Source organism: Lutra lutra, chromosome 11, assembly GCF_902655055.1.
Source record: "Lutra lutra chromosome 11, mLutLut1.2, whole genome shotgun sequence".
Taxonomy (NCBI): domain Eukaryota; kingdom Metazoa; phylum Chordata; class Mammalia; order Carnivora; family Mustelidae; genus Lutra; species Lutra lutra.
Genome location: NC_062288.1, coordinates 93,097,014 through 93,241,192, shown reverse-complemented (window position 1 = coordinate 93,241,192; position 144,179 = coordinate 93,097,014). Strand labels below are relative to the sequence as shown.

General features: G+C 38.0%; 1 protein-coding gene across 1 annotated transcript; it reads right to left on the bottom strand.

The window, feature by feature from the left end:
* Window positions 1–65,239: 65,239 nt before the first annotated feature.
* On the bottom strand, window positions 65,240–119,686 carry AKR1D1 (aldo-keto reductase family 1 member D1). Its single transcript, XM_047695946.1, has 9 exons — window positions 119,516–119,686; window positions 99,430–99,597; window positions 96,095–96,211; window positions 90,185–90,262; window positions 82,897–83,019; window positions 77,409–77,518; window positions 76,508–76,673; window positions 68,356–68,438; window positions 65,240–66,170 (listed from the first exon to the last, which is right to left on the bottom strand). The coding sequence occupies exons 1-9, from the start codon at window positions 119,606–119,608 to the stop codon at window positions 66,128–66,130; spliced, it is 981 nt and encodes a 326-aa protein (XP_047551902.1). The 5' UTR covers window positions 119,609–119,686; the 3' UTR covers window positions 65,240–66,127.
* Between the last annotated feature and the right edge of the window lie 24,493 nt (window positions 119,687–144,179).

The window sequence follows — 144,179 nt, the reverse complement described above, 5'->3', positions numbered from 1 at the left end:
TTAATCCACCGTCAAATATATCCTGCTTTATAACTGTGTTTTGAGAAACCACCATGGGGCTTGAACTCACGACCCTGAGATCAAGAGTCAGAGGCTCCAGCGGCTGAGCCAGCCAGGCACCTGGGATCATTAATTTTTGATGAAAGATGATCTTTATTTAAAGGATTGATCAATTGCTGGGTCCTCTCAAATACGTGAACCAATTAACGAAAAAACCTCATAACGACTACTCAACTAGCCTCCTTTCGGCCAGGCTTAAAAGACTTGATGTTTTTGAGGAATAGAGGTGAAACAGATGTCTCTGTTGGTTCTGAGAAAATGCTTCAAAAAATTGATCATGTCTGGTCACTGAGAAGATGATAGTAGCAGACAAGGGTTTGGGAGTGGTTGTCTATGCAGGCTGAATTTCAAAGATGTGGTTCTCAGGAATACAGGGGGTTTTGTATAGAGCTGAATGAACCTTCCACAGTCTGAAAGCCCATCTTTGGGAAACAAATATCTGGTTGCCATGGAGACACTCAAGGTGGATGAAGGATGGATTAATCAAAATACAGTAAATCCTTTTTACGAGCTTCCTAAGAAATCTAGTGTGACGTGAACCCTCTGGTCTGTCTCCTCCTGTTCTTCCCTCCATCACACAGGAAATCCACTGTGGACGTACAATGACACACATTTACTGAACTGAGTTCTATGTACATACCCGGGAATGATACCCTCTCTTGCCTGAAAAGCCTCGTCGTACAAGCACAAGTGTTTCTCAAACATTTATTTTTTAAAATTGTTTTTGAAATTTGAGGAAAAAATTTCTCTTCCTCTGTAACAAAAAGAAAAGAGAGCAGTTAGAAAAAGCCTCTGAAAATTGCAATTATTTATTAACAGAGCTATATTCTCTGGGGACTAGAGGATAGGAAACAATTTGTACTGAGAGAGAAGTGGCAGTCAGTTTGAGTCCAAAAAGACTCCTAATCTGATCATTTTAACGGTTTAATTTAGTCCAAAGCAAGTTATCTCAGTGTTAACATTAGTTAAGTAAATGAATGAATCTAAGTAAATTATTAAGTTGAATAAATTAAGTGAATAAATAAATAAAATGACTATGCCTTTCCTTTCCAACAAACTGATGGGTCAAATTAATCAAAATAGTTAATCCAGTTGTGGGAGACATTTCCAGAAGCCTCTGGTAAATCATTCCTGGGCGGCCAATTCGATTTTAACCCCTGGTCTTGGACAGCTACTGCATCAAGTAGATTGGATGAGCTAGCACACAGAATCAGGCTGATGTGAGTAGGATTTGGACACCCTCCTAGAACAGATAAAGGCTCACAGCGAGGATGTCGGTTACTGCAGGCATGGGGCCTACCGGAAGTCCAGAGGGTCTGTGAGTCCATGTGTTCTCACAGACTGAAAGGCAGACAGGGGGATCAAATTGCAAAAGAATTTAGCATAGGGCGAAACAGTGGTTCTCAACTAGGAGCTGAGTTTGTCATGACTGGGGGTGGGGGGATGGGGGATGGGGGATGAGGGGGGCGGGGATGGGGGAGGATGAGGGAATGCGGGGGAGGGGTTGAGGGGTTAGGGAAGGCCAGGAGCCAGTGCTACTGGCATCTAGTGAGTAGAAACCAGAGACGCTGCTAAACACTTGACAGTGTACAGGACAGCCTCCTGGGGAAAAAAAAAAAAAAAAAAAAAGTGGAGCTGAGATTAAGAAATCCTGCAGTAGAAGAAATAGTTAGCAGATTCTAAGTAGCACTGTAGATGGAGCACCAGTTCATAGATTTACATGAGTGGGGCAAAAGGGTTATTATACCTTCTGAGGTGAGCAACAATTAATCAGCTCTGGGCTTGGAATTTGAGGATGGGGATCCCCATCTAAGCCTTGCTATTTATTATTAGCTATAACATGTCAGCCTCTTTGAGGCTCACTTGCTTAATTTGTTCAATGGTTATGGTAATAGTGACTCTTCTACTGAATGAGATCACGGATGCAAAAGCATGGGATACGGAGTCAGTGTTGCAGAAATAGTGACCAGAAACAAGTCAGCTTATCTTTATTTTAAAAAATTATTATTTTAAATTTTAATTTAACTTTTTGAGGCAAAGGTAGTCAGGTTTTTTGCTTGTTTGTTTGTTTTTTTAGATTTTATTTATTTATTTGTCAGAGAGAGAGAGAGAGCACAAGCAGGGGAATGAGCAGGAGAGGGAGAAGCAGGCTCCCGGCTTAGCAGGGAGCCCGATGCGGGGCTCCATCCCAGGACTCTGGGATCATGACCGGAGCCAAAGACAGACGCTTAACAGACTGAGCCACCCGGACGCCCCAAGGCTAGTCAGTTTTGACCAATGGTGACAAAAAGAAAAAAAATTAAAACTCATTATTTATTTTGGATCTTAATGTGTTGTAGGGGAGGAAAAAGTTTTCTTCAACCCTCTTGGATCCTTGGCTGGGTCTGAAAATTAAACTGACCTAAAGCAAATTAACAGGAGAAACATATACATTTCATTGGCTTTTTACATGTACCTGGGAGCTTTCACAAGAAAGTGAAGACCCAAAGCAGTGACCGGAGTAAGGAGCTTTAAATCTTTCAAAGAAATAATGGATCTGTGAGGAATGGGCAGACTTGGTCTGGGGGTGGTCCATGGTGCAGAAGTAACTGGGAAGTTAAGGGTTAGTTTAACAAGGTTTATTTATCAGATTTCTCAGCCCCTAATTCTGCGTCTTTTAGTGATAAGAATGTCTTCCCCCATCCTGGTACAGGAAGGGGACCTTTTACATATCAGGGAAAAAGGGGTAAGCGACCTTCTTGCTTCTGCTGCTTTCTCAGACTCCTTCAGTTTAAGACCTCCAGTGTGCCAAGATGCCATATTTTGGGGTGGCGTGTCTTAAACCCCATCAGGAGGAAATACCCTGTTTTTGCTTAGAAGCTGCTGGGTGTGAGCCGGCAACACTCCAGAAGGCTGTATTTCTTCGCATTAGGAAAAAGAAGATAGGGAAAGCTTGTGGGGAGGCCAGGGGCAGGGAAGACTGGACAGGAGCGTGGGGTGTGTGCATTTACTGGGGATGACTTAATGTGGGATATGCAGTGTAACGCTCTCTTCCATGTCACTGCAAAATCAGCGTAAAGTCTTCTTTACTCCTCTGTGATTTGTGGGTTAGAATTTATTTGGTTTGGTTTGGTTTTTGATGTTGTCAGTGCCGAATTCTGCTTCAATGTAAAGATGCAGGGCTATCATTAGCCCATGTGAAGAAAAATTATCCCCAGCTTGGAAATCAGTCAAAGGGTGATTAATGTCATGCTAAGAACATTTCCAAACAAGCCCACCTAAGGATCATCTGACTCTGGGAACTTAAGCTTGTTTGTACAATTCATTAGAACCCAGAGATTTTAAAATTCTGAAAGCTGATTTGGGGCCATGATTTTCTTTTTTGTTTGGTAGGAAGGATAAACCTGAAGGTTACGGTTTTATTACTCTGTAGGATTTTAACGGCTGTATACCTTTGTCTAAATTAGCAATTTTATTTCAGCATGACTTTTCTCCCCATTTGTTGTAAAAATCCCGGTTTCTTAAATTCTCCTTTGAACTGTTTTTGTCATTCTGCTGGTTTCCTTATTAATAGGTTTAATAAATCTTTGATATGGGCTATTTATATAAGAATTATGTTTTTAACATTTTGAGACGATATTTTGGCACCCATATGCAGCCTTTTGTGTGGATTAGGAAAAAAAGTGTCCTTTCCTTAAATACAGTTAGTTTCTTTTCCTCAAGTACAATTTTTAGAAGATAGTATATTATTTATTCTTTATTGATAAAATTTACAGCAAGCCTGAGGTCATACAAATTTTACAAATTAAATTATTGAACACTCAATAAAGGAAGTACAAATTTTTAATCATAATAATAACTCACTAGAATACTTAAGAAACCAGTAAGATTTAATCATTAGTTATAAAATAGTTTTATGCCTTGCATTCACAGAGATGAAATTCTTTATGGCACTTTCAGTGCCTATTGGCTTTAGTGTCTTGTTTTCTAAAGAAATGAACAGTTTTTCTCATGACATTGTATACATTTCATAAATTTTATTTTCACAAAGCTATAAAATTGTCCATTTGTAATTGCAACTGCAAGGTGAAATTTATCCTGGGAGCTACAAAACATTATTGGAAATGTGTCGTGTAAATCATTGTTGCAAATATATTGTGATAGTTCAAATAGAGTAGCCTAAGTGTAGATTTTAGAAATCAACTTAGGACTTTAGTTTTCTATACGTTGAATTCCCATCAGTATCATTTCTCTTACTTTGATCATCAGGCAATTTCAACTATTAGTCAATACCTCCTATTCATTGAAATTCTTTGAGCTATGCTGGCCATCTGTAACACTGAGAGGCCATTATATTCTTTCAGCATTTTAAGACTTTCCTTTGAAGAAGATATTGCTATAGCCAGTTTAGAAAAAAGAAAATTAAATTTGGAATTGATTTTGGATTGTAGATGAAATTCTAAGTTGACACTTCTTCCTCCTTTTTTGGTAGTGCCTCTACTGGGAGAGTTGCCATCAAAGTCAAGAGATTCAGCTGTTTGTTCAGTATCAATATATTTTTCATAAACGTTATTGCTTTGTCTTCAAAAAATGTATAATTCCTTTGATGCTTTGAAATGCATCACATACGTTGCATTTTTTTCCTGCATCATTTTGCATCTAATATGAAATTTTACCCAAGCTACTATGCCAAATCAGTACAGAGCAAATAGATGTAAAACGGCTGTTTCCAAGACCAACTTTTACTTGTGTTGCAGAAATATGTAATAATGTCACAAGAATTTCTTTTTTAAAGTTTTTAAAATTTTTAAAAGATTTTACTTATTTATTTGAGAGAGAGAGAGAGTGCACGTGAGAAAAAGCATATGGAGAGAGAGCTGCTGAGGTGGAGGTATAATCAGACTCCTCACTGAGCAGAAAGCCTGTCTCAGGGCTCAATTCCAGAACCCCCGGGTCATGACTTGAGCCCAAGACAGACACTTAACTGACTGAACCACCCAGGTACCCCATCACAATAATTTCTAACAGAACATTGCCTTCTTCCCTTAAGTGAGTCTTTCTTTCTTTCTTCCTCTCTTCCCCTTCCTTCCTTCCTTCCTTCTTTCCTTCCTTCCTTCCTAGATTTATTTATTTTTGTAGAGAGAGAGAGATGGGGCAGAGGGGCAGAAGGAAAGGGAGTGAAATCCTTAAGCAGACTCCCCACCAAGCATGGAACCTGATGTGGGGCTCAATCCCAAGACCCTGAGATCATGACCTGAACTGAACTCAAGAGTCGGACACTTAAATGACTGAACCACCCAGGTGCCCCCGCCTTAAGTGAGTTTTTAGTTTAATGATAGCTTCAGCTTGACTTTCTCACCATTTTTTCAAAAATGGCTTCAAATCTCTCTTAGAATCATTTTCAATCAACTCTAACATAGAAGTCAAAACAGTTGTTGCGTGTTTTCTATCAAGTTTAAATAAAACAAAGAATATAGAATGTTTTGTAAATTTTCTTCATGATTTGCTGTTGCAATCCCTTTTGTTTTCCATGTATATCTGTGGCATTGTCCTGTCTCCTAGTCATTCAAGTTATTTTGTCTAGAGTCCATTTTTGTAGACATTCTGTTGAGAATTGATATTATCTGTGTCAACACAACGTAATTGTTTTTCTCCAAGAAATTCTAGCCCAGGAAGATAAGATGGAAAACTAATAAATAACTAGCTTCATCATTTGCTTCAAGAAATTCCTGCAAACCAATTTATCAAGGCAAACGGTTGCCTCATCGCGGCAAACAGCTAGTCTTATCAAAAAAAACCCGTGTGCTCACTTGCACAAACAGCTTGCTTATCAGGACAAAAACTTGTTTATCCAGACTTGTTTTAAGACCTGCTGTGTCCACCAATCCTAAAGTATTACATCACAGCCTTTGGCCAATCTTCACCATTTCCCGGCCTTGAAGGACTTGCCTTAAATTACCTGAGCCCAGACCCGAAAGCATTGCCCTGCTGAGACACTAAGACTGTGAAGATGGCACTCTCCCTTGCTGTCTTCAGCCTAATACACTTGATTTTGCTTGACCAGCAGGTTGTTCTGGAAGTTTTTGTAGGGCATCAGCAGTCAACATTATTAAAAATACATATAGGGTCCCTGGGTGGCTCAGTGGTTTAAAGCCTCTGCCTTTGCCTCAGGTCATGATCCCAGGGTCCTGGGATGGAGACCCGCATCGGGCTCTCTGCTCATCAGGGAGCCTGCTTCCTCCTCTCTCTCTGCCTGCCTCTCTGCCTACTTGTGATCTCTCTCTGCCAAATAAATAAATAAAATCTTTAAAATAAATAAATAAATCAATACATATAGTCTTTTCTATTCACATCATTACTTTACAAATTCCCACCAAATATTCACCTATAGACATGTCTTACCTTTTTGGAATCCAAAAAATCTGATAATAATTATAATCTCTATATAGCTTATATCAGGAGTAGTATCTAAAACAGGTGAGAGCATTTAGCACTAGTTCAAACAGGCTGTGAAGAAGCTCTATGACATTGATGTGGTCCAGGTCAACACCCTGGTCAGGCCCAAGGAAGAGAAGGCATAAGTTTGTTTGATTGGCTCCTGACTGTGATTCTTTGGATGTTGCCAACAAAATTGGAATCATCTAAATTGAGTCCAGCTGGCTAAAAAAATCATCTATATCGCGTTTAACAATTGCATGTGTTATTTGACCTTACTTTCAAATAGTTCTATCTTGTAGCATTAATAATTATAGCTATATTTTTAAAATCATATTTTCAATTTTAAATGCCTAACGCTCTTTTTGATATGCATTTAATTTTCTTCATCTTTACTAAGAGCATGCGATAAATGTTGCCAATCTTTGTACTGTTGTCAAACTCCAGTTGATTTTTTTCTACTCCCAAAGACATTGACATAGAGACAAAATACAAACTTCTTTGAAGTAAAAAGTGTTAGCACTGTTTTTTTTTGTCATTTGGAAGAATTTGTATGTAACGTTCCCTCAAACCTTATTTGAGGTGGATAATTATCAACTAGTCCTCTGAATATTAAAGTTAAATGGATGTGTACTTGCATTCACAGTAAGTACATTAAGTTTGGTGGAGTCTTGGATTTTTTTCTCTTTAAGTTTAAGTGGCAATTAATCTCTTATGATTGACATGGGGATAGAAAGTAAATTTAGCTTCCGTCCAATCAGTGATGTTTCAATGCTACATTCTGCTGAAACTATTAATTCTGGATCTTTTTTTTTTTCTCCTCCTGTATCTCATCTGTATTCTCCAATAAGTCATGCAGTTATACAGATAAATTTCTCGATTTTCTCTAATGAATTTCTATTTTCTTATCCTTATTAATTAAAAAAAAATTATTTTTGACACCTGGGAAGGAGTTATGAATAGTTTCATATTTTATCTTAGAATGTGCAACACTTAAAAATAATTGGTTTGGGGAAAATACAGCTTTACAGTGTAGAAAGCTGGAAGACACTACCTCAACTGAATGATCAAAGTTAACATCTCGGTAATGAGATATCAGTGTCATGTGCGTCCTGACATAATGTACTGAAAAGGGCTCAACATCACTTCTCTGGTAATCTTACAAAAAGAAAATCATAACCTAAATTTATCAGGAGGAGACATCAGATATCCCTGCATGTTGTTTTCTAAGACCAATTTTGTGACATCAGCTGTGTGTCTTACCATTCAATTCAATTCTGACACCAACTATCTGGAGTTAACATAGACGCCATAGGTTTTAAGGGGCTGGGTTAGAATGGCTCATGGAACTCAGGAAAGTGCTGTACTTAACAATTACAGTTTTATATAAAGGATACAACTCAAGAAGAGCCAAATGGAAGAGATGTATAGGGCAAGTATTGAGGGGTGGGTGGGTGAGAGGAGTGCTGAGCTCTAGGTATGGCCCTCTCTAGGTATGTCACTCCCTCAGCACACTGATGTGTTCACTAAGCCAGAAGCGTCCAGAACCTTTTTATTCAAAAGTGGTTTTTTTGTTGTTGTTGTCTTCATTAAGTATGCATGGTTAATCAAATCATTGGCTATTGATGATTAATCTCAATCTCTAGACATTTTCCCCTCCACAGACATTTCCCCTCTAATCACATGGTTGCTTTTTGTTTTTGTTTTTGTTTTCTTTGGCAACTAACCCCATCCTAAGGTTAGAAGTAATCTCATTAACATAATAAGACATTGCTACCACTCAAGAAATCCAAAGGTTTTAAGGGCACAGTGGCAAGAACAGTGGACAAAGACCAAATATATATACATTTTTATTATAATACAACCTCAAATTATGGGACATTCCACAAAGTAAATGGCCTGTGCTTTTAAAAATTGTCAAAGTCATTAAAAAAATCAATAAAACAAAGCAAAACAAAACTGTTCTGTATTGAGAGACTCAAGAGTCATGATAACCAAGTACAATGTGGGACCCTGGATTGGATCTTTTTTTCTGGACCAGGAAAACACATCTTAGGACAACTGGTAATGTTTAAATAAGGTCTGGGGCACCAGGGTGGCTCAGTCAGTTAAGCATCTGTCTTTGGCTCAGATCATGATCCCAGGGTCTTAGGATGGAGCCACGCTCCTTGTTCAGTGGGGAGCCTACTTCTCTCTCTCCCTCTGCTGCTCCCCCTGCTTGTGCTCTCTGTCTCTCTCTCTCTCTCTCAAATAAATAAATAAATAAATAATCTTTAAAAAAATACTTGAATAAGGTCTTTAATTAGTTAATAGTATTGTATCAATGTTAGTTTCCTGGTTTCGATCATTTATAATGGGTATGTAAGATGTTAACATTAGGGAAAGGTGGTGAAGTATGAGCAGAAAATGCTTACACCATTCGTAATAGTTTAAATACCACTTATTTAAAAATAAAACTAAGTTCAAAATAATGTTCTTATTACCCTAAATTTTAATAGTAGTTATTTTTATAATGATGAATTTCCATAATAAACACTTCCTATAAAATATACAATGGATAATCATTTAGTGACCTCAAATTTATGTCTATAAAGTATTGCTTTGTGAATTTTTCATGGCAAGTGAATATTAATTATTACATAATGATTTATTTCATAATGAAAGAACTTAGACATTGTTGAAAAAAACAAAATTCAACTGAGTAAATTTAAAGATCTTATTGGCTTTATTCAATGATTCATGAATCAGGCAGCATTCCATTTAGCAGGTAGGAAGAAGCTTCAAGAAATGGTATGAAATGGAACTTACCAGCAAAGAATGGATTATTGCAAGCAAGGTCACCTTCCTTTAGGGGACAGTAGGGATCTCTCAGATGGATTATCTCAATAGTGCTGACCAGGAAATTCCAGACTGACTCGTTAAGATTACATTCCTAAGAGGAGCTGAAACTGTAATTAGGTTAGGTAGTAAGTCTTGGTTAAGTGATGTGGGCCTTAGCACAAGTGACTCTATTTGGGATCAGTTGTCCTTTCTTTTTTTCACGAGATCGAAATTAAAAGCACAAAAATGCCTTTCTGGTACAATAAGCAGCTAGCTGATGATATGAACTACAATGTAAAATGTAAACTTTAGCTAGTGCTCTAGCTTAATTTTATGTTTTGAAATTTATGATACTTCCCAATCAACATATTAGTTGGGAAAGTAATTAAAACTATACTTCATAACAATCAATTCAAACAATTTTAGGCTTTAAATTTGTTGTAGGCCTGTGTGACAAACAGCAAACAATCAAAGATCAAAGAAATGTTCTTTGATAGTCAATTATAAATCATTATACCAAATATTATATTTCGCCATGGCAAATTTAAGCCATCACTTTCAGGCTATTGTTTTTCAGTTAGTGGATCTAATGCAGTTTTTCAATTATCAAGTCCAAAGGTAAAGGTCCTTTCAATTCATCTTCCAGGAGTCCTGGGACCCTAGATTATCCAGAGACTTCTTTGGTGTGGCAGCTTGGGTTTGGTGACAGACCAGGCTGGGACATTGAGGTGTGGTTTCTGAGGATGCACAGCTGTGACATAAAAGCTTATTGGTAAGTGTTGGGCACTGAGGTTAAAGGTTAATGCCACTGGAAAAATCTGTAGTCTGTCTTTAGAGCAGCTTAGAGAGGTTTATGGCAGGGATTTCCCTGACAACTGCCAGAGGTCTTCTATGTCCTTGTGCAAAAACAGCTCAGATGGTTTGCTCTTCCTCACACTCACTAACTACACTCTGGACCCTTGGGTTACAGCTTTTCACCAGTGACATACTTCTTTCCAGTGTAGCCAGTGTTCTTGGGCAGCTGGTGGATGTGGGAGCGCCATCTGCAAAGCCAGACCATTCAGTAGGTTCTCTTTCTAAGGGGCCGACACTACACTGGCCAAATTAGTATGAAATATCCACACTCAGATATTTCAGGGAGCATGAGAGAGCCATGAGGAGAGTGTAGCCCAACATCAGAGCTGCAGTGGAAGAGAAAGCACTGGGTTCTATCCTAATCACCCCGAACTGGAAATAACACAAATATCCATTCTGAATAAGATATAGACATGTAGGTATATTTATAAACAATGAAATGCCATATATTAATGAAAATGAATGAACTATAGACAGAGGGAAATTTAACTTAAGATTAAGATAGCATCACAAGATTATTCAGTAAATAGCGTTGAGAAGACTCTTTTTTGGAGAGAGAGAGAGCACATATACATGCATGAGCGGATGGTGCGGGGTAAGGGGAGAGGGAGAGAGAATTTCTAGCCCTCCACACCCAGAGTGGGAGCCCAACCCAGACTTGATCTCATGACCCTGAGATTACGGCCTGAGCCAAAATCAAGAGTCAACACTTAACCAACTGAGCCACCCAGGTGCCCTGAGAAGACCCTTTTTAAAAAATTATAATCCATATGTCCAATAAAATTCCATGTTATACATTCTGAAGTACAAGATATTAAAATAGGACATAGTTGTCACTTTACCTTCATTTCGACCTCAGTCTGTACTTTTCTAACTAATTAAGTTCTTTCCAGCTCATCTCTTAGCTCAGGCAAAAGACCTTGCAGGCAAAGCATCCCATGATGAGAAACGAAAAACTGCCCCCTCAAGCAATAAGGTCTGCTCTGAGCTAGCAACACCCTGCATGATTGACCCCAAGATAATGATCAACCTGACCTTTATTGCCCAGCTGCACAAACCCATCAACCTTTGTTCCGCATTCTCCTATGTAAACCTGGAATTGCTTTCAGCATTTTGGAGGAAGCCTTTGGGACACTAGTATGCTAAAACAAATTCCTTTCTTATTTCAGCAACACTCATCTCTCTGCCTTTGGATTCTGTCAATGATGAGTAGCTGAGCCTGTTTGGACCCCGGGGATCAGGGCGCTCTGGGCAGTACCTCTGGGCACTGCTTACAATACTGCTAACAGATTTTGTATATACATAAACTCCCTGGATGGATTGCAAACTCCTTGGGGACAGGCAATGAATTATTTAATTTTCAAATAGGTGTTTGAGTCAATTATTTGAGTTAACTCTTTGAGTGAATGAATGAATGAAAAGGAATGAACATAGGAATGAATGAATGAATGTTAAAAGAAGGTAGGGCTCTGTGTCCTCCTCCTCACTTTTTAAAAAAAAATCATCCTGGTCTAGTTGGAGTCTTTTCAGTTTGTCTGGACAATGTTTGGTATGTACACCAGGAACCAGAGGAAGATGAGAGGCCCTACTGTTTTGCTGAGCAGTTGGCTGAAGTCTAGAGAGGGGCTGGAGAGTCTGGGGAAGTTTTACCAGATCTAAGCCCTCTTTACTGTAAACTATAAATGTAATGGTGTTGATGAAAGGGAGCTTCAATGACCTCTATTTTGACCTCAGTCTACACTTTCAAATTAAGTTCTTTCCAACTTATCTCTTAAGTTGGAAAAAGACCTTGTGTTGGGAACCAAAGCTACCTCCTCAAGCAATAAGCACTGCCCTGAGCCAGCAAGACTAAGTGTGACTCAACCCCAGGACAACAATCCTCCTGACCTATACTGCCCACCTGCAGCTACCCACTGAACTTTTCTCCCATTTTTCTTATGTAAACCTGGAAGTATTTTTTGGCATTTTGGAGATAGTCTTAGAGATCTTAGTCCCCTGTCTTCCCAATGGTGACCTCCCTGAAATAAATCCTTTTGTTTCACCACCACTATCTCTCTGCCTTTGGATTTTGTCAGTGGTGAGTGGCTGAACTTGAATTGTTTGGGACCTCCTGGAGGCAGGTGGTTGGACATCCCTGGTGCCCTGGCTACATGAAAACATAGAATAAGTGATGAAGGGAGAAAGCGAAGACACTCAGAAGTAAGTAAAAGACTTCATTTCTCTTTCTGGGCTGCCCATTTAAGGGACAAGTGGCAGTGGGTGGATCTCGTAATTTCCCTGAGGCTTTGTTTCTGCATCTGTCAAATGGGGTCAATAAAGCAATAATTATGAGAATCACCAAGATAGCCTTTGTAGAAGGAACAGTTAATCAAATACCTACAAAGGATTTCACTCATGTTGGCATTTTCAATCTTATGGCCACTTTAACGACTGGAAAAAACAAAGGACCTCTTCTCAGAAAGTTAATACAAACAGACCATTTATGATTACTGGCCAGTAAAGCATGGTTTCCCACATTTTCCAGATTCCGGCCCAAGAGAGGTCAGAGATGGTTTCTGGGACATTTCTGCAACACTACCAATCCCCACAGATACGCCACCAGAACACGTGTCTCCCTTGTCAGAAAGAAAACTACTGGCCCAATGAAGTCACTTAGGCTAGGCCATGTCACCACACTGGGGCTTAATCCCTAATGTAATTACACTTTCAACCTCCCTCAGAAATGTAGTTTTAACTGGTCAGCCAGGAATTTTCTGGTCAGCACCAATAACGTCATATGTCACCTGGGCTCTCTCTATCCCCCAATGCAAGATGAGGTAATCCAACTAGTAAGACCCTTTTGTCCTCATTGGAAGGTGATCTCACCCCAAATAATGCTTTTTTGGGTTTGTTGATGGCTTCCTTATTCTGCCTTTAAAACCTGTTTCCTTTCTGTAGCACTTAGGAGCTCTCCTTTACTTGCTAGATGGGATGTTGCCCAATTCATGAATTATGAACATAATAAGGGCCTCTACAAAAACCAAGATCTGAAATTAGCTGATGTGTCCTGAACCAGGATTGGTAGCCACTACAGGCTATAGGATCCACCTGTGGCCAGATTCAGGACTGGGCACACTCCTGTGGTCTCCTCTAGAGGAAGCAGAGGCCAAGGATGCACTGATTAGTTGTGACTCCTGTCAAAGACATAAAAAATTCCCGAAGTTTCCTGGTATGGATGAGAGCAGTTTTCTCAGGGAATATATGTCTAGGCATGGACTTGAGTCACCACATAGGTCTCCATTTCTTTTTTTCTTTTACCTTCTTACTCTAATAGTTAAATGTGAAGACCTGAGCATGATTTTGGTGGGCTTTTAACACTGAATTAAAAAAAAAGAGAGAGATTATTTTCTTCCTTTAAAGCCATGAAGACACAGGAGGGGGTTTAAGATCCAGAGCAATGATGGGACAGAGGGCAGAGTAGTGGGGAGCAATGGAAAAGTAGGCTAGAAGGCTGGGTGCTCACTGGGTATGTTAGGTCCATAATCAAAGGAGTGAGACTGATACAAAGCGAAGGTCAAGCAAGCTTTATTTCGCACCAAGCATCGAGAATCAAACTGACCGGTCAGGGTCGCCTCTTACAGAGAGGGCGACCCCTCCCTGCCTTACAGACTAACTTTTATAGAGCAAAGGCCATGCGGTTGAGCCTGGCCACACACAGGTGGCCAATGAAATTGTAACACAGAGAAAGCTGCACAGTCATGCTAGGTCACACACAGGTGGCCAATTGAATTACAATTCACCCCATAGTAGCTATTTGAACTAGCCTATCACCTTGGTCAGAATTGGCGCCCAAAAGGCGGAGCCCACACTCCTTGGTAGCTAGGGAGACAGTATACATGCTCCATTGGTTGGATGTCTCCACCTGACCCAACTCATCCCTGCATTCGGGCCATTATCTCCACCTGACTGACCCACCCTTGTATTTGGGCTTTGCTACCGGGGACTGGTTTCCCGGACTTGGTTTTAAATAAGATCCCCTGGGTGGGGGGGGGGGCAGGGTCAGTTTAAGTTTTACTGCATAAACAACAAAATGGCTGCTCAATCAAGGTGGAGCCGCTTTGGCTAAATAGGCCCTTACAGGTGCTCCATAACCCACCCAGTGTGAGCTGGGACATGCCACCCCATCTCTCTGTGCCTGTTTTTCATCACCAAGCTCCCTTCCAACTTAAACATCCTATGACTGAGAGCAAGGTAACGAGTAGCAATTTTTATCTCCTTAAACCTTATTCTAAACATATGTTAACAATTTATTGTTCTTGTTAAAATTTTAAAATACTAACCATGGGTACAGCTTGTGGATTCCTTGAATGTGGTCCTGGTTCCCATTTTTTTGAAACGGTTGTGGGGACCGGCCACTGGTCACAGCCCAGAAAAGCCCAAAGAAGGAGAAGAGCAGTGATCATATTAATTTGAAAGTGGCAGGCTATTCTAGGAGGTCTTTGAGAGGACATGACCCCTGGGTAACCTGCAAGCTGGACTGGGAGAATCAGAGGCTCTTCACCATCCCCTATTCTTGGAGTGTGCTTTCGCCCACCGTTCCCACAATGGGAGCCATTTTCAAGAGCTTAGGTCACCTTGAGAGAACAAGGATTCTGAGGCCTGAATATGTCAACTGAGCCCTATTAAGGCCTCTATACAAAGTTTTAAGATCCTGTGAGTGTATTTGAAGATCTACTCCTCTGGCAGGGCCCAAGACAAGCTTCCTAAGTTCCCTTGGTTCGTTCTGCCTCTTCAGTCTCTCCTTGTCCTCTTGCACAGGCAGGGCCAGGCTGTGAACCAACACAGAGGAAGACGGTTCTGTGGTACCATTCCAAATTAGGAAGCATAGAACAGGAAGTAAGCTAGCATGATATTGTGATTTAGAATTAGTATATATTTGATCTTTGTCCCCTTTGCTGCCAGAAAAAGCCTAAAACCCAAGGATTTTCTAGATGAGCTCTATAAAGGCATCTTTGTTATGTTAATGAGGTGACTTTTAGAATGCTTGTGGGTCACCCTGGGCTGGTTGCCAAGGGAACCCGCCTTGTGGTTAGAGGGTTGGAACGTTTAGGCCACTCACCTGACCTCTGGGGAGGGGAGAGAGGCTAGATATTGAGTTTAATTACCAGTAGACAGTAACTTAATCAATCATGCTTATGTAATGGAACCTCCACAACAACCCAGAAGCATGGGGTTCACAGAGCTTCTGGGTTGTGAACACATGGAAATTAGGGGAGATCGGTGCACTCAGAGGGCATGGGAGCTCTGTGCCCTTTCTGCATACCCTGTGTGCCCGATGCATATTTTCCATCTGGCTCTTCCTGAGTTATATCTGTTTATAATAAACCGGTGATCTAGTAAGTAATCTGGGCTTACTGTTCCTGAGTTCCATGAGCCACTCTAGCACGTTAATGGGACCCAAGTGACAGCCTGGACCTGCAGTTGGCATCTGAAGTGAGGGGCCATGTTTTGCAGGGGTCTTGTCGGATCCGAAGCCAACTCCAGGGATGTAGTGTCAGAACTGAGTTGAATTATAGGACACCCAGCTGGTGTCAGTGACTTGCTCAGTGGTATAGAAACCACCCCCCCCCCCACTTTTCCTCAAAGCACACACACACACACACACACAGAACACACTGAAAAATTGAGCGCAGAATCATTAACTAGTTAACAGGTATTGAGAATGACCTAGGCTGTCACTGAGACAGACTGATGGGAACAATTCATGTAAAGGACTCACTTATCCCATTGAAAACACTGGATATTAGGAAGCTGTGTCCCACAACAGGCAGGAGATGTGTGCTACAAAGAAGTCCTTATAACTCCAGACTGTGCTCCCTCAGAAGACACCCACTCACCTTCCTACAACATCCTGACTACTCCAGACTAATTTTCTTTAGTCGTTCATCCTCCCACTCCCCGTTCCTTTAATATACAGAGAGAAACCAGTATATGGACACAGACATAGTGTCTCCTCCCCCATTCCCCCCAACTTCTTTTTAACTAAATACCCAGTGTTATGCTTTGACCAAAATACTCTGCTTTGTCCACTTGTGGTGTCTTAACTTTCTCCTTTATATTTCACAGCATTATTTTGTAATCAGTGTTTAGCAAAACAATGTTAGCAATAATCCTTAAGAACTTTGTTTGTTGGAAAATTTATATATATATGTGTATGTGTGTGTGTGTGTGTGTATATATATTTAAAGATTTTATTTATTTATTTGACAGAGATCACAAGTAGGCAGAGAGGCAGGCAGAGAGAGAGAGGAGGAAGCAGGCTCCCCGCCAAGCAGAGAGCCTGATGCGGGACTCCATCCCAGGACCCTGAGATCACGACTTGAGCCAAAGGCAGAGGCTTAACACACTGAGCCACCCAGGCACCCAAAATTTAAATATATTTTTAAAAAGATTTATTTATTAGATAGAGGGCATATGCTCGCACATGTGGACATGGTGGAGGAAGGGAAGAGGGAGAGAAACAGACTGCACGCTCAGTGTGGAGTCCAATTTGGGGCTCCATCCCATGACCCTGAGATCATTGCCTGAGCTGAAACTAAGAGTTGGGCACTCAGCCAACTGAGCCTCCCAGGCACCCCTAAATATTTTTTATTGATTACTATAAAACCAAGAACAATGTTATTAATTTCTTTTGGTATTTAGCTGCTATATGCGAAAGAATCTGCCTCTAAAAGAGGGAAAGATGAAAAGAAAGGAACCCTATATATATTTCTCTTTAGGTCATTGTGTTAATTACACTTCTTGTCTAAAAAAAATTCTTATACAGAAACAATGAAAATGTGAATTGCTAGTATTAAACCTAAATTTTCCTTAAAGTTGTTTTATTATCTGTTTCAAGAAAGGTGTCAATTTTCGTGGTTTGATATTCGAATGGGAAAAACAACCAGTTCATTTTATTCAAGTTAATCAGATACCTGATTGCCACTCTGTCACATCCAAAATCTTTCACCCCATGTCCCTTCAAAGCAACAAATCTAAGAAGAAACAATTAACTTTTGTGTGTTAACTACAAATCCAAACTGTGACTGCAGAACCGCGGAGTCAAGTTCAGGGCATCTGATTTTGACCCGGATTTGCCAATTTTTAGGAACCAAATCCTTGAAAGTTTTGGCATCGAAGATTTGTGGTATTACCACACACAGTGGTTCTTTCCAGAAGTATAATCCATTTACATGAATCATCTTAGATGTAATGCTTGAGTTTTGTTAAAACTTATGCATTTATTAATTAGGATAGGTTGAGAAAAAAATGGCAATTTATCATGAATATTAGGCATAAATTCTAGTCTAAAATTTTTGTTCAAAACACATGTGATGCACAGTTATTCTGGAGCAAGATTTTAAAAAAGCAAGTTTTTCTTTCAGTGCAATTAGGCTCTAATAATTACTCTTTCCTTCTATGTTTAGAATGGAAAGGTGGGTATCATTACCCAATGCAAATGCAATAATCGTAATCGTGGGCCTACAAAGGAAGGGGAGGAATTACCTTAGCCTTATTAGGATCACAGGGGCTTTGCAAGGATGCTGACCAGAACTTCTTGAACGTTGGTGCAGTCTCTGAGAAATAAATATTCTGTGACTCTGAAAACATTTCTAAGGTGGATCAAGCATGACCCAGTCATAACACAATGGATTCTTTTTGTGAACTTCAGGAGAAAACACTCCATGCTAAAATGAAGGCCTTGGACTATTTACCCCCATTTAAATTTGAAAGCCTGAGAAATTTGCTCCCAGCATGTATGACTCACTCACTAACCAAAATAGCATGAAACACATGCTGGTTGCAGCCAAGGTCTTTCCATTCATCTTTAGGGAAGCTCTCAGGGACAGACTGCCTTTGGGATTTTTCTCTGTGTATTTGTTTAACAATCGTCGAAGCACATATTGTGGACACTGTATTTTGCTATTTCCTCTTTCTCTTTTTGTTGTTCCTTTTCCTTCTTTCTCCTCCTCCTCTTTCTTACCCTCAGAAGTTTCCAATTCGGTGATATTGTTGCATTCAGCACAATCTAAGACTGTCTAGCCATGAAATGATGGGAAGAACATTTTACTAAAATTGAGAAGGTCTGGGTTGCTCCCATATTTTTAAGTATCTGTATTTGAACTGGAGTTCAGATTTTCTGATTCCACACCCTGTACGCTTTCAATTATGCTATTTCTTCTATTTTTATGCTGGGATCTTTGTATCCTTTGCATATCAAATCCAATAGGCAGCTACTAAGTACTGTGGGGCTCCCACTTGGAGGAACTAGGTTGGCCCAATGGAGTGGACAGTTTCCTGGGGCAGATGGGTTGGGGCGTATTCAGAAGAGGTGTTTGTTGAAGCAGTTGTATTACTAAGAGGAGCCTAGTTTAGCTTCAGAGAAGCTGGGGTGGGGGGAAGTCTTTGGGAAAAGAGAAAGAAAAACACTTCAGAATCAACAACATGATTAGCCAGGACAGTATTGTGGATTGAAAAAATATGTTTGAGTCCTAAGCCTGGTACCTTTGAATGTCATCTTATTTGGAAATAGACTCTACAAGATGCAGTCAAGATAAAATGAGGTCATACTGAATTAGGGTGGGCCCAGTTCAGTGACTGGCATCCTTGTAATGAGAGGGAAATGTAGACATAGACAGAGACACACACACAACACTATGTGCTGATGAAGGCAGAAATTGAACCGATGCATTAAGGAGTGCCAGCAACTACCAGAAACTAGTAGATCCTCCCCTAGAGCCTTGCTGACACCTTGATTTCGGTAGGGCTTACAGTCTCTTTGTCTGTGAGACAATACATTTTTATTGTTTTAAGCTACCCAGTTTGTAGTACTTAGTACTTAGTACCTTAGTACCTTAGGGGTTGGATGACATGATTCACAACTCTGGAAGAATGAGTCTTTGCACTGTATTTGTAATCGGATCTGTCACATACAGTTCTTTCTTTCTTTTTCCTAGCTTTATTGAGATATACTTGCACAAGACATTGTGTAAGTTTAAAGTGTACAACACGATTTGATGTACGTATATATTGCAAAATGATCACCATAGTAAGGTTAGTTAACACATCTGTTACCTCACATAGTTACCATTTCTTTTGTGTGTGTTGAGAACTTTTAAGACCAACTCTCTTAGCAATTTCAAGCATACAAAACAGTATTGATAACTGTAGTCACCACATTACATTAGAGCCCTGGAACGTAATCATTTATAACAATGTTTATACCCTTTGGCTATCAGCACCCATTTCTCTCACCCATCTCCATGCCCTCAGATACATTTCTTTACTGATATATCTTGCAAACTACCTACATCAGTTCTCAATAACTATCAGTAAACATGGGAAGAGGATTTTGTATCTAAGGAAACAGAACATGCAAATATTAATCTTTAAAAAGGATTTTTTATTACTCCTCTTTTAAATCTCTTAAAGAAACAAGGTCATTCTCAGCTTTTTTCCTGCTCTCTCTCTAATTTCCTTTCTTAAGAGGAAGGCATTTTCAACTCATCCAATTATTGTTTAATGTTTTTTTCCCCACAGTTTATAATAACAGAATAATGCTATCTCTCAACTTAGGATTTTTAGGTATTAATTATTGACCTCCTGTTGTGGAAAAGTCCTTGGAACCCTTCCACCTTTGTGCCCCACATTATCTTCTTTCCCTCTATCCCAAATAATGTTGTTTAGTTTCCAAACTCTTTGTCAGAAGAATAGATCTCTTAATATATTCACACTCAGAAAAGTCAATGAGAAAAAAGTGACTCAATGGAAATAAGGGCAAAGGACAGGAAAAGTTACTTCACAGAAAAGAATATAAATGTGAAGAAATTTTTGAAAAGATAGTAAATATCATTTATAGTTTGACAAATGCAAATTGAAGCTGAATATACCATTTTCACTTCTCAGAGTAGCAAAAATCCTAAAAGTTTTACAATGAATGATGTTGAAGTTATGGGGAAATAGGCACTTTCAGACATTGTTGGTGTGATTGCAAAATGTTAAAATCTCTATGCAGGACAATTTGGCAATATCTATCAACATTACAAATGTGTTTATTCCCTGGGGCGTCTGGGTGGCTCAGGTGGTTGTGTAACTGCCTTCAGCTCTAGTCGTGATCCTGGACTCCCAGGATCGAGTCCCACATCAGGCTGTCTGCTTGGCGGGGAGTCTGCTTCTCCTGCTGACCTCTCTACACTCATGCTCTCTCTCTCTCAAATAAATAAATAAAATCTTTAAAAAAATGTGTTTATTCCCTGACCTGGAATTCCTACTGATAAGAAGTTATCCTTGAGATTTACATAGTGAGAAGTATATAAAATTACTCATTATATAAAGGAATATTGAAAGGATATGCAAGAAACTAATAAAAATAGTTATTAGTATATGGAAGGGGTCATCAGGGTGGATGACTTCATCTGCTTTTTCTTGAATCATACGAATGTACTACCTATTATAATTCATAACAATATATATATATATATCTGAATGCAGAGCTTATCCTTTAAAATAAAACTTGATAAATAACAATTAGCTTACCAGCCTTTCTCTTTCTCTTGCCCTTGCTCTGTCTCCAACCATCCATCCATCTACTCATCCATCCATCATTCGTCCATACATCCAGTTGGATACATTGAAGGTGTTTCCTCTGAATCCACCATTTCCTTCCTCCTTCTCTATTCTGTGTGACTTACTTTCTCTCTTGTTTCATAGTTATTTTAGGAGGTTTCCTCATCATTATTTTCAGAATTTTCACTGTCTCTTTTCCGGGCTGGATTCTCTGTTTACGAAGCCCTAAGTCTTATTTTCAGTAGTATTCTCTGGATGGATTTCTCTAGTCACTTCAAGATTTGGCATGTAAAAAAACTTTTTATTCTACCCTCATACTTATATATTTCTTGTGCCTGTGGGTTGCAAATCATTTCTCCTAAGAATTTCTGAAGTCATTGCCTCACTGTTTTCTGGCTTTCAGTGTTCCTGTTGAAGTCTTGTGCTATCCTGATTCCTGTATATGTAGTTTGAGGTTTTTTCTTTCCTTCCTCTGGAAGCTTTAGGATCTTCTTTTTATCCTTGGTATTCTGAAATGTTATGACAGTGACCTTGGATGTGACTTTTTAAAATCCCTCCCCCCAATTCATTATGTGGGTCTCTAGGTGGTCCCTTTCAAGCTAGAAACTTACTTGGCTTAGTTGGAAGAAAACTTGCTGTTATTTCAATATCACCTCCTCATGTTAAAACTTAGTTTTTTTTCTCTAGAATTCCTATTTACTTGGCTAACCTCCTAGGTCGATCATTTAATTTTTGTTGTTGTTGTTCTGTTTTCCATCTCTATATTTTGTTCTATCTTAGGGGACATTGCCTTGGCATTATATTTCAATCTTTCTGTCGAAATATTATTTCCAATATCATATTCCCTATTTCCAAGATTTTCTGAATGTTTCTTTTTATACCATCTGGGAAGAAAAAGGGTTAGCAGCTGGTCTCTTACTTATCCAACCTTCCTTAGGAATGCCAGAGGAAAGGGGAAAAAAATGACCATGTCAAGTCTTTTTGTGAACAAGCCAATGGGATGGTATTGACAAGCACAAAGAATTATCATTTTGGGAATGCTTTTTATCAGGATGTACCTGGCCTGGCTAGGATTGTTTTTGGTAAGCAAGTCTAGAATATGTGGATATATGGGGGCATAGCCTACTTGAAAATGTCAGCGTCTGGTATGAAGTTGTCAGCATATAAAAAGGAGATTTTGTGTGTGTGTGTATGTGAATAAAATAGCCTTTTTTTTTTTTTTTTTGGTGGTAACTGGTGCTTTGTATATAAAACTTGGAAACTTAGAAGTTAAATCTGGGTAAAGCATGTCCTAAAGTGGCAAGAAGAATCTGAAGACCTGCACTGACCATTTCAAATTTTCCATGTTTTGCCTGCTTGTCATAATTATCTGTACCCTTTAGATCATAAGTAAATCTTGATATCGGCTAAAATCTGTGATTCTTTTGAGATCTTAAGATCTGTGATTTGATAAGATGATCATATGAGGCACTTCAGCATCCCATTTCATAGATTTAATATTTTATCTCTTCAAGGATATCAATTATGTTTGTTTTAAAATGAATTTTAGGGGCCCCTGGGTGACTCAGTGGGTTAAACCTCTGCCTTCAGCTCAGGTCATGGTCTCAGGGTCCTGGGATTGAGCCCTGCACAGGGCTCTCTGCTCATCCAGGAGCCTGCTTCCCTCTTCCTCTCTCTGCCTGCTTCTCTGCCTACTTGTGATCTCTGTCAAATAAGTAAATAAAATCTTAAAAAAAAATGAATTTTATCTCTACATTAGTCTCCATCTTCTTCAAATTCCTTCTTTCTATGTGTTGGTTAGAAGAATCTTTTTCATGTTAAAAGCTTTTCCCAAGGGTCTAATGATCCTTATCTGTCCATTAATATTCAGATTTAGGTACTGCTTGGCTGAATGTGGCTTTTTAAAGAGGAGGGGGGCGGTTCACTATAAGATGATCAAGCAAGGCCCTTGGCTATTTTCCTGGAGACTCCAAGATGTCAGTAAGTATAAAAATTTCCCCTTAGACTGGACAGTTTTTCAAGAGAAGAAGCCTACACTTTCTGGAAAGGGGATTGTATTCATTTTCTATTGCTGTTTTAACAAATTACCTTAAAACAGTATATATTTATATCTTATAATTCTGGAGGTCAAAAGTCTGACAAGAGTCTCATTGGGCTAAAATCAAGGTATCAGCAAGGCTATATTCCTTTCTGGAGGCTCTAGGGAAGAATTTGTTTTCTGGCTTCTTGTAGCTTCTTTTTTTTTATTTTTTCAAAGATTGACTTCTTTATTGGAGAGAGAGAGAGAGACAGTGAGAGCATGAGCAGTAAGGGCAGAAGAAGAAAGAACTTGAGGCAGACTCTGCACTGGGTGCTGAGCCTGACTTTGGGGCTCAATCTCATGACCCTGGGATCATGACTTGAGGTGAAACTAAGAGTCAGTCACTTAGCTGACTGTACCACCCAGTTGCCCCCTTTTCTAGCTTCTTTTAAAGGTTGTCCCCCATTCCTTGGCTGTGGTCCCCTCCCATCTTCAAAGACACAAAGGCCAGTTGAGTCTTTCTCATGTTGCCTCTCTTATCTACTGATATGTCTGCCACCCTCATTCACTAATTAGGACACTTCTCATTACATTGTTCCCACCCAAATAATCCAGGTTTATTAGCAACTTTAGCTTTCCCTTGCCATGTAACATAACATACTCACAGGTTCTGTGGATTAAGATCTAGACATCTTTGGGGGATGATTTTTCTGCTGCCTATTCAGGGGCCTCTTTCTGGTTATTATTATTCTGTAGAACATGTAGGAGAAGAGGTTTGGGAAGTAGAGCGGAAAAGCGGTGTGTAGAATATTAGTTTCCCTTATTCTGTAGCACCCTCAATTATGCTGGTTGTCCTGAGTTCAGAGTTCAAGGCAACACCCAGAGAGTAAATTTCCAGTCTCCTGCCAGGGTAGAGGAGGGATGATGTCCTACCTTTGTGTGTATGGGCAGCAGGGAGGGACATGTAGAGACCCAAAGACTTTGTAACTTTCATCTAGTTCAAAATATTTAAAATTTTTCTTGAGACTTCTTCTTTGACCCATGTATTATTTAGAGGTGTTTTGTTTAATGTCTAAATACTATGGGATTTTGCAGTTCCTTCTCTGTTTCTGATTTCTAGTTTAATTTCACTGTGATCTGAGAGCATACTTTGTATGAATTCTATTCTTTTAAATTTGTTGAATTATATTTAATGGCCTAGTCATTATTGGTGACTATTCCATGTGAGCTTGAGAAGAATGTATCATCTGCTGTTGTTGGATGAAGTAGTCTATAAATGTCAATTAGATCCAGTTGATTGATGGTGCTATTCACCTCCACTATATTCTTACTGATTTTCTGTCAATTCCTGATAAAGGGATGTTGACATCTCCAACTGTAATAGTGAATTTGTCTACTTCTCCTTGTAGCTCTATCAGGTTTTATCTCACATATTGTGATGTTCTATTGTTAGGTACATACACATAAAAGATTGCCATGTCTTCTTGGAGAACTGACCTCTTTATCATTAGGTAATGCCCTTCCTTAACCCTGATAATTTTTCTTATTCCAAAATCTTCTTTGTCTGAAATTAATCCAGCTTTACTTTGATTGGTGTAGCAAGGTGTATCTTTTCCTTTTCTTTCCTTTCTATTTCTCTGTGTCTCTGTATTTAAAGTGGGTTTCTTTTATACCACATATGGTTGGGTCTGATTTTTTATCTACTCTGTCAGTCTCTGTCTTTACATTGGTATATTTAGACTATTCACATTTGAAAGACTTATTGATATAGTTGGATTAATAGCTACCATATTTATAACTGTTTTGTATTTATTGTACTGTTTCTTAGTTTCTTTTTGTCTTCCCCTGTTTTTCTGCTGTTTCTGGCTTTAAATTATCTTTTTATGATTCCATTTTTTTTTCTCCTTTCTTAGAAAATCAATTATGCTTCTTCTTTTAAAAATTTTTTTTGGGGTTGACCTGGAGTTTACACAATACATTTACAACAAATCTAAGCCCACTTTCAGATAAGACTATATCACTTAATAATTGATATATGTACCATTTTCTCATTCCTTTCTCTCAAAATATTGCTGTTATTCTTTTCACTTATGCATACACTATGATCACCTTGATAATACATTCTTGTTATTATTATTTTATAATACATTCTTGTTATTATTTTAATTTTTATTTATATATTTTAATATATTTTATTAAAAATATAATATCTATAAATATTATATATATTTATTATTATTTTAAATGAACAGTGAACTATTAGATCAATAATAAGAAAAAGAAGATTTTATTTTCTCATTTATTCCTTCTCTACTGTTCTTCCTTTATTCATGTAAATCTGGGTTTATGACATAAATAATACTCCTTTTCTCTGAAGAATTCCTTTTAACATTTTTTTAAAGGTGGGTCTACAGGTAACTAAATCTCTGTTTTTGTTTGAGAAAGTCTTTATTTCTCCTTCACTTTTGAGAGATAATTTTTCTGGATACAGAACTGCAAGCTTTTGAGGTTTTTTGTTCTTTCAACACTTTAGATTCCCATTCTACACTCTTCTCACCATCATGGTTTCGAGAGAGAAGCTGATCCAATTCTTAACCTTATTTCCCTATAGGTAAGGTAATTTTGCTTTCTAATTTCTTTCAAGATTTTTTTTTGTTTTGTTTTGTTTCCTGTAGTTTAAATAGTATGCCTTAGTACAGATTTTTGGTATATATCCTGCTTGGTGTTCACTGAGATTTCTGGGTCTGTGGTTTGGTAACTGTCATTAATTTTTTGAAAAATTTCAGATATTATTACAAGTATTTTCTTCTCCTCCTTTCTCTCTTCTCCTTCTGGTATTTCCATTTTGCATATGCTACACCTTTTGTAATTGTTCCACATTTCTTGAATTTTCTGTTCTATTTTCTTCAGTTTTTTTCTCTTTGCATTTTTAGTTTTGGAAATTTGTATTGACATCTTCAAGCTCACTTTCGGTGAGCTCATCAAAGGCAATCCTCTTTCTGTTACATTTTTTAAAAATATTTTATTTATTTATTTATTTATTTATTTATTTATTTATCAGAGTGAGGGAGAGAGAGAAAGAACACAAGCAGGCAGAGTGGCAGGCAGAGGCGGAGAGAGAAGCAGGCTCCCTGCCTAGCAATGACCCCAGTGAGGGACTCGATCCCAGGACTCTGGGATCATGACCTGAGCTGAAGGCAGCAGCTTAACTGACTGAGCCACCCAGGTGTCTCTTTCTGTTACATTTTATTTTATTTTTTTAAAAAGATTTTATTTATTTATTTGACAAAGAAAGACCACAAGAGAGGGAATACAAGTGGGGGCAGTGGGAGAGGGCAGGAAGTCTACTGTGGGGCTCGATCCCAGGATCCTGGGATCAAGACCTGAGCCGAAGGCAGACACTCAATAACGGAGCCACCACAGTGCCCCTCTGTTACATTTTTTAAAAATTTCTAACATGGCTTTTGGTTCTTTTTTAGAGGTTCAGTTTCTCTGCTTACATTATCCTTCATGCATGTTGTTCACTTTATCCATTAGAACATATGAATCATAATAATTTAAAATTTCTGCCTAGTAATTCCAAAATATCTATCATATGTGAGTCTGGTTCTAATGCTTGCTTTGTCTCTTGAGACTGTATTTTCTTGCCTTTACCATACCTTGCAATTTTTTGTTGAAAACTGAACATGATGTATTAGGTAAAGAGAACTGAGATAAATGGGTCTTTAGTGTGAAGTGTCATGTTTATCTGGCTAGGAGTTAGGTTGTGTTTAATGCCTGCTGTTGCTGTAGGTGCCAGAGACTTCAATTTTCTCTAGGATCCTTGTTTATGTCTACCCTGTTGTTTGGGCTTCCTTAGAAACTCCTTCTTAAATAGAGGCTGCTTTTTGCAGCTCTGTCATTTGTAATTCACTATTGTTACACTGGAATTGTTTTGATATGATGGTAAAATATTGTAGAAAGGAAGCATTCTATAATCTTGTAATTGAATATCAGTTTTTTAAAAATGGAACTGTCTCTGGGTTGTGACTGTCAGAAGTTTTATTTTAGCCTTTCCCCCTCCTTTCATGTGAAACAGGAGAGCTAGAGGGGGCTGTTTTGTCTAATTGTCCTTCCCCTAAGTCAGATTGGGCTCTGGTAAGTAGTTTTTCTGAGGGCAGACATTTTTTGTGGAGAACAGAATTCTCTGGGTACATTTCACAGTGGTTACTTTCCTCCTGCACTAAGCATGGGGAGGTTTTTCTATGATTTTCATCATGAGAACCTGATGGAGCTCTTGGAAGTAAACTCATGAAAGTATCAGGGTTCATCCTAGGATAGGGCCCCAGGGAGTTTTTAACTCTCATGCTAGTCCTTGTTTAATTTCCAGGAACTAGTCAATAACCTTTTAAGTTTTCTTACAGGCTTCATCTCCAGTGGCTTCTGCTCTTTGTAAACAATGATCCACCTGTCTCTATATATTTTTAGAATGAGAATTTGCTCTGTGACCTCAATTTTGTGATGGTTCTAAGAAAAATTATTGATTTTTGTGCAGACTTTCTGTTTTGAGGGTGGGAGTGATGACTTCCAAACTCTTTACATATTTGAACAGAAGCCAGACTGGTTTGTATTTTCTTGCGCATAAAATCTTCTTATCACTTTCCTTTCAAGGACACCTTTTGCAGGGCTTGGTCTCAGAGAGTATCTGTGGGTGGTTTTCTAAGACTCTTCCATAAGTAGCTCAAAGTAGGAGTTTAGGGTTCTTTCAAACTTCAGGTAGCTCTCGGCCAGATGGTAGATATCTCTTAGGTGGCTCTGAGCCATGATTGCATTGCAGCTTATAACTGAGGCAAACTCTGCATGTGGTAGCCTGTTAGGGAGGCTTCTACTTCACTTTGGGCTCTCTTGCTTTTACCCAACCACATTTATTTATTTATTTAAAAATTTGTTTTCCCCCAGCTACTTTTAAAACAGACTTTCAACTGATCTTCTTGTTTTTAGACCCAGCTAAAAGGGGGTGAAGTCTTTTTTTTTTTTTTTAAGATTTTATTCATTTATTTGACAGATCACAAGGAGACAGAGAGGCAGGCAGAGAGAGAGGAGGAAGCAGGCTCCCTGCTGAGCAGAGAGTCCGATGCGGGGGCTCAATCCCAGGACCCTGGGATCATGACCCGAGCCAAAGGAAGAGGCTTTAACCCACTGAACCACCCAGGCGCCCCGGGGGTGAGGTCTTGTTGCCACAAATTCCTGGGACTCTCTAGGCTTCAGCATTGTGAATCAGCTTATTAGCTTCCTCTCCATTTCCATATACCCACATACACTCCTTTCTGGCACTTTGATTTCAGTGCCTTTTGGTCTGGTAAGCCAGTTACAAATTTTTCATCTTCATTCCACCTCCCAAAGCTTCATTTGCATCTCCCCCCCACCCCACTTCCCAACATTCTTATTCCTCCTGCTCTTTTTGGTTTATGACTTGGAGTCCTTTACTGTTATCGTCAGGGAAGTTTCAGGATAAGCAAAGGCAAACATATATTCACTTGGGAATGTTTTTCCCCTACCCAGTATCAAAGAAAAAAATGATTCATGACACATGTGTTGAAAGATAAACTGGGGCACATTGAATTTTCTTTACAGTTTATTTGAACAAAAATCAGATTCAGGCAATGTCAAAACCAGAAGTAGTCAGGAGCCCTCCAACAACAGTAATTGGGGAAAAACTTTTTTTTTTTAAAGATTTTATTTATTTGTTTGAGAGAGAGTGAGAGAGAGAGCACAAAAACTGGGAGGCAGGGAGGCAGAGGGACAAACAGACTCCCTGCTGAGTAGGGAGCTCTATGCGGAGCTCAGTCTCAGGACCCTGGGATCTTGACCTGAGCTGAAGGCAGACGCCCAACCAATCAACCAACCAAGCCACCCAGGCATCTGTGGAAAACTTTTATATGGAAGAGGTGGAAGCAAAGCAAGGATATTGTCTGAGTGGTTATAGCTTAAGTGTTTATTTTACTTGTAAGAGACTAGCTGGCTGTTTGTGACTGGTTGTCCTTAAGTTTTGATTTCTTAACCTTTAGGCATTTTAGGCTTAGGTTTTGGTTTGCTTACTGTAGAAGTGTTAACAACACTGACTTCATCTTTGGTCCTCCATCTTGTTCATGCCTGCACAATGACCTCCCTCAGAGCTATGTGTTCCAGGCCCTGTGGTGGTTAATGTATAACCTGACCAGAATCTGAAAAGACTTGTTTTGATCTTCCCTAAAGTGGTGCACTGAAAGCTTCACTTTAGATAATTAGTGAAGTTGACTGGTGCACAGAAGGCCCCACTCTAGGTAACTAGTAAAGATGACTGGCACACAGGTAGTGCCACTTTAGATAACTATCCATGACCTCACCACCATGCTCCTCCCTCTATAAAAGCTATGGCTTGAGGTCTGGACTGGGTGGAGAACAGTGATGGAGAACAGCTGGGTAGCTCTGGATCCTCTGTCCAAACTCCTGGTCAGTAAGTTTCTGAATAAAACTTGGTGTTGAGTGGTATGGAGTGGCTTGCTTCCCCTCTTAGTCTTAAAGTGCCTTCTCAGTCTGAAGGATAAATTACTGACCCTCTTCCACCTTCTAACACTTATGTAAGCTACAAAGCCATTAAATCAAAATAAAGTAAGTTTACTCCTCAATCAGTTACAGACAGAAACTACACCAGGTGGAGTTGTCACACAAAAAAAACTTTTTTTGTAGCAACTAAGGAGGTCAAGGGAATAACTTCCAAAGCCTTGACTCCCTGAGCAAAGGTGAGTTTAGGGTTAGGATGAATATTTAGAAAACGGAGCCTTGTCATCGTGTGCAGAGGTGGGCATAAGGTGCTGCATGAACCTTAAGGAAACATGCCTATACATACATTGTATGTTAATGTTAATGAAGATTGTATTCCTCCTTGGCAGAGATTTTAGTATTATAATGAGGTAAAGGTAACTACCTGCCACTCCACGGTCCATTTGTGTAAGTATGAGCTGGTAGTTGAGCTCAAACTGGTCTGGTTGTCAGAGCATTTCATCAGGGCAGTCGTTAATGCTTGAGGGTAGTTTTGGTTTTCACCACAGGATGCTATGGCTATCAGGACTTTTGCCTGAATTAAGAGAGAAGCTGGAAGGAAGAGCTTAAGGAAAAATGTGGAACAAAGGTCAGTGGGTAGAAGCAGGTGGGTAGTAAAGGCCAGGTCTTTGGGTCTAGCTGGTGACAAAGCCACCTCAGTATAATGGCCTCCTTGTTGACCTAATTTAACACTTGTTATGAATGCTAAGGCAGATTTTATTCAGGACTATCGTAATAGGTACAGGTGCTATAGTAATGGGGTTTTGCAGTAGGGAGAGAGATTGGGCTCAGCTCTGAATACAACCAGGAAGAATGGGAATTTATAGCCAAGAAATTGATGGGGTGAGGAGGTCTGGAGCTGGAAAATTACTAACAGAGAGGTCAATTTAGTCAGTTCACCCTAAAACTGACCTAATAGGACCCTTACTGAAGGCAGGCTAGGGTGATAAGATAGTCCCCAGTGTGGGGGTGGGAAGGAGGGTTGGGGGGGTGGTTGATGGGGAATGAGGAATTTGATCAGATACAGAGTGATTAGATAGCAAGGGTGGGAGACTCTGCCCCACTGACTTCACAGGATTCTTGCCAAAATTAGGCAATTCAAAGACAGACAAGTAAGTCTAAGGTCAGCAGGTATAAGTATAGAGGGCTCAGAGAAGCCTCACCAAAGTTCAGTCATCTCCTCCTCCTTCTTCTGTTTAATGATTATGACCAGAAGGTAAATAATATTTAGCCAACTCTTTTTCATTTATACTGTACTGCCAACCCAGCATTTCAGGTTTCATCAGGCTTCTTATTAAATATAACTGTAACTTACGTCTGTCATTATTGTCAGTCTAAGAACATCAAAGCTAATACTTTCTGATTTCTGCAGACCTCTGTCATTATCTGGTGTTTCTTGAAGGCTAAAGCTCTCCTTTTATAATGGTTGTGTGTGAGGGAAATGGGAGTTTTCAGGTAAAGGTGGCTCTGTTGTTAGGTGCTAGAGGAAGGGGCGAAAGAACCTCATAAATTCTTCAGTAGAAAGCTGCAGGCTGAGTCCCTGCTGCCTTTGTTTGGAATTTAAAACTATTCCCAAGGTATGTGTGAGCATTGCTCTCTGTTCACAACCCCTCCCCCATAACATGGTGATCTCTCCAATCCATTATCTGTTTGCTTTTGATAGAAGTGTGTGTGTGTGTGTGTGTGTGTGTGTGTGTGTGTGTTATTTGATTTTGCTTCTGCTCTATTCTGATTTCTTTGGTAACTGCCTGCTTTTCTTTCACCTTTATCATCTCTTTATCTTATCTATTTCATTTCAGCTCTTGAGTGTTTTGTCATATTATTTCTCTTATGAAAGTCTATTCTGGCTTAATAAAGGAAAGCATCGCTTCCTTTACCTCACTGAGCATAAACTGCATATATTTTATTAAGAAATCTTATGCTTTATGAAGGAATTCTATTGGAGGTGGAGTGGCATGAAATTTTCACGGGAGCCTTTGTTGTCTCGCTCTTCTATTGTTTGTAATCCTGTGTTATTTTTGTTTGTAATACTAGATTAATTTGTTTTTCATCCTATGCCTTTATTTGTTTATTGTTGTTGAAATTATCTGGAGAGAGGGAGTGCTGGTTTTTAGGCTGGCAAATTAAAACCTGTTTGATCATAGAGTCATCCAGAGGCAATATAAGGAAAAACTTGGCATTGAAAATTTTGCTTTTGAGTTTCTATTCACTTTGGAGCTCTCCTCTTTTTAAAAGTAGAGGTGAGATTATCATAAGGAGTGCCTCCACTGTGTCTTCTATTGGACTAGTAGCCATTCAGTATTTCTTAGTTCCCTTTGTAGATGTAAATTATCAGTTCAGATCATCTAAGCAAAGAAAAAAAGACCCCTTCAAGTCTAATCTGAGAAGAAAATCTTGGGAGTGAAGTCCCAGTTCAGAGAACAAAGGAAGAATAGACCAGAGGCTTATTTACCTTTCATTGCTTCAGGGATTCAGAGGCTAGCAAGCATACAGATGCAAAAGAAAGCTTAGGGCTAGACATTCTTTTTTCAACTCTTTCTTTCTTTTGTTAGACGCAATAGGCAGACCTGCCCTGGGGCAAAGGAGCTAAGGAGATTCTAAACCTGGGCTGAAGGCAGTGTGATGGTACGAATGCAAAGGTCTTTTGTTATTAGGGTCAAGGGGATGGTAAAATATAGAATGCAGAGAGGAATCCCATGGAAATGCAGTCTAAGAGGGTGGGGCTTGGGAAAATGATAGCAGTTTTTCTTCCTGGGAGGATTTCCAGGATGGAGAGATCTTTTCTTTAGGATTTCTGACAAACCAAACTTGGAGGGCATCCTTCCCCAACATCCCACTACCTCTTGAGAATCTTGGACTATATTGAGGAGGGTGTTGTTTATAAGACAAAAAAGGACTTGGGCTCCCTAGTGATCCCCAGACCTTAAAAAGATGGCCTTCTTAATGTCAGGTAATGAGCCTCATCTTCTGTAGTGACTGAAATACTTGTGTTGTTTTAAGTCAGACTGGGAAATATAAAATGAAAGAGAGAAAAATGAGCATTTGTGATTAGATTATCTTTACACTTAAAGAAAGGGGTGAAGGGGTTCAGGACAGCTCTCCCCAAAACATGCCATTTTGGCAAAGGTTATTTTGAATTAAACATGATAAAAATCCAGCAATTTAAGGGAAAGCTCTTTACCTCTCCCTACCTGCCTAAGTTTACATTGGAAAGCAGGGTCTGTACTAGGATGAGATCTATTACCAGAGGTTCCTTTTTACTTAAGAAACTAACCTGTATAACAGGGCAATGAAAAGTCCCCCAATAATGGGTCCATGATTAAAGGAGCAAGACTGATACAAAGTGAAGGTCAAGCAAAGCTTTATTTCGCGCCAAGCATCGAGAATCAAACCTACTGTCAAACCGACCGGTCGGGGCCACCCCTTATAGACAGGGCGACCCCTCCCTGCCTTACAGACTAACTTATAGAGCAAAGGCCATGTGGTTGAGCCTGGCCACACACAGGTGGCCAATGAAATTGTAACACACAGAGAAAGCTGCACAATCATGCTAAGCCACACACGGGTGGCCAATTGAATTACAATTCACCCCATAGTAGCTATTTGAACTAGCCTATCACCTTGGTCAGAATTGGCGCCCAAAAGGGGGGGCCCACACTCCTTGGTAGCTAGGGAGACAGTATGCGAGCTCTACTGATTGGATGTCTCCACCTGACCCGATTCATCCCTGCATTGGGGCTGTTATCTCCACCTGACTGACCCACCCTTGTATTTGGGCTTTGTTACCTGGGACTGGTTTCCTGGACTTGCTTTTAAGTAAGTTCCCCAGGGGGGGCAGGGTCAATTTAAGTCTTACTGCATAAACAATAAAATGGCTGTTCAACCGAGGTGGGGCCACTCTGGCTAAATAGGCCCTTACAGGCAACTTTGTTTTTTTAAACATTTCCTCTTCTTCCTGTGAATGGCCTTCCTCCCCTTTGTATCCTCAAGCCTCTACACCTCTTCAAATATTTTGCTTACCTGTCTTTGGAATATCTCATATTTCTGTGGATTACCCATAGTACATAATTAAACTTTTGTTTGGCTTTACCCTGTTAACCTGTCTTATGTCAATTTAATTTTTTAAACTAGCCAGAAGAATCTTGAAGGATAAGGGGAAATTTTTTTCTCCCCAACACTAGTATTATGCGTTCCAGTCAGCTTTATCCTCTTCTTAGGAATGGTTGCTTGACATTTGAAGATCCCTAGTTGGGAAAACACATTCCAGGCATGTCAGGTTAACATTTGAAATTTTTAAATTCAGAAGCCACATTCCAGAGGGTTATGTTATGGCTTCAGCCATCTTTATCTTACATTTATCCCAGGGGCTTTGTTATGAGCATAATGAGATTAGAAAAGTTTTCTTATTGGTGAAATGAGTTTCAATTTATGTGGATTGGAAAAAAAAAGTTTTTAGGGATACTTTTACACTTATATAATGGTTAAAAAAAAAACAATAATAAGCCAGACTAACAGATTATACATTTTGGATTAACTCTCCATATTTGAAATGTTATAATGTGTCTAGGATTATAATGGGAGGATTTTTTACTCTGATTTGAGAATTAGCTCAGACCTGCCCCAAAGTTGCAACATTGCTCTTCCTACCTCTGTTTTCTGTAGGGAGCACTGGAGCATCTTAATGCCAAAAAGCCAAAAATTCATCAAACTCACTAAACCATTTATTTGACTGTTTTAGGGCCTGATTATTAAATATTTATAGATGTGTCAGAATGAGATTTGAGACTGCTTTCATTATAATATACCATCTGGAAGTGAGGACCCTGTATTTGTCACCTGCTTCTAATTACTGGAAGCCATGGATAGCTATCAAAAACCAACTGATCACTGTGTAGTACCAAACTGGCTTAGGTACTTGGAAATGCACCACAGATCCTTCATTATAACATTTATGGTGTTTGACCACAAATGCATGCAAGTAACCAGATGAATATCTGTAATATTTGCATTTCTTTTAAAGATAATTTCTTCTTATATTATTCCTTTATAGCACCAACTAGAATTTAAATGTATGTATCTAATGCACAGAATCTGGTATAATTAGAGGAAGAACAAAATCCAGAGAAAAACCTAAGAAAATAATTATTATTGTAACGATGATATAGGGGAGGGGTTCAGTGGCTGGTATAAGAATTGATATAAAACAGATTAAAAGGAGAAAAAAAACCCAAGCCTAATAACATATGTATGTGTAAGAGCCACACAAAGATATGAGACTCCAAAGGTGACCAGAGGATTGAGACTTTTACACCATCCTTAGCTAAGGAAAGGGATAAGAGTTGAGGGCTGGAGGGCATATACAATTCATGTGAAGGTGAGAAGAGGGAATGTATGGTAAACAAAAATTACCCTTTCATGCATTTCAGTCTTTCAGGTGAAAAAAAAGTTATTTCTGATGGTAGCTCCTTTTCCGGTACAGGTTCTCTTTCAAATGGAAGTTTCCTTTAGGGGTACCTGGGTGGCTTAGTCAGTTAAGCATTTGCCTTCAGCTCAAGTCATGATCCCGGGTCCTGGGATCAAGCCCTCCATTGGGCTCCCTGTTCACCTGAGAGCCTGCTTCTCCCTCTGCCTGCTGCTCTGCCTACTTGTGTTCTCTCTCTCTCTCTCTCTGTCTGTCAAATAAATAAACAAATAAATAAATAAATAAATATTTTTTAAAAAGAAAAAAAGGAAGTTTTCTTTATTAATGTAGATTTCCTCCACAAATGGGGAAATTTCTTTTAAGCTATTAAGGGGGAGCTTAATTGCTTCTTCTGAGTCATGCTGGTTCTTGATTGCTTTTAGCTCAAAATAATCCACTTGACAAAGTTGCATATTTTGGGGTGGCATGTTCTATACTCTTCATCAATAATAATAACTTTTTCTTACTGCAAAATTAACTCTACCTCTCAGCATATACAGAAATACATTCTCCATGTATTGAAGAAATAGACATAAACAATTTAAAAAATCATAGAAGAAACTAGTAGTATTCATGATCTTGTGGGCAGGGAAGTCTTCTGAAATGTAACTCAGAATAAAAAAAAAAACACAAAAAAACCAAAGACAGAGATTTAATTAGATAAAAGTGAAACACTGAGGTATGACAAAAGATATTGAGAAAAATGTTAAGAAGCAACAATCTGGCAGAAAATATTTTCAATGTGTAAAAAAAGTCAGAAAATAATTAATTAGTTGTAATTGCACTAATTAAATGATGACAGAGATGATGGTTCTTAATCACTTAGAGGGCGTGTCTATCTGTCATCTATTTCAATATCATAATTTTTCCTCACTTAATGACATAATCTGAATATATTTCCATATTATTAATTATGCTTCTAAAACATAATTGTTAATAACCCAACAGAATCCCACTGTGCTGTGTGTGGTATAGAAGTTGTAGTTACTGCAACAGCATTGCTCTGGTGAACACTCCATCTCTCTCCCAGTGATACACCCTGGCTCCTTTAGATGAATGCTGGACAAATATTGAGTCTGCATGGTGTGCCTGTGTCTCATGATCCAGTATTGCCTGCCTCTCATGGTTCAGATTAATCAAAACCTTTCTTCTTTTTCTCCCTTTTAAGCAGAAGGTGAAAAACCATGCAATAGCATTAAACTAGGAAACGTGTGAAAACTCCATGATGAATTTTCTCTAATTATAAGCAGCTTTCTCAATAAATATAGATATCACCCTTCTCATCAATAGATATTTTCATAAAATAATAGGAAACTGAGTTTCACATGTAATCAGATACAGTAACTCCTCTTTCCTGATACCCTTAAATAATCCTTTAATTCAGAGATCTTGCAAATTTTTTTTTTCTATTAGAGCAAACATAGTATAATTTATCTAATTAAAATGAATTGAAATTTTTGGGGGTAAGTTCAAATGATTTTTCAAATGATTTTTTTCAAAATGTTAAAAGCTTTACATTTAACATGTTACATTCATGTAACAAGTTAAATAAAAACAGTGAGATTGCTTTAATGAAATTAAAATACATTTTAAAATACAGTATTTTAATGCTTTTATAAATTTGTGACCTTGTAATAAATTCTCCTGATTAAAGTAAAAGGTAAGAAAGCATAAATGTGAAAAATAGAAAAAAAATCCATTCAAAATCTCATAACTGTTAATATTTATTATATTTCTTTTCATTTTCTAAGCAGAGGTCTCTTTCCTGTTTCCTCCATAGATATATTATGACATTACACATACAATGTGAATTCATTTTTCATATGACATAAAACAAAAATTTTAACAGAACTTTAATTCTATGAAAAGGATCTTTCATCCAAATAATGCACATTTGAGATATGGACCTTCTATCTAACAGCCAGAAAGAACACCATGTTAAAATAGATACGTCCATAAACGAGTCCCTGTTCTATACAGAGCCTTTTTGGAATTTACAGAAGATACTTGGATAACATTCTTTATTTCAGCTTTCTTCCCAATGACAAAGAGAATGGCTTTTGGCAGCTGGGCTTGTGATATACTGCCAATCACCAGAGGCAATGCCTGATGATTAACTTAGGGAATCTCATTGCTTTTGACTGATAGAAAAGGAAAGGGATAGTTTCCAATTTATAAATATTTGGTTTATTATTGCATGGCAGACATGAAACACATTTTGTGAAAAGATACTGTTTATGTCAAATATATGCTTCCAATAGGTTGGCAAACAGACATCTTCTGTCTACAGATCAGTGATAGTTATAGCAGCCATCCCTTAGGTATAGACACCTCTGAGTGTCATTGTACCTACAACCGTTTTCAAGCATTGAGCTGGGCTTTTACATTTGTTCTTAACCTGGGTCCAGAGAGGAGCCCCTCACGCCATTATGCATTTCCCTTCATTGAAGTCTAGCCTCCCTAAAGAAAGCCTGCTGTGGAAGGCGTGGTCTTCTCAAATATCACTTACATAGACTGTTTTATGTAAAGGAAATAAATAATGTACAGAAAATAAAATTAATGCCACTGACCCGAGGTATTTTATCTATTCTGACACCGGAATTCCCATCCTAGGAGTAGAAACCCTGACTCTCTGAAGAATGAAAAGCACATAGTACAACCATTTCAAAGCAAAACCCCCAGTGTGCACAAAACACAGCTTTGGATAAAAGATGGCAGCTGCAGAGCTGGAATGGTAGCTGGTTGCCATGGTTACCAAGGCTCTGATTCAGCCACCATATGCCACCTGGTGTTCTTCGCCTGAAAAAGCAGGTCTGTGGTGTCCTAGATTGGAGATGGAGCTATGATGGCCATAGTTGTTGAGAGAAACAGTACTGGTCTGGTGTTTGTGCTATTTTACCCATTGACAGAAGATTTGGGGTGCCACAGAATTACCATTTAAGGCAGGGGTTCAGTTGGGGAAAACACAAACACACGCCCTCTTAAAAAAATCATTCTCACGTGGAAACATTGCTATATGTACGTTTGTTCTCAAAGATCAATCTTTGGGGCACCTGGGTGGCTCAGTGGGTTAAAGTCTCTGCCTTCAGCTCAGGTCATGATCTCAGGATCCTGTGATGGAGCCCCGAGTTGGGCTCTCTGCTCAGCAGGAAGCCTGCTTCCCCCCTCCCCTCTTTGCCTGCCTCTCTGACTACTTGTGATGTCTGTCAAATAAACAAAATTTTTTTTAAAAATATCAATCTTTGTCCTCTTTTCAGAGCAAATTTTCTACCCAGATCTGCTTTGTCATACAGTATTGCAATAGCAACAGACTCAAAATGTTGGGTACAATAGTTTCTGAATATTAGAGTACACCAATTCTCAGGCATCCAGAATATCTAGTACCCTTGTGTCCTTTTAAAAGTGCTGTATGACAAAGAATAGCTGTTTGACTTTATTTTAATGTTGAATTGTGTCCAAATTTTGGTTATAAAAATATAGAATTTTATATACTTATTATTTTATATATGATATTTTAATATACAAATATAAATTATACATCAATTATAATACAATATCTATATAAACTTTTACATTATTCCACAGTGGAAGATAGAGATTCTGGGCACTTGTCTTGGGATTTCTTGAGAGTGTTCACAATTATTAGGTGGTTGTTATGCAATAGTAGGGAAATAATACAGCATACTATACACTGATAATATCATCTAAAAATTTCAGCTGTTACTGCAAGTTTTGGGGACTTCATGTTTGATGTTTATATTTGTGATAAAGACACCAAAGAGATTTAGATTTTACCAGGGATTCAACTTTGAAATAGACATTTCAGGTTACCTTTGTTTCCAGTTGTGAGAGCTATTAAAGTGATTACTGATTTCATATTAACAATTTGAGCATTCAGAATTGTATATGTTATTTTGCTGTCATTTTTATCAGTGCTGAGGAAGCAGTTATCAACATAATAAATAAGATGGTTAAAATATAACAAAAATATAACTCCTAGTTTTACTACAATTTCTCCATTGTGTCAAGAATTTTAGTACTATGCAACTAAAAACAAAAGAAAATTTTGGGGGCACCTGGGTGGCTCAGTGGTTTAAAGCCTCTGCCTTCAGCTCAGGTCATGATCCCAGGGTCCTGGAATCAAGCCCCACATCGGGCTCTCTGCTTAGCAGGGAGCCTTCCTCCTCCTCTCTCTGTGCCTGCCTCTCTGCCTACTTGTGATCTCTCTCTGTCAAATAAATAAAATCTTTAAAAAAAAAAATTTGTTCTAGAGATTGCTATGACATTTAATATGCTTTTAAATTTTGGTGTTCATCAAAACAGCCTCAGCCTTAATTAAAGTTTTAATTAACTGACTTTATAATAAATATTATAAATGTGAAGTTGTAAACTGCATTATGTCAATCAAAAATAGCTTTTATTTCTTTTATATGTTGGGTTCCCAAATGCAATTTTTCCACCAAAATAGAAGGCTGCTAAAAAGAAATCTGAAAATCACTATAATTGATGATGTCAGGACTATAGTTGGATACCTTTTTTGAGGATATTAGACCCAATCTCAGTAGACAAATCAGTTGAGGGGATTTCAGGGAATTTGGCTTCTGTTCTTTTCCAGATAGAAGTATGAGTCATTTTAATCACCCCCAAAAGAAACTCTGTTAGGAGTCACTCTCCTTTTCTCCCTACATCTCCTAACCCTAGACAACCACTAATTTACTTTCTGTTTTTACGGATTTGCCTGTTTGGGCTATTTCATATAAATGGAATTATATAATATATGGTCTTTGGTGCCTAGATTATTATTTTTTAAAAATATTTCTTTATTTTTGAGAGAGAGGGTGAGAGAGAGAGTAGGTAGGGGGAGGGGCAGAGGAGAGGGAGAGAATCTCAAGCAGAATTCCCACTGAGCATGGGGCCTGTTTTGGGTCTTGATCCCACAACACTTCGATCATGACCTGAGCTGAAACCATATATATTCTTTCCTGCTTTGTCGAAGATTAGTTGACCATAGAGTTAAGGGTCCATTTCTGGGCTCTCTATTCTGTTCCATTGATCTATGTGTGTGTTTTTATGTGAGTACCATAGTGTATTGATGATGACAGCTTTGTAATAGAGCTTGAAGGCTGGAATTGTGATGCCACCAATGTTGGCTTTCTTTTTCAACATTCCTCTAGCTATTCAGGGTCTTTTCTGGTTCCATATAAATTTTATAATTATATGTTCCATTTCTTTAAAAAAATTGATGGTATTTTGATAGGGATTGCATTAAATGTGTAGATTGTTTTAGGTATCATAGACATTTTCACAATATTTGTTCTTCCAATCCATGAGCATGGAATGTTTTTCCATTTCTTTGTGTCTTCCTCAATTTCTTTCATGAGTAATTTATAGTTTTCTGAGTACAGGTTCTTTGCCTCTTTGGTTAGGTTTATTCCTAGGTATCTTATGGTTTTGGGTCCCATTGTAAATGGGATCAACTCCTTAATTTCTCTTTCTTCTGTCCTACTGTTGGTGTATAGAAATGCAACAAATTTCTGAGCATTGATTTTATATCCTGACACTTTGCTGAATTCCCGTGTGACTTCTAGCAGTTTTGGAGTGGAGTCTTTCAGATTTTCCACATAAAGTATCATACCATCTGCAAAGAAGAAGAGTTTGACTTCTTCTTTGCCAATTCGGATGGCACTTGTTTCTTTTTGTTGTCTGATTGCTGAGGCTAGGTCTTACAGTACTATGTTGAATAGCAGTGGATATTGGACATACCTGCTGTGTTCCTGACCTTAGGGGAAAAGCTCTCAATTTTTCCCCATTGAGAATGATAATTGCTGTGGGTTTTTCATGGAATGAAATGTCTTTGATGGTATTGAGGTATGTACCCTTTATCCCTAACCTTTGAAGAGTTTTGATGAAGAAAGGATGCTGTACTTTGTCAAATGCTTTTTCAGCATCTATCGAGAGTATCATATGGTTCTTGTTCTTTCTTTTATTAATGTGTTGTATCATATTGATTGATTTGTGGATGTTGAACCAACTTTGCAGCCCAGGAATAAATCCCACTTGGTTGTGGTGAATAATCCTTTTAATGTACTGTTGGATCCTATTGGCTAGTATTTTGGTGAGAATTTTGGCATCTGTGTGCATCAAGGATATTGGTCTGTAATTCTCCTTTTCTGATGGGGTCTTTGTCTGGTTTTGGGATCAAGTTATGCTGGCCTCATAAAATGAATTTGGAAGTTTTCTTTCCATTTCTATTTTTTGGGAACAGTTTCAGGAGAATAGGAATTGATTCTTCTTTAAATGTTTGGTAGAATTCCCCTGGGAAGCCATCTGGCCCTGGGCTCTTGTTTGTTGGGAGATTTTTGATGACTGCTTCAGTCTCCTTACTGGTTATGGGTCTGTTCAGGTTTTCTATTTCTTCCTGGTGCAGTTGTGATCGTTTATATGTCTCTAGGAATGCATCCATTTCTTCCAGGTTGTCAGATTTGCTGGTGTATAGTTGCTCATACTATGTTCTTATAATTGTTTGTATTTCTTTGGTGTTGGTTGTGATTTCTCCTCTTGCTTTCATGATTTTATTAATTTGGGTCCTTTCTCTTTTCTTTTTGATAAGTCTGTCCAGGGGTTATCAATCTAGGACTAGCTCCTAGTTTCATTGACTTGTTCTATTGTTCTTTTGGTTTCTATTTCATTGATTTCTGCTCTGATCTTTATGATTTCTCATCTCCTGTTGGGTTTAGGCTTTCTTCACTGTTCTTTCTCCAGCTCCTTTAGGTATAGACTTAGGTTGTGTACTTGAGACCTTTCTTGTTTCTTGAGAAAGGCTTGTATCACTATATACTTACCTCTCAGGACCGCCTTTGCTGTGTTCCAAAGAATTTAACAGTTGTGTTTTCATTTTCATTTTTTTTCCATGAATTTTTTCAATTCTTCTTTAGGTTCCTGGTTGACTCATTCATTCTTAAGAAGGATGCTCTTTAGCCTCCATGTATTTGGGTTCTTTCCAACTTTCTTCTTGTGATTGAGTTCTAGATTCAGAGCATTTTGATCTGAAAATATGCAGGAAATGATCCCAATCTTTTGGTACCAGTTGAGACCTGATTTGTGACCCAGGGTGTGATCTATTCTGGAGAATGTTCCATGTGCACTAGAGAAGAATGTGTATTCTGTTGCTTTCGGATGGAATGTTCTAATTATATCTGTGATTTCCATCTTATCCAGTGTGTCATTTAAAGCCTTTATTTCCAGGGTGCCTGGGTGGCTCAGTGGGTTAAAGCCTCTGCCTTTGGCTGAGGTCATGATCTCAGGGTCTTGGGATTGGGCCCCATGTCAGGCTCTCTTGAGCCTGGTTCCCCCTCTCTCCCTCTGCCTGCCTCTCTGCCTACTTGTGATCTCTGTCTGTCAAATAAATAAATATTTTTTAAAAATAAAGACTTTATTTCCTTGTTAATCTTTTGCTTAGATGATCTGTCCATTTCAGTGAGGGGAGGTGTTAAAGTACCCCTCTATTTTTTTTTTTAAAGATTTTATTTCTTTATTTGACAGAGAGATCACAAGCAGGCAGAGAGGCAGGCAGAGAGAGAGGAGGAAGCAGGCTCCCCACTGAGCAGAGAGCCCGATGTGGGGCTCGATCCCAAGACTCCGAGATCATGACCTGAGCCGAAGGCAGCGGCTTAACCCACTGAGCCACCCAGGCGCCCCAAAGTAACCCTCTATTAATGTATTATTGTTGATGTGTTTTTTTTTTTTTTTTATTTTATATTGGTTCATATAATTGGCTGCTCCCATATTGGGGCATAGATATTTAAAATTGTTAGATCTTCTTGTTGGACAGACCTTTTAAGTATAATACAGTGTCCTTCCTCATTTCTTATTATAGTCTTTGGCTTAAAATCTAAAATTTATCTTATATAAGGATTGCCACCCCAGCCTTCTTTTGATGTCCATTAGTATGGCAAATTGTTTTCCACCCCCTCACTTTAAATCTGGAGGTGTCTTCGGGTCTAAAATGAATTTCTTGTGGACAGTATATTGATGGGTCTTGTTTTTTCTTTTTTATTCTTTCTTTATCCTTTCTGATACCCTCTATCTTTTGATTGGGACATTTAGCCTATTTACATTCAAGATAACTATTGAAAGATATGAATTTAGTGCCATTGTATTGCCTGTAAGGTGACTGTTACTGTATATTGTCTCTGTTCCTTTCTGATCTTTTACTTTTAGGCTCTCTCTTTGCTTGGAGGACCCCTTTCAATATTTCCTATAGGGCTGGTTTGGTGTTTGCAAATTCTTTTAATTTTTGTTTGTCCTGGAAACTTTTTATCTCTCCTTCTATTCTCAGTGACAGCCTAGTTGGGTATAGTATTCTTGGTTGCATATTTTTCTCATTTAGTGATCTGAATATATAATGCCAGTCCTTTCTGGCCTGCCAGGTTTCTGTGGATAAGTCTGCTGCCAATCTAATGTTTCTACCATTGTATGTTATAGACCTCTTGTCCTGAACTGCTTTCAGGATTTTTTCTTTGTCATTAAGACTTGTAAGTTTGGCAGCGCCTGGGTGGCTCAGAGGTTAAAGCCTCTGCCTTCAGCTCAGGTGATGACCCAGGGTCCTGGGATCGAGCCCCACATCGGGATCTCTGCTCAGTGGGGAGCCTGTTTCCTCCCCTCTCTGTGCCTGCCTCTCTGCTTACTTGTGATCTCTGTCTGTCAAATAAATAAATAAAATCTTAAAAAAAAAAAAGACTTGTAAGTTTTACTATTAGATGATCAGGTGTGGACCTATTTTTATGATTTTGAGGGTGTTCTCTGTGCCTCCTGGATTTTGATGCTTGTTCCCTTTGCCGTATTAGGGAAATTCTCTATTATGATTTGCTCAAATATACCTTCTGCCCCCCTCTCTCTTCTTCTTCTGGGATCCCAATTATTCTAATATTGTTTTGTCTTATGGTATCACTTATGTTTTGAATTCTCCCCTCATGGTCCAGTAGTTGTTTGTCTCTCTTTTGCTCATCTTCTTTATTCTGTGTCATTTGGACTTTTATTTCATTAATTTTCTCTTCTTCCTCATTTATCCTAGTAGTAAGAAACTCCATTTTTTATTGCACTTCATTAATAGCTTTTTAAATTTCAACTTGGTTAGATTTTAGTTCTTTTATTTCTCAAGAAAGGGATTCTCTAATATCTTCCATGCCTTTTCCGAGCCCAGCTAGCACCTTGATAATCATAATTCTGAACTCTAGTTCTGGCATATTACCAATGTCTGTATCAATTAGGTCCCTAGCCATTGGTATTGCCTGTTGTTCTTTTTTGTGGTGATTTTTTTCATCTTGTCTTTTTATCCAGATAAGACTATAAGAATGAGAGAGTAAAATACTAACATGGTGGCAAAGACCCCCCAAAAATGTATGCTAACCAAATCAGAAGATATTCGAAACCAGGGGGAGAAGAAAGGGGGAAAAATTAAAAAAATAAAAAATAAAAAAATACATATATTAGATTGGTAATAGAACAGAGCCACACACTTGGTTTTGGGTGTACTCTGGTCTCTTAGAAGAAACTACCTCCCAACATTTTAAAGAAAGGAATACACACACACACACACACACACATATAAAGGTAAACATGATGAAGGGATGGAATATGACTATAAAGATGCAAATTAAAAAAAAGATTCTAAAAAAGAATTGATAAGATAAGTTGGTTGGGAAAAGAAAAAAGAAAAGAGGAGAGAATGTGATCAGGCTTGAGCTAGATTTAGGGTATATTTTGATCTATTAGAAGAAATTATATCCCAAAATTTTAAAGAAAAAAAAACCTATATGTATACAAAAAATAAAGTTAAAACAATGAAGGGATAAAATATGACTATAACAATGAAAATTTTAAAAAGATTTTTTAAAAAAGGTATGGATAAGATAAAATAGTTAAAAAACATTAAAAGAGGAAAGAGGAAAACTTAAAAAAATAGAATAAGAAAAAATAAAATTAAAAAAATTTAACTTTGCAAAATTAAAGGATTGTGGGAAAAAAGCCATGAATTCTGTGTTGCTTTCCCCTAGCTCTGGAGTTCTGCCATTGTCATTGCTCGATGAACTTGGTTTTGGCTGGATGTTCTTGCTGATATTCTGGGGGAGGGGCCTGTTGCATTGATTCTCAAATGTCTTTGCCTGAGGCAGAATTGCACCGCACTTGCCAGGGGCCAGGATAGGTAATCTGCATGGGTGGCGTCTGGAGATTTTGTTCCCTGAATGCTTTCCGTACAGCTTTGTAAGACAGGAATAAAAATGGCAGCCTTTCCGTCTCCAGCCCTGAGAGCTGAGAGCTTGGGCCCCACTCCTCAGTGTGACTTCAGAGAAAAGCAGTCAAATCCTCCTGTCTCTCTGGTCTCTGGCTGCACTCCATGCTCACCTGGCCTGTGACTGAGCATTTCTATCTCTGGTGCACACCCTGTTTGGATTCTCCAAACCCAACTGATTCCTGCAGCACGCTCCTGCACCTCTCCTCCCTGGGGAGGAAGGTGAATCTCCCGGATCTGCCACTTGTGGGGTTCCTGCTCAAAGAACAGTGGTCTAACTGTGCCTTGGATCATGGTTTAAGGTAACCCTGAGCTGAGAGCTCACTGCTCAGCTCTGTCTCTGTAGCCAGCTTCCCCGCTCTAATACCTGGAAGCTCTGCCACACTCAGACACCCTTGGTCTGTGACCCCACGGGTCTTGAGACCATACTGTCCCCACAAGGGCTCCACCCCCGCTTAGCCTCTGGAGCTTTGTGCCTCAGCGGAGCAGGCTTCTAAAAGATCTGTTTTTGTGCTCCACTGCTCCACCACTTGCCAGGAACCATCCCTCCTCCTGTGGTGTATCTTCCCATGGCTTCAGATTCACTTCATCGTCTGTCTTAGCTTCCTGAAAGTGGTCGATTTTCTGTTCCTAGAATTGCCGCTCTTCTTCTCTTCTATCTCCTGTTGAGTTTGTTGGTGTTCAGAATGGTTTGATAACTATCTAGCTGAATTCCTGGGACCTAAGGCTATTTCAGTTTCCTACCCTCTGCCATCTTGCTTCCTCTATTTCGCAATACATTTATAATCAAGAGTAGTGTTTTGACAAAAATTGTGAACATCATAGTCATTTTTAATTTTTTCTGTTGATTAGTAAGATTGCTATGCTGTATCAGCTTGCATGGTCTTTTTTCTAAAGTCCCACATGCACAGAGAGGATTGCCTATAGTTGATGTGATGTTGTTTATTGGTATAAATTTATGTGCACTTATCTTATTGAAACTAATTTAATATTATCAATGCTTCTCTACATTAAACTTCAACCTTGGGGCACTTGAGGGGCTCAGTTATTGAGCATCTGCTTTCAGCTCAGGTCATGATCCCAGGTCATGGGATCTAGCCCCATATCAGGCTTCCTGTTCAGCAAGAATCTTACTTCTCCCTCTCCCACTTCCTCTACTTGTGTTCCTTCTCTCATTGTGTCTCTCTCTGTCAAATAAATAAAATATTTTTAAAAAATGACCTTCAATCTTTTCTGTTGGTCCTGGTTCATAGAAGTTGCTTAATTTTACATATAGATCATTTCTTTTTCCTGAATATCTCATTTTATTATGTTTATATTTGTTTATATTTACTTCTGGATACAACATTTACTTTATGTAGCAGTAAACTAAATGCTTTAAAATTTTCCAGTTTTTTTTTTTTTAATTTATTTGACAGACAGATCACAAGTAGGCAGAGAGGCAGGCAGAGAGAGAGACAGGAGGAGGAGGCAGGCTCCCTGCTGAGCAGAGAGCCCGATGTGGGACTCGATCCCAGGACCCTGAGATCATGACCTGAGCCGAAGGCAGAGGCTTTAACCACTGAGCCACCCAGGCGCCCCAAATTTTCCAGTTTTTAAGCAATAGTGTAAATATTCTGCTCACTTGTATGTGTGTAAAATAGGTATAGTTTGACTCTGAATTTTTTTCTTGCTTGCTCTGAAAAAAAAAGAAAAACAATTATCTATCACCTGATAATTAAAAATTCAAGATATTCAAAATTTGAAAAATACTATTGTGTAGAAAAACACAAGTTAGAATGATCTTTAGATATAAAAAGCAGTAAAAAAAAAATCAACGAATTTTCTTTTTCTTCGTAATAGTATCCCAGTTAGAAATGGAAATTAAGAAAACAATTTACAGTAGCAACAGAGCTATAAATTACTCAGGAATAAATTAAACAAGTAAGGCAAAACACTTGTCTGAGGAAAACTACACAGTTTTACTGAAGGACATAAAATAAGAGCTGAACACAGAGACATACCATGATTCTGTGTGGGAGAATTTCATATAATAAAACTGCCAATGTTCCTCATATATAAGTAATATATATATATATTGTGTAATCCCAAACAGAATAATTAGCAAGAAATTGCTGAAGAAGAATAGTGAGGGAGGACCTAACATACTAAAATACATTATAAAGCAATGGTAATTGGTAGCTTTGCTAGAGAAATAAACAAATAGATCAGAGGAATAAAAAAGAACCCAGAAATAGACTCATGTACATATGGAAGTTAAGCATATGATAAACGAGGCATTTAATACCAGGGAGGAAGGGATGGTTCCATGAATAAATGGCACCGGGACAACTGGATTTCCGTGAAAAAAAAAAAAAAAAAAAGAAATTATAACTATACTGCATAGCAAATACAAAATTATTTCCAGATGAGATAAAGATCTAAATGCAAAAACAAAGAAAAAATCAACTAGGTTGATTAAAAAATTGAGGTGATTTACATAATTTGAAGATAAGGTAAAAAAAACTACAGGAAAATACCAATGATTTTGAATATATAACATATTATTTTATATATATTATGTGTAAGTTGGACTTTATGTGCAGGGGGTTGAGTTAATCATATGCTTCAGTTTATGGCACATTAAAAAAAAAGATTTTATTTATTTATTTATTTATTTATTTGATACAGAGAGAAACAGTGAGAAAGGGAACATAAGCAGGGGGAGTGGGAGAGGGCGAAGCAGGTTTTCCACCAAGCAGGGAGCCCAATGTGGGGCTCAATCCCAGGACCTTGGGATCATGACCTGAGCAGAAGGTGGATACTTGACTGAGCCACCCAGGTGCCCCTATGGCACATTATTATTAGTGGGTGGGACTCTTCTCCCTCTTTTTTTTTTTTTTAAATATACATACATTTACATTTATATATTGTCATTTATCCCTCTTTATCTTCTGACTCCTTCACATACATAAGCAACCATTCTGATACTTTAAATGCATGTTCTTTTGTTTGCATTGCTCTAAATGGGTAATACTGTTTAGGATATATGTTCCCTACATAAACTGTATCATGTTTTAGATCTCATTCTGTTTATTTATTTTTTTCTCTCAGTGCTATGTTATAAAGATCCATATTGTTATGTTTACAATTAGCCTGTTGCTTTTTCTGGTTGCATATACTCCATGGTGTTCACTTACCATATTTTACTCACTCTCTCCAGGCATGGGCATCCAGATTACTTCTTATACCCAACTAATAAGAAACAATGCTTCCACAAATATCCTTGTGCATGCAACCTTATGGACATGGGTGGAAATTTCTTTTGGATAAATACTCAGATGTGGAATAGAAGGATCATAGGGTATGCACAGACTGAATTTGCAAGTGCCAGATTGCTCTCTGGAATGAGTGTGCTGGTAGAATACACTTGAATCGGCAGTTCATGAAAACCAATATTCCCCCAAATTTCTAATTTAACAGGTGTAATGTGAACTCATTATTGTTTGTATTGTTTTCTAACTTATATTTAAAGTGAGTCTCCTGCAGATAGCTTATAGCGGATCTTAAGTTTTTATTGAGTCTGACAAATTCTGCCTTTTAATTTGAATTCTCAAATTACATTGGATGTAATTCTGAGTATTGACCAGGTTTATGTCTACCATCTTCCTATAAGCTTTCTATTTGTTCTATCTGTTCTTTAATACCTTTTTCTTCTTTTCCTACCTTCTTTTGGATTAACTGATATTTTTGTGATTGCATTTATCTCTACTACTGACTTATTAGCCCTTTTTTAAAACTGGTTGTTCTAGAGTGTCCCTGAGGTATGTTTAACTCAAAACAGGCTATTGTCACTATTGTCAAATAACACTATATCCCAAATATTATTACAATATCCTTCCGTTTTCCCATCAGGTTTCTAGTTGGCGGCTAGTCTATGGGTCAGTCGGGGTATTTTGTCCTTGAGAAGGCCAACTATTGGTATCTAATAATTTCATTGGTTTATGGATTCTCCAGAAGAATTTGGGAGTTTACATACAATAGCTGTTTCTGTGTAATGTCTGCTTGGGTCATTCTGTTAGCCCTACCCTTAGTTAGGCCAGGGAGGTACCACTTAGCTCAGAGGAATTTCTCAACTCCCACTTTGAGTCAAATAGTTTCCAAATGGAGCAGGTTTGGCTAGAAGGGCTTAGTCTCTTCTTCATACATTCTTATGGATGTCAGCTTGGGATAATGGAATGCCTGTGGAGTAACATCTTGGCGCCTGGCTATCAGGCAGTGGGGAAGGACACAAAAGTATGAGGACAACCGTAAATATTAAGAGAAAATTGGGAACCCATGGTTTGGCAAGAAAGGTAGCTTTCCTGAGTTTAAATAAACCATTTTCTGTGTGCCTTAATGGACTAGTTTTTTATTTGGTTCATCATTAGAACTAACTTATGGATCACAGATTTGAAACTTCTCATCAGAGTAGAATCTTTGTAGAAAACAGTGAAATCTAGAGTCTTAGATCCTTTTTGATAAGTTTTGACGTTAGGCTTTGTTTTAAATTCTTGGGAAGGCTGAAAATAAATTTAACAATTGGAAATTGATAGTGGTGCCCATGCTAAAAAGGGAAGAAAGGATGAAAAAAAGTGAGTTGAGATAACAAATAGAACACAAGCTCAAATATGAATCTTATATTCTGATTATGAATTATGATTTGAAGGTCTTGGCAGGATGATGTCATCTTGAGTCACATATTCTTGAGTCACATATTCACAGGAAGTTGTCTCCTTTGTTGGTGATCTGTTTTGGGGGCCTTTTAGTTGGCCTCAGGGTCAATGTCTCTAGCCAGTTTGTATGGCCAGGCTGTAGACTTAAGTTCTACTCTCCCCTTCTCCTTTCTGTGGCATATATAATGTGAAATCTATCATTTTAACAATTTTTATGTGTACAGTTCAGTGGCATTAAATACAGTCACATTGTTGGGCAACTGTCTTCGCCATCTCCAAAACTTTTGCATCTTTCCATACTGAAACTCCATACCCATTAAACGCTAACTCTCTATCCTCTCACTCCTCCTAGTGCTTTGCAACCATAATTCTACTTTCTCTTGTGTGAATTTGACTACTCTAGGAACGTCCTGTAAATGGAATCATACAGTATTTGTCTTTTGTGACTAGCTTATTTAACTTAACAGAATGTCCTCAAGGTTCATCCAAACTGTAGTACATCTAGACTAGCTACTCTGTGGAGGAGTATTGCTTGTGTCCCTTTTTCATATGTGGCTGACATCTGCTGTATATAATGAACTACATAAATAAGTTAATACTCAGTGAGATGAATTTCTCATCTCATCTCATCGAATATTCAATTTCTTCTTAGAGCTTTGGGAATGATGTGAGCTTTTCAGTTTAACATGAGTACTTTGCATACATTAAAAAATTTTATCTACAAAGTAAGTTTTCATCATTATTGATTATTGAAGATATTTCTGGGCAGGAAAACAAAATCCACTAAATTTTTGTATTAGCATGTAAGTCTTTTGGCAGGAGACTACTTTAATTCAGCCACAACATTTTTTAAAAAAGATTTTATTTATTTATTTGACAGAGAGACAGGGTGAGAGAGGGAACACAAGCAGAAGGAGTGGGAAAGGGAGAAGCAGGCTTCCCGCCGATCAAGGAGCCTGATGCGGGGTTTGATCCCACAACCCTGGGATCATGACTTGAGCTGAAGGCAGACCCTGAATGTCTGAGGCACCCAGGTGTCCCAACAACAACATTTATTTATAAATAATGATTAAAAGATATATCAAAGCTTGGAATAATAAAATGAAATTCATTTGTGTGTGTTCAAATGATTCTTTAGGTAGGTTTCAGTTCTTGCTTACAGCTTCAGTTTTTTAGGGGTTTATAAAAACTGAATAAGGCAAGATTCTGACAATAATTAAGGTTTTTTTTTTTTCTTACAGAATCTAGATTAGGTAATTGCCTTTCTATTGACCATAAAGCTTTACTTTCTGTTTGGTACAAACTAGTGGGAGTCAAATAATGCATTTTCCTCACTGGTTTTAAGCTTAAAAATGAGATTTTTTTTGGTGATGGTAGATTATCTTCAATTTTATTTGATTTCACAGAGAAATTGGGAAAGTCCTTGATTTTCATAGCATGGCAACTTCATATACAACTTTGAAGACACAATATCTGCTATTAAGTATAGATGTTAATTCTTAAGCCTCTGATCACCTGGCATGCTTGGATGTCAGGTAACTATATCTGAACAGAAGTGTTTATGAACAGTGAAAGAGGTTCAGCATTGTTACAAATTGCCAGAGGTTGGGGTTGTGGTTATATCTGTTAAGGAAGGAAAAGATCTATTTAGGACCTGGCTTCTAAGAGATGGCTTTTGCAATCTTTATCTATAGCAACCAACTTTTGTATCCTTCTGAGAGAGAGAAGATTAAAAGGCAGAGAAGTAACACCTATCTAGTTATGTTTGTTCATGAGTACTAATTATCTGTCATCTTATCAAGTTTATCTTGGCAAAAATAGACCTCATTACCATTTAAAGGCATTTTCATCTTTTAATCTGCTAATTGATGACCCTACTACAGTTTTTGTAAGAAAAAGAAGGGCAAATTAAAGTGATGTTTAGTGACCAATGTGTTGTGCTTTATTTTAGGAAAAAAAAACAAAATTCAAGAAGTATATTTTAAAGATTTTATTGGCTTTATTCAACTATTCATGAGTCAGGCAGCATCCAGTCTAGCAGACGGAAAGGGAGCCAGCCGAGTAGCTGCACAAGGTGAAAAACTTTTATAGGCAGAAGGGAATAGGAACAGGGAAGTTGTAGTAGGCAAAAAAGTGGATTGGTTGGGTTTGGCAGGGGTGTGTGAGGCAGATTACCTAACTAGTGCTGATCAGATGATTCCTGACTGACCGGTTTAAGATTTCATTTCGGAGAGAGCTGAAACTATAATTAAGTCTTGGTTTGGTGAGGTGAGGCTTGGCATCAGAGACTCCATTTTGGGCCTGCTGTCTTGGTTTTAACACTTACTTGGAAAATTTCTGGGTATTCAAAGATAACTCAATAATTAATTTAATATTAGTTTAAAGTTTTATAAGTAAGGATTTGGGTGTAATAATTTATGCTGGCATAGTAAGTCTGTATGATTTATAGTATTGTAAGGATCCTTCTTATAAAAATTATCTATTATAATTTAGTTTGACATGTAATTTTAATATTTTATAATCTTATATGAATTAGCTTATTTGACCATTAAAATCAGTAGAGGAAATTTAGAAAACTCAAATTCATTATCCTTTTTATTAGAAAATAAATCCAAGAAAATATGCTAAATAATTTTATACTAGTAAAATCAATGAAGTGACAAGTATTTCTGAGCCAAAAGTATTAAAACAGTCTAACTTATCCAAGGAATCATCTTGCTTATTATAAAAAACTTTTCTCTATATAACTATGTATCAGATAGTAAAATTTTAAAATGTTTAAAAATAATTTTTGCTGGGGTGCCTGGGTGGCTCGGTGGGTTAAGCCTCTGTGCCTTCAGCTCAGGTCATGATCTCAGGGTCCTGGGATAGAGCCCTGCATCCGGCTCTCTGCTTAGCAGGGAGCCTTCTTCCCTCTCTCTCTCTGCCAGCCTCTCTGCCTACTTGTGATCTCTCTCTCTCTCTGTGTCAAATAAATAAATAAAATCTTAAAAAAAAATTTTTGCTTTCAACATGTTTCCAACTAACCAACTAGTTGACTGTTGAACTCATAGTTAAACTTTAAAAAAAAAAACTTTTCCTGTTATCGCTTATCAAAACATTTGTTTCTTAGACTCAGTTCATTTAAAGCATAAAAAAGAAAAAAATTCCTGGAAATCTTTGAGTTTCTCTTGATGTTTATATTAATATTGTTTCTATTAGATAATTAGAATAAGAATTTGCTCCATTAAATTTTAATAAATCTTATAATTTGATTTATTTTTCCTAGAGGTAGATAAGATATGTGTTTGCCTGAAAAAAAAATTACATTTGTAAAGTGGGAAATTTTATCAACTCTTGGGCAAGTTGGAGTTGGGATGGTGATAAGGCAGCAGAACAGAGACAGAGATGTTGGTATTTATAAAAATATTGATCCATTAAAGAAACAAAGACATATAATTGTATATCAGCAGGACCCTCAGGGAAAAATTACTATTGAAATGTAAGGAATTTTATGAGTTTCTTCTGAACACAGCAGCATAAACTTGCCTTTTTTCAGTCTCTAAGTCCCTTACAATAACAATCTCCTTTCTTTAGTGTCTTGTGTAGGGCAACACCAAAACAAAAGGGCCCAGGTAATTGCATCAGGAATAATGGTCCTTTCTGCTTCTGTAGAGCCGCTGCTGTGATTCTGCTAAGCTACTCTTTTTTTTTTTTAAAGATTTTATTTATTTATTTGACAGAGACCGATCACAAGTAGGCAGAGAGGCAGGCAGAGAGAGAGAGGGAAGCAGGCTCCCTGCTGAGCAGAGAGCCCAATGTGGGACTTGATCCCAGGACCCTGAGATCATGACCTGAGCCAAAGGCAGCGGCTTAAACCACTGAGCCACCCAGGTGCCCTGCTAAGCTACTCTTAAGCCTGTAGCTGTACCTTGATGAGATGAGACAGAGAGCCTCATGCCACATGAGAACCTGGGAGGAGGTTGCTTCATCTCAGCCTCCTAGGGAAGTGAGTGACATGGCCTTCTAGCTGTTTTTTGCAAGCCTCCTATGCACTCATGTTTTGGGAGGATCCAGGATGTTCAGCCAAGACTTGGATCAGCTATGGTTCAAGCTTTGTCTCTGTGGCCTATGTGGATACATGCAGGGTCAATAGGTATCAGCATGTTGTTGTTCTTTTACATTACATAGTAAAAAATCTGTCTTCAGGGACTTATTCTGTGGGACATATGAAGTATTCTAAAGGGATCTACTACCAGGGCAGAATGCAGTTCCCTGTTAAAAGAGCCTGGGAAGAGAGGTGGAAAGTGATGGTGCTAATATAGTTAGATGCAGGTGTGACACCTGTGCCTGAGGGCAGACCTCTTCAGGCCACACACCTCTGAAGAATGCTCCTAGCGGGCGCCTGGGTGGCTCAGTGGGTTAAGCCACTGCCTTCGGCTCAGGTCATGATTTCAGGGTCCTGGGATCGAGTCCCGCATCGGGCTCCCTGCTGAGCAGAGAGCCTGCTTCCCTCTCTCTCTCTCTGCCTGCCTCTCTGCCTACTTGTGATCTCTCTCTGTCAAATAAATAAATAAAATCTTAAAAAAAAAAAAAAAAAGAATGCTCCTAGAATTCTGGGTGTCATCTGTGCATTTGGGGCCTCTATTCATTTGGTCCTGCTTCCTACACTCTGAATCACCCAAGGCCATTGTAGGCAAAACCCTGTTGCTGTCTTCCTTGCCACTGGCTGGTAGAACCTATGTGTCATTCTTGTTTCTTAGCCTTCTATAGTTGGTCCTGGTGTTTAAATTTCCTTTCAGAGACTCCTTGCCCAGATGGTCCAGAGTTGGCAAGAAATGTGGTTTACGGTTTTGATGATGACATTCACATATTTGGCTTCCTTGTCTCTCCCAGGGAGGTGTTAGAGGATACTATTAGTTCATACGTGACATAGTCACCTATGGGGAGAAAAATCTCTTTCTCTGCCCATCTTAGATTCTCGGGCCAGGGCATGCAAATTGGACTGACAAAGGATAGAACAACAAGAAAAAAATGAACAGAAGTTAATTCATGTGTGTTGTGCACATAACACATGGGAGTACCCAGAAATAAGTAACGCAAAGCTTTGGTTAGAATTTGGGCTTATATTTCTTCTTTGCAAAGGAACAATAAATTTTTGGAGACGTGACATGACAAAGGGAAAGAATCCTGAGTCTTTAGAGGGGCAGCAAATTGTGGAATGGCAAATATATGGGAGACTAATGGAAGGTAAAGTCTAGTTAGTAAGGTATTATGTAAATTCCTCCGGTGCCATCTCCAGGCTGATAAAGATCTAAAGTTGTCTCCAGTGATTAACTTTGGTCTTTCTTGGTAGAGAGGGAGGACACCTTTGTAAATTGATGTCTCCTTTTAGGGAGCAGTAGGGCAAAGAGTTTTCTTTCTATCTGTTTCTTCTCAGTTGCCTTCAGCTTAAAATAATTCTTAGTCAAAGTGGGATCTTATGGAGTAACAAATTCTGGTGTCCTTCAGTCATAATACACTAGTCCTTATAGGACTTGATGTGTCCTCTTATTTCCTCCTTCTGTTGTCAACTTCTCTTCCCCTGCTCCACTCCATAGTTTTACCCCAGAAGTAAATGCCAGAATTGGCTTTGCGCTTGCCTGCCTGTCCTCCTCCTTCCTTCCTTCCTCCTTTCCTTTCTTCCTTCGTTCCTTCTTCCCTTCCCTCCCTTTCCTTCCTTCCTTCCCTCCTCCCTCCCTCCCTCCTTTCCTTCCTTCTTTCTTTCCTTCTTCCCTTCCCTCCCTTTCCTTCCTTTCCTCCCTTCCTTCCTTCCATTCTTCCTTCCCTTCTTCTCTCTTTCCCTCTCTCTCTCTTTCCTTTTTTTCTTCCTTCCTCTCCCTCTGTCTGTCTGTCTGAGTGTGGTTCTTTGAAGTTACCCCAGACTGTGATCTGTTTTTCTCTCCAGTCTCAATATTGTGTTACTACCTACCCTTTTCTGGACTAGTATTCACTTAAATTAGAAAGAAGTGGGTTTTAGCTTGAAGAACAATATAGCTATTGTCTGCCCTGGGGAACCATGTATACGGAGGGAATGGCTCTAATGGAATGTGAGGTCATTAGAACCTCCAATTTTTCTTTTTCTCTCTCTTTCTTTGTTTCTTTTTTTTTTTATTGACTAAGTTTAAGATATATCTGAAATTGCTATTGTGCAAGTCCTTTGGGCTACAGTTTTCTGTTCTTATTTGTCAGTCCAATTATTTTTGCTTTCTATCCTCACGGATTCTTCTTCACTGATGGTACCCACTTTTTATTCTAGAGATGCTGTGGATTTGATCTATCTAACTGGATCTGTGCTTAGCTATTTCAAGAAATTTAGGGCAGGAAGGAAATTAGATTACTATTAAATCTAATCTTTCAGATTGCTTCTATCTCTTAATAGCTGTCTGTTATTTATCAGAGCAAAGTTCTCTTGACTCCTGCCATAGAAATAATTTAAAATTTCTGTTTCCTGCATTAACTCATTTTCACTGGGACTCATTTCCCCCAGGTGCTTTAAACTAAAATACCGAAAGCATGAAAGCTGTTACTAGTTTAACAATCCGAGGGAAGATAAAATGCAAAAGAAAAGGTATGGATGAGCTGTAAAGGGTGGGTGGTTTACTATAAGTGCTGTAAAAAATGAGCCTAAGTGGATTAACTTTAATTTATGTACAATGAGCTGAAATTATGGCATTAGGAATCAGCACATCATAACATCTAGCAAGAAAGACTCTGGTGTTAGCAAGGTTCCTCAACCTGGGCACTACCGACATTTTGGCTCAGGTAATTCTTTGTTGTGGGGGCTGCCCTATGCAGAATGTTTAGCAGCCTCCTTAGCCTCTACCTACTAAATGGTTATCACCTCCATTCACTTCCTACTAGTTGTGACAACCATAAATGTCTCCAGATGTTCCCTAGGGGAGGATGGGATAAAACTGCCTCCAGTTATGAACCTCTGTGTTAAAAGAAAGAACCACTACTCAAAATAGCTTTTTGATACTAGATGATACAATACTAGATGATAAAAATGTGTAACACAGAATTGTATGTCCATTATATCCAATTCAGTACTTTAAAATAGAATGTATCTTGTCACAATCCCATGAATTATTTAAAACATTGATTGATGATATCTGAGCTCAGCATGATTAAAAGTGGAACGTGAAAGCCAGGGGGAAAAGTTCTAACACTAGAACTTGCAATAAGACAGGAACTCTTATAAATAAGACTAAATCAAGGAAGAAAGGAAAACCAAAATTCAGAATGCCTAGAAAAATATAAAAATGGATTTATCAAATTTTAACTAAAGCAGTTAGTTGCTCAGAGTAAAGTTCATTATATTTAATGTTTATAATGGTTAATATTTATATTACTAACCAAAATAAACAACAACAACAACAACAACAAAAAACCAAACCAAAAATCAATGAAATAAGTATTCAACTTAAGAAGTTAGAAATCTATGGACAAGGGGAGAAAAATAGATGAGAGATCAGTAAAAGAAAATAAGAGATTAATAGGAAACCGAAAAACAGCAAAACTAATGAATTTTCTTTTCCTTTGGGAAATTTAAGTGAAATTCTGAAGAAAGCAGAAATAATTTGATAGACCACTAGTTAGGTAACAGGAAAAATAAAAAAGATAGACATACAAAATAAGAATGGAAAGGGGGAAGTAAGCATGGATTTTTGAAAATTAAAGGGAGCAGAAGAGTCTAAAGGTGTAAGGGCAGAGTTGAGGGACTTTTGTTTACTGATGTATCCCACCTGCCTAGGATAGAGCCCAGCAGAATGGCACACGAAAACCTTTGTTAACTAAATGAACAAATATATTTACACTTGCTGTTGACGTTGACTTGATGTTGATAAATTTTGAGAAGATGAATTTGCAAATTGATCCTAGAAGAAATAGAGAATGTACAGTCTCCCTATGGACCCAGCTGAAATTCTCAGGTAAATTCCACCAACACTTGAGGAACAAATAATTATTTTTTATTTATTTTTTTGAAGTTTTATTTAAATCCCAGTTAGTTAACATAGTGTTATCTTAGTTTCAGGCATACAGTATAGTGATTCAACACTTCCATTCAACACTGGGTGCTCATCACAAGTGTGCCCTCCTTCATTCCCATTACCTAATTCGCCCGTCTTCCCACCCACCTCCCCTCTGGTAACCATCGGGTTGTTCTCTGTAATTGAGAGACTGTTTCTTGCTTTGTCTCTCTCTCTCTTTCCCTTTGCTCATTTGTTTTCTTAAATTCCACATAAGTGAAATCACATGGTATTTGTCTTTCTCTGACTGACTAATTTCACTTAGCATAATACTTTCTAGCTCCATCTATGTTTTTGCAAATGGCAAGTTTTCATTCTTTGTCATGGCTGAATAATAGTCCATTGTATATGTATACCACATCTCTATCTGTTCATTAATTGATGGTACTACAACTGCTTCTATATCTTGGCTACTGTAAATAATGCTGCTATAAACATAGGGGTGCATGTATCCCTTTGAATTAGTGTTTTTGTGTTCTTTGGGGAATTACCCAGTAGTGTGATTGCTGGATTGTAGGGTAGTTCTATTTTTAACTTTCTGAGGAAACTCCGTACTGTTTTCCACAGGGGCTGTACCAATTTGCATTCCTACTAACAGTGCATAGGTGTTCCTTTTTTCCTACATCCTTCCCAACACCTATGGTTAAGTTTTTGAGTTTAGCCATTCTGATAGTTGTGAGGTGATATCTCATTGTATTTTTGATTTGTATTTCCCTGATGGTAAGTGATGCTGAGTATCTTTTCACCTGTCCCTAGACTATCTGTATGGCTTCCTTTTTTTTTTTAATTTCAAGTTTTTATTTAAATTCCAGCTAGTTAACATACAGTGTAATATTAGTTTCGGGTATAGGATTCAGTGATTCATCGCTTACATACAATACTCAGTGCTTATCACAAATGCCTTCCTTAATACTGATCACCCATTTAACCCATCCCCCCAGCACCTTACCTCCATTAACTCTGTTCTCTATAGTTAAGAGTGTTTCCTGGTTTGCCTCTCTTCCCACCACCCTGCCATGTTCATTTGTTTTGTTTATTAAATTCCACATGTGAATGTAATCATATAGTATTTGCTTTCTCCGACTGACTTACTTCACTTTGAATACTTTCTAGCTCAATCTATGTTGTTGCAAATGGCAAGATTTCATTTTTTTTATGGCTGAGAAATATTTCCATTGTATACAAATGTATATTGTATATATATGTATATTATATATTGTGTGTATATATATACTATATGTATATGTATATTGTATATATATGTATATTGTATATATGTGTATATTGTGTGTGTGTGCATATATATATATATAGTATATTGTATATATATGCCACATCTTATTTTTTTTTTTTAGTTTTTTTATTTTTTCAGCATAACAGTATTCATTATTTTTGCACCACACCCAGTGCTCCATGCAATCCGTGCCCTCTACAATACCCACCACCTGGTGCCCCCAACCTCCCACCCCCCACCCCTTCAAAATTCTCAGATCGTTTTTCAGAGTCCATAGTCTCTCATGGTTCACCTCCCCTTCCAATTTCCCTCAACTCCCTTCTCCTCTCCATCTCCCCTTGTCCTCCATGCTATTTGTTATGCTCCACAAATAAGTGAAACCATATGATAATTGACTCTCTCTGCTTGACTTATTTCACTCAGCATAATCTCTTCCAGTCCCGTCCATGTTGCTACAAAACTTGGGTATTCATCCTTTCTTTTTTCTTTTTTTTCTTTTTTTTACAGCTTTATAAACATATATTTTTATCCCCAGGGGTACAGGTCTGTGAATCGCCAGGTTTACACACTTCACAGCACTCACCATAGCTCATACCCTTCCCAATATCCATAACCCCATCCCCTCTCCCAACCCCCTCCCCCCATCAACCCTCAGTTTGTTTTGTGAGATTAAGAGTCACTTATGGTTTGTCTCCCTCCCAATCCCATCTTGTTTCATTTACTCTTCTCCTACCCCCTCGACCCCCCATGTTGCATCTCCTCTCCCTCATATCAGGGAGATCATATGATAGTTGTCTTTCTCCGATTGACTTATTTCGCTAAGCATGATACCCTCTAGTTCCATCCACGTCGTCGCAAATGGCAAGATTTCATTTCTTTTGATGGCTGCATAGTATTCCATTGTGTATATATACCACATCTTCTTTATCCATTCGTCTGTTGATGGACATCTAGGTTCTTTCCATAGTTTGGCTATTGTAGACATTGCTGCTATAAACATTCGGGTGCACGTGCCCCTTTGGATCACTACGTTTGTATCTTTAGGGTAAATACCCAGCAGTGCAATTGCTGGGTCATAGGGTAGTTCTATTTTCAACATTTTGAGGAACCTCCATGCTGTTTTCCAGAGTGGTTGCACCAGCTTGCATTCCCACCAACAGTGTAGGAGGGTTCCCCTTTCTCCGCATCCTCGCCAGCATCTGTCATTTCCTGACTTGTTAATTTTAGCCATTCTGACTGGTGTGAGGTGATATCTCATGGTGGTTTTGATTTGTATTTCCCTGATGCCGAGTGATATGGAGCACTTTTTCATATGTCTGTTGGCCATTTGGATGTCTTCTTTGCAGAAATGTCTGTTCATGTCCTCTGCCCATTTCTTGATTGGATTATTTGTTCTTTGGGTGTTGAGTTTGCTAAGTTCTTTATAGATTTTGGACACTAGCCCTTTATCTGATATGTCATTTGCAAATATCTTCTCCCATTCTGTCAGTTGTCTTTTGGTTTTGTTGACTGTTTCCTTTGCTGTGCAAAAGCTTTTGATCTTGATAAAATCCCAATAGTTCATTTTTGCCCTTGCTTCCCTTGCCTTTGGTGGCCACATCTTATTTTGCCATTCATCAGTGGATGGACATTTGGACTCTCCATAATTTGGTTATTGGTTTTTTTGGGGGGAGGAGGCTGGCTATTGTTGATAATGCTGCAATAAATATGGCCTTTATGATATTGAGGTACGTTCCCTCTCTCCCTACTTGTTGAGGGTTTTTATCCAGAATGGATGTTGTACCTTTCATCAAATGCTTTTTCTGCAATTAAGAGGATTATATGGTTCATATGCTTCCTTTTATTAATGTGGTATATCGTGTTGATTGATTTGTAAATATTCAACTGTATTTGCAACACAGGAATAAATTCCACTCAATAGTGGATGATTGTTTTAATGTACTGCTGGATTTAATTTGCTAGTATTTTCTTGAGAATTTTTGCAGCCCTGTTCATCCGTGATAATGCCTGTAGTTCTCTCTCTCTCTCTCTCCTTTTTTTTTCTTTAAGATATTACTTATTTATTTGACAGAGAGAGAGAGAGAGCACAAGTAGGCAGAGCAGTAGGCAGAGGGAGAGGGAGAAGCAAGCTCCCCATTGAACAGGGACTTGATCCCAGGACCCTGCTTGACCTGGGCCGAAGGCGGTCGCTTAATCAACTGAGCCACACAGATGCCCCTATAGTTCTCTTTTTTAGTGGAGTCTTTGTCTGGTTTTGGAATGGGAATAAGGCTGGCCTCATAGAATGAATTTGGAAGTTTTCCTTCCATTTCTATTTTTTGAAATGGTTTGAGAAGGATAGGTATCAACTCTTCTTTAAATGTTTGGTCTAATTCCCCTGTGAAGCCATCTGCTTCTGAACTTTGGTTTTTTGGGAGATTTTTGATTACTGATTCAATTTCTTTGCTGGCTATCAGTCTGTTCAAGTTTTCTATTTCTTCCTGTTTCAGTTTTAGAAGTTTATATGTTTCTGGGAATTTATCCATTTCTTCCAGGTTATCTAATTTGTTGGCAGGAAATTTCCATAACATTTCTCTTTTTTTCTTTCTTTCTTTCTTTCTTTCTTTTTTTAAAAGATTTTATTTATTAGAGAGAGAGAGCATGCAAGCAGGCAGAGAGGCAGACAGAGAGCGAGGGAGAGGGAGAAGCATGTTTCCCAGTGAGCCGAGAGCTTGATGTGGGTGGACCTTGATCCCAGGGCCCTGGGATCATGACCTGACCTAAGGCAGACATTTAGCTGACTGAGTCACCCAGATACCCAGTTTTCTTGATACTTTCTTATAATTATTTGTACCTCTGTGGTGTTGGTTGTTATTTCTCCTCTCTCATTTGTGATTTTGTTTATTTGGGTACTTTCTCTTTTCTTATTGATTAGTCTAGCTAGGAGTTTACACATTTTACTAATTTTTTTCCCAAAGAATCAGCTCTTGGTTTCATTGATCTCTTCTATGGTTTTTGTTTGTTTTTATATTATTTTTTTTTCTGCTTGAATCTTTATTATTTCCCTTCTGCTGGCTTTAGGCTTAGTTTGCTGATCTTTTTCTAGCTCCTTGAGGTGTAAAGTTTGGTTGTTTATATGAGGTTTTTCTTCCTTCTTGAAGTAAGCCTGTACTGCCATATACTTCCCTCTTAGGACTGCTTTTGCTGCTTCCCAAAGGTTTTGGACTATCATGTTCCTGTTTTCATTTGTTTCCATGTATTTTTTAAAAAAAACTTCTTCTTTAATTTCCTACTTGACTCATTCATTCTTTAGCAGGATGTTCTTTAACCTCCATGTATTTGTGGTCTTTCCAAATTTTTTCTTGTTGTTGATTTCAAGTTTCATAGTGCTGTGGTCAGAAAAGATGCATGGTATGATCTTAATCTTTTTGTACTTGTTAAGACCTGATTTGTGACCTAGTACATGACCTATTCTGGAGAATATCCCATGTGCACTTGAAAAGAATGTGTATTTTGCTGCTTTAGGAGAGAGTGTTCCAAATATATCTGCTAAGCCTCTTTGGTCCAGTGTGTCATTCAAAGCCATTATTTCCTTGCTGATTGTCTGCTTAGATGATCTATCCATTGATGTAAGTAGGATATTACATTCTTCTACTATTATTGCATTATTATCGATGAGTTACTTTATTATTTGTTGTTTTATATAAGGAACAAATAATTTAAAGCATCATTTTATCTTTGTCTTGATCTGTACATGGTGTTTTCCCTGTAGGTTGTTTGTGTCCAAATTTTCTCTTTTTATAAGGCACCCGTCTTACTGGATTGGGAGCCACCCTACTCCATTATGAGCTCGTCTTAATGAATTACATATGCCATGACCTGCAGTGACCCTATTTCCAAATAAGGTTACATTCTGAGGTGCTAAGAGCTAGGACTTTAAGGTTTGAATTTGGTGGGGAGCACATAATTCATCCCAAAATAGATGGGAAGCTTGTGAAGGGTGAGAGCAGAGGGAGAGGTGACATGCAGAAGCTCATATCAGACCGTTACTTTCCTGGACTTCCTGTTTTCTGTCTTCAACTTTTCCCCCCTCATCTCTGTATAACTAAGATAGGGTTCCCCTCCTCTAATCTTTACAACTATTTTTTTCCCTTGAGAAGTGGTAGGACTCTTTCCAAGTGCCTGTCTTTTAAAAATGGTTTGAAAGGTATGGTCGCTCCTCCACACCGGCCTCCTGAAATATTTTGAAGAAGTTTGATAACAGGGAATAGGGCTTAAGTTTCTGTTCTTATACTATGATACCCCTTTTTCTTCCCCTTTCCCAATGCTAAGTGTACAGTAAGCACTTAATCAAAACTCTTTTAGCTGAATTGAATTCAGATGATTCTTCTCTTTCCCTGACTTTAGCAACTAAATGGAGATTCACGTGGTTCAACAAATCATCACACTTTATTATTTCTGGTAAACAAAATATTTTCCAGAGAACAGCATTACATTAGAAGCAGTGGATACAGTGAGTAGAGATTGAATTAAAGTGCTGATTTCTCAGAAGCGTATGCTTTCAGGTCACTGAAGGTTATCTGGAAACAACTGGTCTTGGAAAGACAAAATTTTTGAAGAACTCTCTTGCCCTATGAGAGTGACTTAATATGAATGAAAAAAAAAACACATTGCTCTAGTTGAATTGACAATTGGTATATCTCTATTGCAGAATTCTAATAACCTTCTTTTTCAAAAATTAAAAATTTATGTACAGTAAAATTACCAGTGTTCTTTAAACTTACTACTTTCTTGAAATTCACATAGTTATCCTAATGACACTTTCAAAGTCCTAAGTATAATAATTTTATGAAGTCTCTTTTTATTTTATTTTATTTTATTTTTTTTAAGATTTTTTTTTAAATTAGGGGCACCTGGGTGGCTCAGTGGTTAAGCCGCTGCCTTCGGCTCGGGTCATGATCTCAGGGTCCTGGGATCGAGCCCCGCATTGGGCTCTCTGCTCTGCGGGGAGCCTGCTTCCTCCCCTCTCTCTGCCTGCCTCTCTGCCTGCTTGTGATCTCTCTCTCTCTCTCTCTGTCAAATAAATAAATAAAATCTTTAAAAAAAAAAGATTTTTTTAATTAATTTTATTTTTTATAAACATATAATATATTTTTATCCCCAGGGGTACAGGTCTGTGAATCGCCAGGTTTACACACTTCACAGCACTCACCATAGCACATACCCTCCCCAGTGTCCATAATCCCACCACTCCTCCCAACCCCCCTCCCCCCATCAACCCTCAGTTTGTTTTGTGAGATTAAGAGTCACTTATGGTTTGCCTCCCTCCCAATCCCATCTTGTTTCATTTACTCTTCTCCTACCCCCTCGACCCCCCATGTTGCATCTCCTCTCCCTCATATCAGGGAGATCATATGATAGTTGTCTTTCTCCGATTGACTTATTTCGCTAAGCATGATACCCTCTAGTTCCATCCACGTCGTCGCAAATGGCAAGATTTCATTTCTTTTGATGGCTGCATAGTATTCCATTGTGTATATATACCACATCTTCTTTATCCATTCGTCTGTTGATGGACATCTAGGTTCTTTCCATAGTTTGGCTATTGTAGACATTGCTGCTATAAACATTCGGGTGCACGTGCCCCTTCGGATCACTACGTTTGTATCTTTAGGGTAAATACCCAGCAGTGCAATTGCTGGGTCATAGGGTAGTTCTATTTTCAACATTTTGAGGAACCTCCATGCTATTTTCCAGAGTGGTTGCACCAGCTTGCATTCCCACCAACAGTGTAGGAGGGTTCCCCTTTCTCCGCATCCTCGCCAGCATCTGTCATTTCCTGACTTGTTAATTTTAGCCATTCTGACTGGTGTGAGGTGATATCTCATTGTGGTTTTGATTTGTATTTCCCTGATGCCGAGTGATGTGGAGCACTTTTTCATGTGTCTGTTGGCCATCTGGATGTCTTCTTTGCAGAAGTCTCTTTTTAATTTTAACTTTATTTTTTAAAAGATTTTATTTTTAAGTAATCTCTGTACCCAACACAGGGCTTGAACTCACAACCCCAAGATTAAGAGTCATATGTTCCACCGAGTGAGCCAGCCAGGGACTGGCTTCCTTTTTAAATGCCTTCTTTTAAAATAGTCATCTTTGGGGGCACCTGGGTGGCTCAGTCAGTTAAACATCTGACTCTTGATTTCCGTTCAGGTCTTGATCTCAGGGTCATGAGTTCTGGTTTCCCAGCATGGAGGCTATTTTAAAAAATAGTCATCTTTGAATTTTTTTTTTTTAATGATTCAGGGCTTTATTTATGTCTGTTGATTGTCTCAAGCTACTTCACATAATGGTGGATATATGATGAGTAGGGCAAGAGTGATAGACAGTAGAAAAATGGCTCGCCAGTTATGTTCATTCTCAGGCCCTTGAAAGCATGCAAGAGAGAACCAGCAATTAGCCATCTCTCAAAAGCTAAATGAACACACACTGGATGGAACCAAACAACAACCAAATGATTATGTCTTTGCTGACCACTGTGGTGTTTAATTAGCTCTATTTTAAGACTTTTCTATGCTTAGCTCTTTCTTCTTACACAAGGTGTAGCAAATCACTTCCTTGTTAATAATGCTTTTGAGGATCTTATCTTGGCTGTGTCTGTGTTACAGTCAATGGTCCAAATCATCAAAGTCACTGACAGCACTTGCATGCACTAGCTTACCACCCTCTTTGTTGCACTGGTAACTGCTAAAGTAAGGACCTCAGACTGCCAATGTCAGGACTCACATTCATGAGTTATTTGTCTTCGTATATTGCCTCTGCTATCTTTTCTAAAGCCTAATTTTTTTTGGTCTGGAAACCAGAAGACCTTGATCCAATAAAATATTGGCTTATAATTTCCAAATAATTATTTCAACAGATTTAAACATATTTTTTTCTTCATATACCTAAGCCAAAGTCATTTACTCTGCACAAAACTTAAGCATGTTAACATCACCACTTTATCTAAAGATAGGAAAACTTTTAAAATTTCTTCATCTGGGGGAACTACCCGGCCCAAGGTTCTGACATTCATGGGAGGGAAAAATCAGTTCAGGAGCATTCTGAAGTCAGTATTCATCATGAAATGGGTATTCAGGATGATCACACCACCTGTCAAAACAATTCCCCAAAGGGAAAAAGTTCACTGCAAGCATTGCACAGTTGTATGTGTTACTAGCCTCCTTTGACAATTTCACTAACCCTTCCCTCTCTCCCTTATTCATTTCCTCTCTGTTCCTCTGTTTTCCCTCAAGCCAGCGTCTTTTACTGAAGCCCTGGATAAGTGCATGTGCACGTGTGTTTGTGTGTGTGTGTGTGTGTGTGTGTGTTGGAAGGCTGGCTGCCTCCCCCTCAATACTTTGCTCAGAAAAAGAGCACAGGAGATGAATAATGCCTGCCTGTAGTTTTTCATGCATCTTCTCAATTCCTTCTTCTCCTCTGCTGTTTGGACATAGGCTGCCTTCCATGTTAAATATCCACATAAACATTTCTCTTTAAATTTCTATGACCCATCAGTACCACTCTCTTCTCAGAGTTATTACCTGCCCTTCTCACTGGACCTCCTGAGAACTGAGAATTTGAGACCTAGAAAGGTGATCAGTGAAGTAAGTTTCCACAGTAGTGATGATGATAATGAACCTATCCCTTGAACAACAGTGATGGAACAGTCAATAAAAAAGGACTGGCATGTATTGTGCCATGGACCATGTCTAAGATTCAGTTCTCTGCAAGTACTATGAATTTAAGTTAAAATATAAAATAAATAAAAGCTCTTCAATGTCAATGATCAACTGGATGAAACACAGAGAAGGATCATGGCCTAGCATCCCTAAATGGTTCAGTTTTTTTATCAGTGTGGCCACTGTTTGTTTCTCCTTGCTGATCTTTCTACTTATTTCATGAGATATTTTCCCAGTGTTGTGGGAATTAGGTATTAAATATTTCAAATGTCAAACTAAATAATGTCACCAACTAACTGTAAAAAAACAACAACAACAGGGGTGTCTGGGTGGCTCAGTGTGTTAAGCCTCTGCCTTCGGCTCAGGTCATGATCCCAGGTTCCCGGGATAGAGCCCTGCATGGGGCTCTCTGCTGAGGGAGCCTGCTTCCCCCTACCCCCCCACCCCGCCGCCTGCCTCTCTCCTACTTGTGATCTCTCTCTCTGTCAAATAAAAATATAAAATCTTAAAAACAACAACAACAACAGTATATTGGTGGATTGGCACTCTCTTACTATCTCTTAATTTAATGATATTTATTCAATAGAAATAGTTCATCTTCAAGAGCTATTAATTAACTAATAAGTATTAACTAATAAGTATTTGGTTTGGTCTGTGTTTGTGTTTACCTTTTTGTTCCCAAGGCTAGGTGGTACCTTTTGATGCCAAATAATGTTTTTCCTTGGAAAATTCACATTAGGAGACTGTTGTATTAATTCAGAAATTGGTTCAGAAATTTGATATTAGCATAGTCAGTGTACTTTCTGACTCATGAGAAATAGGGGACCAGTAAGATTCGTGTTCAAACTGTTATGAACCACCCTAATGAGCATTTTCCAAATGCTCACTTAGAGAGATTACAAACAGATTACTATCCAGGTGATTTCAAGAACTGGAAATAGTAATGAAAAAAAGAAAAAAAATGTGTATACATACATATGTATATGATAACCATATCTGTATGAACTGTAGTCTTTTGTTATTTTAAAGGCCCTGTACTATTTAGAGAATAAAGGGCTACTTCAGTTGATTAGCTGAATTTAGCAACATTTTGAGGGAGTGTAAGGAGTTTTGCTTGTGGGAAGTCAGCTAATAGGTGGGGTTAGAAGCTACACATCTTACAGGCAAGCATTTGCCTAAAACCTTAGGTTCTTAGCTTCTAATGTGGTACTCTTTCTACTATGCTCCCATGTCTCTTTCTTTTTGTTGATAATTTTGCTCTAAATTGTGCATCACTTTGATTTTTAGGAAAAATTAGATAGGTTCTATATTTGTATTAATATATATATATATATATATATATATATATATATATATATATATATACTATGACTTAATTCTCATCAAGTGATTTAGCCTGTCATTCCCTAACATAAGTCAGGGATGTCATAAATGTCAGAAATCTTTTAAATAAAACTTGTATCTTCTAGGAACTTCCTAGAATAAATGTAATTTACCTGGACCTGTTTAATATTCAGAACATGCTGCCCACTGGCCTTTATCCTTGTGATTTCTATGGACCTAGGATAATCCAATACCACTGGGCAGTACTTGATGAATGGTCCCTCCATACTCACATGAGCATCTCCACGAAGCGGACATTTTTATTCAAGGCCTCAATGTCCTTCATTTCTTCTTCAGTGAGAGAAAAGTCAAAGATCTGAAATAACAGAAGTAAAAGACATTATTGAAGGTAGAGAGTGGGTCAAACCTGGGATCAGGGAATGGGGCCAGCAGCAGAAGCCCTTCAAAAATATATAAGCATCCTTTTTTTCCCTTTTTTTAATGACCATGTTTAAAAGAATTATTCACCATGACCAAGTGGGATTTATCCCTGGGCTGCAAGGGTAGTTCACATATTCACAAATCAATTAGCATGATATACCATATTAATAAAAGAAAGGATAAGAACCATATGATCCTTTTGATAGAAGCAGAAAAAGCATTTGACAAAGTATAGCATCCATTCCTAAAAAAAACCCCTCAACAAAGTAGGGATAGAGGGAACATACAACTCAATATCATAAAGGCTATATGCAAAAACCCCACAGTTAATATCATCCTCAATGGGGAAAAACTGAGAGCTTTTCCTCTACAGTTAGGAACAAAGAGAGGGATGTCCACTCTCATCACTGTTATTTAACATAGTAGTGGAAGTCCTAGCCTCAGCAATCAGATAACAAAAAGGAATAAAAAGACTCCCAAACTGTCAAGGAAGATATCAAACTTTCACTATTCACAGACAACATGATACTCTGTGTAGAAAACCCAAAAGACTCCACCAAAATATTGCTAGAACTGGTACATGAATTCAGCAGTTGCAGGCTACAAAATCAATGTTCAGAAATCTGTTAGGTTTCTTTTTTATTTTTACTTTATTTTATTTTTAAGATTTTATTTAAAAGAGAGAGTGTGCTAGTTGGGGAAGAGCAGAGGGAGAGGGATAAGCAGACTGCGCTAAGTAAGGAGCCCAAAGCAGGGCTCGATCTCAGAACCCTGAGATCACGACCTGAGCCAAAACCAAGAGTTGGCTGTTTAACCGACTGAGCCATCCAAGCACCCCAGAAATCTATTGCAGTATTATACACCAATAATGAAGCAGCAGAAAGAGAAATCAAGGAATCAATCCCATTTACAATTGCATCAAAAACCATACCTAGGAATAAACCTAACCAAACAAGGAAAAGAACTGTATTCTGAAAACTAGAGAACACTTAGGAAAGAAGTTGAAGATGACACAAAGAAATGGAAGAACATTCTGTGTTCACGAATCGGAAAAAGTAATATTATTATTATTTTTCTAAAGATTTTTAAATTTATTTATCAGAGAGAGAGAGGGAGAGAGAGCGAGCACAGGCAGACAGAATGGCAGGCAGAGGCAGAGGGGGAAGCAGGCTCCCCGCCGAGCAAGGAGCCCGATGTGGGACTCGATCCCAGGACGCCGGGATCACGACCTTAGCCAAAGGCAGCTGCTTAACCAACTGAGCCACCCAGGCGTCCCTGAAAAAGTAATATTATTAAAATGTTAAATCCACCCAAAGCAATTGATACATTCAATGCAATCCCTATTAATATACAATTTTTCACAGAGCTGGAACAAAAAATACTTAAATTTGTACGGACCCACAAAGGACCCCATATTAAAAAAAAAAAAAAAAAAGACCCCAAATAGCCAAAGCAGTCTTGAAAAAGAAAAACAAAGCTAGGAACATCATAATTCGGGACTTCAAATTATATTACAAGGCTGTAGTAATCAAGACAGTATGGTACTGGCATAAAAATAGATGCATAAATCAATGAAACAGAATAGAAAACACAGAAATGAACCCACAACTATATGGTCAACTAATCTTCAACAAAGCAGGAAGGAATATCCAATGGAAAAAGAGCATCTCTTTAACAAATGGTGTCTTGTTGGACAACTTTCTTACACCATACACAAAACAAATCCAAAATGGATGAAAGACCTAAGTGTGAGACAGGAAACCATCAAAATCTTAGAACACAGGCAGTAACTTTTCTGACATTGGCCATAGCAACTTCTTGTAAAACATGTTGCCAGAGGTAAGGGAAACAAAAGCAAAAATGAACTATTAGACTTTATCAGGATAAAAAGCTTCTGCACATTGAAGGAAACAATCAATAAAACTAAAAGGCAGCCTATGAAATGGAGGAAGATATTTGCAAATGACATATATGATAGAGGGTTAGTATCCAAAATATATAAAGGCCTTGACACCTAAAAAACAAATAATCCAGTTAAAAAATGGGCAGAAGACATGAATGACATTTTTCCAAAGAAGACATACAGATGGCCAACAGACACATGAAAAGATGCCCAACATCATTCTGTCATCAGGGTAATACAAATAAAAACCATGATGAGATTCCACTTCATATCTGTCAGAATGACTAAAATTAACAACACAGGAAACAACAGGTGTTGGCAAGAATATGGAGAAAGGGAAACCTTCTTACACTGTTTGTGGGAGTGCAAGCTGGTAGTACAGCCACTCAACACAGCCATGGAAAACAGTATGGAGTTTCCTCAAAAAGTTAAAAATAGAATTACCCTATGATCCAGCAATTACACTCTTAGATATTTACCTAAAGGATACAAAAATAGTGATTTGAAGGGATACATGCACACAGATGTTTATAGCAGGATTATCAACAATAGCCAAATTATGGAAGGAGCACATATGTCCACCAACTGATGAATGGAAAAAGAAGATGTGATACATATATACAATGGAATATTACTCAGCCATAATTAATGGTGAAATCTCTCCATTTGCAATAACATGTATGGAGCTAGAGAATATTATGCAAAGCAAAATGTTAGAGAAAGACAAATACCAATGATTTTACTCATATGTGGAATTTAAGAAACAAAATAGATGAGTATAGGGGATGGAAAAGAAAAAGAGAGAGGGAACTAAACCATAAGAGACTTTTAACGATAGAGAACAAAGTTGCTGGATGGGAGGGGGGTGGGGATGGGCTAAATGGGTGATGGGCATTAAGGAGGGCACTTTTTGTAGTAAACACTGGGTGTTATATGAGTGATAGTCCCTAAATTCTACTCCTGAAACCAATATTATACTGTATGTTAACCAATTAGAATGTAAATAAAAAATTGATACAAAAAATAATTGTTAGTTTTTTTTCTTTCAGTTGTCAGGTATTTTGTTTTAATTCTTCATTTATGTTGAAGCTCTGTAATTAGTGACATACACATAAAAGATTTTCATGTCAAAAATTTATGAATGTAAATTATGTACTATATGTTGGTTAATTGAATATAAATAAATACATTTAAAAATAAATAAGTAAAAAAATAAAAATAAAATTATGAATATCTGCAAATGTGAGAGAAGTTAGGCTGGTGCTGGGGAGCCATATCCCCATGCAGAGTCAGGGTTCTGTTCTGCTCTTTGTCTTTAAGATACTCTTGCTGGGGCCATCTTGCAGGACATTCCAAATAACCTATAACAACCTATGTTCAGGACATCTACAAATCCCAGAGTGAGGAATTGTTTATTGTTGCTGGATAAGATGCTAAACTTTTGGATTATGACCTTTGTGCACTTGTTTTTAAAAACATTCCCTAGTCTCTAAGTTTGCTTATGCATATTTTTAACTTTTAATTTGCTTTGTTTTATCCTCTTAATCTTTTCTCTCCTTATTTTTAATATATCTTCTATCTTTTAAATCTATTGCATTTTCATTGTTTTATTTTTTCTTAGCTTGTACATTTTATACTCTGATTTTATAATTGTCCTTCATTAACATTTTAATATTTTATTTTAGCTTATTTACATTTTTAACATTTGGTTTATTTATAATGATCTTCTCTTACTTCATTGTTTTAATTTGCTATCCCTTAAATTTTATTTCAATAATTTATATTTATCAATTTTAATTATATAAGTGATACATAAATATATGCTTTTTTGTGAGAATTAAAACACTACAGAAGTATATAGACATGCATGGAATAAGAAATGAAAGGTCCTCATGTTACCCACCGCTCTAGTATTTTTCTTCTTCCCAAACATTCCTTCTAAATGTCCAACACACTAAGAGCAAAATACAATAATTGTATCATATCTTTATTATTCTGCAACTTACTTTCATTCACGTAATATGTCTTGGTGATCTTTTCTATCAAAATAGGTAGACTGACTTTAATTTAACCACTGCATTCATAGTATAGATGTAACATGATTTACCTAATCATACCCCCATGGATTGCTTCCAAGTGTTCTTTTCAGGGAATGCTTTTCTTTGATTATTATCTAAGTATTGAGTTTATGAGATTGTGTCATGAAACAAAAGTCTGCATTACATAAAAACAGTCATGAATGACCAATGACATATAAAATAAATCCTTACTCAAACTTTCTTTTTGCTTAACATTAGGTCCACTTTTTGAGTGTTGTTGAGTCATTTTCTGTCTTCAGTGAATATATAATATAAAATGAAGTTGCAAATCTTGGCAAAGATGCAGGATTCCATGAAATCAATGAAAGTGATCTTAGTTTGCCTTAATTACAGGCAAAATGTTTTTCAAGTAGAAATCTGATGCAGTTAAAGTCTAGTTGATACATCAAAAGAGTGTTATTTGGAAAAAAAATCAAACTATGTATAATCTTCAGATGAAGCCCTGTGAAACTTTACCATAATTATTCTTTTTATGATCACTTACAAAAACCTTTGTGAAGTAGAGAATGCCACATTCTGTTATCACATAATTTTGTCAAGCATATTTTAAAATTTCTTCTAAGATTTAGTACACATATACAATTGTAACTTAATTTTGTTGAATATGAAATAATTAAAATTATTTCATAATTTTCTGTTTTAATTTCTTTTAAGTAGGCTCCACACCCAACATAGAGCCCAACACAGGGCTAAACTCATGACTCTGAGATCAAGAACTCATGAGCTGAGATCAAGAATTGGGTGCTCAACTGACAGAGCCACCCAGGCACCTCTTCAGTTTTCATTTTAAGGTAAACTTCCAAATTCTCCCTCCATTCTTTTTATGCAATGTTTTTCTTTATTTTATGTGGATTGATTTTCATTTTTTTATGACTGAAATTATCCAAAGTTATTCTCTTATTCAGGATCTCACAAACTTAGTTCCTGATATTCTGCTTCCCCCACCCCACAATCTGCTTCTCTTATAGTAGAGACTCAAGAAAGAGAAAGTGTTAACTGTATTAAATGCTGTTGAAAGATCTACTAAGACAAGGACAGAGAAGTGATTATAGGATCTAGCAAGGTGGAAGTCATTGGTGAACTTGACAAGAAAGCTTGGTTTCAACGGGCTTAAGGGAGAATGGGGGAAAGAGACAGTAGGTAGTGAGAATAGAATTCTCTTTTAAGGGTTTGCTGTAAACAGAAAGAAAGAACTGGATAATAGCTGTAGAGGAACATGAGTCTAGATTGGAATATACCTTCCAAGACTGGAAATCACAGCATATTTGTATGTTGATAGGAGTTATGCAGTGGAGAGATAATGTAGGAGAGAGAGGGGTATTTTTGAGGGGTATGAAGGAGTTATTAGGTATTAGTAACTGCAGTTCCCAAGGAATAACAATGGGAACTAGTAGCTGGAACATATAGGATGAGATCATTGTGGGTGAGGAGGTTAAAAAACTATCATCAGGCCATGTTATTGGAAGGACTATCCATATGTATGTTGAATTCACTAAGAATGTGATGGGAGTAGTTTCAGAGAGAGGGATAGTGAATCAAGAGATAAAACCTTCAAGGAATGGGGGTCAGTGGATGATGGCAACAAGGCAGAAGGTGGGTGGTAAAATTTGATTTCTTGTTGTTTTAATGTTAAAAATATCCTGCTTTTTAATTTTCTTCATTCTTACCTTTAATTTGATATAGTTTTTGTTTTTAATTTATGATTTAACTTTTTATTACATAATTTTTATTTCTATAACTTTTTCTTCTTTTATTGTAAACATATTTAATTTTCCCTTTTCCCTTTATGTTCTGTGGTTATTTCCCATTCTTCTAAAATATTACTTTACCTCAGTTCTAAAAGAGAATAATTTTCTATTTTGTCAATTCTTGGTTGTACTACCCAACAAAATTTCTGATTACAGGGCAAGTATAAACCCTATAGAGTGGAAATTGGCTGTGATTTCCACTGCCATTTTCCTTGTAGATCTGTATCTCTTTCATATTTTCTTGTGGTATGTGAACCTCTGAACTCCATTTCCTTATCATTAGGGTTATGGAAATATATCGGCTATAACAGAAATAGTTGCAATAAAATTTTTAAAGAGAATGATAGTACTTTTACTACAAAATTGTGATTCACTAAATTACGTAAAGTCCAAAGGCTTTAATCTTCCATTACACAGAACACTAGTAACCACTCTCATTTTCTGAATAATAAACTTTTGAATCCATGAAAACATTTGTTTCTGGTGCATCAAAACTTGTTTTAATTTTTGATGAACTAACACATTAGCCATCTAGATATCTTATTCTTTTAAGATGGCTGAAAAGAGTGTCAACCCCTTTTGGTAAGAGGTATTTTCTTACATGTTAAAATGCTGTCAGTAGTGATGTAACTATTTATCATTCTTTCCTCTTTTTGCTAATAACAGAATCCCCTTTTTCCTTTTATGAACTTCTCTTCCATCGCCTAGTAGGGCTGTTTGTCACATGAATCCATTTCTAGTACAGGATTAGGGATGTAGCCCAGGGGGCCAATCAAAGTATCTTACTCACTGGATATGGTGATTAATATGGGAGTGGTGCATGCCCCCAAAGGGACGATCAAGGATTGATAGAGATCATTATCGGAGCCTTTTCCTGTGATCATCTTCACTGATTATTAGTTATAGATTAGCCTAGAGCTGTCATGTTGACATGTTGTGTTACCATATGGAGAAAGAGAAGGTTGGGTGGAGGTAGAGTAGAGGCAGGAAGGGAACTCAGTCCTTTCATAAATTGTTTGAATACTCCTGCCCAGTCATGCCTGATTTATCCATGGACTTTCCAGTTATGTGGCCCAATAAATCATGTCTCCCTTTGGTAAGTTTGAGTTGCATTCTGTCATGTGGTAGCAAAAACTCTGAGATAAATTGTCTAATATCATGAATATCTTCCCATGGCAGTACTTAAATTTTCACTCTATTATTTTAAAAAGGCTACAGTATAATATTTCATTGTACAAATATAATTTGTTTTACATTCTACTAATGATTGTTTCCAGTTTTTTAAAAAAGTAATAAACCATGCTGTAGTAAATATCTATATATGTGTGCATGAATGTGTAAATATAGTATCACATTGTTGGGTCAAATGGATATGTGGGCTTGAATTTTGATAGATCTGGAAAAGTGACATCCTGCTACTTCAAATCGTATACCAATTAATATTTTTAACAGGAGTATATGAAAGTGTCTTTTTATATACATTCAATATTCTGATTATTTTCCTATCTGAGGGGATAAATCTTGTCTCATTTTTATCAACTTACTTATTGGGATTATTAAATTTATTATTATTAAACTTATTAAACTACTTATTTATTTTATTTAGTAAACTTATTAAATACCGAGATTATGAAACTTATAAATTGAGACAAAAACAACTTATTTTTTGAGATTATTAACTGATGAGTAATTAATTTTGCATGGTACTTTTCTATGGCTGTATTTACCTAGCAGTTTAACCTTGAGTACTAGCAGAGTAAACTAATCACTCCCTGGTCTAGTGGCTTCTTCTTACCTGTAAATTATGATGCTGATACAGATTATTTATAGAGGAAATAAAGGCAATGAGCATTCTTGAAGTCTAACGATCCTTTTCAATAATTTCCAAATTTGTCCCTAACTTTTACCAGGGACATTAAGAAGGTGGAAAGTTTACTATTGTGAATTTCAAATTTTATACCTTCCATTCCTGCTGTGCTGGTGGAGAAGTGAGTAGGTAGTGCCAAGAGTCAATAGGTAAGGAAACAGAAGACATAAGGGAGCTAGGTAATGTACAAGCAGTAAAGCAATCCCCAAAGTGCTGGGAACTGTCTCAGATTCAGCTAAAGCTAATTCATATCTACAGAGTGTAGGTTAGGGAGCAGGTATAAAATAAAATATGAAGGCAATACAAGTTTCTTATTAATCTGAACAGAAAGTTCTCAAAAAAACCAAACAACTCCACTTTCTACATTTCCAGAAGCAGTTCTCTTACTTGGAAGTTTTCTTTGATCCTTTCAGGGTTAAAACTTTTAGGAATAACAACCACTCCTCTCTGGATGTTGAAACGTAAAACAACTTGAGCTGCTGTCTTATTGTACTTTTTTCCCAGTGCGTTTAGAAGTTCATCCTTTAGCAAAGGTGGGGAGGAAACATTCACCCTTGGAAAAAAAAAAAAAAATCAAAACCTGCATCATATTTAGCTCAAGTAATGAGAACATCATCCTCAATCACCCTCCTTCTTTGTCTCCCCATCCACCTGGTCCCCTACCAGGACACTTCAGGTCTCTGTCACCAATTTCTCTGGGAGCAAAGCACTCAGTGAAGAGTTGCCTTTAGCATGAGAATATCAAGAGAGGCAAATTGATAGAGCTGTCTCTTTCAGAGGGTAAATAGTATTTCTTTGATGGGTCTCAGAGAGAGAACTGACTTGGAAGAAGGCACAGCGGAGGCAGGAAGACCAAAGTGGAAGAAACAGAGTTACATACAACTCTTAGAGTCATCTTCATGTAAAAAATTTCTACTTAAGTCTGTGGAACATATCACATCAGAAATGCTACCTTTGAATCCAGAGATCAAAAAATCCTAAATTTTGAGGATATGGTCATGGAGACTCTTTGTCAAATAATAATACCTAAACTAACACTTACTGAACATTTCCTATATTTCGGGCACTGTTACGTAATTTTATACATACAGTATAATCAATTCTTATACCACATTTGTGAGGAAGGTTTTATTAGCTCCAACTTGTATATACAGAGAATGGCTTGAAGAGATTAACTTACTTTCTTAAAATCACAGAGCCATATAGTTATGCCAATCAAGTAATTCACATTAGTCTCATACTCTACACTGAAGGAAACACTGCTGAAGAGACATACAGCATTGCTTACCAGCTTGGATTCCTGGAGGTACCCAGAGGGCTGTATGCAATAATGACAATATCATGTTGTTGGCAAAATTTCAAGAGTTTTGGCTGGGTGAAATATGGGTGGCACTCGACCTGCACGGTTGCATTGGAAAGCAGGACACAAAATTAAAATCTTGCAGTGAACGCAGTTTTACACAGTTTTTAAAAAGTTTTTCAATAAAACCCACTTATGAATATTATGGATAACGAGGCAACTGCTAAATACTTTTCCTAACAAGGAAGTTTACACTGTTTGTTGGTGAGATTAATTAAAACGAGGTTAGTGAGGTCACCATCTGTGGAATAATTCTAAAGTAAGTGAGTGGGGAACAAATTCAATTTTGTAAAGTTATCATAGTTTAAAACTTTGAGGGAACAGACTTAATTATTTACAGTCACCATTCCAGCAAATACAATTTTCTGTAACAAAAAACAAAACAAAACAAAACAAAACAAAACAAAACAAAACAAAACAAAAAAACCAAACCAGTCTCAAGGTTCAGATTATAGTCTTGGTAGTAGAAGTGACATGTTGCAGAAGCCCTCTCCCTGTAGCTCTCAAGCATCTAAGAATATTTTCACAAGGGGTAAAGTATGTATAAAATGAAATCTAAAGATGAATTTTGTCGTTTTGGCCAAGAGTTCTTTACACCACCCTGTGCAGGCCTATGTTCATCTTTAGTATCTTACTGGCAAGATTCCTGCACTAAAAATACTGTGTCAGAAAGTTCTTCTCAAAGTTTCTTCTTAACCACCATGATAATTTTTGACCTATTCTTTTTTTTCCTTTTTAAATTAAAATCAACCAAGGCTGAATTGAAATAATTGAAGCATATATTTATTATCTTCATTGTCTGGAATAGTGAGTATTTGACAAGTTTTATTTCTAGAAGGCACAAGGAGATGCTGCTTATGAAATGGCAAAAGTAAACTGGGCCTCTTTGTGGTGGGTCTCCTCTTTCTGTTCTCTAATTTGATTAACTTTTTTTTTTCCCCCTGACATAATCTTGTTCCCTTATCCTACGAAACACTTGTGGGATTTCTCCCCCTTGGAACATTTCTTAAATAATTCTACAAAGTAACACACAGACTAAAATAAGGCAGGAATCACACTTCTTAGTGTTTCCTTCCTTTACCCTCTCCGACTTCCAACATCGCTCCCTACTTTTTCAATTCCAATCTTGTCTATTATTGGTAGACTGGTCTCTCCAAAACACATATATCGCATCATTCCACTGCTTAGAAACTAAGTATGAGTTCCTTAACTTAATGGCCACCTGCTCATTCCAAACACAACATTTCATTTTCTCACAAGGACTCCTTTCTAATCAAATTGGTGTGCTGTTTCTTGTCTTTGGCCTATTAAATATGTAGAAGTATGTATGCATATATATGTATGTATATATGTGTGTGCTTACATACACATCAAACAGTTTTATAACCTACCCTTTTAAAAAGGACCGCATACGGCTTGTGGCAGAAGCTATGGGTAATAAGGCTATTACAGTTAGAAGTAAAACAGGTATGCACATTTTGGATCTGTGACTGAACTGAATCTGTGAACTGAAGCTTGGGACTACACAGAAAGTTGTGTTGGGCAACATACTAGAAACTTCTGCTCAACAAAAGCTTTTGAGTTAACATAGAAACTCAACAACATAACTTTAAAAAATATATAAATCTTTGGATTGATAGTTGTCAGGTAAAAATTTGACAGCATATCACTAAAGGGACAACCAGTAAGGGAAATGCTGGGGGTTGGAGTGGATAAACTACGATCCAAGGGCTTATGAATTCACAGAGAACCATATTCCTTCTTCTCAGAGTGTTTATCTCAGTTTCTAATTATTGATAACTTTTGTGATTGTTTGATTAATGTGTGCTCCTCACTAGACAGCTAGTGTTCCAAGAAGAAGGGCTTTATCTGTCTTTTGTCACTTATGCATGCCTAGAACCTAGGAAAGTGCCTGGCCTAGGGCAGGTGCTCAATGACTGTTGAATGAAAATGTTATGATACAGAGAGGACCAAGTTAGCACTTTAGGAAGTATTACTGATGCTGGGGACTGTTACAGGAGGGGCTTTGTCAGGACTGCGGCTTGGTGTGGTCATTTCAGGCCAGTGAATAATCCTTGTTTGGAATGCTGGCATGGGATGTTCAGTTTAAGGTAGAGGGTAGTAATGGTTTCTGTTGTCACAGTACCTTGATGTCATCATTGCCCTGGAACTTGCTCATTTCCAAGGAGAAGCATATCTAAGCACACTTGCTTCCTTCTTTGCTACAGACAGGGTATAGCAAGATATCCTTTGTGGATGGGCCAATGGAGATGCAGTCTTTACTTTTTCTTGCATACTATGTAAAATTGATGTCACGTGTCAGTGTCTTGACAGGTCTGGGGCTTTTACCACACTATTTGGTAGTACAGAACTTCAGATATCAAAATCTCACATGGTGAAGTTAAGCTGGACAGAACCTGTGAAGGAAGACATTAACCCCATCCTGTGTCTTTCTGTAAAAATTGGTGTTGGGTTTTCCATTTCATTAAGTCACTCAAAAAGTATTTATTGATTCCTATCAGAACATCTGTGATTTCAGCATAATGAATAGGGTTAGGAAAAACTGAAGAACTTGGAGATCTTACTGTTCTCCCCACCTCCCTCCCTTCGTTTGTTAGTAGAGTTAGATGTGTGAGATTAAATGGCCTGAGGTAGATCCACAGTCTACTTTGAATTAGGCTGGGAGAATGCTGCATGACAAATTGTCCACCAGGAAGGCTTTCAGAGAGACTAAGCCAGGGATGGAGCCTGGAGACACATTTGTTTAGATAGACACCATGGATAGTACTAAGGAAGCTTGGAATGCTCAGGCTCTGAGAATGAGTATAGAGTAAGGTCATATTCTATGGGCCCTTGTTCATAAAGTCTATGAAAAAATATAAAAATTTGCAAATTATACTTCAGATTTATTCTAATGGGAAATTTAGTTTCCTCTTCCTTAGCACGAGGAGACACACTGTCAATTCTTATTCCATTTTTCATTCTGAGGTAAAAAATCACCATCTTTCTTAGTATATTTGTAAGAAGAAACATGTATCATTTTAACCTTTTATAACAAAATGTTATTCTTGTAGGGTGCAGGAGGGAGATGTGCTAGTGAGGGTTAGAGTAGGAACAAAGGGATAGATGGAGATCAGTTACGAAATCAAGGGTTGTTGCTCTCAGCTCTTTAGAGCACATGGTATAGTGTTGGCTTAAGTGTCATAGGAAGTGATACTTCTAAACACAGCAATACCTGTTTTTTAGCTGGTAATTGTCATGATAGGTAATAATTCATTCTTTCTGTTATGAACTCAAGACTGTTTCGAGTTGCTAAAAACAATGAATCAAGAAAACAAGTCAACCATAACTCCAGTACGTGAATATTTACCCAAAGAATTTTTTTTTTTAAAGATTTTATTTATTTATTTATTTGACAGAGAGATCACAAGTAGGCAGAGAGTCAGACAGAGAGAGAGAGAGAGAGAAGCAGGCTCCCCGCTGAGCAAAGAGCCCGACGCGGGGCTCGATCCCAGGACACTGAGATCATGACCCGAGCCGAAGGCAGCGGCCCAATCCACTGAGCCACCCAGGCGCCCCCCAAAGAATGTTTTTTTTTTAAATTTTATTTTTATTTTTTATTTTTTTATTTTATTTTTTTTAAAGATTTTATTTATTTATTTGACAGAGAGAAATCACAAGTAGGCAGAGAGGCAGGCAGAGAGAGAGAGGAGGAAGAAGCAGGCTCCCTGCTGAGCAGAAAGCCCGATGTGGGGCTCGAACCCAGGACCTGGGATCATGACCTGAGCTGAAGGCAGCAGCTTATCCCACTGAGCCACCCAGGCGCCCAAGAATGTTTTTTAAATGTAGCTTCTTAGTGTTCTATGAAGTAGGGTGAAGAGAGTATCTTTATCCCCATTTAACTAGTGGGTAACAGTATTTTGTTGTGATTATAAAAGTAACATATGCGCCCTACAGAAGACTTGGAAAATACAGAAAAGCATAAAGAAGAAAACAAAATTCACTTGTAATTCTCAACCAGAGATAACTACAGTTAGTATTTTGATATATTTCTTTCCAATATTTTTTCTATGCATGTTTTTAAATAATATATTCACATCAATATTGAATTACATTTTGTATCCTGGTTTTTCGCCTTAATATCATGGCCATTGCTCTTTTGCTCAAAAATTATTTGAGAACATCTTTAAGATTTTTATATTATATGATTTTTATAATTTAAATATTCTCCTAATTTTTCATATTTGTGTTGTTTCCTTTCCTTTTTTTTTTTTTTTTGGCCTTTATAAACAGTGCTGTGACAAACACACCTAAAGGCTTTCAGATTTTCTTTTTCACAAGGGCAAATTCTTAGGAATATAAGACTATGAACATTTTTTAAGGCTCTTGACACTTATTGCCAAATAGCTTTCCAGTAAGGACAAACAAATTTGTACATGCCAGCAGCACTTTATCACTTGCTTATATGGAACATTACATTAAAAAATAAAAGCTTTGCTAATTTGATATACGATACAAAATAATACTTGTAATTACTAGTGGAGTTGAACATTTTTTATATGTTTACTAGTCTTGAAATTTGTCTTCTCGAATTTCTATTCACAGTTCTTTTGCTCACTTTTCTGTTGAGTTTTAGTGTTTTTTTATTTTTTTCATTAATTTTTATTAAGCTTTAATTCATAAGGATATGATCTCCCTTTCTATTATATTTAAAAATATAATTATCCGTTTTTTATTCTTTGTTTCCAATATTTTTAGAGTTTGTTTTTGTACTATTCAATATGTCAGTTTCTTTTATAATTTTCCAATGGCTTCGTTTCTACCTATAGCTCTAGAAAACTAAAATCATTTTGTAGTATTCACAAGTGACTTCCTGTTTTATCTTTAACTCCTGATTGAAGAGATACTAGGAGTATGACATGAGGCAAAGATCTGTATTTGTTTCTATACAATTAGCCATTTCCTCCAAACTATTTACTGAAAATTTCATCTCTTTGCCATTGACATTAATTTGTGTTACTGTTTCTACATTAAGTTTTTATTATACTTGGGCCTGTTTTTAAGGTATTGCTTATTTTCTATTAATTTGGTTATCTGTTGGTTCTTACACTAATCTTACATAATTTTAAGTACTCTGCATGTCTTAGTATCTGGCAGATCTAGTTTCTCCTCATTACTTTTCCTCAAAAATATTTTTGGATTATTTTTGCCTGGATCTGAACTTGCAAATCTTTTTTTAAGAGACATAAATTGAGAGAAATAAAAAGACTTGTTCTCAGGGTCTTATGATGAGATATATGTAGAGTGACCACAAGATTTCTAACTCCTAGTCCAGGGTTCTCCTGGTAAATAAATATTGGAATCTTCCCCCAGCCCTTACTCCCCCTCTTACCTCCCACCTCCTAGCAAACTATACCTGGTTGCTGACTGGCTTATGTTTGAGTCCTGGTTTGTTCAAGATGAGTTCCAGCTGCCTGCGGTTAAAATTGGATACTCCAAGAGATTTCACCAAGCCAGCATCTTTGCAAGCTTCCAAAGCCTGTTGAGTAAAGGTCAATGGGTTAAGGAAAAAGCCTCAAAACCAATGAGAATGTTTATGAGGGTGACGATGAATTCTTTTAAGAAAGAAAGTCCTTGGGTACGTTAATACACATTCTGTGAAGAAAAAAAAAAAGTGGGAGAGACAGGCAGGAATTCTATACTTGAATTAGTTTCAGAAATACGGTACAGCATATCTTTCCCTTGAATTTTCACAATGTATACTAGTCCATTAAGAATGATTTTACTTCTTGAAATCTGTTGAGATTTGCTTTATGGCATGGTACCTGATCCATTTTTAAAAATGTCTGGTGTGTGTGAAAATGTATAGTCTCCTTTTATTAGATACAAATCTCTCTCCTCTTGCTCTGTCTCTCTCTCTCTCTCACACACACACACACACACACTATACAAAATTAGGTCTAGCTTTTCTTGGCTTCTCAATAATTTAAAGGGACATGTAAGAAATTTCCCACTATATTAGAAGCATTTATCAATGTCTTCTTACAGTTTATCAACTTTTGCTTTATATATTTTAAAGATATTTTATATGGTACATATGTGTTTAAAAACTGGTATATTTTCTTGGTAAATTGAATCTTTTATCTTCATGCTATTTACACTTCCCTATAAATTTTAGAATCAACTTTTTAATTTCTTTTGGTAATTTGACTGTGATTCTATTGAATCTTTCAATCAGTTTGGGGAAAATTAACATCTTAATGTATTCAGTCTTTCTATAAAAGAACATGATATATCTTTTGACATAGAGTTTTAAAAATTGTTCTCAGTAGTGGTACCTGGCCAGCTTAGTTGGTAGAGCATGTAATTCTAATTTTTTTTAAAAGAATTTATTTATTTATTTGAAAGACAGAGATCACAAGTAGGCAGAGAAGCAGGCAGAGAGAGAGGAAGAAGCAGGCTCTCTGCTGAGCAGACAGCCTGATGCGGGGTTCGATCCCAGGGCCCTGAGATCATGACCTGAGCCGAAGGCAGAGCAAAGGCTTTAACCCACTAAGCCACCCAGGCACCCCTGTAATTCTAATTTTATCAGACAGCTTACTTTGCATAAAGAATGTTATTAAATGTATTGAGATTTGTTTCATATCTCAGATCATAGACAATTTTGTTAAATGTTCTATGTGCACTTGAAAAATAGCATTTTGTTATATTTTGGTGATGTAGTCTATATATGTCAATTAGATCAAGCAGTTGATAATGTTCAAATATCTTCTATAGATTTTGTCTACTTTTTACAATCCTTGACTATTATTGCAGACTATTCTCTTTCTCTTTTTAGTTCTCTTCATTTAAGTGTCATGTATTTTGGAGTTCTGATATTAAGTACATAGATATTTAGGATTAATCTCTTCATTATTATAAAACAAACTTCCTTATCCAAGCTTGGTAATACATTTTGCTCTGAAGTCTTTGCTGATATTAAAATAGTTACTCCAACTATCTTTTGATTACTGTCAGCATAGTGTGTCTTTTTTATACTTTTATTTTTTCCTCAAGATTTTACTTCTAACCTATCTGTGTCTTTTTATTTAAAATGGATTTTTTTTAATCTATGTAGCAGGCTTTTTCTTTTTTTTTTTTTTCTATTTTTTTTTCATTTTTATATTTTTATTTTTTTTTTATTATATATATTTTTTATTTTATAAACATATATTTTTATCCCCAGGGGTACAGGTCTGCGAATCGCCAGGTTTACACACTTCACAGCACTCACCATAGCACATACCCTCCCCAATATCCATAACCCCACCCCCCCTCCCAACCCCCCTCCCCCCATCAACCCTCAGTTTGTTTTGTGAGATTAAGAGTCACTTATGGTTTGTCTCCCTCCCAATCCCATCTTGTTTCATTTACTCTTCTCCTACCTCCTTAACCCCCCATGTTGCATCTCCTCTCCCTCATATCAGGGAGATCATATGATAGTTGTCTTTCTCCGATTGACTTATTTCGCTAAGCATGATACCCTCTAGTTCCATCCACGTCGTCGCAAATGGCAAGATTTCATTTCTTTTGATGGCTGCATAGTATTCCATTGTGTATATATACCACATCTTCTTTATCCATTCGTCTGTTGATGGACATCTAGGTTCTTTCCATAGTTTGGCTATTGTAGACATTGCTGCTATAAACATTCGGGTGCACGTGCCCCTTCGGATCACCACGTTTGTATCTTTAGGGTAAATACCCAGCAGTGCAATTGCTGGGTCATAGGGTAGTTCTATTTTCAACATTTTGAGGAACCTCCATGCTGTTTTCCAGAGTGGTTGCACCAGCTTGCATTCCCACCAACAGTGTAGGAGGGTTCCCCTTTCTCTGCATCTTCGCCAGCATCTGTCATTTCCTGACTTGTTAATTTTAGCCATTCTGACTGGTGTGAGGTGATATCTCATGGTGGTTTTGATTTGTATTTCCCTGATGCCGAGTGATGTGGAGCACTTTTTCATGTGTCTGCTGGCCATCTGGATGTCTTCTTTGCAGAAATGTCTGTTCATGTCCTCTGCCCATTTCTTGATTGGATTCTTTGTTCTTTGGGTGTTGAGTTTGCTAAGTTCTTTATAGATTTTGGACACTAGCCCTTTATCTGATATGTCATTTGCAAATATCTTCTCCCATTCTGTCAGTTGTCTTTTGGTTTTGTTGACTGTTTCCTTTGCTGTGCAAAAGCTTTTGATCTTGATAAAATCCCAATAGTTCATTTTTGCCCTTGCTTCCCTTGCCTTTGGTGATGTTCCTAGGAAGATGTTGCTGCGGCTGAGGTCGAAGAGGTTGCTGCCTGTGTTCTCCTCGAGGATTTTGATGGATTCCTTTCTCACATTGAGATCCTTCATCCATTTTGAGTCTATTTTCGTGTGTGGTATAAGGAAATGATCCAATTTCATTTTTCTGCATGTGGCTGTCCAATTTTCCCAACACCATTTATTGAAGAGGCTGTCTTTTTTCCATTGGACATTCTTTCCTGCTTTGTCGAAGATGAGTTGACCATAGAGTCGAGGGTCTATTTCTGGGCTCTCTATTCTGTTCCATTGATCTATGTGTCTGTTTTTGTGCCAGTACCATGCAGTCTTGATGATGACAGCTTTGTAATAGAGCTTGAAGTCCGGAATTGTGATGCCACCAACTTTGGCTTTCTTTTTCAATATTCCTTTGGCTATTCGAGGTCTTTTCTGGTTCCATATAAATTTTAGGATTATTTGTTCCATTTCTTTGAAAAAAAATGGATGGTACTTTGATAGGAATTGCATTAAATGTGTAGATTGCTTTAGGTAGCATAGACATTTTCACAATATTTATTCTTCCAATCCAGGAGCATGGAACATTTTTCCATTTCTTTGTGTCTTCCTCAATTTCTTTCATGAGTACTTTATAGTTTTCTGTGTATAGATTCTTAGTCTCTTTGGTTAGGTTTATTCCTAGGTATCTTATAGTTTTGGGTGCAATTGTAAATGGGATGGACTCCTTAATTTCTCTTTCTTCTGTCTTGTTGTTGGTGTAGAGAAATGCAACTGATTTCTGTGCATTGATTTTATATCCTGACACTTTACTGAATTCCTGTACAAGTTCAAGCAGTTTTGGAGTGGAGTCTTTTGGGTTTTCCACATATAGTATCATATCATCTGCGAAGGGTGATAGTTTGACTTCTTCTTTGCCGATTTGGATGCCTTTAATTTCCTTTTGTTGTCTGATTGCTGAGGCTAGGACTTCTAGTACTATGTTGAATAGCAGTGGTGATAACGGACATCCCTGCCGTTTTCCTGACCTTAGCGGAAAAGCTTTCGGTTTTTCTCCATTGAGAATGATATTTGCGGTGGGTTTTTCATAGATGGCTTTGATAATATTGAGGTATGTGCCGTCTATCCCTACACTTTGAAGAGTTTTGATCAGGAAGGGATGCTGTACTTTGTCAAATGCTTTTTCAGCATCTATGGAGAGTATCATATGGTTCTTGTTCTTTCTTTTATTAATGTGTTGTATCACATTGATTGATTTGCGGATGTTGAACCAACCTTGCAGCCCTGGAATAAATCCCACTTGGTCGTGGTGAATAATCCTTTTAATGTACTGTTGAATCCTATTGGCTAGTATTTTGGCGAGAATTTTTGCATCTGTGTTCATCAAGGATATTGGTCTGTAGTTCTCTTTTTTGATGGGATCCTTGTCTGGTTTTGGGATCAAGGTGATGCTGGCCTCATAAAATGAGTTTGGAAGTTTTCCTTCCGTTTCTATTTTTTGGAACAGTTTCAGGAGAATAGGAATTAGTTCTTCTTTAAATGTTTGGTAGAATTCCCCCAGGAAGCTGTCTGGCCCTGGGCTTTTGTTTGTTTGGAGATTTTTGATGACTGTTTCAATCTCCTTACTGCTTATGGGTCTGTTGAGGCTTTCTATTTCTTCCTGGTTCAGTTGTGGTAGTTTATATGTCTCTAGGAATGCATCCATTTCTTCCAGATTGTCAAATTTGTTGGCGTAGAGTTGCTCATAGTATGTTCTTATAATTGTCTGTATTTCTTTGGTGTTCGTTGTGATCTCTCCTCTTTCATTCATGATTTTATTTATTTGGGTCCTTTCTCTTTTCTTTTTGATAAGTCTGGCCAGGGGTTTATCAGTCTTATTAATTCTTTCAAAGAACCAGCTCCTAGTTTTGTTGATTAGTTCTATTGTTTTTTTGGTTTCTATTTCATTGATTTCTGCTCTGATCTTTATGATTTCTCTTCTCCTGCTGGGTTTAGGCTTTCTTTCTTGTTCTTTCTCCAGCTCCTTTAGGTGTAGGGTTAGGTTGTGTACCTGAGACCTTTCTTGTTTCTTGAGAAAGGCTTGTACCGCTATATATTTTCCTCTCAGGACTGCCTTTGTTGTGTCCCACAGATTCTGAACCGTTGTGTTTTCATTATCATTTGTTTCCATGAATTTTTTCAATTCTTCTTTAATTTCCTGGTTGACCCATTCATTCTTTAGAAGGATGCTGTTTAGTCTCCATGTATTTGGGTTCTTTCCAAATTTCCTCTTGTTATTGAGTTCTAGCTTCAGAGCATTGTGGTCTGAAAATATGCAGGGAATGATCCCAATCTTTTGATACTGGTTGAGACTTGATTTAGGTCCAAGAATGTGATCTATTCTGGAGAATGTTCCATGTGCACTAGAGAAGAAAGTGTATTCTGTTGCTTTGGGATGAAATGTTCTGAATATATCTGTGATGTCCATCTGGTCCAGTGTGTCATTTAAGGCCTTGATTTCCTTGTTGATCTTTTGCTTGGATGATCTGTCCATTTCAGGCTTTTGCTTTTTATCCATTCTGATAACCTCTGCCTTTTAACTGAGTTGTTTATACTATTTACATATATTGTGATTATTAATATAAATGAGTTTAAATCTCCCATCTCGCTCTTTGTTTTTTATTTTTCCCATCTATTCATTTTCTCTCTTCTCTTCTTTTCCTGTTTTCTCCTTGATTTGTTTTTGTTTCTTCATTTTTTTTCCTTACTTGCTTGTTTGTTATACTAAGGAAGTTTTAACATTTTCTCTGTATGTTTGATATTCTGAAATTTCACTGTAATGTGTCTAGGTAAGGGTTTTCTTTTTTTTCTTTCCTTTGGTAATCCATGCCCTTTATCTCTCTCTCTCTCTCTTTTTTTTCCCTCCAAATATTACCTTTTTTTCTTTTTTCTTTCCTTTTTTCCTGAGACTCCTACTATATGAAATCTAGAAATTCCAATTTTATCCTTCACATCTCTTAGCTTTTCCTTCATATTTAAAAAAATTTTCCTGTCCTTCTTCATATTGGGTGATAGTGTTCCTCATTCTGATCTTCAATCTGACAATTTTTTTCTTTGTCTGTATCTATTCTATTTTTATCCCATTGATTGCATTGTTTTACATTTTTCTAATTATTATTTTTGCTTGTTTTTTAAAAAGATGTATTCTTGTTCTTGTTTCATATTGCTAATATCTTATCTCCTTGAATATATTAATTGGCTTAAAAAGTTAAAAGTTGTTGGTTCTCTGTTCTGTTTATGTTCAGATCTCTAATTAAAATATGAAGTTTCTTTGTAAAATAAATGCCTTGTAATTTGGGGCTGTGAACACATTTCTTTTCCTGGGGATACTGGCTACGCTATCAGTCTGTCACTTGGAAGGGAATACCACACTCCAAACCTAATCATCTACAGTGAGGTCAAGAATGAGTTTATGGTCTGTTGGGTGGAGAGTCCCAGGCACCAGAAAATGCAGTCAATGCCTCCTCACCCTTCAAAACAATTCCACAATTCAGCTATTATCTATAGGGTGGAAGTCCATTAGAAAGAGGTAGTTTTTAGAGTGTAATTTCCCAGCCTCTGGAGTTTGGAATGGGAGAAGGAGGGAAACAAGAGGTCAGAGAGTAACTTAGGTTTTTCTCAGCCTCTCACAAGTACAGGTTTTCAGTGCTACTCTGATTTGATTCCTGAAGACATCTGAACATGAGTCTTAAGTTTCTGCACGGATGGAGCAGACAATATTTGCTCCAACCTATAGCAGAAGAGAAGAAACAGCAAAAAGAACTCTAAGGTCCTCTCCTATGTTATCCTCTTACAGCTTATTGGGCTGCCTTCTACTCTAGGTAAAAGCTGTCATATTACCTCATAAATAAACCAGTTCAAAATATCTGTATCTTCCACCCCAATCATGAATCCATGCAGGTTTTCTCATTACTCTTCCCTAGTTTTCCTACTCTGATGATCCTGGGGAAGGAGCTTGCTCAGAATTGGAACCAGAGTTTTTTTTTCAGTTTTTCATGAATCATTTAAAGTTTGTTTCTTTTAAACATATTATTGATTTTTGTAAATTCAATTTGAGAAACTTCAAATATTTGTGAATTTATCCCATTTATACACTTTTTATTTATAGTTACATTAGAATTTACTTACTCTACTTTCTTTTTCTTTCTACACTTCTCTCTTCTTTGGCACTTTTCTTTTCCATCAAAACAAAATCAAGAATTTTTCAGTGCAGAGAAGTGGGAATTTTACACATCTTTGCTTATGGTTAAAAATACCTGTTCTGACTATTACTTTCCATTAGGAGTAAAGGCTGCATCTCTCCCTTTATTGAACAGGAATAGTCAGATCACAGTTTAAAAATGTAGTCTTCAAGAAAAGAGACCCATCTAAACTTACCTCCCAAGTGGCACACAGATTTGACTTGTGATATAACCATTTGCCATTCTCATCTTTAGGATAGGGTTCATCTCCAGGCTACAAAAAAAAATGAGTATAATTTATTTTATTTATATCTGGGAATTAAAGTTATGGAATTTGAGTTGTCATTATACCATATAGCCTGGCCCTGAGAAAGCAATTCAATTTTAATTATTTTTATATTTATATATAATAAATATGACACATTAGTCTCATTATCTCACCCAGGCATTCATTTTCCTTTATTTATTGACAGATTATTATTGTTCTTAAACCTTGACGTTTTCTCATAATGAAAGGAATCTGTTCAATTCCCCCGCTCCCACAATGACCCCAGCCACACTTACAGACAAAACTCATAGGTGTCAGTACTTTGCCCTGTTTTTCTAGATCATGGTGCCCTACATTTTTGGAAAGTGGACACCAACTACAAAATATATTCTCTAGCCTGATCACAGCCCCCATCCCAGATGAGCCTTGGACAGAGCCCCTTGAAAAACCTGTTGCATCCTGCTCTACCTGGCTGAGTCAACCACTTCCCCTTACCACCCCCCCAACCCCCACTCCTGGCAATGGATACAGCTATAACCCTCTCAGATCCTTTGAAGTCCCTTAAAAGGCCCAGGCTGACAGAACCTTGGGGGCCAACATTTCTCTGGATGTCTGATCCCTCTCCTCCCATGGAGAGTGAATAAACTCTGCCCTGTTTATTGCTCTACTCTTCGTGCAATTCTTTGCCACACTCACCACCAGCCACTCTAACAGTTAATAATAAAATTACTCATGAACAAGGAGTAGAAGTTGAGAATTAAGACTTTTATGCTCAGTATTTTGACCTAACACTAACCCTTGCCAAATATGAGAACAGCAAATTTCTTACTCTGATAAGAAACCAAAGATCATCATGAAGTGTGAGAGGAAGTTCTTCAGCTAAGAAAAGTATAGCTAATGAGTGGAATGCTCCCTACATATAAGGGAAAACTCAGCCCATTACTTCTTAGTTCTGACTAATCTGCCCAATGATTCTCTTCTTTTCCTTTCTGGGCCCTCCAGGAGTTTAGCATCTGTTTTTGACTTCACAAAGTATCTCAGTATCAAACCTAGTTTTTGGGTAATCCTTTTCCAACTAAGACTGACCATTGATTTTCAGATTTTTCCTTTTTCACTTATCTAAAAATGGGATCCTTCTCTTATGGGCTTGGAAACAGGATAGAGAGAAATAAAAGAAGATTTCTAGGTTCCTTGGTTGACTGGTGGTGATAATTCCCTGAGTTTAAGCTAGCCATCAAGAGTTTTGTTTTGGTTATGTTGAGAATGAAATGGTAATTAGACATTCACTGGGTATTTGAGGAGGCAATTAAACAGAGTAATCTGAGAGAGGCTGAGAAAGAAGTCTTGACTGTAGACAAATTTAGAAGTCCTCAGCATATAAAGTGGTATTCAATCCATTTGACTGATCACCTTTAGAGAAGGTGTGGCCCAGTAAGACAATATTAAGAATAGAGTACTGGCATAATGACATTTGGAGGTTGACAGGGAAGAATCTGTCAAAGCATTCTGAGATGGTGATATCATAGAACCATGAACTGAAAATGTTTAAAGAAAAAGGCAGTAGCCACCTGTATTGAAAGAGATCAGATAATATGGGGACAAAGTGTCTTTTAGATTTGAATGGCAGGATGGAAGTCTCTAGACCTTGATAATAGGAATTTTTTTGTTGAAAATCAAGCAACTGGACAATCAATTATACTCTTACAATTTTAAAAAAGTTTCCCTTCTGTCATCTCACCTGAATGAAACTTCCCCTCTGGTGATAACATTTTCTCCATTATATTCTTTAGTGAAAATAATTTCTCAATTCCTCTGTCTCACTGAGAACAGGAAAAGGGCTCATTTCTCCTCAATGCCCCATAATCATTCATGTTAATTACCCTTTCTATCTCTGATTTCTAAGCTCTTTGAACTTCTCAACACTTATGACCCCACATTTTTCATTCCAGTCTTTCTCCATATTTCTTGCCTTTTGCATTTCCTAGTTTTACTTCTGTTCTGAAATGGCTTTCTTTATGCCTCTGTTAGGAACTCTGTTAAATAATTTTTACTTCTCCAGATTTTAATTAAGTCCTTATGAAGACTGTACCCATGTTAAATATTTCTATGATGCCTCCCTTCATCTGTGTCTACTTTACCAATCCATTCATCCTGATAAACCCATTGTCTTTGTCCTTTATGCCTGCTCCTTACTGTAAGATATTGCTAGAAGAATAATCCAACCCTCTAAAAACCCATGCTACTGACTCTCATTCTTGCTCAGCAGTAACTTCTTTCTTTTAAAAATGTCTTATTATGGGGTACCTGTGTGGCTGAGTTGGTCAAATGTCAGACTCTTGGTTTCAGCTCAGGTCACGATCACAGGGTCCTAGGATTGAGCCCCTTGTCCAGCTCTACATGGAGTTTGCTTAAGATTCTCTCCCCTCTTCCCTCTGCTCCCCCTCCACAACTCATGCTCTCTCTCTCTCAAATAAATCTTTAAAAAGATCCTTAAAAATGTCCTATTGTGATTTTTTTATTTTGTTGTTCTAAAATTGTATCTGCTTGTTAACTTGACATTTAAAAAATATTAAAGTGCAAAAATATTTTAGCAAGAAAGGTTTCTTGTTAAAAATACGATGAGATTCAAAAAGCATGTGATATTTTGGCTACAAAGATTGATTTCTCCATTATAGGAATTACAGGTTCATGTGAGAAGTAATGTCATTATACTGTGTAATTTCTTACTGTTAAAAGTTTTATTGTCTCTCTGTATCCTTGAGCCTTGATCCCATCTAAGAATAGGAGTGGACATTTTCTGTTTACCTTTCCCAAAAAGATTTTACTAATCATTGGTCAGCCACAGAGAAGTAAATTCATTTTCTCACTTTTAGATATAGGCTCTTTCCAAATCTTAAAGACTTAGCTTAGAAATCTACCATTTGAACATGAGTGAAGTTAGCTGTGTGAGGATGAGGGCTAAAGTTACAACTCCCAAGAATCTGAAATTTTAAAAAATCACTATAGTCCACAGAGTATTGGGATTGCTAGGTTTGGAAAGACAAGGCAGAAGGCAGTGTCATGTAGGAGAACAAGAATGGGGTTGGTATCAGGGAACTCACCATCTGGTCCCATTCTAATGAACTTTAAACTTGAGTGAGTTACTTCCTTGATTGGGGCCTCAACTTTCTCTTCTGTGAAATTAGGTTATTGGGATATCTTATTAATAATGTTCCCTTCCATGTGAACATTTCAGAATATCATCTTTCATTTATTATCTATAAAATGTTAGACATTGTGCCAACAATGTCACATATATAATTTAATGACTCCTCACACTTGTCAAGGTAGTTGCTATTGTTTCTATTTTACTGATAAAGAAATTGAAGTTCAGAAAGAACAAAAAGAAAGGAAGAAAGAAAGAAAGATCAAAGTGACTGTTGCTAGTAAATAATAAAGCTGAAATTCATTCCCCATTCTGCATGACTCCAAAGCCCATACAGACTTTTTCTACTGCCTGGTGTTTAGGTGATGTGGAAAGTGATCAGGTAATAACCTGACCAAGTCATCTGGCTTGTATATGACACAGCTGGGATTCAAACTAGGCAGCCTGCCTCTGGAGCCCCTGCTCCGTACCACTATGTTAAGTGGCCTCTAATTAACTACAGTAGATATCTGTTATTTTGTTTTCTATCATACCTACTCTATCCCCTCTGGAGGAGCTCTTTCCATGTTGTTTGGGTGGGCTGACCCAGCTCTTATTCTTGGTCATAGATGTCAGTCAGTCACTCATTTGGCCTTTAGCAAAGATTAGTCAGTAATAAGTACACGACCAAATGAAGGCTAGCCGGTATTTCTCCATGAGGTTTTCTGTGTGGTCTCTCTTTCTCTGAATTCTCACATTGTGCTGACAATGTAGGTCTGGCATGTCAATGGCCATTTTGCCATCATATAGAGAAGGATTTTTGAGAATGAAGCCAACCAAAACAGAGATGAAGGGCTGGATACATAGTTTGAACTTCTGGATCCAGCTGTGCCTGAATTAGATACCCCTTGGAATTCTTAGCTCCTTTTTTAGCTAAACACCAATTTGAGTTGGATTTCTGCCAATTATAACAAGTTGTAACTAATACAAAGATGCTGGGCTATGGCAAGTAGTGGACCAAAAATGGGAAATTGGTTAGGTCAACATGGGCTTGTGGACCATGAGAAGTATCCCATCTCCAGCTGCTGGTAATCCCTGCTCTGTAATAGCATAGAATCTGTTAAATTGTTGCTTTGTTCTGTCCTGAGATGCAGACAAATGGGCCTACTAAGACTGGAGCTTTAGGGAACTTAGTAGAAAACCAATGGGTGTTAGAATTTGTTGGTCATTTTTGCAGTCTTCAGGTAGGTCTTGAAGAAAGATGTGTTTCTTGCTACTGGGCTTGTAAAATGAGAGGTAAGATGTTATTTTTCTAAAATGCATATTCTGTATTTCTGGATGTTATCCAAGATGACAGAGGTTCAGATCTGAGCCTTCAGGGGATAGAGAAGTTAGTGACAGCCAAAGCAGGAAGGTAGGAATCCTAGAGGGAAGTAATGGACTTTGGGAGAATTCTGATTGTGTCTGAAGACAAGATCTCTGGCCACAGATGTCCTACTGGACAAAGGTGCGCCATCCAATGAGATACAGATTGGGTGCAAGGAACACATTAGCTGTGCCTGTTTTATATTATTTCATGTCAGATGGAGGTCGGTAAGCTGAAGATGGGGCAGATGAGTAGAATAAAGAAGTTCTTGACTAAGAGACAGAAACCATAGGCCACAAGTTAGATATAGGAAATGTGACCCTATTAGATTTCTAGTTTTAACTACTCATTCATGGACCTGACTGAATGTGAATTTACTGAAAGCATATTACATTTTAAGGGATATTTCTTTGTCCATGAAATCTGAACTTTAACTATGAAAGCCTATGATTACCAAGGCCATCATGAAGTCCCCAATCCTATATGTACATGAAGTAGGATGCAAAAGGGCATTGTTTCCCAAAGTCCATGTTGGATGTGACCACAGAAGACAGCCGAGAAGGAAAGTGTTTCCAGAGGACAAAACTGGGGCAGCCAGGTTGGCTACATAAAGGAATCCTGGCCACTATACTGGCAGAATCTTTGTTCTTCCTGACTAGCAGCAGGATCTGATTTACCCTGTGGACAAGTGGCAAATTTTGTTTTTCAATCTCTCCTGCCCTCAATGAAATTTTAAGGCAGTGACAGCTCTTTAGCAGGGCATATACAGGTGTGTTGTGGGTGGTTAAATTAACAAGCCCATAGACTGAGAAAGTTCAAAGAAGGAGTGAATTGGAACTAGAAGAATAGCTATCACATATATAATCTGTCCTCGGATCTGGCTCCAAAAACCTGACTATTCTTTGAGCTATGTCCTTTTGGAGGGAGTGGGAGGTGAGCAAGTTTTCAGTTGTATATATTATCTTGCATTATGTTCTGCAGGGACATTTTCATGACTGTGTGAACAAGAAGGGTGTGTCTGAATGCTAGCTAGCTAAAATATAGAGGGCAGTCAGGAGACTACATGTTGGTTTGATGGAGAGGGTTTAAATTACAGTTGTAAAGGGCAGATATATTAGCAAGTGCATTGGATTATGAATCAAGAAACTAGGGTTCCAGGACTGAGTCTGTTACACATAATCTTTGTAGGCATTTGTTGGGGTTGGTCAGTACTATCTGATTTATAGTAACAGAACGCCCTAACACTCTATGCTGATAAGTAATAAATTGGCTTCATAGCATCACAGGCACAGCTGTGGCTAATGGTTGCCAAGGAGCAGAGACCTAACCTTTAGGCATCTGCACTTACCTTGAAAGCCATGGGTATTTCAATGATGTAAAGATCCACATAATCTAGCTGGAGGACATTAAGTGTCTTCTCCAGAGTTGGGCGGACCATCTCTGGGTCATGCCTTGTAGCCCACAGCTGAAAGAATAAAAAGATGATAGTTAACTAACATCTACACTCTTTTTTAAACAACCATGCAGCCCTTTATTCTTAACAAAGCACTCCTATACATTATTCACTCTTTTCATTTTACAAAAATATCTTTATGCTGCAGTGTCATCTGGGTATAGGATGAGTTCATACAACTTTTGACACCTGGAATATACTTTATCCAAACACAGTACCAGAGACTTGAAAATCCACCTGAAGCACAGAGTACCTAGTTCAGGGACAAAGTCTTGCCCTGCTCTCTGCTAACTTCTGAATTGGCCTTCAATACTTTTGCTTTTCCTCATTGTGTAGCTAGGGAACATGGATCTCACTAGAGGGTTGGGCTTAGCACTTTATTTTCATGACACTGTGATAAAAGATGTGCTTTAGTGGAACAAGAAATCTGGTTGTGTGAGTGACTTCACCGGATCCTTCACCTTGGGACAGGTGGTGCAGAAGCTGGTGAAACTTTAAGTTATTGCAAACCTTTAGATATCCTTTTTCTGCTCCTTTGTTCTCATTTGGTCCTACTCACACCCCAGGGAAATTCTGACAATTCATACTATGAAATTACTGGCTCTCTGGCTAAACTAATAATATCACCAAAATAGTGGTGTGGAGGACCCAGCCTTGGCCTCTCCAATAAAGGTCAATAATTTGACAGCTATTCACAGATGAAAATGGGGAGATGTTGATCAAACCATACAAACTTTCAATGACAAGGCAAACAAATTTTAGGGATCCAATATAACTAACTAACTAAATATTATTAATTTAGTTTTATATAATAAATATATTTTATATATGTATTTTATATAATTCAATTAATTATATTAAACACTTTCTAATTTATATATGAGATATATAAATATAAAATAAAATCTAATATAAAGCATAGTGATTATAGTTAACACTACTATATTATATATTTGAAAGGTGCTAAGAGAATAGATCTTAAGTGTCCTCACCTCAAAAAGGAAATGGTAATTATGTGATATGATGGAGGAGTTAGCTAACACAATGGTGGTAATCATTTTGCGAAATACAGAAGTGTATCAGATCAACATGGTATACCCCTTAAGTTTACAAAATGTTATATGTCAATTATACCTCAATGAAGCTGGAAAAAATAAAAGAAACTTAGCTTAACAAAAGAAAGAAAGAAAGAAAAGGAAATTACTCAGTCTCTAAAATATTAGATAATGAAACATTAAGGCTTAGATTGTCAAACTGGACAGGGTCTATAAAACATAGGGCACTGAGGGAGCCTCAGAACCTTGGGATAAGTTTATACATTTTCTTGGAGCATCAAATTTGTTGAAAGTGTTTTTTGGGGAAAAAAATTAAATTTCTGTACCCTTTTTGTCACAAGTAAGGGCAAGCAAAATTGGTAAAATTTTATTTTTCTCTATGTTGGACAATAATTTTTTTCTTGCCTTAAATGCATAAAGAAGCAAAAACAATGTAGAAGGAGTAGTGGAAAAATGTGTTTTTGTCATTACTGTGGGCCCATTTGGCGTGTTATTGCTGCCATCGCATCGAGCTGAAAACTCTTTCTTATACATGTTATTTTTATTCAACAAACACATATAGTCCTAGCTCTGTGCCAGGTACTATGTTTAAGTGCTTTATAAATGTTAACTCATAGCAACTTTATGAAATAGATGACATAATTTGGTTCAATTTTTCTAATATGATAGATATTGCAACAACATTAACTGTTTACCAGGGGAGATAAGAAAAGTTTTTTGGTTTATTTTTCTCAGTGGTAACTTAAAAACCTAATTTTTACACTGAAACAAAAATGAAACAAATAAGAATATATCATGGGGGGATGTAAAAGTCTGAAAAAATTTTTGAATAAGACATAAATCTTCAAAAATATTCCTCGCTTTGGGCAGGCTTCTTTGGTCTAAGTTCTCAGGATCTGGTTTCAAGAAATTTTTCATCAGGAACATTTGGGAGCACCAGGTTAATCTTTGGTATTTACTCTAAGGAGAGACTGTAATAATAAAATCTTAAGGAATCAAAATTGTAAAGCTATGATAAAGTAAAAAGCTTCAGGCTGATATTTTGGGACAGTGGCTGTATGTGGCCCCTTGGAATGATAATCTGTAAGTGGCTGGAGACTTGGGGCACCACAAACTCCTAGGGAGCTTGGCAATGAGCCTGAGTAGGAAGCTAGGAGGAGGGGGTGTCTGGGGAGTGGATGAAGTCAGAAGCAATATCTTGTTCTCTTTTAGAACACTCAGGAGAGTTGTATTACATGTTCTCCAAAGTTGTACAGCTTAATTTCTGCAAAGCTGCCTGGAAATATGCAACCTGTATTTCCACAGGCTTTATCTTGATGCTTTATCTTTCTGATTGCTCTTCAGTGGATAGTGATTTCTAACATTGGAAATTTCAAAGGCTCAAAAATAATGATATCAACTAAATGTCATATATCCACACAACAGAGTATTATTTGACCATAAAAAAGAAATGAAATTCTCATACATGCTATAACGTGAATGAACCTAGAAAATGTTACACTAAGTGAAAGAAGCTAGATGCAAAAGGCCACGTATCATGTTTGATTTGTGTGAGTTGTCCAAAATAGGAAAACTATAAAGACAGAAAGCAGATCAGTGGTTGCCAGTGATTGGAGGGGGAGAAGGAACAATGGGGAGTGACTACTGGTGGGTATGGGGCTATTTTTTGGAATGATGAAAACATTCTGGAATTAGGTAGTAGTGATGGTTATGCAACTTTGTGAGTACATGAAAAGCCACTGATTAAACTGGTGAACTTTATGGTATGTGAATTGTAGCTCAATAAAAACAAAACAAAACAAAAACAAAACCCAGTGATCTATGGACAAATAGGCATAGAAAAAAAAAAGAAGGCTGCCCTTTTAAAGAAAGCTTTGGCAAATGCTTATGTTATATGAACTACCACCACCCCCACTGTCTCTACACCCCAGTTCTTCTGCTTTGTAGATCTGGATCTTCCCATATTGTTTTAAATAAAATGCCCACATATGAAGAAGGAGTTTTGCCCTAACCTTCAACAAGCTAATTAATCAGTCCCTGAATTCTAGGCACAAATGAGGAATTTGGGAATTGAGAACTCACTATTCTTGGTGAGCCCAACATTCTTTAACAGAGAAAAGTGATACAAGACCCATTATTAGTATAAGGAATTGGAGGGTGAAGGAAAGATCTTACCTTTCCACAGTAGAAAATATCCTCTCTCCGCACCTTTCCTTCTTTTATCTTCTCCCTGATGGCCTCCCCCACTTCGTGCTCATTCTGGTAGATGTAGGCCCCATCAATGTGCCGGTACCCTACGTCGATGGCAATCTTCACTGACTTCGCACAGGTCCCCTTAGGGGTCTGAAAAGGCAAGGTGGGAAGAAGAGAAATGGACCTTTCCTTTAATCATTCTTCATCAGGATGCTCTGCACATAGACATTGTTTTACAACAAAAGACAAATTCTCAATTACATGTTGTGATTGGAAGATGGTGTTTGGAGGTTGAGGACACTGACCTCACAGGGAATTTCCTTCCCACCTTCAGTGGAGTACTCCTTCCATACCAAGTCTGCCCTAGCTTTGTGGCCTCAGAAATGAAACTTGATCAGTTTTACCACTGACAAGAGATTTCATGACATCTATGTTAGAGGAAGGCACAAGTTCATTGAAGAAGGCTCCATTATAGGGGGAGGCCTGGGTGGCTCAGTGGGTTAAGCCGCTGCCTTCGGCTCAGGTCATGATCCCAGCGTCCTGGGATCGAGTCCCACATCGGGCTCCTTGTTCTGTGGGGAGCCTGCTTCTCCCTCTGCCTCTGCCTGGACTCTGTCTGCCTGTGCTCGCTCTCTCTCTCTCTCTCTCTCTCTGACAAATAAATAAATAAAATCTTTAAAAAAAAAAAAAAGAAGGCTCCATTATAAATCGAAGTTTTGGATAAACTGAGATACATCCACAGGATGGAATATCATCCAGTAGTAAAAAGAAATGAAGTACTGCTATAGCCACATGGGTGAATATAAGGAAAATTATACTAAGTGAAAGAAGCCAGATGAAAAATAAAAACATTATGATCCCATTTATATAAAATGCCAGAAAATGGAAACTAATGTATAGTGCAGATGCGGATCAATGATTACCTGGGGTGGGGGACAGGGGGTACAGGCATGGGTGGCAGGGAAGGATTATAAAAGAACACAAGGAAACTTTTGCAGTGATGGATATGTTCACCATCTTGATTATAGTGATGTCTTCATGGGTGTACATATGAGTCAAACTCATCAAAATGAATACTTTAAATAAGTACAGTTTATTGTATATCAATTATTCCTCAATTAACTGAGAAAGAAGAGTGTTGGGGGGCATGTTAGATTTTCAAGATATATTTTTATTAAATTTGGTAGCCAAATGTTTGTTCATTTTATTAACCTGCATGAAACATGAATATCCTCTCTCCCGGACGCTGATAGAACCAAAAAACCTGACAAACTCTTGACACTGGAAGTATAAGTTATCCGTGTTTCAGATTGCATATAAATCACTGTTCTTTAGTTATGATGACATTTTAAATAAACATGGGTGTGTCTCATTTTAGTTACATTTTTTTTCTTAAGGAAAAATGGAAGCCTTGGTGGATATTTCCATCAAGACAAGCATCTAGTCTTGCCAAATAAAATGTTTAAATCATCTTTTAGGTTGTGTGAAGGAAGAGAGGGTTAATCTTATTTGTAGATTTTAATTGATCTCTTATTCAGATGGTGATCATTCTGATCTTGTTCACAAATGTTGAGAACTACTTGTGCTTGTTTCCGTATCTTCAGTGTTCTAACCAAATGCTTGACAAATCTCAACAGACCTGTGAATTCTGGCCCACAGAAGTCGATTTATTGAGATTGAGTGAGACAAGAAATCTCTTACATTTCTAGTGACCTTATAGTCCTGGGCTGGACATAAAAAGCACTGGAAGCATAAATTATATTTTCTTTCCCTACTTCAGTTGAAAGTCATCACTATTAGGAAAATAAGAGGATATGAAAAATGAACAAATTGGCTACACAGATGGTATTAGAAAATAAGATTCATAGTCACAAATATCAAATAGCTAGGAAAAGAGACACACATTCCAGGAATGTCAGAAATACCTCTTCAGTTTTTTTAATTGACAGCATGATTAATAGAGCTTGAATAGAAATTGAGGCCAAAAAGCTCTGCAAAACACCCTGTAAAATGAGATGTTAAGGATGACAGCAAGTGTGACAACAAAAGTATACTGGAAGAGGAGGCTTGGGGTAGAATCCGGAAATTTAAGGGAAAAGATAAAAATATACTTCCATTATCAGTATATACATAGTATTAATGAAAAGAATAAGACTTCATGTGGAATGGTAAATACAATCTCAGAAATAACACTGAAATTTTTGTGTCTGGAATTGGTAAATGTAAGTATAGAACATGAATAGATTTAATACAAGGGGAAAACCCCAAAAAATGCATTTTAAAATATATGCTTATATTTTCAAAGATCAACCCAAGACAAGAGGCATAGGGGAGAACATTTAGGATAAAGAAGACGAGAAAGACAAAGATTAAGTTAGGAGCATGGTATTAACCATTAGCCTGAAGTAACATACGAATGATGATTTATTTCATAAAGACATGGCACAGAAGCAAGTTATAGTAGTGAGAGTCTTCTATTATTCGGCTACCATGAAAGAGCCTTTTCTAAAAGCTGAATATCTGGTACAGTCTTTGCTTGCTAAAAATATTTTCCTTCAGATGGCAGAAGCAGCAATGAGGTGAATTACTATTTTGGACTTAATTCTAATCAATATGGAGGAAGTAGTTGGAAATATGGATGTGAGAAAAATGCTTCTTTATAATTCTTAATGTAGCATAAGAGAACTGTATGTGCATTCTGATAGATTCTTTAAGAAAATTCACTTTAAGGAAAACTCAGAAAGATCAAATAGAATACCATATTCGGAGACTTAAATAAATGATATGATAGTAGAATCTTAAATGCAAAATTTTGACCCACCATTAAGGATGATATCAGTGAAATAAAGAATTCTGTTTCCTAAAATGGTCAACAGCACCCTTCCTCCACTTAAAAAAGGGGAGAGTCTTATAAGGACGCACTGCCATCTTCCAGGCTGTAACGCATACTCTAGTCAACATCCATTAGAGGGTGTTGTGTCCCCAGTAAGTATACACAAGTCTGAAAACACAATAGAAGTGATTTAGCTTAGCATTATTCCCTTTGACTCACTTAGAAAATGAATACTTCTCACCCATGAATTTAAGGCTCTGTGGATCATAGTTCCTAGTCTTAGTTCCCAGGGGGAACCCAGGCTCCTTATTTCAGGAGTTCAGTATGTGCGGAAAGGTGTTGCCATACTGGCAGGCAGGGGTAAGTAACTATATCCCAGGAAGAGATACGCCTCCTTCACTGTTACATGATAAGCCAGGGAGGAAAACACTGGGCACTTAGGCCATCCAATGATATACCCCTTCCCACTTTTGAAAGTTAATGGATAAGAGCAGCAGCCATGATCTGAGAAGGAGAAGTGGACCAGGGACTCAGACAACTTGAGAGATAAGAATTTAGGTTGTGATATTTCATAAGCCACCTAGATCAGAAGAGATATTGGTTAAGGAGGAGAGAAATCTAGAATGGGTAGTCCAGGAGGGAGATAAGTTGCAAATTGAAGGCAGCTTTCGTCACAGGAGCTACTTCATCCTGCTAACCTACCTCTTTAAAAACTTTTCCAGGAGACAGACCAAACAAAATTCTGGAAGAGCTTTTTCCAGGGGTGAACTCAGCGTACAAAGCCAGTAGGTTCAGGTGGCACCAGGGGTAAAAGGTAGTGGCTGTCGCGGTGTACCACAGGATAGAGGCAGTCATTTGCTCAGCTGCCAGCAGGGTTGGCTGCTGGTTACTCACATCTGATCCCCTCTATGAATGATATTGGATACAACAACCAGGCTCTCTCACCTCAACTTAGCACAACCCTATAGCACCATTCCAGAGCTCCCTGTGGGACTAATGAGGCAAATGGATCACAGTGCCATTCTTTTTTTTTTTTAATCATTTTTTAAATTTATTTTCAAGATAACAGTATTCATTGTTTTTGTACCACACCCAGTGCTCCATGCAATCCGTGCCCTCTCTAATACCCACCACCTGGTTCCCCCAACCTACCACCCCCCCACCTCTTCAAACCCTTCAGATTGTTTTTCAGAGTCCATAGTCTCTCATGGTTCACCTCCCCTTCCAATTTCCCCCAACTCCCTTCTCCTAACTCCCCATGTCCTCCATGCTATTTGTTATGTTCCACAAATAAGTGAAACCATATGATAATTGACTCTCTCTGCTTGACTTATTTCACTCAGCATAATCTCTTCCAGCCCCATCCATGTTGCTACAAAAGTTGGGTATTCATCCTTTCTGATGGAGGCATAATACTCCATAGTGTATACGCTTCAAAGTATAGGGATTGAGGGAACATTCCTGAACTTCATCAAATCTATCTATGAAAAACCCACAGCAAATATCATCCTCAATGGGAAAAAGCTTGCAGCCTTCCGGTTGAGATCAGGAACATGACAAGGATGCCCACTCTCACCACTCTTGTTCAACTAGTATTAGAAGTCCTAGCAACAGCAATCAGACAACAAAGAGAAATAAAAGATATCCAAATTGGCAATGAAGAAGTCAAACTCTCTCTCTTTGCAGATGACATGATTCTTTATATGGAAAACCCAAAAGACTCCACCCCCAAACTACTAGAACTCATACAGCAATTCAGTAATGTGGCAGGATACAAAGTCAATGTACAGAAATCAGTGGCTTTCTTATACACTAACAATGAAAATACAGAAAGGGAAATTAGAGAATCGATTCCATTTACTATAGCACCAAGAACCATAAGATACCTGGGAATAAACCTAACCAAAGAGGTAAAGGATCCGTACTCGAGGAACTACAGAACACTCATGAAAGAAATTGAAGAAGACACAAAAAGATGGAAGACCATTCCATGCTCTTGGATCGGAAGAATAAACATTGTTAAAATGTCTATACTGCCTAGAGCAATCTATACTTTTAATGCCATTCCAATCAAAATTCCACCGGTATTCTTCAAAGAGCTGGAGCAAATAATCCTAATTTGTATGGAACCAGAAGAGACCCCGAATCGCTAAGGAAATGTTGAAAAACAAAAATAAAACTGGGGGCATCACGTTACTTGATTTCAAGCTTTGCTACAAAGCTGTGATCACCAAGACAGCATGGTACTGGCATAAAAACAGACACACAGACCAGTGGAACAGAGTAGAGAGCCCAGATATGGACCCTCAACTCTATGGTCAAATAATCTTCGACAAAACAGGAAAAAATATACAGTGGAAAAAAGACAGTCTCTTCAATAAATGGTGCTGGAAAAACTGGACAGCTATATGTAGAAGAATGAAACTCGACCATTCTCTTACACCGTACACAAAGATAAACTCAAAATGGATAAAAGACCTCAATGTGAGACAGGAATCCATCAGAATCCTAGAGGAGAACATAGGCAGTAACCTCTTCAATATCATCCATAGTGCCATTCTTTTTTTTTTTTTTTTTTTTAATTTGTCAGAAAGAGAGGGAGAGCGAGCGAGCACAGGCAGACAGAATGGCAGGCAGAGGCAGAGGGAGAAGCAGGCTCCCCGCCAAGCACTCGATCCCAGGACGCTGGGATCATGACCTGAGCCGAAGGCAGCTGCTTAACCAACTGAGCCACCCAGGCGCCCCCATAGTGCCATTCTTTATAACAGACTGACTTTTCTTCCTCCCCTGCAGGTCTGATTCCCGAGACTATTCCCCACTAAGCCTCCTGCATGCAAGTCTCCTTCTTAGAGGCTGTTCTCCAGAGTAGCCAACCCAGCACACCAGGGTAAAGAAGGATTACTGAAGCTACAGAGAGTATTAATCATACATTAAGAGTGATAAACGTGACCACATTTAAGCCAAGAAACTCCTTTGTCAACACATCATTAAAAGTGTAAAAAGACAAATAGGAAGAGGTATTTTCACATACGTATAACTGACAAAGGACTGATACCAGATCGTTTACAAATCCACAATCAATAAGAGAAGTCCAATGAAGAAAAATGCACAGAAGGCACACTTTGCAAAAGATACCAAAATGTTTAATAAAAATATGAAAAACTGGTCAATTTCATCTAGAGTAAAGGAGATGAAAATGAAACCACAATAAGAGATCATTCCATGCTTGCTAGAACTGCATAAATTAAAATGACACCAAATGTTGGGGAGAATGTGGAGCAGGGGTACACTCATACATTGCTGGAAGGAGTGTAAATTATATGAATAGCTTGAAAATTATATATATTGACATCATCTCTTAAAATTGAAGATACTGTACTCGATGGGCTAGCAGTCCCACTCCTAGGTGTGCATCTTAGTGAAATTCATGCTTGTGTACAATAAGACCTGTGTAGGAATCTGCAGCCATAGAGTCTGCAAAGCCCTAAACTGGCAGCAGTTCAAATGCCTATCAACAGTAAAATGGGGGCGCCTGGGTGGCTCAGTGGGTTAAAGCCTCTGCCTTCAGCTCAGGTCATGGTCTCAGGGTCCTGGGATCGAGCCCCATATTGGGCTCTCTGCTCAGCAGGGAGCCTGCCTCCTCTCTCTCTGCCTGCCTCTCTGCCGACTTGTGATCTCTGTCTGTCAAATAAATAAATAAAATCTTTAAAAAAACCCCAGTAAAATGGATGCTGACATATTTTTATAATTAAGCAATTACAGAGTAATAAAAATGGTCAAAGACCATGATTTTTTAAAGATTTTATTTATTTATTTGGGAAAGAGAGAGAGAGTGAAAGAGAGCATGAGAGGGGAGAAGGTCAGAGAGAAGCAGACTCCGCACGGAGCTGGGAGCCCGATGTGGGACTCGATCCCAGAACTCCGGGATCATGACCTGAACCGAAGGCAGTGGGCTTAACCAACTGAGCCTCCCAGGTGCCCAAAGACCACAATTAATAACATGGGTGAATTTTACATTATATTTAGAAAAAGAAGCAGAAAAAAAGTACGTCCAGTGTTTCTATTCATATAAAGTTCAAAAATTGTATAGAAATGTTAGTTGTATAACTGTTAGAAAAAAGCAAGAAAATCATAACCATAAAAATTAGAAGAGCAGCCCTGTCATGAGGGAGGAAGGCTTTCAGGTTGAAAAAGACACACCCAGAGTTTCTGGGGTTTGGTACACTCTAATTTTGGATCTTATAGCAAAGAAATATTAGCTATCTAAGTATTTGTCCCTCCTTAAGTCCATTGTCTTTCAAAATGTTAACTGTTAAAAAAAGGAAAGGAGGTAGGTCAAAAATAAGAGGTAAGTGACTCAGTAAGTTTCAAAGCTTTAGATTTGAAGAACTTTGGTCTAAAACCTCATTTTTGGCCTTGGGTCTCCCATCTGTTCTCCTTAGCCTAGATCTGAGTGGTCGCCAGCTTTGGAGAGCTTCTCCCAGGGGTGTGTGGCCTTCAGCCAAGTTACTTCCTTCCAAGGCTCCAGCCAAATTAGTTTCTCACAGCTACCAACCATGTTCAACTCTTTGTTCTTTTTTGCCTGATTTATTATGGAGGCCTTCTCACCTGATCTCTATGTGTTCTGTCTCTTCTCATTTTAATTCACTGTAACTTGGGCAGGTTAATATTTTTGAAAAAAAAACCTATGTTTTTGTTACCCCCAATGCCCCCCTTCATACCATTTTTTTGCAGCTTGGTGTACAGCACTAATTAACTATGGAGAGAAATGGTATATATGTATACATAATGGGGTGTGTGTGTATATATATGTATACATATACACCATATTCCATATATATCTATAGATAGATAGAAGGAAGGCAATATATACATATATAAACAAAATGCAGAGGTCATTTCTTGGTGTTTGATTTTTTAAAGCCAAGGCTTCTGTGGCAGGTGTGTGAGGGTGAGGAGATCACATGTACTGGAAAGAACTCAGAACATGCCAAAAAAAATAAAAAAAAACCCCGGGGAGGAGTCAAGATGGTGGAGAAGTAGCAGGCTGAGACTACTTCGGGTAGCGGGAGATCAGCTAAATAGCTTATCTAAAGATTGCAAACACCTACAAATCCAATGGGAGATCGAAGAGAAGAAGAACAGCAATTCTAGAAACAGAAAATCAACCACTATCTGAAAGGTAGGACTGGCAGAGAAGTGAATCCAAAGCGACGGGAAGATAGACCGCGGGGGGAGGGGCCGGCTCCCGGCGAGCGGCGGAGCAACAGAGCACAAAATCGGGACTTTTAAAAGTCTGTTCCGCTGAGGGACATCGCTCCAGAGGCTTAACTGGGGTGAAGCCCGGGCGGGGTCAGCGCGGCCTCAGGTCCCGCAGGGTCGCAGAAGGATCGGGGGTGTCTGAGTGTCGCAGAGCTTACAGGTATTAGAACGGGAAAGCCGGCTACAGAGACAGAGCCGAGGAGTGACTCTCAGCTCGGGGTTGCCTTGAACCGGTCGCAGGCTCGGTCAGCTCGGAGCGTGGCCGGAGGCCAGGGTGGCGGGAGTCATTGGGCGCTGTTCTCTGAGGGCGCACTGAGGAGTGGGGCCCCGGGCTCTCGGCTCCTCCGGGCCGGAGACTGGGAGGCCGCCATCTTCACTCCCGTCCTCCGGACTCTACGGAAAGCGCTCAGGGAACAAAAGCTCCCGAAAGCGAACCCGAGCGGATTACTCAGCGCGGCCCCGGGTAAGGGCGGTGCAACTCCGCCTGGGCAAAGACGCTTGAGAATCACTACAACAGGCCCCTCCCCCAGAAGATCAACGGGAAACCCAGCCAGGACCAAGTTCAACTACCAAGGAGCGCAGTTTCTATACCAAGGAGAGAGGCGGAATTCCAGAGGAGAAGAAAGCAAAGCACGGAACTCATGGCTTTCTCCCCATGATTTTTTAGCCTTGCAGTTAATTTAATTTTTTTTTTCTTTTTTAATTTTTTTTTCTTTTTCTCTTCTTCTGCTAATTTTTTTTAACTTTTACCATTTTCTTTTTTAACGTTTTTTAAATAGTTTATCTAATATATATATATATTTTTCCTCTTTTTATATTTTTTCTTTATCGGCTTTCTTTTTTTAATAGTTTCTTTTTTTTTTTTTCTTTCTGAACCCCTTTTTATCCCCTTTCTCCCCCCTCACAATTTGGGATCTCTTCTGATTTGGCTAAAGCATATTTTCCTGGGGTTGTTGCCACCCTTTTAGTATTTTACTTGCTCCTTCATATACTCTTATCTGGATAAAATGACAAGGCGGAAAAATTCACAACAAAAAAAAGAACAAGAAGCAGTACCAAAGGCTAGGGACCTAATCAATACAGACATTGGTAATATGTCAGATATAGAGTTCAGAATGACGATTCTCAAGGTTCTAGCCAGGCTTGAAAAAGGCATGGAAGATATTAAAGCAACCCTCTCGGGAGATATAAAAGCCCTTTCTGAAGAAATAAAAGAACTAAAATCTAACCAAGTTGAAATAAAAAAAGCTATTAATGAGGTGCAATCAAAAATGGAGGCTCTCACTGCTAGGATAAATGAGGCAGAAGAAAGAATTAGCGATATAGAAGACCAAATGACAGAGAATAAAGAAGCTGAGCAAAAGAGGGACAAACAGCTACTGGACCATGAGGGGAGAATTCGAGAGATAAGTGACACCATAAGACGAAACAACATTAGAATAATTGGGATTCCAGAAGAAGAGGAAACAGAGAGGGGAGCAGAAGGTATATTGGAGAGAATTATTGGAGAGAATTTCCCCAATATGGCAAAGGGAACAAGCATCAAAATCCAGGAGGTTCAGAGAACCCCCCCTCAAAATCAATAAGAATAGGTCCACACCCCGTCACCTAATAGTAAAATTGACAAGTCTTAGTGACAAAGAGAAGATCCTGAAAGCAGCCCGGGAAAAGAAGTCTGTAACGTACAATGGTAAAAATATTAGATTGGCAGCAGACTTATCCACAGAGACCTGGCAGGCCAGAAAGAGCTGGCATGATATATTCAGAGCACTAAATGAGAAAAACATGCAGCCAAGAATACTATATCCAGCTAGGCTATCATTGAAAATAGAAGGAGAGATTAAAAGCTTCCAGGACAAACAAAAGCTGAAAGAATTTGCAAATACCAAACCAGCTCTACAGGAAATATTGAAAGGGGTCCTCTAAGCAAAGAGAGACCCTAAAAGTAGTAGATCAGAAAGAAACAGAGACAATATACAATAACAGTCACCTTACAGGCAATACAATGGCACTAAATTCATATCTCTCAGTACTTACCCTGAAGGTTAATGGGCTAAATGCCCCAATCAAAAGACACAGGGTATCAGAATGGATAAAAAAACAAAACCCATCTATATGTTGCCTACAAGAAACTCATCTTAAACCCGAAGACACCTCCAGGTTTAAAGTGAGGGGGTAGAAAAGAATTTACCATGCTAATGGACATCAGAAGAAAGCAGGAATGGCAATCCTTATATCAGATCAATTAGATTTTAAGCCAAAGACTATAATAAGAGATGAGGAAGGACACTATATCATACTCAAAGGAACTGTCCAACAAGAAGATCTAACAATTTTAAATATCTATGCCCCTAACGTGGGAGCAGCCAACTATATAAACCAATTAATAACAAAATCAAAGAAACACATCGACAAGAATACAATAATAGTAGGGGACTTTAACACTCCCCTCACTGAAATGGACAGATCATCCAAGCAAAAGATCAACAAGGAAATCAAGGCCTTAAATGACACACTGGACCAGATGGACATCACAGATATATTCAGAACATTTCATCCCAAAGCAACAGAATACACATTCTTCTCTAGTGCACATGGAACATTCTCCAGAATAGATCACATTCTTGGTCCTAAATCAAGTCTCAACCGGTATCAAAAGATTGGGATCATTCCCTGCATATTTTCAGACCACAATGCTCTGAAGCTAGAACTCAATAACAAGAGGAAATTTGGAAAGAACCCAAATACATGGAGACTAAACAGCATCCTTCTAAAGAATGAATGGGTCAACCAGGAAATTAAGAATTGAAAAAATTCATGGAAACAAATGATAATGAAAACACAACGGTTCAGAATCTGTGGGACACAACAAAGGCAGTCCTGAGAGGAAAATATATAGCGGTACAAGCCTTTCTCAAGAAACAAGAAAGGTCTCAGGTACACAACCTAACCCTACACCTAAAGGAGCTGGAGAAAGAACAAGAAAGAAAGCCTAAACCCAGCAGGAGAAGAGAAATCATAAAGATCAGAGCAGAAATCAATGAAATAGAAACCAAAAAAACAATAGAACTAATCAACAAAACTAGGAGCTGGTTCTTTGAAAGAATTAATAAGATTGATAAACCCCTGGCCAGACTTATCAAAAAGAAAAGAGAAAGGACCCAAATAAATAAAATCATGAATGAAAGAGGAGAGATCACAATGAACACCAAAGAAATACAGACAATTATAAGAACATACTATGAGCAACTCTACGCCAACAAATTTGACAATCTGGAAGAAATGGATGCATTCCTAGAGACATATAAACTACCACAACTGAACCAGGAAGAAATAGAAAGCCTCAACAGACCCATAAGCAGTAAGGAGATTGAAACAGTCATCAAAAATCTCCAAACAAACAAAAGCCCAGGGCCAGACAGCTTCCTGGGGGAATTCTACCAAACATTTAAAGAAGAACTAATTCCTATTCCCCTGAAACTGTTCCAAAAAACAGAAACGGAAGGAAAACTTCCAAACTCATTTTATGAGGCCAGCATCACCTTGATCCCAAAACCAGACAAGGATCCCATCAAAAAAGAGAACTACAGACCAATATCCTTGATGAACACAGATGCAAAAATTCTCGCCAAAATACTAGCCAATAGGATTCAACAGTACATTAAAAGGATTATTCACCACGACCAAGTGGGATTTATTCCAGGGCTGCAAGGTTGGTTCAACATCCGCAAATCAATCAATGTGATACAACACATTAATAAAAGAAAGAACAAGAACCATATGATACTCTCCATAGATGCTGAAAAAGCATTTGACAAAGTACAGCATCCCTTCCTGATCAAAACTCTTCAAAGTGTAGGGATAGAGGGCACATACCTCAATATTATCAAAGCCATCTATGAAAAACCCACTGCAAATATCATTCTCAATGGAGAAAAACCGAAAGCTTTTCCGCTAAGGTCAGGAACACGGCAGGGATGTCCGTTATCACCACTGCTATTCAACATAGTACTAGAAGTCCTAGCCTCAGCAATCAGACAACAAAAGGAAATTAAAGGCATCCAAATCGGCAAAGAAGAAGTCAAACTATCACTCTTTGCAGATGATATGATACTATATGTGGAAAACCCAAAAGACTCCACTCCAAAACTGCTTGAACTTGTACAGGAATTCAGTAAAGTGTCAGGATATAAAATCAATGCACAGAAATCAGTTGCATTTCTCTACACCAACAACAAGACAGAAGAAAGAGAAATTAAGGAGTCCATCCCATTTACAATTGCACCCAAAACTATAAGATACCTAGGAATAAACCTAACCAAAGAGACTAAGAATCTATACACAGAAAACTATAAAGTACTCATGAAAGAAATTGAGGAAGACACAAAGAAATGGAAAAATGTTCCATGCTCCTGGATTGGAAGAATAAATATTGTGAAAATGTCTATGCTACCTAAAGCAATCTACACATTTAATGCAATTCCTATCAAAGTACCATCCATTTTTTTCAAAGAAACGGAACAAATAATCCTAAAATTTATATGGAAGCAGAAAAGACCTCGAATAGCCAAAGGAATATTGAAAAAGAAAGCCAAAGTTGGTGGCATCACAATTCCGGACTTCAAGCTCTATTACAAAGCTGTCATCATCAAGACTGCATGGTACTGGCACAAAAACAGACACATAGATCAATGGAACAGAATAGAGAGCCCAGAAATAGACCCTCGACTCTATGGTCAACTCATCTTCGACAAAGCAGGAAAGAATGTCCAATGGAAAAAAGACAGCCTCTTCAATAAATGGTGTTGGGAAAATTGGACAGCCACATGCAGAAAAATGAAATTGGATCATTTCCTTATACCACACACGAAAATAGACTCAAAATGGATGAAGGATCTCAATGTGAGAAAGGAATCCATCAAAATCCTCGAGGAGAACACAGGCAGCAACCTCTTCGACCTCAGCCGCAGCAACATCTTCCTAGGAACATCACCAAAGGCAAGGGAAGCAAGGGCAAAAATGAACTTTTGGGATTTTATCAAGATCAAAAGCTTTTGCACAGCAAAGGAAACAGTCAACAAAACCAAAAGACAACTGACAGAATGGGAGAAGATATTTGCAAATGACATATCAGATAAAGGGCTAGTGTCCAAAATCTATAAAGAACTTAGCAAACTCAACACCCAAAGAACAAGAATCCAATCAAGAAATGGGCAGAGGACATGAACAGACATTTCTGCAAAGAAGACATCCAGATGGCCAACAGACACATGAAAAAGTGCTCCACATCACTCGGCATCAGGGAAATACAAATCAAAACCACCATGAGATATCACCTCACACCAGTCAGAATGGCTAAAATTAACAAGTCAGGAAATGACAGATGCTGGCGAGGATGCAGAGAAAGGGTCACTGTTGGTGGGAATGCAAGCTGGTGCAACCACTCTGGAAAACAGCATGGAGGTTCCTCAAAATGTTGAAAATAGAACTACCCTATGACCCAGCAATTGCACTGCTGGGTATTTACCCTAAAGATACAAACGTGGTGATCTGAAGGGGCACGTGCACCCGAATGTTTATAGCAGCAATGTCTACAATAGCCAAACTATGGAAAGAACCTTGATGTCCATCTACAGACGAATGGATAAAGAAGATGTGGTATATATACACAATGGAATACTATGCAGCCATCAAAAGAAATGAAATCTTGCCATTTGCGATGACGTGGATGGAACTAGAGGGTATCATGCTTAGCGAAATAAGTCAATCGGAGAAAGACAACTATCATATGATCTCCCTGATATGAGGGAGAGGAGATGCAACATGGGGGGTTGAGGAGGTAGGAGAAGAGTAAATGAAACAAGATGGGATTGGGAGGGAGACAAACCATAAGTGACTCTTAATCTCACAAAACAAACTGAGGGTTGATGGGGGGAGGGGGTTGGGAGAGGTGGGGTGGGGTTATGGATATTGGGGAGGGTATGTGCTATGGTGAGTGCTGTGAAGTGTGTAAACCTGGCAATTCGCAGACCTGTACCCCTGGGGATAAAAATATATGTTTATAGATTTAAAAAAAAAAACAAACCCAAACCTCAGAACATACACTATATTAAAAGTAAAAATAAACACCAACTGAATTCTTGACCCTCAGAATATTAGCCCACAGAGCATTTTACAAAACTCTAAATGAGCTGCTATTACTTAAAAATTAATAACTACTTTATAAGATTTCCTGAAAACTTAGAAAATCAGGCCACACTGGACCCTTGCTTATGCATACAATCGGCTGTAGTGGAGAAGGTCGCTATCCTTGGACTGGTCAATGGACCTCTGGTTCTGCTTAGTCTTGCTCTCATGTCTGCTATTAGAATGGAAAAGCAGGACAAAACAGAGAAATAGACTTAGCTCCCCAGGACACTTGATCGAACTTCCTGCCTGGTTCCTGGTCTCTTTAGGTAGAGGCTATAGAACCACAATCAAAAGACAAAGATTTTTTTGCCTTTGCATCATCCAGCTTCAGCAAGAATCCTGATAAGTCCATTTAGGAACAACTCCCACCCTCCATATCTGATCCCCCTTCCTGTCTAGTGAGGTTCATCATCTGCCACCATCAGCCTAAGTGTTGTCTAGTTGGCTCACAAGAATCCCCCCTTATCCCTGATGTTTCCTCACAGTAATTTTCCATCCACTGACCTTGGCTATAAATTCTGACTTGCCCATACTGTATTCAGAGTAGAAGCTCAACCTCTCTGCACCCCCTCATGCAAAATCCCATCACAGTGGTTCCTAGACCTATCACGACAGCACGTGCCTGTGAATAAAGTTCTCCTTTTCAAGCTGTAACAAGTGTTATTGCATTATTCTTTTCCTTTAACATGTGGTTCCCAGTGTATAATAAATATGCCTGGTATGAGAATGAAGTGAAACAAGGTTCCTTGGGTTGAGAAGAGGAGGAGGATTCGATGGGCATTGAGGAGAAAGCATGGGATATTCAAAGGATGGCAAAATCCTGAGAACAGTCCTAAGCCTGTGCCTCACATCCCCTTCCAGCTCAGGGGCAGAATGGACTTGATGTTTAAGGCTCCCCCTTGGTACTCATGAAAGGTTTGGACTTCACCTCTCCTTTGTCCCAGATACAAAGCCTTCGGCTCACTCTCCAGACTGTGAAAACTGCTTGCAGCTACAGAAATCTCAATGTGGACCACCCAGGAAGGAATATCGGATCATTTACGACCCCCAAACCACTTCCTAGGACTTGATCTACCTTGTAACTGATTCACTCATTGCTACTTTAACTTTGAACCAGTTTCATCTCTCTTAAAGCAGTTCAGCTTTTCCTTATATTTTAGTCATATGTGTCTCCTTCTCTGTAAAAATATTTACCAGTAGTCCTGGACTTGTGTCATTTGCACATCTGGTAACATTCTTGAGTTTTACTTGAAGTTTTTGATAAAGATGGGCTATTAACTCCATGGGCTGATGTTCATAAAAACAGAGTTAATTTCTATCAAAACTGAAAAAAGGAATAAGATCCAAAGGAATAAGACACTGTCACGCATCAGACCTTTTCAAATGGAGCTGTAGGGAAATCTGTTGGGAAGCTGTTATAAACTATTGCATTCCTGGATGAAAATATTCTGGGAAGCTTTCAAAAGGAAAAAAGTCACCTAGATAATTTGCACGTTTTTAGTTTTCATTAGCCATCACCAGGTGGCATAATGCACAGAGTGTTTGGTGACACTAAGTGCTGGTTCCATCTTAAATTCTCTGAGTCCACAGGCATGAAATACCTTTATAAGAAATTTGGGCACAATAAGAGAAAGAAAAATCTTTTTGAAAGCCAGGAGAAGCTGGCCTGAGGCCCCTCAAACAGCTTCATGGTACTGTTCCTCCAAGTTGCTTTTCCAGTTCCTGTCTCTACACGCTCTGGTGGAATCTGACCCAGGCAGAGGTCAGACGAGACATTGTTAGCCTTTCTGACTTTGGCCTTTCATGTCTGCTCTCACCCTTTCTGAAGTAATTCCTTGAATTCTGAATTCTGAAGTAACTGAATTCTGAAGTAATTCTGAATTGAATTCTGAAGTAATCCCCTGAAGATGTGACTGGATTTTTCCCCGGCACTCTCCTGCTCTCTAACTTCTCTGTAAAAAGTGAACAGGATCCCAGGACAGATACTGACTGACAGGACCCCAAACACAAAACACAAATGAATTTCAGGTAAAGAGTTACCTCGCCTGGCATTTGCCTTCTACCCTTTGTTGTGGAATGAGGGTTTGAGAAGACTCTCAGGCATGCCAAGTTGAGGAAACGAAATTTTGGCATCAGACTTTGCCTTTAGGACTAAGACTGATTCTGAAGTTAAATAAAATTGAGTACTTTTATTTCAAGGTAGCTGACTTGGACACGGATAGTTCTAGCCTCTTCCTCATCGGTCCTGGGAAGATGATAAAGGAGTTAGCACTTGCATAGGTTGGAATAGAAAGCCATGAATCTGCTTTATGTGAGTTAATCCATTCTTCCCACCCCTCATCTCCCTCTGCAGCCCAACAAACCTTCCAGATAAATGTGGTATATTTTTCATTACATCAGAGTTTCTGATTTTGTGAGACCATTAGCTCCATTGATTACTTTACAGTTGGTAATATTTCTGATCACAAATGTAGTTGGTGTGTGCGTGATCTCCATTTCTCATAGTATTCTTCTTACATCATATTGTCTAACTGGTGTATGTCTTATCTTCTGAAGTGAATTATAACTCTTTCTTGGGGAAATAACACGTGATTCTGAATGTCTCTAACCTATAGCATTGAATATTACTAGACACCCAGAAAGTACTTAATAGTACTTATTGTTAGGCACAACGCTTTGAGCCCAACTGAATTTCAGGATACACACATACACACACAAACACACACACACACACATATTCTACATACTTTCAGGATGTATATTCCTATGTACTTTCATAAATAGAAATACACAGAAAGTTATAGAAATTTGCAGTTTCACTGACATTAAATATATTCTTAACAGGCAGTAGAGTATAGGGATTAGAACATTGGATCTGGATGGCTCAGTCAGTTGAGTGTCTGTGTTCAGCTCAGATCATGATGTCAGGGTCCGGGGATAAAGCCCTGCTTCGGGCTTCCTGCTCCTCTGCAAGCCTGCTTCTCCCTCTCCCTCTGCCTGCCTCATCCCTTGCTTGTGCATTCGCTGTCTGTCAAGTCAATCAATCAAGCAATCAATCAATCTTTAAAAAAAAAAAAAGAATATTGGGTCTGGACCCAAAATATATTTGTTCAAATCCAAACTCTGTTCCCTAGCACTGTAAGTTTGGAGCAATTTTATCTCTCTATACTTCAGCTTTATCATCTGTAAATGGGGTTACATGGTATATCTTTCATAATGTCTTGAGGATTATATTAGAAAATACATGTAATGTGAAGCCCTCAAAGGAGTTCCTGGTGCATGTTAAGTGTCCTCAAAACGTTAGCTATTACTGTCATGTCTATTTACATCTTCCTAGCCTCACATGCTCACAAACATAGAGATCCCCTTTTATAAACTAATTAATTGGAAAGCATCAGCTGAATACCCATTACTTATTAAATACTACCTTGGAAATACAGAACTGAACAAGACATTCTCTCTTTCATAATGGATTTCACAGTCTTGTGGGGCAGATTGTAGAGAAACAAGGATTACAATCCAGTGTGATAAGATCTACAGTAGAGTCAAGTAAAAGAGTCCATGTGAACACACAAGAGGGACAAGTTGTGTTGGCTGGAGGGATGGGATTCTAAGGAGTGGTGTCCTTGAGCTGAGTCTTGAAGGTTTAGTAGAAGCTGGCTAAGTGAAAAGCCAAGAGAAAGGGTGTTCCAGGTAGAAGGCAGCATGTTCATAAGCATGGAGATGGGAGAGTTGTTCCAGGATCTCAGGCAGGTATTTTTTTTACACAGAGGGAAAGGTGGAAGAGAGGTGGTAGATTATGCTGGACAGATGGGTCTTGACTGAGCCTTGAAAGCTCAGTGTGCAAGGTAAGGAATGTGGTCTCTACCCTGTAATTGAAAGAGAGCCACTGAAATAATTCAGCACAGAAGTGACATGATCAGATTTGGGTCTGAGAAAGATCCTGACAGCCCCAGTTTGGATCATTAATTGGAGGGGAGAAGATTGGGAGAATAACTTACTGATAAATTAAGAACCTAAACTAAGGCAGTGACAAAGGAAATAGAGAGAGTGGTATGAATTGAAAACATATTTCTGAGAGAAATTGAATAGCAATCATTTGGATAGAATGTGGACAAGGAGAAACATGTGGAAGAGGGCAGAATGTAGGAATATGGTCAGACTTCTGGCTTGGGGGGCTCAGAAGTTATTTTCTAGGAGGAGAGTATTTCAGGAGCTGGGGGAAGGAGAGATGGATAGTATAATTCTGTCATATTGAGTTAGAGGTGTCTGAGGAAGACAGAGCACATACTTGACTGTTGAACTGCATTATCCGAAGAGCTTGTGAAATGCAGTCTCTACCCCTTAAGGTCCAGATTCAGTAGAACAGAGGTGAAGCCTGAGGATCTGTATTTTTTTTTTTAAATCCCCAAGTGGTTCTGATGTAGCCTGTCCACAGTTGTATGGGGACATATAACCAAAAAAAAATAGGAAATAGGTGTCTCTGCGTGGATGTGGTCGGAGCCAAGGTTGTGAACGAGATCATAGACAGATCATGGGCAAAGTAAGAAGAGGAAGGGACCAATGATTTAGACCCTTGTAATTGTTCCAATAGTGGTCTTCCTTTGCATTATCAAAAACAAGGGGACTGGGCAATTGCAGTGGAATGTGGGATTGTGATACAAGAGTTCGTTAACTAACTGGTTACTCTAGGCTTATTTTTCTTTTTCTGTCTTCCATTCTCTATGCTGCTCCAGAATTATCTTTCAAAATTACTGATCTCATGATGCTTTTCCTTTGTTTCCAAACTTCACATAATTCCTCCTTTTATACAGAGTGAAGTTCCAGCTCATTGGCATGGCATTCAAGGTCCTTTATGATCTAGTCTCAACCTGCATTTCCAGAGCCAGCTGCCGTTGCCTCCACCACTAATTCCTTGTGCCAGCCACTGCGGGCTTGGCCTTTGCTGGACATACCATTTATCGTTGTGCCTCTGTAATTCTCCTTTGCCCCAAACACCCTGCCTCAGCTCTCTTTCTCTGCCTTCTAACTCGTGGTTAGCTTTCTGGAGGTCATTCCTACGTGATCACACAAATCTGATCTAATGCTACAAATCTGGTAGCATTTCTACACATATGATGGTTTATTCTGGTAATCAGCATTAAATTTGAATTGCAATGAGGAAAGCAGAAAGATATTTTTCTTACAAGTAGAAACTGTGTTTAAATGGCAACCCACTCAATCCTGAAGGTCAAATTTAACAATTCTCTTGTCTGTGTTTTCAGAGAAATAGTTTGTAGTTCTAGGATAGCATTTATTCTTATCTTCATCATTCTATAATTAGCTATTAAAGAATCTGCTTCCTCTATTTGATTTCTAATACCTAGGTAGCACAGACACTGTTCCCTTCATATCTGAAGCTTCTATAGCCTAGTGCTTCATACCTGGGAGGTTTTTACTAAGTATTTGTTAGACTGAACTGGAAATTCTCAAATAAAAGTTTAAAAATCCCCACAAGTGGTAAACTCAGAAACTTCATGTGCCTCAGTTCATTCTAATAATCCATATTCAGCTAAGTTTCATCAAAGGAAGAAGAAAGGTCCCATCTTCTAAGCTTAAAGATAATTTTAAATTATAAACTGATATAGTTTTAACCTCTGGCTCAGTACTCATAATGCCAAATAGTACTCTGGAGATAACTTTCATTATAAAAAGTCAATCAATGAGATCCACTCAAAATGAGTTCAAGATTGTGTTCTAGGAGAGTTCAAAACATTAAAATAAAAGAGAGAGAGAGAAATTTACCAGTTTAGGTTCTGAATATGTCCCAAGACCGATGACCGGAATGCTGTTTCCATCACTTAGAGGAATGCGGTGATTCGCAGCGCTGAGGGACATCCTGGAGAGACTCTGGGTTTCAAATTTTAGCAGTGATTCTGGATGCCTCTAGAGGAGTCTCTTTGAAAAGATCTTCTAAGACCCTATTAATCTAAGAAAGGAGAGCCAGAGGGAGGAGCAGTGGGAGGGAAGAGAGATTAGCAGATGTATTTCTCAACCTGTTTTTTTCCAGGTTGTTGTGAAAAGCCAGAGCTTGTCCTTTGAACTTTATCAGAGACATGTAAATAACATGATCCATTGAGAGCTGGTGCTTACTTCTCTATAAAGAGGGAAACCCCCAAAAGAAACAAATCTAGCTGGCTTCTACCAGTCAGGACGCTTTCATTGGCAAGTAACTGGCTGATCTCAAATTCTCTTAAATTATAAAGGACATTTATTGGTTCATGTTTCTGAAAGCTTCAACGTTAGGGCTGGCTTCAGGTGAGACTACAGCAGTTTCCCAGGACTTAACCTGGAGATTCAGATGCAGCAGAACTAAAAAGGGGTCTGGGATTTTATTACCTACTTAAGTTTGGGAAACACAGAGCTGGAGGAATAAGTGAGGTGGCCGGAACCAGTTTCTTAACCTTCCAGTCCATGTCTCTGCCTCCTTGCTCTCTCAGCAGACTCACCCCTTACTGTTAAAGAGTGGTGACTGGTCCTTGGAGTGACATGGTTCCAGATACAACCTACACAAAAAAAGAGATTTTTACTTTCCCCATTGCTCACACAGCACCCTAGCCATGATCTTTTGGTCTCTACTGCCTTTCTTCCTTCATGTATGCATCTCTAAGCCGATCATGATGGTCAAAGCGGACATAAAAGATTGATCACCTGCAGACAACTAGAAGCCATTTCTAAATTTAGAGTTGGGGTTAATGGCCTCTGGGTAGAATGTGGAGACTGTTAAGGAAAAGGAAAGAAGCAGTGGGTAGAGGAACATCTAACAAAAGCTTATTAAAGTCTTCCTCCAAAGGATTGTTTTGTGTATAAAATGTGAGCTTTGGACCCTGTGACCTCAAAGAGAACTGTGTTCAGGGTGGTGAAAGTGTGCTGAAGTTTCCCTAGAATTCACTTGTCCTCTCCCTGGGAACTGCCATTCTTGTTTATATACACATGACCAGCCAGTGGATATGATAATTTGAAGTAGGTTGGGGCAGCGTGAAACATGGGCAATAGTGGTCTTCAACATCGTTTGTAAATTGATCCAACAAATACTTATTGTTCATCTTTGTGTGCTTACATGCTGGCTAGTATATGTTTCTCTATTTTTATTAGTATTCACTCTTTTGGCGTTTAGCTCAATGAATTTCTTGGATATTTAGATTCATGATTTTCATTTAATTTGGGAAGTTTGGAGGCATTATTTCTTCAAACGTTCTTTTAGTTTCTTCCTGTTCCTCTCCATCCGGGACTCCCATTTATGTATATGTTGGTATACTTGATGGTGTCTCATAGGTGTCTTAAGTTTGGTTTAATTATTTTTTCATTCTTTTCTCTTTTTTCTTCTTAAACTGGATGATCTCAATGGATCTATCTTCAAGTTCCCTAATTCTTCTGCAGGCTCAAATCTACAGTTGAAATCCTTCAGTTAGTTTTTATTTCCATTATCATACTTTTAATCTCCAGAATTTCTGTTTGGTTCATTTTTATAATTGCTATCTCTTTACTGATGTTCTGTATTTGGTGGGATGGGGTTTTCCTGGTTCCTTTGGTTCTCTCCCTGTGACTTACTTTAGCTCTTTGAGCATATTTGAGAGAGTTGATTTCATGTCTTTGTCTAGTTTAAGTCCAATGCCCCAACATCATGGACACTTGTAATTTCCTCTTTTTCCCCTGTGAAAGAGCCATATTTTCTTGTTTCTTTGCATGCTCTATAGTTTTTTGGTTGAAAACTGGAGATTTTTAATATTATACTGTGACAGTTCTGGAAACCAGAGATTTCCTCCTCCTCAGGGTTTATTGCTACTGCTTGTTATTGGTTGCTATTTTACCATTTCTCTAAACTATTTGTTATGTGAAAGTGGTGTTCAGTGAACTTAGCAGTCATGGTCACTTGGTGTTTTCACAGTTTCCTTCAACACTTGGAGCAAAAAAGAAAAAAAAATTCTCGTAGTCTTTGTACATTGGCTTCTTCGGGGCATGAGTTCAGGGCTTACCCCCACTGCTTACAATGCTGCCTTAGTCTTTGCTCCCAGCGTGCATGGAGCCTGAAGGCCAGTCAGAGATAAATATATTTATTAGATTAAAAAGCTGAGGGTCTTCTCAGGCCTTTTTGACCACGTGCCTAGCTCTGACATTTTGTGTGGCCTTCTTGATTAAAGTGCCTCCACCCCCCACCATCAGGTATCTCCTTTCCCAAGTTCTTCTTTCCCAGACTTTTCAATCTATTGGTTGTCCCAACTAACCCCAGGCTGCCAGAGCCAAAATTTCTTTCTTTTTCTTTAAGTTTGTTTATTTAAGTAATCTCTACACCCAATGTGGGGCTCTAACTCATGACCCTGAGATCAAGATCTGTATGCTCCACTGACTGAGCCAGCCAGGTGCCCCTAAAATTTCTGTCTTTAAATGCATACCACAAAAGCCTCCTGGGCAGCTACCTTTGTCCTAGGAATGTTTTGAGTTAGGCAAAATAAAAGCAAACCCTTGTACGTTCCTTCACAGAGCCACCAGATAAGCTGGGACTCACAATGACAATTCTTTGAGAATAACATCTCCATTGTTTCCTGTGGCACTAGCATCCTGTACCAGGAGTGTGGGCTTAGTCCTCATGGCTGCCATGGATCAGGGTTGTGGGGGATGGTCAGCAGACCATGTGAGGTCAAGAGAGGCCAGCACTCTCTCTTACTGCAAAGCAGCAGCTTCTTTCTTCACTAAGCATACTCCTGATTGTTTTAAGTTCTTGACTAGACTCCAAAGTTCTGCAAAAAATGAGGCTGACACTTTTGCCTGCTCATTAGTTGTTTTTTGTTTTTTTTTTATTTGCAATTTTTTATTTTATATATTTTTTTTTTTTTAAAGATTTTATTTATTCATTTGACAGAGAGAGATCACAAGTAGGCAGAGAGGCAGGCAGAGAGAGAGGAAGAAGCAGGCTTCTGAGCAGAGAGCCCGATGCGGGGCTCGATCCCAGGACCCTGAGATCATGACCTGAGCCGAAGGCAGCGGCTTAACCCGCTGAGCCACCCAGGCGCCCCAATTTTATATATTTTTTTAATTAAATTTTATTTTTTCAGTGTTCCAAGATTCATTGTTTATGCACCACACCTAGTGCTCCACACGTTACATGTTCTCCTTAATATTCACCACCAGGCTCACCCAATCCCCCACCCCCTCCCTTCCAAAACCCTCAGTTTGTTTTTCAGAATCCACAGTCTCTCATGGTTTGTCTCCCCCTCCGATTTCCCCCAATTCACTTTTCCTTTCCTTCTCCTGATGTCTTCCATGTTATTCCTTATGCTCCACAAGTAAGTGAAACCATAGGATAATTGACTTTCTCTGCTTGACTTATTTTACTCAGCATAATCTTCTCTAGTCCCATCCATGTTGATACAAAAGTTGGGTATTCATCCTTTCTGATGGAGGCATAATATTCCATTGTATATATGAACCATATCCTCTTTATCCATTCATTTGTTGAAGGGCATCTTGGCTCTTTCCACAGTTCGGCGATTGTGGTCATTGCTGCAATGAACATTGGGGTACAGATGGCCCTTCTTTTCACTACATCTTTATCTTTGGGTAAATACCCAGTAGTGCAATAGCAGAGTTATAGGGTAGCTCTATTTTTAATTTCTTAAGGAATCTCCACACTCTTTTCCAAAGTGGCTGCACCAATTTGCATTACCACCAACAGTGTAAGAGTGTTCCCCTTTCATCACATCCTCTCCAACACTCCTTGTTTACTGTCTTGTTAATTTTGGCCATTCTAACTGGTGTAAGGTGGTATCTCAATGTGGTTTTGATTTGAATTTCCCTGATGGTTAATGATGATGAACATTTTTTTCATGTGTCTGTTAGCCATTTGTGTGTCTTTTTTAGAGAAGTGCCTGTTCACGTCTTTTATCCATTTTTTGACGTGATTATCTGTTTTTTTGGGTGTAGAGTTTGAGGAGCTATTTATAGATCTTGGATATTAGCCTTTTGTCTGTAGTGTCATTTGCGAGTATCTTTTCCCATTCCATGGGTTGCCTCTTTGTTTTGTTGACTATTTGCTTGCAGAAGATTTTGATCTTGATGAAATCCAAAAGTTCATTTTTGCTTTTGTTTCCCTTGCCTTTGGAGACATGTCCTGAAAGAAGTTGCTGTGGCTGATGTCGAAGAGGTTACTGCCTATGTTCTCCTCTAGGATTTTGATAGATTCCTGCCTCACGTTTGAGTTCTTTTACCCATTTTGAGTTTATCTTTGTGTATGGTATAAAAGAATGGTTGAGTTTCATTCTTCTATACATAGCTGCCCAATTTTCCCAGCACCATTTATTGAAGAGACTGTCTTTTTTCCACTGGATATTTTCCCTGCTTAGTCAAAGATTATTTGACCATAGAGTTGCTGGTCTATATCTGGACTCACTACTCTGTTCCACTGGTCTATGTGTCTGTTTTTATGCCAGTACCATTCTGTCTTGGTGATCACAGCTTTGTAGTAAAGCTTGAAATCAGGCAAGGTGATGCCCCCAGCTTTGTTTTTCAACATTTCCTTAGCAATTTGGGGTCTTTTCTGGTTCCATACAAATTTTAGGATTATTTGTTCCAGCACTTTGAAAATGCTGGTGGAATTTTGATCAGGATGGCATTGAAAGTATGGGTTGCTCTGGGCAGTACAGACATTTTAACAACGTTTATTCTTCTGATCCATGACCATGGAATGGTTTTCCATCTTTTTGTGTCTTCTTCGATTTCTTTCATGATTGTTCTGTAGTTCCTCAAGTACAGATCCTTTACCTCTTTGGTTAGGTTTATTCCCAGGTATCTTATGGTTCTTGGTGCTATAGTAAATGGAATTGATTCTCTAATTTCCCTTTCTGTATTTTCATTGTTAGTGTATAAGAAAGCAACTGATTCTGTACATTGATTTTGTATTCTGCCACATTACTGAATTGCTATATGCGTTCTAGCAGTTTGGGAGTGGAATCTTTTGGGTTTTCCATATAAAGAATCATGTCATCTGTGAAGAGAGAGCGTTTGACTACTTCTTTGCCAATTTGAATACTTTTTATTTCTTTTTGTTGTCTGATTGCTGTTGCTAGGACTTCCAGTACTATGTTGAACAACAGTGGCGAGAGTGGGCATCCTAGTCATGTTCCTGATTTCAAATGGAAGGCTGTCAGCTTTTCCCCATTGAGAATGATATTCACTGTGGGTTTTTCATAGATAGATTTTATGAAGTTGAGAAATGTTCCCGCTATTCCTATACTTCGAAGAGTTTTAATCAGGAACGGATGCTATATTTTGTCAAATGCTTTTTCTGCATCAATTGAGAGGACCGTGTGGTTCTTCTCTCTTCTCTTATTGATTTGTTCTATTACGTTGATTGATTTGTGAATGTAGAACCACCCTTGCATCCCAGGGATAAATCCCACCTGGTCATGGTGGATAATCTTTTTAATGTACTGTTGGATCCTATTAGCTAGGATCTTGTTGAGAATCTTGGCATCCATAGTCATCCAGATATTGGTCTGAAATTCTCCTTTTTGGTGGGGTCTTTGTCTGGTTTGGGGATAAGGGTAATGCTGGCTTCATAAAAAGAGTCTGGAAATTTTTCTTGTTTCTATTTTTTGAAACAGCTTCAGGAGAATAGGTATTATTTCTTCTTTGAATGTTTGGTAGAATTCCCCAGGGAATCCGTCAGGTGCTGGGCTCATGTTTTTTGGAGGTTTTTGATCACTGCTTCAATCTCGTTACTAGATATCGGTCTATTCAAGTTGTCAATTTCTTCCGGTTTCAGTTTTGGAAGTTTATAAGTTTCCAGGAATGCATCCATTTCTTCTAGGTTGCTTAACTTATTGGCATATAGCTGTTGATAATAATTTCTTTCTTTTTTAAAAAAAATATTTTATTTATTTATTTGTTTATTTATTTGTCAGAGAGAGAGAGTGTGTGTGTGTGAGCACAGAAGCAGGCAGAGCGGCAGGCAGAGGTAGAGAGAGAAGCAGACTCCCTGCCAAGGGAGGAGCCCGATGTGGGACTTGATCCCAGGACCCTGGGATCATGACCTGAGCCGAAGGCAGTGGCTTAACAGACTGAGCCACCCAGGCATCCCTTGATAATTCCTGATGATTGTTTCTACTTCCTTGGTGTTGGTCGTGATCTCTCCCCTTTCATTCATAATTTTATTAACTTGGGTCCTCTCTCTTTTCTTTTGGATTAGTTTGGCCAGTGGTTTATCAATCTTATTAATTCTTTCAAAGAACCATCTTCTAGTTTCATTGATGTGTTCTACTGTATCTCTAGCTTCTAAATCATTAATCTCTGTTCTAATCTTAATTATTTTCCTTCTTGTGCATGGGGTTGGCTTAATTTGTTGTTGATTTTCCAGTTCTTTAAGATATAAAGAAAGTTGGTGTATTCAGGATTTGTATTTCCCCCTTAGAACTGCCTTTGCCATATCCCACAGGTTTTGGACCGATATGTCTCATTCTCATTGGTTTCCATGAGTTGTTTAAGTTCCTCTTTGATTTCCTGGTTGATCCAAATATTCTTGAGCAGGATGGTCTTTAGCTTGCAAGTGTTTGTATTCCTTCCAAACCTTTTCTTGTGGTTGAGTTCCAATTTCAAAGCATTGTGGTCTGAGAGTATGCAGGGAATAATCTCAATCTTTTGGTATTGGTTGAGCCCTGATATGTGGTCTATTCTGGAGAAAGTTCCATGTGTGCTTGAGAAGAATGAGAATTCTGTTGTTTTAGGGTGGAATGTTCTGTGTATATATATATGAGGTCCATCTGGTCCAATGTGTCATTCAAAGCTCTTGTTTCTTTATTGATTTTCTGCTTGGATGATCTATTAGTGAGAGTGGTAAGATCCCTTACAATTAATGTATTCATATCAATATGACTCTTTATTTTGATTAACAATTGGCTTATGTAGTTGGTTGCTCCCATATTAGGGGCATAAATATTTACAGTTGTTATATCTTCTTGGTGGATAGACCCTTTAAGGATGATGTAGTGTCCTTCTGTATCTCTGACTATAGTCTTTAGCTTAAAATCTAATTTATCTGATAAGAGAATTGCTACCCCAGCTTTCTTTTGAGGCCCATTGGCATGAAAGATGATTCTCCATCCCTTCACTTTCAGTCTGGATGTATATTTAGGTTCCAAATGTGTCTCTTGTAGACAGCATATGGATGGGTCCTGTCATTTTATCTAGTCTGCAACCCTGTGCTGTTTTATGGGATCATTTAGGCTGTTCACATTGAGAGTGATTATTGAAAGATAAGCTTTTATTGACATCATGTTGCCTGAGAAGTCCTTGTTTATATAGATTGTCTCTGTAAATTTCTGTTCTATGTCACTCTTGGGTTCCTCTTTTATAGAACCCCCCCCCTTGATATTTCTTGTAGTGCCAGCTTGTTGGTCACATATTCTTTTAAATCCTGTCGGTCTTGGAAGCTCTTTATCTCTCCATCCATTTTGAATGTAAGCCTTGCTGGGTAAAGTATTCTGGGCTGCATGTTTTTCTCATTTAGTGCCTTGAATATGTCTTGCCAGCCTTTTCTGGCTTGCCAGGTTTCTGTGGACAGGTCTGATGTTACTCTGATGGTCCTTCCTCTGTATGTAAGAAATCCCTTCCCCCTAGCTGCACTTAAGATAGATCTCTTGTCTAGAACTATGATTCATGAATCTCGCAAATAAGTGTCTGGAGGTCTTTCTAGACTCATTGGTCTTGGCAGGGTTAATGTCCTTTCTGCCTCTAGGACACGAAAACTTGTTACATTCCCCAGATTAGGGAAATTTTCATCCAGAATTTGCTCAACTATATCTTCCAGTCTTCTCTCTTTCTCCACCTTCTCAGGAATCCCAATAATAATAATAATTGGAACATTTCATGGCATCATTTATTTCCTTAATTCTGTTTTCATGGCTTCTAAGCTGTTTGTTCCAAGCCTCCTCCTGATCCTTCTTCTCTATCATTTTGTCTTCTAGATCACTAATTCGATCTTCTGTCTCAGTTACCCTAGCTCTCCACTGCTGTCTTCCGCCCCTGTGGGGATCCAGAAGTGTATAATCTTACATCTCAGGCTGATTTCATGGGTGTTCAGAGTGTTCTGGTAGATACTTAACTCACTTTAGGGGACTGGTTGAAACAGGGTCTCCTACTTCTCTGTCATCTTGCCCCTCCTCCCCTCATTAGTTGTTTTTTTAGTTGTTTTTTTTTTTTTAAAGAGTTTATTTATTTATTTGACAGAGATCACAAGTAGACGGAGAGGAAGGCAGAGAGAGAGAGAGGGAAGCAGGCTTCTTGCCGAGCAGAGAGCCCGATGTGGGACTCGATCCCAGGACCCTGAGATCATGACCTGAGCTGAAGGCAGCAGCTTAACCCACTGAGCCACCCAGGCGCCCTGTTTTTTTAGTTGTTTAAAAGGACAGTTGTTTGAAAGGACAGAGCCCTGGAGTTCCCTATTCTGCTACTTTCCTCTTTTCATTTTTTAAAAAAGATTTATTTATTTTGAGGGGGACAGAGGAAGAGAGAGAGAAAATCTTAAGCAGGCTCCGCCCCCAGCATGGAACTTGACTTGGGGCTCCATCACATGACCCTGAGATCACCACCTGAGCCAAAATCAAGAGTTGGACACTTAACCAGCTGTGCCACTGAGTCATGCTTCCTCTTTTCATTTTTAAAAATACTTTTTATTTCTGTTTTGAGATTGGATTATTTCCATCGACATATTCAGGTTCCCTAATGTTTTCCCCTCTCTTCTTTCCTCCATTCTGCTACTGAGTCCATCCAGTGAGTTCTCTTTTCTTAGATAGACTTGATTTTTTAGGGAAGTTTCAGGTTTACAGCAAATTTGAGCAGTAAGTACAGAGGTGTCCCATCCGTTGCCCTACTTTTCCCACTATCAACATCCCCCACAAGAGTAGTACGTTTGCTACAGTTGAGGTACATGTTTGAATTACTATCCACCAAAGTCCATAGTTTCCATTAATATTCAGTATTAACATTGTACCTTCTATGGATTTGGAAAGATGGATAATGTCATGTATCTGGTATCATACAGAATAATTTGACTGCCCTAAAAATCCTCTGTGGTCTGCTTATTCATCCTTCTCTCCTTCCTAATCCCTGGAAGCCACTGACCTTTTTCCTGTCTCCTGTTTTGTCTTTTTTTCAGAATATTGTACAATTTTTCAAATTGGTTTCTTTCACTTAGTAATACACACAGGAGTTGCTCCGTGTCTTTTCCTGTCTTGATAGCTCATTTGTTTTTAGTGGTGAATTATATTCCATTGTCTGGATGTACCACAGTTCTGTCTGTCTGCACCCTGATGCCCACTTTCTGATGGGTGAAAGATACTGAGAGACTCCAATGGTACATGAGTTCTGCTTTTTTTCCCCCACTTCTATCTGCAACTATTTATTTTTCAAACTCCTGAAATAACCTTTTCATATACATTTCACATTTTTTCCTATTCAGTGACACTTTATCACATTTTGACTACTCAGAAGAACTAAATCTTTGTTCAAAAAGAACTAAGGATTGGGGTGCCTGGATGGCCCAGTTGGTTGGGCATCTGGACTCTTGATCTCAGCTCAGGTCTTGATCTCAGTGTTGTTGGAATCATGCATTCTATAATTCTGGGAAAGCTATCTTTGTTCCCAGAAGCCTCAGACCTCTTTCCTCTAGACCCTTTGAACATCTTGTAGCTGGATTTCAATTGTCACTTAGTGTGTGTTATTGAGATGTTCTCATTATTGTTTTTATGTTTTCTGGATAGGCTGAAGATTTCCCCTGCAAGGCTGATGTTCTTTCATGGCAAAAAACAAAACAAAACCAACCAACCAACCAAACAAACAATAAAAGCACCACAAGAACTGCTAGAGGATGTTTCCCACCTGGGATACACCTTCCACAATCTCCAGTCATGGAGTCTCCTACTTCACTGGACAAATCATACAAACCATAATGAAATCTTTCAAACCCCTTGGAATTCTGTCAGTATACAACCTGCTGCTGATCCCTTGTTTTGTGCTACTATGGCCAACTACTGTTAAGTCTCTAATGTCTTATGTTCAAGCCTTTGTTCTATAGAGCATGGTGACCAGGTATTTTGGAAATGTCATCAGAGGAAGACAGCCTTCAAGCCCCACTGAAAGGGACCTTACCAAGTGTTCTTGACCACTGACACTGCTGCAAAACTAGAAGGTATCGAGCCTTGGGTACACATCTCACAGTTGAAAAATGCTGGTCCTGTACAGGCACTGGAGATCCCTAAATCAAATTGACCAGGAAGAGAAGTAGCTGACATCAAGGTAGCTATCAGCTATCTCTGAGATCTGTCAGCTGACATCTGATATTGGGCAGACTACTTCTGATATCTGTCAGCTGACATCTGACATCTGACATTGGGCAGACTGCTTCTTCCCCAGACAATGCATCAAGACTTCATACTTTAATTAGACATCAAAGCGTTTCTCCTTCTTTTCCTTGCCTTTACTCTGGCATTGGCCTTTGAAGATAACACCCTCATCTTTATCTCCCAGATCATTCCTAAGCAGTGGTGACCTCTGGAGTTTTAAACAACCTTTTATTTTAGACTAAGAGAAAAATCTAATTTTGCCCCTCACTTTCAAAAGTAAAATAAGAGATCTCATTGGTCAACTCCCGCCCCTGAATTTATATTGTTAGGTTAGAAAGGACCTAGAAGGAGGTGTTCGTGATTCAGGATTCACTTTTTTGGTAAGTCTTTACTTCCCTGGTTAGTTGTAAATGTAATTGAGGCTATAATGAACAACTTCTTCTTATTTCTTGAAATTATTGCAGGATCTGCTGCTAAAGCAATAGCAGCCCAAAGAAGATCCTTAAACTCTCTGGCCAAACTTCTTCTTAATAAGATAGTCCCTGATTATCTTTTAGCTGAGCAAGGAAGAGTACTCATCTGCTCTACACTTTGACAATAGAAAACAACACTTCAATTGATGTAGCCCAAATCTCCTTTCCCCAAAAGGTTTCCTTGTCATTCAAATGCAGTCCCAGGCTTAAAGATATATGAGGATATGAGACTCCCCACTCTGAGGGACAAGATGGACCTAGAGCGGGTACTAACAACTCTGGCAACACAATGGGACCAAAACCAAAAGATTGATCTTTGATGTTTTCTTGTCAAGAAAGATCTGGATCAAAGGGAAGACGTCTAAAAGGAGATTTCACAATGGAAAAAGCAAGTTTAGTTAAAAGAGTCTCTTTTAAAATGGGTCAGAAGACCATATGGGAGAAGGAACTTATTCATGGTCTTATCAGAGGGACCATGCATGACCTGTTTGCCAACTGCAAGCCTTCAGCCTGGATTTAAACTCCCTCTTCACCATGACCTGAATTGTTCCCATGGTTCACATTTAAAGAAGCCAACACAATTTGACAAATTTCAATCTATTTACATATTAACTCAACCATCCTGGTTAACTTAGTTTTAATTCCTATTTGTATAGTGGACCTGACTGAGAACTACTCTTATAACCTTTTGCTTTTATAACCCTGCCCTCTCTTTGTCTTCTTTGTAATAAAATTTAGGTTTCTATCTGAATCCATGTTTCCTGAATTGCAATTCTAATTGTCCAAATGCCTGTCTCCTTTAATTTTTAGTGAATTCTTTCTTCGTTGATACCATTTTGCTTGAGATTTTATGAGAGACTTTTAGAAAGAGAAAATGATGATGGCAGTATAGTGTTTGAATCTTTTCAAATGCCCTCAAACTAGAGAGAGAGAAGCCAGGAGGGAAAAAGAAAAAAAAAAAAAAAAGAACAGACAACTTCAATAAAATTGGTGACAACGTAAACTCCATGAAACTTAGAACACCAGTGGGTGGGGCTTTATGCCCTAAAAATGTAAGATCCTGTGTAACTCAGATTTAGTCTATGTAGAAGTTGTGGATGGAGCAGGTAGAGAAGTTCTGATATCCAGAGGGTGTCCCCAGAATGCAGAAATTCCCCTCCCCGCAAACTCTTGAGTCATTAAAGAGAGCACCTACATCTGACTGGAAGCCTCAGGAAGCAAATCTGAAGAGAACCACTGAAATTGATAAATGGAGCACCCAGTATGTGGGTAAACACAAAAAAGTCCATGAATACTCCCTAAGATTTGCAGGAAGATCAGCAAGACTTAAGGGACTGTAATTCTTTAAGGACCTCAGGAATGTCCAGGAAAAACTCACTTCAGTAAAAGCAATATATTTTGAGGAAAATACTGCTGGGAGTAGAGTAAAACACTGAGAACAAGGGAGAAAAATGTTCCAGCTACTGGCAGAATGGACCAAGAGAAAGCAGATCTCAGAACTGCAGAAGTGGCTTCATGGGGAGATCCTATTTTTTGATTCTTTTTTTTTTTTTTTTTTTTGACAGACAGATCACAAGTAGGCAGAGAGGCAAGCAGAGAGAGAGAGGAGGAGGAGGCAGGCTCCCTGCTGAGCAGAGAGCCCAATGCGGGACTCGATCCTAGGACCCTGAGATCATGACCTGAGCCGAAGGCAGAGGCTTTAACCACTGAGCCACCCAGGTGCCCCTATTTTTGGATTCTTGATGGTAACAACAGAGGCCTCCCCTAGTAGTGAAGATAGGAAAACTATTCCGGCTTACTCCCACCCTCTATAAAAAAACTAAATACAGAATCCTTCTCAGATGAAAAATAGAAGAAAACATTTTACTTAAATATGAACAACAGAAAAGGATTGCAATCAAACCACATAGAGAGATGTCAAAAGAACATGATGAAAATGAAGTGCCTAATATCAACATATACAAAAATCACACCAGAAAAAAAGTCATCATTCAACATTTTAAACTGCAAACTAATATTACAAAATGTGTTAGAAATTACAACTATATCTTTTTATCCTGTTTTCTATGTTTAGTATACTCATAACAAAAATGTATGTTTTTTCTTGTAGCCAGACAAACTGATTATAAAAACCATGTAGAAAATATCTGAGTAGCAAGGAAAACACTTCAAGAGCAGGAGTGAGGGGAACTAGTTTTAAAAGGTTTAAAAAAGTGGGTGACCTTACAAATATAGAGAGAAAATGCTCCGATATTCAAAATTCAAAGACAATAATAATAAAAATATGTGTTCAGACATTTAGGACATTTAAGTTGGATCAGTATTCCTAGTTAATGAACAGCATTTAAAAACTGAAGAAGAGTAATAACACAGTAGGTGACTTTCAAAATTGAATGTTCCGATTAAAAGAAAGAACCAAAATACTAAGATTTGTACTAAAATAGTAAGGTTAATTCTTCTGACAAATATTAAGTGCATACAATGTGCCAGGCATTATTCACATACTGGAACACAGAGGGATCTGTTAATATAAATGATGGAAGCCAAGATGGCAGGGTGTGAGAGGGGAGCAGTCTTTCCCTAACTCTTTGGAACCCAAATAGGTACACAAAATCACAGAAAGATTTACTGAATTGAGATTCCTCTCCTTTCTACTCTGAACCCTCCTAACATCTCCTGAAGTGAAAGTTTACCATGTGGTGCTAGAGAAAGGACACTGTCAAACTCAGTTTAAAGGACACATGCTGAAAATAGTCAAATGGCTAACAGCTACATGAAAAGATGCTCAACCTCACTAATCATTAGGGAAATGCAAATTAAAACCATGATGAGCTATCACCTCCCACCTGTTAGAATGGCCACCATCAAGAAGACAAGAGATAACCAGTGTAGGTGAGGATAACACTCTTGCACTGTTGGTGGGAATGTAAATTGGTGTAGCCTCTATGGAAAACAGCATGGAATTTTCTCAGAAAGTTAAAAATAGGAATACCATACAGTTCCAGTAATTCCACTACTGAGTATACACCCAGAGGAAATGAAAACAGGGTATCAAAGAGATATCTGCATTCCCATGTTTATCATAGTGTTATTTATAATAGCTAAGATAAGTAAATAACCTGAGTACCCATCAATGTATGAATAGATAAAATGTGATGTATTTCTCTCTCTCTCTCTTTCTCTCGCTCTCTCTCTCTCACACACACACACACACACACACACGAATATTATTTAGCCATGAGAAAGAAGGAAGTCCTGCCACTTTAGAAGAAATGGATGGCCCTTGAGGATGTTATACTAAGTGAGAGGAGTCAGAGAAGACAAATACTATATAACATGTATGGAATCTAAAAAAGCTTAACTCATAAAAACAGAGTAAAAAGTTGCAACTTTTGGTAAATAAGTCTTGGAGATGTAATGCAATATAGGCAATGTAATGATGTAAAGATATAATGAACATAGGCAACAATACTGTATTATCATCACCAAACTTGCTAAGAGACTAGATCTTAAATTATTCCAACCACAAATAAGAAATGATAATTATATGACATGACAGAGGTGCTAAGTCTGCTACAATGACCATCATATCACAACAAATAAATGTATCAAATCAGGGCACCTGGGTGGCTCAGTAGGTTGAGCATCTGACTGTTGATTTAGGCTCAGGTCATGATCTCAGGGTACTGAAATTGAGCCCTGCATCAGGCTCCACTCAGTGTGGAGTCTGCTTATCCCTCTCCCTCTCCCTGCTTGCACACTCTCTCTCTTTCTCTCTCTCTCTCAAATAAATAAAATCTTAAAAAAATAAAAAATAAAATAAAATGACCCTTAAACATGTTATAAGTTGTTCGACCTCTCTCATAATAAGGAAAATGAAAATTAAAACTAAATTGAGACATTATTTTTTGACATATTAGACTGTAAAAAAATTTGTCCTATTGGAGATATGAGGAAGCAGGAATTTTCACACTTTGATGATGGGAATGCAAGATGGTACACGCCTATGGAGGGAAATTTGGCATTACCTAGTAAAATCAAATATGCATTTACTCACTGATCCAGAAATCCCTCTTCCAGGAAACTATCCATAGTTACATTGGCAAAAGCATAAAATTATGTGTGCACAAGCATTCACTGTATAAATTATTCATATTTGCAAAATACTAGAAAAAATCCAAAAGAACCATTTGACAAAGACTATATTTGCTGGCCCTAGAGCTGAGTCTTCAGTACTGCATTCCACAGTTTAATTAAGCCAGCTGCTTCTGCTTGAAGGTTAGACCCATGCTGTGTGTGGACATGAGCCCACTGCCATTCTTTCTTTGCCAATAAATGTGATCTCTGGACAGAGGTATTGTTGTTTGATAAATAATTGCAATAGATAAAGTTTTCTGTAAATTTCCACTTTCTGGAAGAAGTGTTGTGAGCAAGAAAAGCAAACCTGTGTCATATGTCCATTTTATGGCCAGTTTTGATGCCTGGAAGTATGAGTCTTCCTAGTTTGTTCTTCTTTCCAAGATTCTTTTTTTTTTTTTTTAAGGATTTTACTTATTTATTTGACAGAGAGAAAGAGAGAGATCACAAGTAGGCAGAGAGGCAGGAAGGGTGGGTGGGGGGGAAGCACGCTCCCTGCTGAGCAGAGAGCCCTATGTGGGGCTTGATCCCAGAACCCTGAGATCATGACTTGAGCCGAAGGCAGAGGCTTAACCCACTGAGCCACCCAGGTGTCCCTCCAAGATTGTGTTTGCTATTCATTGTCCCTTGCAATTCCACCTGCATGTGGTGTCTAGATTTTTAGTATCATTTGTTGAAAAGACTTTCCTTTAGCCATTTATTTACCTTTGCTCTTTTTTTTTAAAGATTTTATTTATTTATTTGACAGACAGAGATCACAAGTAGACAAAGAGGCGGGCAGAGAGAGAGAGGGAAGCAGGCTCCCTGCTGAGCAGAGAGCCCGATGTGGGACTTGATCCCAGGACCCTGAGATCATGACCTGAGCCGAAGGCAGCGGCTTAACCCACTGAGCCACCCAGGCGCCCTACTTTTGCTCTTTTGTCAAGGATCAGCTGACCATGTCTGTGCATGTGTATGTCTGGGCTTTTTTTTTTTTTTTTTTTTATTAAAGCTTTTTTTTTTTTTTTAAAGACTTTATTTATTTATTTGACAGAGAGAGATCACAAGTAGACGGAGAGGCAGGCAGAGAGAGAGAGAGAGAGGGAAGCAGGCTTCTTGCTGAGCAGAGAGCCCGATGTGGGACTCGATCCCAGGACCCTGAGATCATGACCTGAGCCGAAGGCAGCGGCTTAACCCACTGAGCCACCCAGGCGCCCTATTTCTGGGCTCTTGATTCTGTTCTACTGATCTGTTGTTTCATCATCACACTGTTTAATTACCCATAGATTAATGAATTACCTACAGATTTTTTCTATGTAACAATCTTTTTATTTGTGGCTCATGTAGTGGTGGAACCAAAGGATTTTTTTTTTTTAAGATTTTATCTATTTATTTGAGAGAGAGACAGTGAGAGAGGGCATGAGTGAGGAGAAGGTCAGAGAGAGAAGCAGACTCCCCATGGAGCTGGGAGCCTGATGCGGGACTCGATCCCGAGACTCCAGGATCATGACCTGAGCCGAAGGCAGTCGTCCAACCAACTGAGCCACCCAGGCGTCCCAAAGGATTTTTATTCTTGTTTGCAAGCATGGGTTTTATTAACAATAATTCAGGAAAGAATTAATCATCAGAATAAACCTAGATTAACTCTGCCTTTGACTTTTATATGATATAAGTAGTTTATAAGATCAGACAAAAATTGTATTGTGAATTAATAAATTTTGTAAACATTTGGAAATATGCAGGTTAAGTGGCTACAACTTTTTTCAATGAACACTTTATTTGTAGAGCAGTTTTATGTTTACACAAAAGTGAGCATATAGATTTCCCATGTTAAGCCTCTACTCCCAGTTTTACCAATGCATTTGTTATAATTGATCCAATATTGTTACATCATTATTAACTAAAGTCCATAATTTATGTTAAGCTTCACCGTGAGTTGCATAGTCTATGGATTTTGACAAATGCATGATGACATGTACCCACCACTGCATATCCCACAGATCAGCTTCACTGCCCTCAAAGTCCTCTGTGCTCCAACTGTATTCATTTCTTCTTCAACCCTCTGTGTAACCACTGATCTTTCACTGATTATTTATTTATTTATTTATTTTTCTATCATTGTGGCTTTTCCATTTCCAAAATTTCATATTGTTGGAATCATCCAGGATGTAGGCTTTCCCAACTGAATTCTTTAGCAATGTGCATATCCTTTTGTGCCTTGTTAGCTCATTTCTTTTTTGTCATTGGATAATATTCCAATGTATGGATACCAGTTTGTTGATCCATTCCCTTACTGAAGGACATCTTAGTTGCTTCTAAGTTTTAGTAATTAAAAATAAAACTATTGTAAACATTCATGTGCAGGGTTTTGTGTGGCTATAAGCCTTGTCAGCATTTTAGTGTTGGTGTTTTGCATTTTAGCCTTTTAACATGTGTAACGGTATCTCATTGTTGTTGTTGTTGTTGTTTTTAAAGATTTTATTTATTTATTTGACAGACAGATCACAAGTAGACAGAGAGCCAGGCAGAGGGAGAGGGAGAACCAGGCTCCCGGCTGAGTGGAGAGCCCGATGCGGGGCTCGATCCCAGGACCCTGGGATCATGACCTGAGCCGAAGGCAGAGGCTTTAACCCACTGAGCCACCCAGGCGCCCCCTCATTGTTGTTTTAATTTGAAATTCCCTAATGAAATATGATGTTGGGTATCTTTTTGTATGTTTATGTGCCATCTGTGTACCTTCTTTGGAGAGGTGTTTGTTCAGATATTTTGCTCTGTTTTAAATTGGGTTGTTTTCTTATTAATGAGTTTGCATTCTTTTTATTATTTTGGGTTGAATATCAGTTCTTTATCACATATGCATTGTGCAAAAGTTTTTCCCCATCTGTGACTTGTTTTTTTCTTTCTCTTAACTGTATCCCTTTCTTGCAACAGAAGTTTTAAAATTTTCATGAAGTTATCCTTAGTCCATTTTTTCATTTGTGGGTCATACTTTTGGTGTTGTATAAAAAAACTCATTGCCACCTAAGTTTTCTCTTATGCTATAACCAAGAAATTTTATAGTTTTGCAGTTACATTTAGGTCTATGACCCATTTTGAGTTCATTTGCAGTTACATTTAGGTCTATGACTCATTTTGAGTTCATTTTGAGTGTAAGATCTATCTTATTTATTTATTTATTTATTTATTTATTTATACATAGCTATCTAGTTGTTCCCAGCACAATTTGTTACAAAAGTATCCTTCATTGATTGCCTTTGTTCCTTTGTCAAAGGTCAGAGACTAGTTCCGTTGATCTGTTTGTTTATTCTGTTGGGAACACCTCACTGTCATGATTATAGTAGCTTTAGAATAACCTCTGAAGTCAGACAGTATCAGTCCTCTGACTTTTTTCTCCTTCAATACTATGTTTGCTATTTGGGGTCTTTCCTCTGACTTGTTCTTCAATATTGTGTTGGCTATTCTGGGTCTTTTGCTTTTCCATATAATCTTTAGAATTACTTTGTTCATATCCACAAAATAACTTGCTGGGATTTTGATTGGGATTGTGTTGAATCTATAGATCAAATTATGAAGAATTGACATCTTGATTATATTGAGTTTTCCTGTCTACGTACATGGAATACTCGTCATTGATTTAGAATTTTTATTTCATTCATCAGTTTTGTAATTTTCTTCATATAGATCTTATGGATTTTATTTGTTTATTGTTTATACTTGTACATATACATATATTTATTTAAGTATTTCACTTTTTATGTGCTGATGTAAACATTACCATGTTTTAAAAATCAAATTCCAAGTGTTCATTGCTGGTATATAAGAAAGCATTTGATTTCTATGTATTAATCTTCTATACTACAAACTTGCCATAATTGCTTATTAGTTCCAGGAGATTTTTATTTGATTCTTTGGGATTTTCTACACAGACGGTTTATGTCATTTGCAAACAAAGGAAGTTTTATTTCTTGCTTCACAATGTGTATATCTTTCATTTCCTTTTCTTGTCTTGTTGTATTACCTAGGACTTCCAATAAGATGTTGAACAGGAGTAATAAGAGAAGACATCCTTTACTTGTTCCAGATTTAATTAGGAAAGCATCTAGTGTCTCACTAGTAAATATTTTTTAGCTGTAGGCTTTTGAAGACCTTCTTTATTAACTTGAGGAGTTTTCTCTACTCCTAGTTTGCTGAGGGTTTTTACCATGAGTGGGGGTCATAAATGCTTTTTCTATATCTATTATACTTTTTCCTCTTTAGCTTGTTTATCTGATAAATTACATTAATTGATTTTTGAATGTTAAACAGGTCTTGCATACCTGTGAATAAAAAAATAAACCCCACTTGGTCATAGGATATAATTACTTATATATGGTTGAGTTCAAACTCCTAATATTTTGTTGAGGATTTTTGCATTAAAACTTGTGAGACATATTCATCTGTAGTTTTCCTTTCTTGTAATGTCTTTGGTTTTGGTATTAAGGTAATTCTGACCTCGTAAATAAATTAGGAAGTATTTGCTTTGCTTCTGTTTTCTGTAAGAGATTGTAGATAATCAGTATAATTACTTCATCAAATATTTGAGAACACCACTGAAATCACCTGGGTCTAGTGCATCAATTCCCATGGCATCAGTAGTGATGGCCCCTCTTTCATTTCTGATATTGGTAATTTGTTTCTTCTCTCTTTTTTGTCTGAGTAAATCTGGTCAAAGTTTTATCATTTTCATTGATGTTTTTAAAGAATCACTGATTTAAAAATCATTGATTTTTGGGGCGCCTGGGTGGCTCAGTGGGTTAAGCCGCTGCCTTCGGCTCAGGTCATGATCTCAAGGTCCTGGGATCGAGTCCCACATCGGGCTCTCTGCTCGGCAAGAAGCCTGCTTCCCTCTCTCTCTCTCTCTGCCTGCCTCTCCGTCTACTTGTGATCTCTCTCTGTCAAATAAATAAATAAAATCTTTTTAAAAAAATCATTGATTTTCTCTACTGATTTCTTATCTTCAATTTCATTGATTTCTGCTCTAATTTTTGTTATTTTATTCTATTTATTTTGAATTTAATTTGCTATTTATTTTTAAATTTATTTTATTATTATTTTGTTATTATGTTCCATTAGCCAACATATAGTTGGCTAAACATCATTAGTTTTTAATGCACTGTTCAACAATTCATTAGTTACATATAACACCCAGTCCTCATCACATCACATGCCCTCCTTAATACCCAGCACCCAGTTACGCCATCCCCCAACCCCTTCTCTTCTGTAACCCTCAGTTTCCTGGAGCCAAGAGTCTTTCATGGTTTTTCTCCTTTCTGATATCTTCCCATGCAGTTTTCCCTCCCTTCCCCTATGGTCCTCTGTGCTATTCCTTATATTCCACATATGAGTGAAACCATATGATGATTGTCTTTCTCCGCTTGACTTATTTCACTTATCATAATACTCTCCAGTTCCATCCATGTCAATGCAAATGGTAGGTATTCATCCTTTCTGATGGCTGAGAAATATTCCATTGTATATTTGCACCACATCTTCTTTATCCATTCATCTGTTGAAGGACATCTTAGTTCCTTCCACAGTTCGGTTACTGTGGACATTGCTGCTATGAACATTGGGGTGCATGTGCCCCTTCTTTATATTACGTCTGTATCTTTGAGGTAAATACCTACTAGTGCAATTTCTGGGTAATAATGTAGCTCTGTGTTTAACATCTTGAGGAAACTCCATACTATTTTCCAGAGTGACTGTACCAGATTACATTCCCACCAAGAATATAAGAGGGTTCCCCTTTCTCCATATCTTTGCCAACATTTGTTGTTCCCTGTCTTGTTAATTTTAGCCATTCTAACTGGTATAAATTGGTATCTCGTTGTAGTTTTGATTTTTTTTTCCCTGATGGGTAGTGATGTGGAGCATTTTTTTCATGTCTGTTATCCATTTGTATGTCTTCTTTGGAGAAGTATCTGTTCATGTCTTCTGCCTACTTCTTGACAGGATTATTTGTTTTTTGGGTGTTGAGTTTGAAAGTTCTTTATAGATCTTGGATACCAGCCTTTTATCTGATATGTCATTTGCCAATATCTTCCCCATTCCGTGGATTGCCTTTTAGGTTTGTTGACTGTTTCCCTTGCTGTGCAGAAGCTTTTTATCTTGAAGAAATCCCAATAGTTAATCTTTGCTTTTTGTTTCCCTTGCCTTTAGAGACGTGTCTTTCAAGAAGTTGATGTGGCTGATGTTGAAGATGTTACTGTGGCCAATGTCAAAGACGTTACTGCCTATGTTTTCTTCTGGGAGTTTGATGGATTCCTGTCTCACAGTTAGGTCTTTCATCCGTTTTGAGTTTATCTTCGTGTATGGTGTATGAGAATGGTCCAGTTTCATTCTTGTGTATGTGACTATCCAATTTTCTCAGCACCATTTATTATCCAATTTCCCATTGGATATTCTTTGTCAAAGATTAGTTGACCATAGAGTTGACGGTCCATTTCTGGGCTCTCTATTCTGTTCCATTGATCTATGTGTCTATTTTTGTGCCAATACCATGTTGTCCTGATGATCATAGTTTTGTAATATAGCTTGAAGTCAGGCATAGTGATGCCCCCAGCTTTGGTTTTCTTTTTCAACATTCCCCTGGCAATTCAGGGTCTTTTCTGGTTCCAAACAAATTTTAAGATAGTTTGTTCCAGCTCTATGAAAAATGTTGATGTTATTTTGATAGGGATTGCATTGAATGTGTAGATTGCTCCGGGCACCATAGACATTTTAACAATGTTTATTCTTCCAATCCGTGAACATGAGTTATTTTTCCATCTCTTTGTGTCTTCCTCAATTTCTTTCATAAGTGTTCTGTAGTTTCTAGAGTACAAATCCTTTACCTCTTTTTTAGGTTTATTCCTAGATATTTTGTGGGTTTTGGAGCTAATGTAAATGGAATCAATTCCTTAATTTCTCTTTCTTCAGTCACACTGTTAGTGTTGGTGATTTTGTATCCTGCCGTGTTACTTAATTGCTATATGAGTTCTAGTAATTTGGGAGTGGAGTCTTTTGGGTTTTCCACATCAAGTATCATGTCATCTGAGAAGAGAGAGAGTTTGACTATTTCTTTGTCAATTTGAATGCTTTTTATTTCTTTTTGTTGTCTGATTCCTGAGGCTAGGACTTCTACTACTATACTGAACAATAGTGGTGAGAGTGGGCATCCCTGTCATGTTCCTAACCTTAAGGGAAAAGCTCTCAGTTTTTCCCCATTGAGAATGATATTTGCTGTGGGCTTTTCATAGATGGCTTTCATGATATTGAGGTATGTTCCTTCTATACCTATACTTTGAAGAGTTTTAATCAACAAAGGATGCTGTATCTTCTATACCTATACTTTGAAGAGTTTTAATCAAGAAAGGATGCTGTATTTTGTTATATATTTTCTTCTGTATCAATTGAGAGGATCTTACGGTTCTTGTCTTTTCCTTTATTAATGTGCTCTATCATGTCGATTGATTTGCAAATGTTGAACCACACTTGCAGCCCAGGAATAAATCTCACCTGGTTGTAGTGAATGATCCTTTTAATGTACTGTTGGATCCTACTGGCTAGGATCTTGTTGAGTATTTTGGCATCTATGTTCATCAAGGATATTGGTCTGTAATTCTCATTTTTGATGGGGTCTTTGGTTTTGGGATCAGGGTAATGCTGGCCTCATAGAACAAGTTTGGAAGTTTTCCTTCTGTTTCTATTTTTTGAAACAGCTTCTGTAGAATAGGTATTCATTCATTCTTTAAATGTGTGGTAGAATTCCCTTGGGAAGCATTTGGCCCTGGACTCTTGTTTTTTGGGAAGTGTTTGATTACTGCTTCAATTTCACTACTGGTAACTGGTCTAATCAGATTGTCTATTTCTTTTAGTTTCAGTCTTGGTAGTTTATAAGTTTCCAGAAATACATCTTTTTTTTCCAGGTTGCCTAATCTGTTGGCATATAGCTGATGATAATAAATACTAACAATTGTCTCTATCTCCTTGGTATTAGTTGTGCTCTCTCCCCTTTTATTCATGATTTTATTAATTTGGGTCCTTTCTCTTCTCTTTTGGATAAGTCTGGCCAGAGTTTCATTGATCTTTTTAATTCTTTCAAAGAACCAGCTTCTAGTTTTATTGATCTGTTCTACTATTCTAGTTTCTATTTCATTGCTTTCTGCTCTAATCTTTATTATTTCTCTTCTCCTACTTGGTTTAGGCTTTTATTTGTTGTTCTTTCTCCAGGTCCTTTAGGTGTAAGGTTAGCTTGTGCGTTTGGAATTTTTCTAATATTTTGAGAGAGGCTTGGATGCCTATGTACTTCTCTCTTAGGACTGCCTTTGCAGTATCCCATAGGTTTTGAACCAATGTGTTTTCATTTTCATTGGTTTTAGTGAATTGTTTACATTCTTCTTTAATTTCCTGGTTGGCCCATTCATTCTTCAGCAGGATGCTTTTTAACCTCCAAGTGTTTGAGTTCCTTCCAAATTTCTTCTTATGACTGAGTTTCAGTTTCAAAGCATTGTGGTCTGAAAGTGTACAGGGAATAATTTCAGTCTTTTGGTATCAATTGAGACCTGATTTGTGACCCAGTATATGATCTATTCTGGAGAAAATTTATTCCATGTGCACTCAAGAAGAACCAGTATTCTGTTGTTTTAGGATGGAATGTTCTGTAAATATGAAGTCCATTTGGTCCAATGTATCATTCAAAGCTCTTGTTTCCTTGTTGATCTTCTGTTTAGATGATCTGTCCATTGCTTTGGAGTGTTGAAATCTCCTAATATTGTATTATTATCAATGTTTCTTTATTTTGGTTATTAACTGGGTTGTATAATTGGCTGCTCCTGTTTTGTGGGGCATAGATATTTACAGTTGTTAGGTCTTCTTGTTGGATAGTCCCTTTAAGTACTATATAGTGTCCCTCTACATCTCTTACTACAGTATTTGGTTTAAAATTTATTTTGTCTGATATGAGGATTGTGACCCCAGCTTTCTTTTGAGGTCCATTAATGTGGTAAATTGTTCTCCTTCCTCTCACTTTCAATCTGGAGGTGTCTTTAGGTTAAAAATGAGTCTCTTGTAGACAGTAAATGGATGGGTCCTGCTATTTTATACAATCATTTACCCTATGTCTTTTGATTGGAGCATTTAGCCCACTTACATTCAAAGTAACACTAGAAAGATATTAATTTAATGCCATTGTATTGCCTATAAAGTCCCTGTTTCTGTAGATTTTCTCTGTTACTTTCTAGCCTATATTACTCTTGGGATATTTCTTCATTTTCAGAATCCCCCTTAATATTTCCTAAAGGGCTGGCTTGGGAGTCACATATTCTTCCAGTTTCTGCCTGTCCTGGAAGTTCTTTATCTCTCCTCCCATTCTGAATGACAGCCTTGCTGGATAAAGTATTCTTGGCTGTATGTTCTTCTCATTTAGTACCCTGAATATGTCTTGCCAGCCCTTTCTGGCTTGGCCAT

Bases quoted from the DNA above. Each gene is read 5' to 3' on its own strand.
- AKR1D1 (XM_047695946.1), bottom strand. From the start codon at position 119,608: ATGTCCCTCAGCGCTGCGAATCACCGCATTCCTCTAAGTGATGGAAAC. The intron at 99,598-119,515 runs GTAAATTTCTCT...TTGCCTTTTCAG, and splicing joins CATATTCAGAACCTAAACTG to ACCCCTAAGGGGACCTGTGC. The intron at 68,439-76,507 runs GTAAGAGAACTG...CTGTTATTTCAG, and splicing joins GGATCAAAGAAAACTTCCAA to ATCTTTGACTTTTCTCTCAC.